Source organism: Anguilla anguilla, chromosome 1 (assembly GCF_013347855.1).
Source record: "Anguilla anguilla isolate fAngAng1 chromosome 1, fAngAng1.pri, whole genome shotgun sequence".
Lineage (NCBI taxonomy): Eukaryota > Metazoa > Chordata > Actinopteri > Anguilliformes > Anguillidae > Anguilla > Anguilla anguilla.
Window position 1 is genome coordinate 62361965 of NC_049201.1, and position 144179 is coordinate 62506143.

At 41.6% G+C, this 144179-nt stretch overlaps 3 protein-coding genes and 2 long non-coding RNA genes across 11 annotated transcripts; 3 read left to right on the plus strand and 2 right to left on the minus strand.

Moving 5' to 3' along the window:
• Positions 1-1864: 1864 nt before the first annotated feature.
• On the plus strand, positions 1865-7406 carry cdca7b (cell division cycle associated 7b). 2 transcript variants are annotated; one of them, XM_035432583.1, is made up of 9 exons: positions 1865-1932; positions 2973-3113; positions 3725-4102; positions 4206-4283; positions 4441-4626; positions 5064-5198; positions 5981-6130; positions 6517-6653; positions 6898-7406. In XM_035432583.1, the coding sequence occupies exons 1-9, from the start codon at positions 1930-1932 to the stop codon at positions 6917-6919; spliced, it is 1230 nt and encodes a 409-aa protein (XP_035288474.1). In that variant the 5' UTR covers positions 1865-1929; the 3' UTR covers positions 6920-7406. The 2 variants fall into 2 exon arrangements, with proteins under 2 accessions (XP_035288474.1, XP_035288466.1); XM_035432575.1 differs by lacking the exon at positions 1865-1932 and adding an exon at positions 1983-2202.
• Positions 7274-82156, minus strand: LOC118235328 (dynein heavy chain 11, axonemal). Of its 3 annotated transcripts, XM_035432546.1 has the most exons (82): positions 81709-82156; positions 81294-81437; positions 80753-80949; positions 80266-80455; positions 79840-79939; positions 79189-79400; positions 78523-78756; positions 77430-77597; positions 74732-74848; positions 73696-73833; positions 73056-73180; positions 72481-72676; positions 72003-72107; positions 71387-71782; positions 70718-71050; positions 70045-70299; positions 69334-69503; positions 68650-68872; positions 67493-67609; positions 67147-67233; positions 66001-66159; positions 65761-65844; positions 65513-65671; positions 64971-65093; positions 64482-64604; positions 62999-63223; positions 62398-62489; positions 62096-62222; positions 61761-61910; positions 60799-61032; positions 59816-59947; positions 59259-59419; positions 58658-58814; positions 58057-58202; positions 57353-57469; positions 57135-57273; positions 56678-56770; positions 56123-56317; positions 54196-54273; positions 53784-53916; positions 53134-53261; positions 52594-52742; positions 51150-51300; positions 50043-50174; positions 48990-49163; positions 47646-47850; positions 46227-46392; positions 45883-45985; positions 44612-44851; positions 44159-44320; positions 43688-43881; positions 43214-43376; positions 41758-41881; positions 41137-41279; positions 39078-39239; positions 35400-35633; positions 33916-34062; positions 33332-33445; positions 31911-32054; positions 31216-31398; positions 30910-31011; positions 29811-29945; positions 26778-26951; positions 26074-26309; positions 25628-25750; positions 23086-23290; positions 22291-22455; positions 21193-21333; positions 20417-20587; positions 19367-19489; positions 18911-19104; positions 18440-18588; positions 17710-17837; positions 16488-16715; positions 15794-15985; positions 11960-12079; positions 10168-10410; positions 9518-9700; positions 9317-9432; positions 8894-9006; positions 8476-8616; positions 7274-8119 (listed from the first exon to the last, which is right to left on the minus strand). In XM_035432546.1, the coding sequence occupies exons 1-82, from the start codon at positions 81931-81933 to the stop codon at positions 7872-7874; spliced, it is 13407 nt and encodes a 4468-aa protein (XP_035288437.1). In that variant the 5' UTR covers positions 81934-82156; the 3' UTR covers positions 7274-7871. The 3 variants fall into 3 exon arrangements, with proteins under 3 accessions (XP_035288437.1, XP_035288446.1, XP_035288455.1); XM_035432555.1 differs by lacking the exons at positions 73696-73833; positions 74732-74848; positions 77430-77597; ... (5 more) ...; positions 81294-81437; positions 81709-82156 and having other exon boundaries at positions 72481-72701; positions 73056-73106; XM_035432564.1 differs by lacking the exons at positions 47646-47850; positions 48990-49163; positions 50043-50174; ... (41 more) ...; positions 81294-81437; positions 81709-82156 and adding an exon at positions 47432-47504.
• Positions 82157-82877: 721 nt separating this feature from the next.
• On the minus strand, positions 82878-92925 carry LOC118207607 (transcription factor Sp4-like). Of its 4 annotated transcripts, none has more exons than XM_035381377.1 (6): positions 92309-92925; positions 91880-91989; positions 89772-91317; positions 88386-88605; positions 86610-86800; positions 82878-85310 (listed from the first exon to the last, which is right to left on the minus strand). In XM_035381377.1, the coding sequence occupies exons 1-6, from the start codon at positions 92313-92315 to the stop codon at positions 85066-85068; spliced, it is 2319 nt and encodes a 772-aa protein (XP_035237268.1). In that variant the 5' UTR covers positions 92316-92925; the 3' UTR covers positions 82878-85065. The 4 variants fall into 4 exon arrangements, with proteins under 4 accessions (XP_035237268.1, XP_035237276.1, XP_035237260.1 ...); XM_035381385.1 differs by having other exon boundaries at positions 86610-86809; positions 91880-91968; positions 92309-92924; XM_035381369.1 differs by having other exon boundaries at positions 86610-86809; positions 92309-92924.
• LOC118207628 lies at positions 91227-104656 on the plus strand. The gene is made up of 3 exons (XR_004761430.1): positions 91227-91361; positions 98555-98840; positions 101654-104656. It is a non-coding gene; the product is annotated as an uncharacterized LOC118207628 (long non-coding RNA).
• Positions 104657-127291: 22635 nt separating this feature from the next.
• LOC118207634 lies at positions 127292-130860 on the plus strand. The gene is made up of 3 exons (XR_004761431.1): positions 127292-127447; positions 127958-128116; positions 130821-130860. It is a non-coding gene; the product is annotated as an uncharacterized LOC118207634 (long non-coding RNA).
• The last annotated feature ends 13319 nt before the right edge of the window (positions 130861-144179 follow it).

Consider the following 144179-nt stretch of genomic DNA (forward strand, 5'->3'; position numbering starts at 1 on the left):
AATTAGTCCTCAAATATATAAATGATATGGTAGCTCCAGCCTTTCTGTCACCCTAGGTGAACTGGGGGGCAGGGAGCAACATAGCAACTGGGCTGTGGAGGGGAGATGTTTCCTTTGTTTAGTGCCCCCCCTGAGGGATGGCACCCGTCTTGCCTATGCCTAGAACTGGCCCCCACTTAAAGAAACCATACTATTCAACCTTTTGCGTTGTCAGAATATAAGATTTACTGAAATTGGCTGCAGGGAAGCCTGCTACATTTCCAAAGAAGACACCAAATGTTTGGTGATGTCAATGGGTCATAGACTTGATGCAGTTATTGCATTTAAGGGCTATACAACTAAATGTCAGACTTTATTGCTTTGATTTACTTTTAAGTTCATCCATTAACTAAATTTTGCACAGCTGAAAAGAGGGGCAGGCGGCTGTTTCTGTAAAATATACACACATTTAAATACCATGAAATAAAAGCTGATTGTCTGTACTTTTGTCTCATATTCATCTTTTGATCTCAAATCCAAAGGCCTTAAGTATATACTGTTGCAAAAATAACAAATTCCACTCTACCGTTACCATACTTTCAGAGGGCACTGTAGATAACTTGCTAACTTATTCATTTGGCTGATGCTTACCCGAAGACTTGTGGGACTATCTACCCTAAGAGTTCATTTTAAATGTAAAATGAAATTAATCAAATGAACATTGTTGGATGTTAAAACAGGCTCTTCGTCATTTCTTGTTATCTTTTGTTTGACATCGTGTCCTTAAATTACTGGTGGTGTGTCATGCATATGCACCTAAGGACCACATCTGTTAAAGCACCCATACATGAATGCCCAAACATATTCCCAGAAATAGCTTATAAATCCAATCTACAGCTCACTCAGCGTGTTTCTGTGCAAGACTTTAAACAGGCTTCCCTTGCAGGGCATGGCAAATTACATGAGTCCATTAGTATTCTGCAGTACGAAAGGTCAATGTCAAATGCACCTCATTTAAAAGTCAATAGCCATGTACATAATCTCCAGGGGATCCCAGATGTGTCTCCAGAAACAGGAATTGTGTATCATTCTGTTAGAAGCCTACAGGTCAACCGTATTGCTTTTTTTAATCTTGACCCTTTAAAATATGCACCACATCCTGGATTATCACAGGTCCCTTTTATACGGAAAACACACATTTCAACAATACAATCTACATACTGAACTAAATTTAAAACCGTAAATAACAAATGAATTCATATGTAGGGGACACAGTGGAGAGATATCAGTTGAGGTCTTAACAACAATTCATTAAAGAGTCAAAGGGTAATGTTATGATAATGTGATTCCCCAAGGTAAAGTCCCCTGTAGAGTATGTTGTGAGGTTCATACATGAGGTTTAAACCCCTGTGGAATTAAAGCAAGCAATGGAGTTTGAGGCATTGAGTAGTTTTTAAAAAAAAAATGTGCAAATCAAATAATGCAAAAAAAAAAAAAGTCAGTTATTTTAAAAACAACTAGTTACCGTGTGAAACATCTGAAAATGTATTAGAATTTCCAAACTATTTTACTAATGAATTTATTAATTTGCTTAAAGTCTTGTTAAATGCTTCTTTGTTGTATGGATTTATTTAATTTCTGAAAGTTTAGTCAATATAAAATTTACTGCATTCGTTTGTTTCATTTTCTCCAAGAACACTTGGAAATTTTGTTTCCGGAAAACAACGCCTCGGACATAATATAAGAATATATTAATAAAGAGCTGTTTCGTAAATAATACCGATAGGCCAAACCGTAAATGATAATTTCTGTAGGATGCATACCAATGAACTATATAAGAAGAACAGGCCAGTGGTGCATACACTACCTGCATGACCGAGGCGAGTTCGTTTTCCCGCGAAACTGCAGGGTGTGAGAACCTGCCTGAACCCGGACTGTTCCAAAACAAAAATGGTGGGTGCCCGGGTACCCAACTGTAATAACATGTGCACGGTTTTTTATATTTTCTGACAATGGGAACATTTTTTTCCTAAATTGCCGCGCGCTGTAACGCAACTGATTTAAACACATGTTGTAACGAAACGTACTGCAATTGCAGCTGCTACATAATCATAATATAAAGACTGGCTCAAAATATTCTCCCCCGTGATCTTTCAAACCATTTGCGTTTGAGGATTGAACTTTTGAGCAAACTGAACGTTAAACATGGAAGTATCAATGACGGTAAGATTTATTTGTCCCTTACGATAGCTGGTAAAAAATCTCTTTAGTCACCACTGTCACAATAATATGATGGAAATTTAAAATGAAATCATTTGTAGCATTGCAATAGTTAACCACAGTCATCTTGTTCATGTTTGAAAGTTCTCTTCTCATCCGGCGTTACAGCGTGGCCAGCACTTCAACTTTGCTAGCTGTTATTAGGCAAAGCGAGTTCGTGCATGACTGTGAATGAATGTTTTGATAAATAAACTTGAATTATAGAGCACCAAATAATTTGCTGGCACAAAATCTCGTGTACCTAGCTAGATAACCTTAGTAGCGTAATATTAGTTCAGTAATTTCTTTCGAGTAACTACTCTCTCTACGCCGGCTCTATTATCTCAGACTAACCGCGGTATACTTGCTGGCTAAAATTCGTCATCTTACGTTAGAACTGTAGTTATACCTTTGACACATTCAGGCTCCCACGGAATTCCGCTGCTTCCTTGAGTCCCTTCTAGCGGAAAATGAAAGCTAACTATTCCCAGATATGCTACGTACTTGATTAGCCAAGCAGTTGGTTAGATAATAGTATGCGGGAAAGGTAACTTCAGCGAACTCGTCACAGCAAGATTGGCTACTAGTTTGCCAACGTTACCCTAACTCCAGTTTTACATGTTATAATAGCTAGCAAGGTCTGCACACAATGCATTTAACGTTAAATAAATGTGCTCATTAACACCAGACGTGCTCCCGTTTAAAAAAAATTTAAAAAAACCCTTGTTTTACAGGATAATGATGTGTGTTTCAAATCCAAGTATATTACGGATGAGCTGGTTCGGATTTTCACTGAAGAAACTGACACGGAGGACGAAGAATTTGAGGGGTTCGACGAAGATAGCTCGTGGATCAGTGATGGAATCAAGTGCATGGTAAAGTCAAATGATCGAAGCCCAGTTTCATTAAGATTGTCGTATAATCCAGTTTGAGTGCAGCGCGAGCACGGACGGAAGTGACTGAAGATTTAGGCAGGTTAAATCATTGTTATTTGATTTACTCCCAAAATGAGTCTTGTAAATACCAGTATTATACTTGTAACTAAATGTGATACCAACTGTGTGACTGGTATGGATAGGCTGAAGAGCTGTTTTCATCCACTGGAGCCCAGCGACGCTCTGTTATCTATTATATTCACCATAATTTCCAGCACGATTTAAAATGGCACAAGACGTTAAATACAGGAACAACACACAACAGGAGCTACAGAACAGTTGAAAATACAGCAAATTGGCACCAAGTCAAAGAACAACTAAGAAAAATCAAAGATCAGACCACAACTGTAAAAAGCATGTACCACTCTGTAAATGCGGGATGAAGATAAAGCATTAATATGTACACAGGATTAACGTAAACCATGAGTGAGCAGTGTGTTTGCTTGGGCATGTCCTAGTTATGCGAATGAATGTGAAATATGATCCCAGAGACACGCATTTCGATTTGTTGGTCTAAACATGAACATTGTGGTTGCTGGTTTCTTCCGCAGTCTGAGGAGTCAGAAGACGACGATGAGGACGACTCAAAAGCCTTTGCGAGGAGGAAGAGCGCCGGTCTCTGCGTGGCCTTTCGGTTTCCAACCAAGAAGGGACAGGCCCAGAGGAAAAGTGAACGGAGGCACAAGCAGGCCTCTGACAGGCAGACTGATCCTCAGCCAGTGACTCCGAGGGCCAGAGGGAGAAGAGGAGGCGCAGGAAGAGGAAAGAGAGGAGCAATGGAAAATGTTCCCCCACCTCCGATGAACAGCAGTCCCCTGCAGACTAGCCCCGCTCTAGTGTCTGAATCTGGAAATGAGGACACGGCTGATGAGGACCAGTCCCAAGCTTTGCAGAAGCGGGCCAATAATATCAAAGAAAACAAAGCGATGGTACATTTTTAGTGTCGTCCTTCCTTTGCTTTAGTACGAGTGTCTCTGCTGCTTGTGGTATTAATCGGAAGTTTTGCATCTTGATTCTTTTTCTCCTTTTCAGCTTGAAAAGCTGCTAGCAGACTTGAGTTCGATGCCTGTGCTTTTCCCGGTGAAAACACAGTCAGTGTCTACGCCTTCGGTGAGAGGGAAAAAAAACATTTCCAATTGATTTAAAAATAAAAAGCAATGTTTTTTATTTTATTTTGAAAACTATACTGTGCATATAGTTTTGCACTGTATTTTCATTTTAAAAGATGCCTTTTTATCGTTAACTAATGGGATTTTCCCTCCTGTAGCCGAAGAAGAGATCGAACCCTAAGAAAGCCCGACCTCAGCGTGAGATCACCGAGCGTCGTAACCCCACGCGCAGCGCACGGCCTCCCGCCAATTTTGGGGCTGAGGATTTCTCCATTTCGCCCTCCAAGTTTATAGCGCAACTTGGGAACATTAAGAAGGCGAAACTTAGGGCAAGACTAACCGAGGTGAGTGGACTGAGCGGAAGCTATCATGGGGAAACTAGAAAACTAAACAAGGACACTGTACGGCTGGATCAAACAAGCACCTTAGTCTGCCCTGTAATGGCACTCAATTTGGTGTTTTAGAATATGCAAGTGAACAATGTTGGCTTTTTCTTTAAAGTTTCTAATTGTTTTTAATCTCCAGATATTATTCAGGCCAAGCACAAAATAGCCAGTTATTTACTGGCAAAGGTGAAATTTAAATGACTAATGCTATGTTTTTTGTGAAGCAGGATTTACTAGGACTGGGCCAAGGACTACATATTGCCTAGGTGGCTCTCAGGATGTTTATGTCCTGGGGGGAAAAAAAGAGAAATTAGTTTTAAACCAATTGTAGTTGACCTTATAAATGTTATTGACGTTTAAAATGATCAAAATGTGTCTTGTGTATGTTCTTACAGGTGAACCACGATGGTGTAAAAAAACAGCGAAGGTCCTCAAAACACACAGCTCCCCGTGCAGTCGATGACATCACAGAGGATGAGCTGGAAAATGTGGCATACACAGCAAAAGACAAGATTTATGACAAAGAACATGTGAGTTTGTCCTTTTAGTAATGTCTTAACATTTGTAGGGTTTGCACATTACCAAGACTCCATTATCATTTCAGTATTGTTTCAGTTGCATGTGAACAGTCCTTGAGATCATGTCCCCTCATTTACTCAGTTGGACACTCCTAAATGCCCTTGAATGTACAGTATGCTCACAGTATGGGGTGAAATCCTGACATTTAGCGTGTGATGAAAATACTGAAATCCAGCCTTGGACGTGATTACATTTTTTTTACAGCACTTCACAGTGTATGGATGCTCATTTTAAAGGTCCCTTTCCCCTGCAGTGTAGTGTTTAATGGGGAATGAGGGACCGTAATAGGAACTCATAATGTCCCTATTAAGAGCTGTTTTCTGGGGGCTGTGCTTTTTGACCACGGCTAAGAACAGCTCAAGCCGTTGAATAGGAACGATACTAGGGGTGTCTTCTCTTAAAACACCGAAAGATTTGCTAGGCTTTTTTATACTTTGAACCACATGTTTTGATTACAATTTCGCTTTTGTTGGTAAGCAACTGTATAAGCGGGATAATGACTGAGGGGCTGGACATTCTCTATTTTAATGTATTTTTTCTTTAATTTGCATATGTTAAATCAGTAAACGGAGCCCACAGCACACAGGCTAGTTGCACATGTAGAACCTTTGTGAGAAAATGGAAAAAGGATTGAGTTGGCACGGTAATTGATTGATCCCAGCCCTAGTTCCTGTGACTCGGTTGCAGCTCAGTCATGTGATTACAGGCAGGTTTGTCACTCTCTACCCTTCAGGGCAGCACTTGCCATCAGTGCAGACAGAAGACCATTGACACCAAGACCGTCTGCAGGAATCCCAACTGCTGGGGGGTGAGGGGCCAGTTCTGTGGGCCCTGCCTGCGCAACCGCTACGGTGAAGATGTCCGTACTGCGCTGCTGGATTCTGTGAGTCGCCCCGGGACCTGCACCCGTGTGTCCGTCTGTGAAGCTTTACCTGAAGGTCTTCACCTGTGTTCATACCTGTGGATCGCTGTGTTCACCTCCTGTGTATTAACCCGTGCATTTCTTCCTTTGCTTACCTTTGCTAAAAAAAAAGCTGTTACGTTAAAATGCAATTTATGCAATTAGGCCAGTTTGCTATGTCAGTATGCATATCCGTCAATGAACTGGTTGTAACTGTGTGTGTGTGTGTGTGTGTGTGTTTGGTTCTGTGCATGTGTTTGTTTGTGTGCGTGCGTGCGTGCGTGCGTGCGTGCGTATGTTTGGTTCTGTGTGTGTGTGTTTGGTTCTGTACTTGTGTTTGTTGTGTGTGTGTGCGTGCGTGCGTGTAGATGTGGGTCTGCCCTCCATGTCGGGGCATCTGTAATTGTAGTTTCTGCAGGAAGTCCGATGGCCGCTGTGCCACAGGGATCCTCATCTACATGGCCAAGTTCTACGGCCACAGCAATGTGAAGGAGTACCTGGACAGGTGAGCAGCCATAATACCCATCTCATTTCAGTGTTCAGTAGCACATTTCCATTTGAGCATAGTGAATAATAGTGACAGTAACATAAACAGTGAATATGGGTATTGCTTTTGTGTTTTGCAAAATATTTTTCAAATACGAACAGTTGGTGGATATTTACCCATTTCAGCCTCACCACTCAGTTTTCTGTATGTCAAAGTAAAATATTTATTTGAACAAAGACTTACATTTTTCACATTTTTTCAGCCTCCAGAAATGCGTGTCTTAGAAGAACACGCCGGACCCCTTATTTACCGAAATCGCCCAAGAGCAGTGGGCCAGCTGAAGACTGCATTTTATAAACCATGGTTAAGGGACTGTATCTTATTTACCTTTCATTTCAAAGTGGTGGACCGTTTAGTTTTGTCTTTCAGTGAATGTATAAATGTCTGTTGGTCCTTTTGGTATTACCTATTTCAAGCCAGCAGTGTATTTGTATTTTGTACTAATAACACACAATTAATAGAAGCCTATTAGCACTTTCCTATCACTGACACTGAAAAATCTTGATCTTGTTTTTGTGGCATTCTTTTACTTGAGCATTTTAAAAGGCAGAATTGTATTATAAAACCAGGAAATCTCATTTTGTTTAAGCAATTCCTTTAATCCTGTTGTCTCTTGGAGTACAGTGTCATTTTTTGCATTTTTAAAAATATACTGTGTTCAGTGTTTTTGTCAATACTGGAAACTGACAATAAAGCAGTGTAGTTACAATACTCCTTGATCAGAACTCAATCATTCTTACCCGAATGACAACATGATACTGATGCGGTTGATATTTTTTGAAACTTAGGGACCAGAAACCACAGGTAATCATTCATTATTTAAAGGTATGTAGGTAATGGAGATGATTATGGATTATCAGATTATACATAATAGTCTTTACATTGAATTCTGTTGAAAGCCAACCAACCTTTCAATAAACTGTAAACATAATAGCAGATTAGAATATCCACCCCTTTAAGTTGCATTATTAGAAAAAAGTATTTGAATTACATTTGTTTTGTTTTATACACATTGTCACCTCACACATAGGATGCATAATATGACCAGAGGTGAGGGGGTGGAGCTCTGATTGGGTGTAGGCCTGGCTCCAGGGTCCCCGCTGGCCCCTCACACAGAGGTGAGGAGGTGGAGCTCTGACTGGGTGTAGGCCTGGCTCCAGGGTCCTCGCTGGCCCCTCACACAGACAGCAGCAGGGCCACTCCCGCCAGGACCCACTTGGCGGGCGGGTCCCTGGTTTTGAGGGGGAAGGTCCAGACGTAGGTGGGCCCGCGCACCTTGGTCTTGTAGACGGGGCACTCGTAGATGCTCTTCAGCTCCTGCCGGTCGCTGGGCATGGCTCGCAGGTACACGACGGGCATGGGAGGCGTCAGCTCCTTCAGGAGGGCGTCTGTGATCATCCCAGTCTGCGTGTCCCAGCGTGCGCCTGGGGGAGCCACAGCGAGGGGGGGGGGGGGGGGGGCGGGGGTGTAATGGGGCAAAGATCAAAATGGGACATGCTGCAGTGACAGGAATCACAGCCAGGGGAATAACTCTCCCCTCTCCTCATGTGCTTTATGAATAATGCATTGTGAGGCATTATAATGTAAGGCCACTTCCACAATGAGTGTACTAATCAAACTAGGTGCTCTCCTATTACACACGTCTGGTTGACCGAGACTAATATGATTAAGTCGGTGGATGCAGCTACACTTGCAATGACATCAGTTAAAATGCATAGCTGTATAGGATATTTGGGGAATCTTGTAGGGGAATCTCTGCTTGCTGAGACCCTGCTCTTACCTTCCATGTGAAGTCCATGGATGTATGCGCCCTCCCGCGGGGCGTGGCCGTAGTCTTCTTTCGTCTTCTTCGTCACGTCCACGGTCAGGCACATCTTGTCCAAAGCCCACTCATTCTTACGGGCGATGCTTTGCATTATAGCTGTAACATGATCATGGTTTAAGAAACCCAAAGAGAAAGGGGGAAAAGAGACTGCACAGATGGAAAGAACTGCAGGACACTCACGAGTGAGACAGACAACCGTCTGTGTCTATGCAGTCTCACCTGTAGACACTGGTCTGTCTCTACGCAGTCTCACCTGAGAGAACAGACACTTGGCTGTCTCTACGCAGTCTCACCTGAGAGAACAGACACCTGGCTGTCTCTATGCAGTCTTACCTGAGAGAACAGACACCTGGCTGTCTCTATGCAGTCTTACCTGTAAGGAAGGACTGGGGGTTGAAGAGGCCAGATAGCCAGACCACAGCTGGAAGAACCAGGTCCTGCGTCCAGGTGTCCAGCTCCCGACACCGAGCTAAGAGGTCACTGAACCTGCCGCACATGCAAGCCTGCGTTTAGACCATGCTCACCTCCAGCTGTGTTCAGCCTGTACCCACACCCCTGGCCTTAGACCATGCTACCTCTGCTTTTGTGTATGTCTCATGGAATACCCCTGCACTGAGTGTTTGTATAACTTATACAAGCGTAGCATACATATATGCTTCCTAGTACACAAAGTACACAAGTACACAAATATACAGACTGTAAATGTAATGTCATTTTTTAAATAAGACCGTCAGCGTGTCCATGTTTTGTATAACATTATTGAAATGTTTTTATTAAAACAGAAAGTTTGAGTTACCACTGTGCAAGTGTATTGGTGGATGGGTAAGCCAGCCTGGTCCACAGCTCTGGGACACCGTCATAGAATAAGGCTGCCTGCAAGGCTTCCATTTTTGAAGAGATGGTCAGCTCTCCCTGAAAAGATAAAATATATAACTGTAAGAAAGTGCCCTTTTCTGAAAGCATCTGCATGGTTTTTGCCTGAAAGTTCTGTGATTGCCTTCAGTCCCAGATCCAGCTCCTTCAGCGACCTCCTCATTTCCTCGAGCAGCACGTTCATCCGCTCGCACTCTTGGAAGCACACCAGGATGTAGGGGCTGCGTTCAGACGTCTTTGCCATTATTTCTGCCAAGTTAAACTCCTCTGGGAGCTTTTCCAAGATGTCATCCAAAACACTTTTAACCTGGACAAGGGGACATATACGCAACATAAGAGACGATTACAGCCAACTGAACCAGTATAGATAACGAATACACTGCTGCAAATATCGCAAACAAAACAACAAAAATCTTGTCAAGGTCCCACAAATAGATTTTGCTGGTAGCTAAACCTAACTTTAGCTGTAACTTACAATTTCACACTTCTTTCCCGCTCTCAAATACTGTACATTAAATTAGTAATCTATGGTGATTTGATATTAAAGAGCACAAATACAAGTTGAGTGCAATTCAGTACACTCAAATTTGGCAATAAAAAGTTTCTTCAACCCAACTGAAGTGACATCAGTATTGTCAGTGAATCTCGACTAACGAGCCCCCCTACCCGATTTTTAAAATAGTTAATTATGCAAAATATAAACTTACCTACTCCGTCTAACTGGTAGTAGTTACCCTGCTATGGAACTTTTCCCACTGTCCATTCAATGCTTACCTTCTCCTCAGTGCTCTGCACTGCCCCCTCCCCAGTAAACGTATCCTGGAGCTGCAGTTCCAGCAGTGTCCTGAAGAGGGCGTCGGACGTGACAGTTAGAAACTCGATCTCAGCGTTGGGGTGCAGGCCGTACAGTGTGGGGTTTTCTGGGGGGAGATGCATGTCCACATAACTGCGGTAGCCACTGTAATCCAGGTTTGGGGGGGCCAGAAATCCTGGACAGAGAAACAGCTCCCCTTCAAACTGGACAAAACAAAAATACAAACATTTAGCTCGCAAATTAGACAACACTGTGACCAAATAACCAGTCAACTGCTAGCTAACTCATATTTAAATGTCACTACTTGACATAATGTTATATTTTTTCTAGCTGACAATTATATTTTTTCCTTTTGAACATGAATGTGTACACCCTGTCAATTTAATACTTTAGTGCTCAACAAATTACTGCCAGAACAACAATATAATATTGACAATATTATATAGGTATTTAATAATAGGTTTTAAATGCAGTAAACCATGCTACGTATTTTGCTAGCTTAGTTGAATATTTTTACAAGATATGGGATCATGCAAACAGTGCAGTCGACTGCAGTTTCTCTTGCTTCACTGTCTATGGCTCGTGAGTATTTCAGCCTATCCTGTTACTCAGCCCTACTGCTGTTATTAACCTGCATGCATATTAACGTGAATGCATTTGCACATTCCGCTAAGCTACTGAATAAGTGACTGCAAAATGATATAGTAATGTAATATTTACTAATCTGCATAACCTCTTTTGTGTATATACATATATACATCCATTCTACACACACCTGTTTATAAATACTGTACATATTTACTTTGGACTGTTTGCTTGACATAAAATTCTGAAAAGTGCAGCCACTAATTTTTTCCCGAAAGGGTTCATTTTTAAACATGCATTGGTCTGTAATCAATAGTGTGGCCAGTGGCAGCTGTTTGAGATGAATGTTACTACACATACAGTTAAACAAGATGATTGATGGCTGCTAGTCTGAGGGCTTAATGAGATTGTAACTGCAGCCACATACAGGAGTGTTTAAAGGCAATATGGAAAGGTGTGATCAGACGGCTAGATGTGTCGGGGAGGGGAATTCCTAACAGGCCTTGTGTGCTAGTTGCTAGATGTATAAAATGTTTCTAATTATGAATATTTCTTTTACAATTACTATAACATCTTAAGTGTGAAACTATTTTTCTCCAGTATGCACTGTTTGACGAGTAACCAAAAATCTCGCAGTGATTAAAGGCACATCCTGATATTTGCTAGAAATACTGCTGCAATGTGTTTACTAGTGTTCCACTAGAGGGCAGACTTAGCCCAAAAACTAGGTTTCTGTGGAATATTTATGATAATTCCCTATTTTTATAATAATTTGCTCATTATACATTCTAGTTAAGACTACATAGAGTAGCATTGATAACATATGCAGTATTAATTCCACAGAAGTATCTAAAAATGATTCTAAACATTCAAGGGTTTATCATAGCCTAAAATATCTGTTTAATTACAATGTTTAGCTGCATCAATTGGCTGGTTATTTAATTACCGCGTAGGAGTATACACACTGACAATTCAGGCATTTATTTATCATGTTAGCATGAACATATGGAATGACCAGGTATTTACTGTAGAGTGGATGACTGGGCCGCCGTTATTCACAATGCTGAGACGCATGGAATGATCTGGTATTTACTGTCTGGATGCAGCTACTTACTTATCAGGAGTTTACCTCGTTGCGGTGCATGTAGTGACTGATCAGGTATTTACCATGCTGGGTTGCATGAATTCGTGTAGGTAGGTGCAGCAGAGTCTTCTGTCCCAGTCATCAGTGATGTGTCCCCCATACATGATCTCTCCAATCAGGTAGCAAAGGTCTTCCCAGGGCACCTAGCACAAATAGACAATACAGGTGTCTATCACACCACAAAGAACAACACAGGTGTCTACTGCTAATTTGAGCTGATTATAATAAGGCAGAACAAAAATGTTTATTAACACTGAATGAGGCTTGCATTGAATGTTTCAATTTACAAATGGCATGATGGGAACTGAAGTTCCCTGGCAAAAGCTGTGGATTTGCTCTTTGACACTAATTACTGAATCAATTAATGGTGAATTAAGTGCACCTGCATCCCCACATAAACCTGGTGGACACATACTGAGGAAGGCTGTATTTCCTCTGTATCTTCCATTTAGTCAATAAAATTAATTTAAGTACATCTGTTTAGAGTGTGGACCCACACTAATTTATTTGAATTATTTTTTTTTGTGGTTAGACACACCAGAGAAAGCAGCTTTGCAAGGGCTTTGATTTTGAAATGATGTGGAGCGTGCATTGCAATACTAGATAAATTTAAGCTTAGCCACTTTGCTACATGATTTTGCTATTTATTGGTATGAAAAGTGAATATGAAGTATTGTAAAGACATCGACGCTGCATTGAAGTACTTATACAAGGCCATAAAATCATATATGTACAGCAAGCGAGTCCAATATTCTGAATGATTTTACCACATACTTTTACTCTTGTGGCAGTCATGCTTTTTCAAGAAGCAACTTTTCCTTTTATAATTAGGTTATAATTATAACAAACTTGATCTGTGATAAGGATCATGGTAGTGTCAACTAGGCTTCATGAGAACATATTTTAACATTTATTTTTAACATTTATTATTACTATTAACAGTTTTTTTTCTAGTACTGACACCATTCTCATTTTATCTTGTTCATGATGTTGTGCTTTTTCATTCAGATTATGATTTAAGCCAACTGATCAAGTCTAGATTTAATAGCATTTTCATGTGTATACATGGACAAATGGCTTCACATGGGGTTTCTGCTTAGTCAGGCGTGTTCAATTGCTTCCTTTGTGAAGGAAAAAGAGTTTACAGTATCTCGCCTTGATTCTAGGCTTTTGATTGCCTTTGGAGTCTGTTATTGGTGTTTGTCAACAGGAGGAGAGTTGTGCCAATGAACGTCAGGGAAGCCACTGTGAGGCTGAGAAATAAGGAACAAACAATCAGAGACATAGGCCAAACCTTAGGCTTATCACAATCAACTGCGCGGAACGTCATTACAAAGAATGAGAGCACTGGTGAGCTCAGTAATTGCAATGGGCCCGGTAGGCCAAGGAAGCACTCTACAATTGATGACCCAAAAAATCCTCACCATAATGAAAGACTCTCTGAACAACTGTCTGACAGATCAGAGACACTCCTTGGGAGGCAGGCATGGACATGTCAGTAACCACTGTCCACATACAGAACTACAGAGGCTATACTGCAAGATGCAATTCACTAGTTAGCCACAAAAACAGGCTGGCCAGGATACAGTAAGAAGTTCCATAAAAGCCTGCAGAGTTCTGGAAATATGCCTTGTGGTCAGGACCAAGATTGACTTGTATCAGAGTGATGGCAAAAGCAAAGGGTGGAGGCTAAAAATACTGCCCAAGATCCGACGCACCCCCCTCATCTGAGAACAGGGTGTTATGGTTTGGGCATGTATGGCTGCCACAGGTACTGGCTCACTGGTCTTCACTGATAATGTAACTGCTGATAGCAGCAGAATTCTGAAGTGTGCATGGGCCATTTTTCTGGAGAAGGGAAGAAGGATGAATAATAACAGAACTAACAATAACCACAGGGTTCCAGTCCCCAGGAGCTTGCACCCTAAATATATAAAGTTGTCTCATTAAGTTCCACCAAACCTATTACAGTGACTGGCCAGAAACACCACAGGTCGGTTTTATATAATCAGTGTTGCCAAACTGGTGCTTTTCCCATGAAATATAATTACTTTTTTCAGGCCATATAAGGATAGAAAAAGCGACAAATACAGCTTTTCAAATCAGGTTCGGCGCTTTGCAACACAAATGAATTGAATGGGAAGGGTAGCCTCCCTTCTGTGCCATTCATTGTGGTTTATGTTGTGTACAATCTCTGTTCCTCTGCGACTGGGGGCTGCCCCTGCTCCAGCTACATTACTGACAGGTGCAACGGATCATGTTATTTGTGCAGTTAAGTCACAGTATTTATGACACGGCATGTGATGTCGATGTAATGATGTCATGATGTCATGATGTATGCATCATGCATACATCATGTTATATGTGTAGTTAAGTCACAGTATTTATGACATGATATGTGATGTCTATGTAATGATGTCATGTATGCATCAGGCATACATCATGTTATACGTGCAGTTAAGAGTCACAGTATTTTTGACAAGTGATGTGTCATGTCTATGTAATGACGTCATGGTGTGTGCATTATGATGTAATTTGCTCCTGCTAAATGAAATTAATGTTCCTGTATCCATAATGTAATGTAATACAGAACTTACAAGCTAGCAGTCTGTCATCAGCACCAAGGTTTCTGCACAGTACAGTGCGCGATGACTGCAACAGTGATTTGTCCTGAGATGATGCAATGAAACAACAGCAAACCTCTGTACCTTAAAAGGAGCATCTGGCTAATGTGAGCAAGCTAATGCTCATTTACTTTTGTTAGCTACAAAAGGGCTCTCATGTTTCATTTTGTCCGGTTTTCTCACATAATAATACAAGATTCTTAGTCATCACCCATTAAATCATCACTCACAAAAAAAAACTGCCATCAAGACTGTACACGCAGTCATGCTAAGATTCTCAAATTCCACTGCAAGATGTTCCCTAACACCTTCTGTTGACCCATTAGAAACTCTTAACTCTTAACCTTCTTGCACTCACAGAAACAGAATCTTTTCCATACACAGTGCGGGAGACTGCAAGCTGTGAGAGGAAATAAAAAAGCTCACAAACCATTCCACCATTCCACCATTCATAACAATGACAAATCCAGGAAGTTCACAATCATTTGTACCTGTATTGTTCTGCAAATTGCTTTCATCATCAGCTCTAATTACAGTGATCACTTATGCAGCGTCGCAAACTGTCACATTTGCTGCATGTAATTACATTTTGCAAGACGCTTCGCTGCCTACCTAATGAATTCTCTGTATAAGCACATACAGGTTACTGTTTTGTTAACATAATGAAGGGCATTTTTTAAGGGGGGGGGGGGGGGGTAACTAGGGAATAAAATTGGTTGTGACCAAGTTATACTGGTACTGAGAGGGAGACAAAGCTAAGCTTTCGCAGAATCAACAGTCTTGAAATGAGTTCTCTGCGGTTTTCAAACATTGGAAATTTATACCATTGGGTGGTGAGTTGAGTGAATAAAAGCAGCACTGTATTCTAATTTGATTTAGCTGGTAGGGATTTCCAATAATTTTCTGACCTTTGGGTTTTGTCTTGATGGGATTCTGTTAAATATATCTATTTGTAACATGGCACATAAATAATGCACCCTTTGTGGTTTTATCTAAAAAAATCATAGAGATCATTGTTACACTAAAGCTAAACAAAAATGAGCAGCACAATGAATTCTAAAGGGAGACAACCCATTTATTTTTTTTCTACAGCTGGGTGAATTTCCTATCTGCCTGTATGAATACTGAGGCTAACCCAGGTGTTGAACTTCCATGCTTTGTTCTTCTGTACTTCCTTGAGTATAGCAGTAATGCAGCCACTTTGTGTGTATAAAAACGCAATGCAGCCTGTACCTTGGTGTTTGCCTCCAGGTAGTTGTACAGCACATTGACGGAGATGGTGAGGTCGCCTGTGTTGAAGGGGTAGCTTCGGTTCCAGCCTTGCGGCCCAAATTTACGTCGTTCAGCGACACAGGCGTGGAAGTAGCAGAGCGAGAAGAGGAGGCCCTTAAACTCCAGCTCTCGAGAACACATCTCCAGAGTGTCCTGCAGACAAACCACAGAGACCACAGGGAGACACAAGCAGAGACACAGGCAGAGAGTGACCACGGTGACCACAGTCATGGAGACAGGCATTGTGGGATTATAACCACAGATACAGGCTAAAGGAGAATGAGTGCCCCATAAGTAATGAGTGGCCCATAAGAGTGCCCCCCAGACCCATAAGTAATTCATTAATGCTATGTTTTCAGGATAGAGTTGATACAAACTACAGCATAAACCTTAAGTCAATTGTTTAAATGAATGCACCAAGCAAGCCCAGCAAGTACTTATTGGACTACTGTCAGCAAAGCTGTTGGTCACCCAACACTTTATCAACAACAGCTGATCCTCACCTTGACCTCTCCGTCAACCTTAGAGAAACGTGGCCAGACTGGCAGCTGTGCTGACGGCAAGCCGCTACCCACTGGCAGCTAGCAGGCACAGTGAGTTTACTGACTGCACACTCTCAGAAAACCCTCCCTTGGCTGCCATGACTGCTGCCCACCTGGTTAAAGTTGCCGAGGGCAGCGTGCAAGTTGGCGTGCATGCCCGTGGGGGGCTCGTTGGTGATTTTGATGGCGCTCTCCAGAATGCCCTGGGGAATGAGATGCTCCTCTGGCGACCGCGCGGGCTCTGCACTGATGAACACCCTGTAGTCCGGGTGACTGTCGCCGGCCGTCCTCTCCAGCAGCTTCTCAAGGGCACCCAGCCACCGTGCTACCAGGTGCACGTTCTGACAGGAGGAGACCGGGGCTGCGTTCAGCTACTCAACCGTGCCGTCTTAAAACACTAGTAGCACAATGATTTTAACGGCTATCCAATAAGGTTCGTAATTAAGGCAATAAAGCAATGAACATGTAATATCTGACTGTAGTAATACAGGTAGGTAGCCAGGCAAGAAAAGGTTAATGTCAGGTGTCTTTAATTGGCCCTTCCCACACTAGAGTAGATAGGAGCTGATATATGATACAAGCTCAAAGTTGCAAGTGAAAGCCTGGAGAAGCCGTGGTACATATGGAGCTCTAAGTAGTTTATACACATGGGTCTCAAAGTTTGTATAATGAAATCTGGGTACAGGTAAAGTTGTAACCAATCATACAGTTTGACACTACTTCACATCATTTACAAAGACATGGCCAATAGTGTAAAACTAACCAAAACTAAGATTAGCAAATGTTTTGCCTCTAATCTGGAGTTCGACAGTAAGTGCTGCATTTCTCCTTTGAGTATTACATCACTACCTGTATGAAGTAATACTATCATAATAAAGCGTATGAATGTATTATATTAAATACGAACACCTGTGTCCTCCGGATCTGTTGGATGAACTTATATTGAAATAACGTAGGTCTTACATGTATATTATACTGCACTAACTCTACCATTTATATTCATACCTTCATCAGTAGTGCTAGTAGAAGTAACACTGCCACATACAGATTCTTTTCATTTTATTGAAATTAAAACCAACTTAACATCCATTTTTCAGGGCTGCTTCAAAGCCGAAAATGTTAAGTAACATTTCTAACAGTCGTGGAGTTCACGTGATCTAGATGCTTGCCTCATGTATCACTGTGACATTTAATGTCTCCCCGGCGCATTACCAAAACCATTTATACAGTACTGACATTATATAGAATGCATTTTTGAAAATACATTTGAAATAGTTTGCCTGCGTGTCAGAATGTTAACAGCACAGGCAGGGTTTGGGAGGAAAGAGGCGCTACCTGAAGAATGACCCAGTGTCCTTCCTGGGACGCCCTCTCCAGCACGCGCTCGGCCACGCCCTCCTGGCCCTGACCCAGAGACAGGTTGTGCAGTTTCCCCAGGTCGATGGTGAAGCCCAGCTTCCGCCCTGACGTCCCACAGACACATGGCTCTGACACATGCATCCCACACCGCTCTGACACATACAGTCTGTTTTGGCTTTTCCCAGTACCCAGTTCTGTGCTGAGAATGATTGCTAATTAAACATGCAATGGCTATAGTGACATGTCCCATAAACTTATTTAATGATAAATTTTATCAAATGCTCTACTAGCTCATGAAATGCAACCCAATAGGAGAAACTGTTAAACAATAAACATCATAAACAGCCTGTTAGTTGAGGAAATTATCTTTTATGTCATTGTCAATGAGAAGAAAACAGATGCTGCCTGTCTAGTCTATGTTTAATATTATTTCAGGTTATTCAATTTACTGGAACTTTTTGATACACTTTCATAGTGTATTAGGAGTACAGACAACTGTACACATAACCCATGAATAGTATTTTGGTCACGGTATAGTGGCCATATACCTATGTAATTGCACGTATAAGAACTACGTATGTATCACATCTGCAAAACACGTGCTATAGTAAGTGTTCCAATATATAGCCAATACAATGCTTCTGTAGTGATTGTGTATGTGTGTCCACAAGCGCTGGCACTGCAGTGCAATGCGTTTAAAGCGTACCAAGGCTCTCCACGTCTTTGAGAGGGTTGACTCCAGGAGACAGGATGAAGAAGATGGGCGTGGCTGGCCCGCTCTCCTCAAAGGACTTCTCCAAGGGAATCCTCGTCCCCTCCACGTACCTGGGCCCCAGGTTCTCCTCCACATAGTTCCTGCCAGAAAAAGCACCGCATCTGATCAGAACACCACAGCAAAGAGCCACAAGCCAGACCGGTGGCTCCCAGGGTCAGAGCTTTTGCCGAATTCTGTGCTGGGGAACAGCTGATTACAGCTGCTGTCTCTCAACAGCTCCATGGCAGGGTAATTAGCATCCAGCCCATTTCCTCTCAATGCTCAGTGCCAAGCACAGAGACAGAAAGCAGCAAAAGGTCTTTGGCCCAACCCAGCTGGGAACTGAGCCCACAGGCTCCTGGAGTCAGCCTGGGCTCAGGGAACACAAGGCCAGTGAGCGGTTAGGAGCACACCCTGCCTCACCTGAGCGCGTACGTCATCCTGTCTGGCCGCAGGGCTCGGAGCATGATGAGTTTCTGCAGGGAGCTCTTGTTCTTCCAGTCCTGAGGGAATCTCTCCTTTTCTGGACACTCTGACTCCACCAGCTTCCTCCAGCGCTTGGCTGACCCCTCCATGTCCCTGTCCAGACCCCGAAACTCCTCTAGCGTGGATATCGTCTGAGGACATCACAACACATCTGTGTGAGTCACCAACCACTCTTATCATTAGCTGGATTAGCTTCAGTGTTCTTATTAGTCATCTATAATGCACAAGTGCACTGAGCCTCACAGTGGCTTCAACACCATTCAAACAAATGAAGATACAACTTCACTATCATGTGCAATAATGTAATTCATTGGTGTGTGCCACCATTTCCGTATGCACAGTCACATTGGTGAACTTTCTTCGAAACAATTGCTGGCATTTATAACAGCTTACCTTGATGGCACCCCAGGCCTGTGGAGACAGGAAACTGACAGGACTCCCCCTGCTGGGCTCCACAGGAAAGCGCAAGAGGAAGTCCAGCTCTTGAGCATCAATTGACCCTCTCATCAAGAGAATCTAATGAGAGGAAGGAAGAAATGGACTGGAAAGTAAAAGCTGAATTCCAGTTCATAAACAGCCTAGTATATTGCACTGCACTTTTGAAAGCACAGTATTGATATTGCACTTATCAAAGCAGAGTACACATTGCATTTTTAATGCACAGTATGTATATTGAACTTTTTAAGGCACAGTATGCATATTGCACTTTTTAAAGCACAAAAGACAAAACATTGCAGATGATGGCCTGGATTTAATTAACTGTTGTCAAACAAACTAAACTAAAATATGTAAATATTTGTGTATTTTCCTTACAAAAACATTTTGACAAGCAATAACAAATATGAAGTCACCAAACTGTTTAAGCAGAAAAAAACATTTTACATGGAAGTTCAAGGTAAGGACAACAGTTCACTGATTCCAGGTCAAAAAACAAATGTAAAATTGTAGCGTCTCTTGCACTGCTAACACCGTTAACCCCGAGAGTGGCATCTGTTACAGCAAATTTGTAGCTCTTGGCATCTGAATGAGTGAACATTCTGCATCACACCATAAACTTTTAATACGATGCTACAAACACTCTTCCTCGTCTTCTTCCTCAGCGTATTCACTCTGACACAAGTGAAGGACAAACCTTGGAGTCCAAACATTACAGACAACAAGGAAGATGGCGCCTGACATGTTTTTGCATTACGGCAGCAGAAAGCACACCTCCCATCAGACAGCATATCCCCAAAAGGAAGGGAGAAGCCCAGGCTGAGAGGTAATCGATAGGAGGGGTGGGCCCTCGTCCTGATTCCAGCTTTTAATTGAACTTAATGTGGGGGGCAGAAAAGTGCCGTGACTGATGGGAACGACAGGGGGTCGCGACCCTGGGACGGGCCGCAGCCACTCCCCCCTCCTCCTCCTCCTCCGCCTCCTCCTCCTCCTCGTCCGTCTCCTCACCTGGAAGGCGGCCTGTGACAGGAAGGTGAGCCTGTCCCTCTCGAAGAGGCCCTGGCTGGTGTGCAGGAATACCGAGTAGGTGACGGCCTCGGTGAGATGGAGGACCCGCTCCGTCACCTCCTCCGCCCTGTCCGCTCGCTCGATGGCTTTGTGGAACATGGTGTTGAAGGCCTGAAAGGGAGAGGGGCAGCTGTGGGCGAGAGATCACTCTTGCAGGAAGGCCCGCGCTGGGCCGGGCGCGGTGCGGTCGCGGCGCGGGCGCGGGGGTTATTCTCTGGGAGTGGCGGTTTGCTTAACGACGCCCGGGCAGAGACTTCACCGGCGCCAAACACCCCTCTGCCCACGAGGCTCCGCTCTGACTGCTCCCATCTGCACACATTAAAAGGGAAAGCCTCTCTTGGCAGAACAGGACGAGCCTGTGGCTCTCAGATGAGATGCATCCCCCTTTAAGAGCCAGATGATTTTTATTGAGTGTAAATAAATGTTCTTAATGTCTACAGAAACCACTGAATCCATCTGACGACCAGTGATGGACATAATTTTACTTTACGTAAGCTATTATACGCCGTTATTGCTATGTACGCCTGCTATAATGCCAGTGTTGCTTGGCAACGCTGCACCTCAAATTTAGTGTTTTCAAAATCAGGGTTTACTTGATTAGTTTCCCCGTGCCCTCAGACCGGGCTCCCTAAGGTCACGTGCGGCCTGCGGCGGCGTAAAGCATCAGCGGCGAGCACAGCCGTGATGTGTGAAAGTGAAGGAGCGGAGGCTCTGACCTTGAGGGAGAACTGGTACATGGGGTTGATGTTGCGGAGGTCGCAGATGATGAAGTAGAGCAGGGACGCTCGCTGGGCGGCGGGGCGGTAGAGCTCCCGCGCCTCGTTGATCTTCGTCTCGTTCTCCTTGGCTTCGTCCACCTGCGTGCGGCAGACACGGCGTCAACGGAATCCATCAGTCGCTCGCACGCTCGCACGTCGCCTGACGTGACACACTTTGAAAAGCGGCTCGGCGCCGTTCACACGCCACGCATCACACCCCGAGAATACCGTCCGATATGAGGCTTTGTAACGGTATCACCGTAAACCTGAACCCAGTAAAATGGCCATAAAGGAGAGGGAAATTAGCTTACAAACGCGCACTTAATTATTAACTAATGAAATGCAAAGCAAGAAAGCTAAAAGGTAATCATTAAAAGAAATGATTCTCACAGATGATGCTAACAGTTACATTCAATGGATCATTGTTAGATAAACTATTTTTTCTTTACAATTTGTGAACAATGAACTGCGTTTGGATTTATGAATAAAAACAGAATTTGTATTTTTTTTTTCTTATCAGACCACAACAGGCAGGGGCAAAACACAGGGTTCGGGAGTTATGTATTGACTCGAAAGAAAAGTTCTGGTTGGTCACAGGTCACTGACTGGAGTCGTAGGCTTACAGGATATTCCTCTTTGAATGCTCAAAACTGCATGTCACTATTTTGACATATGTCAGAAACATATTTTAAACTAGTCACAGCTTTTGCTGTTACCATTCAAACATGACACTTAGGACACCGAGAGGCCATTCAGACACTTAAGAAGCTGGACCGAGTCTCCATGTTCTGACACCTGACACTCTCTTACCCTAACACCTTTCACTCCTTCGCTCTGACACCTGTCAATCACTCACTCTGATATTGGCATCATTTTGACACCTGTCGCTCTTACTGTTACTGTTACTGTTACTCCTTCACTCTCACTCTATTGCACAGACTACTCTCTCAATATAACACCTTTTACTCTCACACTATATAAGGACAGCATTGTGACTCTCTCTCTCTCACTATAACACCTTTTCCTCTCATACTCTGGCTCCAGGCAGCCTCTCACCTTGCTGTGGATGCTGGCGGCCGTGTGTTTGGTGTGCTCCAGTTTCTCCACCAGGGCGGTGTCTCCCAGGAAACTGCCCTCTGCGGCCGACAGCCGCGTCAGCAGCTCGTCCTCCAGGATCTTCAGCTCGATCTTGAAGTGGTTCTGCTGCGTGGTGAGTTCTGACTGCATCCACAATGAACATGAACATGTATGAATACACACACATGCATGTACACATATGTACCATACACATACTGCACACACAGTATGAATACACACACATGCATGCACACATATGCACCATACACATACTGCACACACATACTATATGTACACAAACATACACAAGCACCCACATACAAATATATGCACAAGCAAAAACATACATACTTACACCCACACACTTACATACAAGGATGTTTATCCCCACAATACAAACGTATGTATGTATACATACTGTACAGAAAAAAACACACCAATCCATCGCTAATCCAAACTCATATCTTCAACAGGATTAAGGGAATTAATGAAAAATCTGCAATAGGCATAGATGCAGCAGTGTGCTGAGAACATTGCAAGTTTGAATCCCAGGTGGTGTATTGCTGTTGTACTTTCCAGTTATTCACGTGTATACAGTTTAATTAGCTCTGGATAAAGATGGTTTATAATGGTTTATACAAAAAAAACAAAAAACTGTATTAATAATACAGTTATTCATATATTAATAATAATACATGCCTGCCCACCTAATCCAGAGACAGTTTCCCACAGGTAACTTCTCAGAGAGACAGACAGGCAGGCAGACAGACCTACCTTGAGGGCCTCCAGGTCGGGCCTCTCCCGGGTCACCACCTCCCCCAGCAGCTGCTCCTCCAGGCCCCCCCGGGTGACGCTGAAGTTGATGAGGGTGGTCTGGGCCTGCAGCTCTGGGGGAAAGTGTGGGTTGGCCAGCTTGGTGTGGAGCAGGAGCTGGAAGCCACTGTGGTACTCACACTCCTTATCACCGATCTGGATGTACCTGGGTTTAAACACGGACACACATGCTCAGCTAATTCACCCTGAGATAACGTGCAAGCATGCAGCGATGCTTGCATATGTGCGCAAGCACACACACACACACACACACACATGCACGCATGCAAAATGCACATGCACACACGCACACACACACACACACAGGTACATAATTTCCTTGCTCTTGCACCATAACCTTTTACTGTAAATACACTTCTGCGATGGCTGGGGCGTTAATTCAGAAACGTGCTCATCTGAATAAGCCGGAAAAGTGCTGGTTTAAAATGTAACCATGAGCTAACAGACCGCAGGCAAATCTTAAATAAAACAGTGTGCCAATATTTATCTGGATCTGCGTTTCAATTAAATTAGGGCCAGCCGGAGGAATGCAGAGTTTTTAATTTTTTTCTAATTACCCTGCAGTTGTCAGCCATGGCCCCAATTTTATGGCAAAGGTTCCTGTGGCCTGGGTCTGGTTAAACTCTATATCTTCACAAGACGGAATTAATGTACTATTGATGGAACCATTACTCCACCAAATTAAAGTCCCGGCTGATGGATCGGCCCCTGGGCCTCCATCAGACATGAAGGGAATAATTAGTATTCATTACTTCACACTCTACAACATTCCAATTATTAATGAAGTTCAGCCGCGGAGGCCCGCCGAATCCATCACGGCCAGCGCGGCGGGCGGTATCAATCACCGCACAAAACAAGAGCGCGCCTCATCTGCAAGGAATAAACTTATAATCACATCCACCGCTGGGGACCGTCGGGGGGCTCGGAGGAAACGCTCTCTGAATGGCCAGGCACACGTTTGATATTCGTTCTGTACACGGGCCTGCTAATACCACCCCCCCCCCCCTCCCCTCCTCCCCCAGGAAAGGCGTTTGATATTCACACCCGGTCGCGGCTCGGGTTGTGACTCTCACAGAGTAAATGTGTAACTTCTGACGGCTGCCGAGAGCGCGTGGTGCAGTGGCTCGAGCTGCCGAACTTCGCGACCGAGGGTCGTGGGTTCGCGTCCCAAGGGGAGCACTATTGCAGTACCTGGCTTAAGTAAAACATTTCCTCTGGCTCTTCAGTGAATACCCAGCCATATAAATGGCTTTAGATCATTTCATTACTGCATCCATTAAAATCACAGAACAGCCCAATGCAGAATTATAGCAACACCACTATCCCTCATGTCAGCTCACCCTAGACATTTCATGGGAAACATATCATTCTGGGGATGTCTGGATGTAGCAGAGCCAAGTAACATATTCTCCACTTGAGGGAGTTTTTCTAGCTCATACCTTGAAGGACTGCCATATTGGATTTAGCGGTGACGGCAGACGGAACTAAAGTAACCATCTGTCTAACCAGTGGGCCGGAGGCAGAGCGGTCCCTCTTTAAGGGCACGGTCTGTGCCTCTTTTATTGGGCGCGGTGTGACCGTATATGCTAGCTCTGGGACACTCAGAAACAGCTGCTCAATATTCAACACACCCAAAGAACCCGAGCCTTCCGCAAAGCTACATCTATCACACCCAAGCTAAAGTGCGCAATCGATACATCTTGCCTCTCAGATTCAACGCACGCCGCGCAAATTCATCTATAATTTAAAAACTCTGCAATCACGCCGCCTTCTGCCGAAGGGCCGCACCGCGGTTCCAGCACGCCGGTCTCCTCAGGCAATCCTGGGGAAAGAACCCCTGCTGCACAGCGGCTGTCGGAGAGGAGGATTACACACAGGCTCTCTTACACCGCCGAGTTCAGCACGCACACGCATAATAAAGCTTCACCAGTGTAGAGGATAAGCAGAGAGTACTCTACCCCTGGAAAAGTAAGAAACACACGGAAAACAGACCGCACGCATGGTCTTCAGAAGCCACAGTCAGTAGTGATGGATGAGGCTTTAAGAGCTCCATAATGGGTGGGGATCTACATATCCTGACAATATGACAAAAAGTGATTACCATCTATACAAAAATTCTTTGATCGTTTCAAATTAGAGCTCATGCAGTCTCCAGTCACTGGATTTCATGGAGCCTGACTCCCATCTCCAGTAATATGGTTTATCACCTCTAGCCAAACCTGAAGGGCTACAGTCAAACAGGTTTTCAGTCAAACATCAAACATACAATAGTCTCACATCCACTGACAATGGTCTAACTGGTTTCAGAAAGGGTATAGCAGGTATTACACTGGTAGGTTTTACTCAGATGGGAATAAAGCTTTGTAGGACACAAATTGTTGGACACAGCTACTGAGCATGTTTCTGTATAAAGCATGTTTATGTTTCACAATGAGAGTGCAAGGACGCGTAGCAGCAGAATGACACAGGATGCACATCTCACCTCCCTCTCTTGATGGTGTTTCTTCCCAACAGTGGGTCCAGAACCGGGTCCATCGTCTCTCCCAAGTTCTCGATCAGAACCGTCTCCCCAGTGGCTAAGGCTTGCTCGATGGTGTCCAAGTATCTTGAAATGAATTTAAAGTTAAGAGCTGGAAATATCTTCAGAGCTGTTGGACTATATTTTATGTATTGGACTTCTTCTCATTTCAGCACTTCTGTTCTGCTGATCTAATTAAAAGCTGTGCACAAAATATTGCTTAAATTGAAAGATGTCTGTAAACTGCGACCGCAATTAATTTTGAAATGATCCATATTCCGTAGTTCATAATTAACTAGAAAACAGTCAGCTCTGCACATGCCTCTATTTATTGCCCGATTAATGAAGCCAAATAATTAATGAGTACTACGTTGTTGTTTAATGGGACTTTCTCTAGTCTGCTCTCTCACCCTTTGTGGCCCAGCTGGACCACCTTCAGGTCGGGTCCAAAGCGGTTCCGGATCCATTTGATTCCCTGCTGCTGGGGGTCGATTAGCAGCGGCCAGCGCTCACAGTTGGCCAGGATGGTGGCGTTCTCTGTGGACATCCTGTCGCTTGGCAACCCCTCGTTGTGCCAGGCAGCCAGTGTGGCGTCGTCCGTGAGCATGAGAACGGGGTCCAAGCCTTCTGTCAGGGGGACAGGGACCTGGAGCAGGAAGTATCAACAGGAAGTGGCAAACAGACCAGAGTGCTCCACTGTGTGTGTGTGTGTGTGTGTGTGTGTGCGTGTGTTTGTACAGATGGGTAAAAGGGACTGGATGTGTACGGTGGCATAATAACTAAAGCAGCTTACATCCCAGATAACAGAATTTCCCTGAATTTGTTCTAAGCATACTTACAGATCAAACAAAGGATCTATGGCAGAATACAAATTGCATGTTTTGGTTTGGATGTACAAAGCCCTTATAAATAGGCCTATTATAAAAACACTGTTGACTTTGTGTGTGATTGATACATAATGCATAATATATGAATACATTGCTTTTACCTAAATAGGTCAATTTCATTTCAAGGTCCAAAAAGGTATGTTACAAATCATATTTATTTAAAAACAAGCATTACTGCACACAAACCCCTAGTTCTGCAAACTATCAATTATAAATTCTTATCTTGCCTCCTGGGACTGGAGAAAGGGGATCCACGTGTCCTGGAGCAGCTCCTGGCGGTATCTCTGACTGAAGAAGCCCACGTAGGAGATGAACGCAGCCGTCAGGAGAACGTCTCCACACAGCGTCTGCTGCTGGGCCTCAAACTGCTGAACAGCCTGCGTCCAGCGCTCATTTTCAGCCTGTCAAACACACACACACACACACGGGGATGCACACACACACAAATGCACATTCACACACGCAGACATGTACATATGAACATTCACAAACACAAACACACACACACACACACACACAGAGTCTCAGTGAATGTACTAGCAATAGATCTACTGTACACACCACTGGAATTCATTTAACACAACATGGTATATACATCATATTTACATAACTACATGCTCTTTTTACATACACTAAATGTCAATGTACTGTAGCCATCAAACAGCACATACGTAATTATCCACTTATTATTTCAACCATTTAAATTTCACAGCCACAAACATCTATTCCTATTCAATAACAAAGTTTCATAACAAATCCAATAAAAAAGTTTAAAACTCTTTTTGTTTAATTTCAGTTCCTGTTTTAATGTATTTCCATTTTTATTAGTCTGCTTCAGCTGAAAACCATTTCATTGTGATGAATAATCTTCTATTTATGATTTTTTGAGCTGGTGATGATGGCACTTTTTATGTGCCCACACTAGGTGTGATGTGTAATGTGTTAACTATCTGTGATCAAGAAAGCCTCTACTGAGGACTGACATGCAGGCGAGAAAAAATGGTGACCCCATGCATGAACAATGAATCAACAAATGGTAACAAAAGGAAGTTTGAAGTTATTTATGCACGGTGCATTTTATAATCCACATCAGATGAGAAAAAGAGGCAGAAAACATTTGAGCGAGTCAGAGCATACTTTCCTTAAACTGGCCACTCTGAGCACGGGTGAGAAATAAAGAAATAAAGTGTACCTTTGTCCCCTTTGATCCATTTTTTGTGAGTGTTGGCCACTAAGAAGTTAAACAATCATAAATATCCTAAATGTACACATTCCTGCATACGTATACAGACACAAATCGACACAACTGTTAACAGGAGCCCTGGCTGTTTGCACATTCTGTTCTGGACAGACTGTACAACAGAAATTGCACATTGTAAACTGACAGACAGACCATAGGGGCCTGCTTCACCAGAGTATGCACTACTGTGCAGTGAGTAGAAGAATACCCTGCTGACCAGCACCCTCCTCCCATGTGGAGCACTATGGCCCTGCTCTGTGTGTAATAGGCTTCGTCCCACAGGGTGTCAGGCTGCAACTAGTACTGAGGGAATCATCCAGTTTTGACTAAAGCGTTAGGTAGACGACCTTGATCACAGACTCTTAGGTAGATAACCTTCATCTCAGGCTCTGGGTCCCTTGATTAAAATTAGACCTCTAGTGGTCAAACTTCCTCACTGCACTCATTATGCGCAGAGAGACGGACATACAATAGAGAGTAAACTACAATACCCATGGGGCGAGGGCAATGAAGTGTACAACCACAATCCCTGTAAACCGGCTTTGAAAGTTTCACCAGAATATCACTCAGCATCAATTTAGCATTCATTTAAGACTTCAATAATATTACTGTGACACCCCGACAGCACTAAATCATGCGTGACATTGCCTTACAAGGGCTCCGGAGCCAGAACATGTCGCATTATAAATTCTCAGACAGTTAAAAATCACTATCATTTTATCCTAATGCATTATGGATTGCCTGTAATACCACTCAGTCTGGGGTGAACCGTTTTTAATTTCCAACAGCTGTTGTGGCTTTGAAGTAAGTTAATAATTAAATATAGACTGTCTGATTTATTAGTCTAAACACCACTGCTTCCAGGTCAATGGCAGAGAGACAATATCATTTGTCTTGATATGTTTAAAAGCCATGCTTTCCCATCCTAATCATATTAATTTTGTTGAATAAGAAAGTTGGATGTTTAAAATAGAACCGCTAAAAGAAATATTACACTCATTTTATTTTCAGATTATCAACAGAAAGGTTTTGGGGGATTTCAAACATCTACAAGTAATGTATGGCAGCAGAAAGTGAGAGTAACATTGAAATGGAAAAACACACTTTTGTTTTTCAGAATTAAGATGAGACATTAATCGTTATGCATGTAGCATTTAAAAATAGCTTAAAACACTGTTTCCTCTCATTCATATCTAATGTCTAAAAACATTTCACTGAAACAAGCGTGCTGAAGTAATGCCTTGTATTCAGCATTTAATCAAATACTGTGGGCCCATTCAGAATATTTAATGTCTAAATAAAGAGAAAATTATATTTAGTAGTGTTGAATAATATATTTTTCTAGCCATGCGTAAGTAGATTGATTTACTGAAAATCTGAAGAACATCAGTTTAAATCAAATTCTCTTTGAGAATTTACACTTCAATATTTGAGCGGTATAGTTTGGGTTTGACTTGATAAGAGAGGTGGGCACACCCCAGAATAAAAAGCACTGGATGTTAGGGTTATCCTAGATTAAAAATATTTCTGTCTAAAGATCCAGGTCTGGAAGCCACAAATACAAGTTCAGAAACTGCTTCATTCAAATGCTGTCAAAGCAATGGAAAGCACCCAGTGTGGAAAGCGGTTCTTCTGAAACACTGTCCCCGCCTCCCTCCCCAGCCCTCTTCTCAGAGCCTTGAGCAGTTGGTGTGATTGTGAGCTTGACATGTACATCCTCCAGCTGGGCCTTGTCCACCTGCTTTTCTCGCTCAGTGGGATGGTCGCTACGGTCCACTCCTTCCTTCCCGTCGCTCCTTCTGGCTGGTCAACCAGATCAGCATGCCCCCCTCCCCCCTCCCCCCACTTTCCTACAGATCCTGGCCTTCTCTCATCTTCTCATCTCCGTGACCCCATGTCCTCATCCGGCCCATTGAGCGGATCAGCGATGCGGTTCTCTCACCCCCACCCCCACCCTTCCACATGCTCCCCCCACCGCTTCCTAGGTCACCCCCCAGCTCCCTCCCCACCTCCAGCGTACCTCCAGGCCCTTGACCAGTCGGTTGGCCAGCTGGATGGTGCGGTTCGTGCGTGTCACTTCCTCCTGGCAGCGCACCTTCTCTGCCGCGGCCTTCTCGAACTGTGCCGTGAGACCCCGGAGGTTCACGTCCAGATCCTGCACACAGCCAGACAGAACCCAGTTCAGCCCAGCTCAGACCGCAGGACTCAGCCACTATCGCTTAAACAGAAAGAGTGAGGCCAATATTCCTGAATGCCATCATTCATTTAGGCATAAATTAAATAAATGACCACGTTCAGGAGTTCCCCAGTCTTTTTAGACTGTATTCGACTGGCTTTCAACACCCATTGAAGAGTTGAACACATCTATTTAGCAATCTGTTGATTCAGTATATGGACATCTCAACGAATAGAAACTCTTGATAACAGCACTGTAATGAAAAAAACAGCATTATTTTAAATAAGATAGTGTATGCTCGAGAGTGATGCTTTGCTGTTGCATAATTTAAACAGTGTGTTGGGTTACTACATGCTCACACATGTAAGATTATCCACTCAAGTCTCAAACACTAGCACATAAACCATGCCTGCTGCCCAGATACTGTAGTTTCGGTCAACTGATCACAAGTACAATGCAGGTTATAAGCATAAGCGACAACTCGTCACCACTGATGGGCATAGCACTCAATTATAGAACAGCGGGCGGGAGTGGGTGATTAAGAACTATTCCAAACAAGGAGACTTGATTAACAATATAATAGGCTTTCCTGGCCAGGGAACTGGAACATTCAACCCCGTATTGATGGGCAGACCAGTTGCTTCAGGGAGGCTAGACACTGATGAAATCACATTATTTTGAATATCCAATTTTTCCCGCCTCAGAAAACAATGCATGAAAAAAGGTATTTAAAGACATTCACTCCTGATAATAGGGTTCAGACTAACTCCACTGAACCAGAATACATTTCCTGTATTCCTGACAACCACCTTTCCTGCAAATAAACATCATTTTCACCAAGTTCGAGAGGACTTCCTCTTCCTTCTTCCACACAGGAACACTTTACTGCACTGTGCTACTTCGCCCAGTGATCCGGGAGAACAGAGCAGGGGGCTGTACTCACGTGCACTTTCTTCCGGATGGTGAGGAGCTTCGCTGTGGCTGTTTCCAGATCAGTGTTAGCCTGAGACAGAGCCTGTCTCTTCGGCGCAACATCACAGTAAACCTACCGGTCAGAAAACAGCAGTGTATGTTAAACAAGCCAAATGTGCAAGAAAACAACATTTACATGGCTAAAACCAATGCAGCTTTCATAACAACAGACCAAAGTTATTTTTTTACTTATTAGGCTAGTGTGATATAATAGACAGGGCCATTGCCATTACCTTAGCCTGTCGTTTTAATGTTAACTGCCTCGGCATGGGCTCACCTCATAGTATCGGACGATGTTGATTATCCAGGCGCAGAGCCCGGCTGCAGCGAAGGACTTGGTGCGGACAAAGTCCGGGTGGAACTCCGGCTTGCTCAGGTACTGCTCTCTCAGCACGTTCATGGACGTCTCGGGGATGTGCTCTTTGTTGTAAGTCACCAGGGTTTGCAGGAAGTCATCCACCTGAGGTGGGTGAAGGCAGGAGGTTAAAAAACACAGAGATTTATGTCTGCTAACGATGAACAGTATTATCTTATGCAATACCTTACTGGACTAAGAAAACCTCAGTTACAGGTTAAATAAAATCAATATGTAATGTAATAAGTGAACATGAACAGATGACTGAGTACAGTTTTTTTTGCTATAAGGAAGCTTGAGATTGAACTAAATATTGAACAAAGATTGTTCAAATTAAAACAAAACAGAAAACAATTACATTTTGTCCCCCTTAGAATATCCCCCACATTATTTTCCAGTATTTCTATCTATCTATAACTTTGCTAGACATAACGGCTGTCATGACTCTGTTATAAGATCAAAGAGCAGCGCTCGGAAGAAGACTGCAGCTCTGAGCAGGATTGACGGGGAGGCTAGAGGGCGAGTGGGCGGACCGTGAGTGGTTAGCGGGTCAGGGTCCTTTTGGGAGAGGAGACAGGTGTCAGTCAGGGCGCTGTGATGCTGTGGTGACAGGCTACCTTGCCCATGAAGGCCCGGGCCGCCCTCCAGCCGCGGTCTTTGGGAACCCGCCCGTTTGGGGCCAGCAGCACCATGACAGCAGCCGCCACATTGCTGACCGCCAGCGGGGGATTGGGAAAGGTCTTCAGCTCCGTCAGGTTCACCTTCAGAGGAAGTACGAGTGTTAGCCTGGGCCTCAATGCACATGCGCTCAGATCACTTTAATCAAAGCACTAGATACGATATGGGCCAGATGCTAGGAATGACATCAGCGCTCACTCATTCTGTTCAGTGGCTGTGAGGGAGTACTGATGCAGTACTGCTTATCGGCAAAGCTTTCGTTGTGAGCTCAAATACTGGAAGGGGCAACTCTTGCTCCTTGATAATGGTATTACACCACCATTTCATCAGTAAATATATCTTGTATAAAAATCAGCAGAAATAAATACACAATGTTCGAGTATGGGTAAAGGTGCTTGTACCTAGTGCATTTGTAGACATCATCCGTCATTATCACCATGTTTACATGCTCGTCATGACCAGTGATTCTAGCAACATAATTTTATTGAGCGGCGGTCAGTGGTCAAGAATACGTTCCATTCATCAGTCATCCTGACTGAAGATCAATTTGAGAAAGAAATGTAGACTTTGATCGTACATCTTCTGGCATATGAACAAAAGTTATTGGTGAATTGAAGGCAATACATCTCATAATTGAAATGACAACAGTTACATAAACACACGCACAATAGCATTAATGTTTTCACTAAAATGAAAGTAAACTGATTGCTTAACAATTGTATAAAATTCAGCATCAGGTTGTGGTCACTTTCACACCACAACCTGCTATACAGTATAGCATGCCGTCTTAGGCTGGTAAGCCTACACAAATATTATAACCCACAGTATTTGAGTAATTATTTGCTTGCACTCAGAACAGGGGATATTGTAGCTCTCTGAAACCATAGCAAGTGTTCTATGAAATTACACAGAAAATTCATTTAACGGGCTTCAAAAATTCCATCCAAAAAAGTCACAGAAACTGGGGAAAAGCCACTGCTACATTTTTTATGCTTGAATGCCACTCAGGCAACAATACAGGTACAGACATAACTGCAAACAGTTCAGTAATCGTTGGATACATATATTTATAATGTTACCTAAAAGCTTACACTAGCCTGGATACTTATTCCAGTGGATACATTAAGAATATAATTGATCCGTGAGCTGAATACATACATGCTGAAGAGTACTGAATGCTACAGTACATGATTTTGAGCAAAACATTTGCATTCTGGAACATTAGTTCAGTATGGAATCAAAGAAGTGCATCTGTATGGCAGAGAGCAGACAGTGTTTAGCGGAATTCACACAAAGTGACCAATCAGAAGCAGCCTGCATGGCAGTGACCTGAGCGAGGACAGTAGGAGTGGTGGAGTACCTTGTTGAGCGTGTCCAATGCTGAGGTGGCAGCCTCTAGAGCAGGCTCCGCCTTGGCCAGGTCTGTCTCACAGTCCCTCTGCTTCACTGACACCTCTGCCTGGATGGCTGCAACCTGTCACCATAGCAACCAATCAGGCTGTACAGTTGAGCAACATTTCATATCACGCATCAGCTGGGATTCATAGAGGGTGCACTGCCTTTAAACAGTCCACATGGACTTCAGAACTGGGCCATGTCGAGAAAAAGTCAATTTCATTACAGTAACAGCCCAGGATGGTATTTAGTTTGATACACCATCATTTAAAAATCTACCAGTATCTAGGACTACTGACGCTGATCATTTAAAAACGAATAATAATTTTATTTTTCCATTCGTCATCTTCAGTTGGATGTAAAGAGAACACAACAGGTGAACAGCCTAGATGCAATTAAAGTTATTTAACATAAATATGTAAATGAACTGTATAATGAATATTTTATTTGTATAACCACTGTAGCAACTATTGTACAAGTATCAAAAATGACTGGCAAAACAAGGCAGAATCATGCTATCCTCAGCCTGTAGACGCCTCCAGAGCTGACCTTCTGCTCCTCCGTGTCAGCGATGCGTCTCTTCTGACTGACTTTCTCTGTCTGAAGCCCGATCTTGGTCAGCAGAGCTTCAGTGTCTCGGTTCTTCAGGTTCAGCTCCACTTCCTGTGAGCTCAGCTTCACTTTCAGTTCCTCCACCTGGGGCAGGCAGACACTGTTAAAGATGCACTTTTCTGGGATGTACTGACACACCATCAACCTCACCGTAGAATGACCAATCTCACCTAAACTGGTTCTAGGCCAGTTTAGGTGAGCGCAGATGAGCATGAATGCCCTCTGTGTGGCCAGCTGACTGCTTAATTCCCACTCTGCGCTCTGCCAGCTGAGTTACCATGGATACCACGCCAGAGGATGGCACAGCTGAGGCAGCTGGCACAGGCAGATGAATGGCATCCTATGAAACAGAGGAGTGGCTATTTATCAGACTGAACCCCTCCCTCTGTGAGTGTCACAGAGCACTGCTGTGCTTCAGATTCGGGACAGGCTGTAGGGTGATGCACTGCACAGCGCATAAGTGCCCTATCCGAAGCAGCAACTGATCCGGTGACTATGGGCTTTCTTTTCTTTTTATGTAGTTTAAAGATGCTGCTTGATGTTCCATGCTTTGAGATTCCTTATGAAAAGCATTCTCAGAATTGACAGAATTACCAATTGAGTTACCAACTATAGACTGTTATAATGTACTATTATTATTATTATTATTACATAAGACCTTACTCAATTAGAGTATGCGTTACATTGCAGCGTTTATCAGAAGCTCTTATCCAGCGCAAGTTAAACAGATTGCATTTTTACACACAGTCCATTTATACAGCTGGAAATGTTTTACCAATTCAGTATGAGCACCTTGCTCAAAGGTACAACACCAGCACCCCACCTGGTAATCAAACTGACAAAGTGTGAGTTACGAACCCAGTTCCCTAACCATTATATTACACCGCCACAACACTGCCAGGCTGCGAAACAAAAAGGACTCAAATGTTGAGTGGGTGCTTTTTACACTCATTAATCTGCCTGATCAGTAGTCTAGAATGTGAACGTTGACTCTGATGGAGAGAATGCTGTGATTTTGACACAGACATAATGCATTAACAGGACATCTAAGGGTAGGGACTTTGACTTACTGAGACAGTTCTGTTGTCAATACATGGACCAGTACAACGAACACCTAAACACTAAATCAACTCCACTTACAAATTATGCTGCCTCTCCACACCTTATTTAAATTCTACACATCCACTCTAATTAAACCGGTCTTCGGTGCATTTCCCCACATCGTGAAAATTAAAATTTGTCACTGTCTCAGGCCACTCAAACAGAGGAACTGCAGTCCCCGCCACATCCTGCAAAAATGATCATAATTATCACTGTCCACAGACACAGGCATAAGTAGGGGGATCAGCTCCCGTTCTTACACTGTGCGTAACTGCGCTCCAAGCACAGTTTACTGAGCTCTGTGCGCGGCGCTGCCGTACCTGCGAGGCGGTGGTCTGCAGCTTCTGCAGGCCGCTCAGGACTCTCTCCATCTTGCGGCCCAGCTCCGTCCGCCGCCTCCCCAGGAGGCTCCCGTACAGGGTGATTTGCTGGAGGAAGCTCTTGGGGGTGGTGTAATTGTGCCTCCTCTCATTGCGGCGGTATTTCTCACTCGCCCGGTTGACGCTGGTGTGAACGTGGGCCATGAAGAGACTGATGGATTCCTGGACGCGGGGCTGTAAAAAAGCAGGAGGGCCCGCCGCGCCCGGCGGGATTGAGTGGAGTTTAACGTCCGCGGCTGATGGGGCCTGAAATATTATCTTCATAAATTCTGAATTCATCTACAAGTTTTGCCATTTCGCTCGGCCGGCCTCGACTTACTCAATCTGAAATTTAGGTGCTGCTCCCAGAAATGATTGGGCTTTGAAACCACTGTGAAAATAATGCGTTTTGAGCCCCTGACATGCAGATTGTAAAGCAGGGCCACTGTTTACATTATCCTCCACGTCCTCCAACTTTCTCCCCTCTCCCCGCCGACGCCGCCGCACTCCTAATGGTTATTTATCGTGTGATGCTCAAGTAGCAGGCAGTTTAATTAATCACAGCCTGCCCGAGATCAATTAATACAAACACAAATGAGCTACAAATGCGGCTAGCAAACCCGAACGTAATTTACCAAAAAGAAAAAAAAAAAAGAAAAAAGAAGGAATGCTCTCTGCAGCGTGGGCGAAAATCGTTATTAATTAAGATCTGACATAATAGTTCATGATGGCACGCGTGTCCATTTGCGAGGCCGGTGCTGCTCCTTCATTGATTTGTGCCGAAAACTCTGATTATTAATAAAATGTTTAAGTTTGATAATTAAACCCGCTGACAGGTGCAGAATCCATACACGCTTTTTCATCAGATGAAAGCAGGCTGGCTGAGGCACTGGCAGAGCGTCTCATTAACTCTTCAGAAAGGTCTCCGCTGCCCTTCCAGCACGGGCTGTCTGCTGTCCATTATAGATTTCCCTGGAATGCGTTCTCCTCAAATTTCATATGCCCTTTTCCAATAAGTCATACATCAAAATTGTGTACATTAGAAAAGCAGAAAAATCAACATTTCCATGTCAACACATTCATATGGGTCAGGTGCAATTACTCATGCTCCTTCACACTTCAATGTGACACCCATAACTGTTTCCACTGGACGTCTCTGACACTAACTGCGTCTGGGAGCACATCACTACAGGCTTTCTGGGGAAAATACTCTTGTTTTGAATATTTACATATATTAATATTTGGAACTGGGCATCTATTGCAGAGGTTAGACAAAACTAGGCTTCTAGCTTCTAAGGGTACAGGTTAAATTCCCAGGTGGGCTACTGATGTTGTACCTTTGGGCAAGATGCTTGTTTACATATAATCCATTTGAGCTGCACAAATGGATTATATGTATACAATATGTAAAGAAGCTGTTCTGAATGTAACTTTCTAACACTGTGTAAGAGCATCTGCAAAATGCCTAAAATATAATGTAATCTGTATTACAAAATAGTAATGGTCTACTGAATCAGTACCTCCCTAACACACGGTTTGCCGTCAACCATGTATTACATTCTGCAATAATTACTTATTTCATACGGAATTTATGATAAAATACAATTTACTTAATTCAATTTGATTCACACTGTTTCTGTTAATTTCAATGCTTTAATCTTTTGAAGTTGCATTAACTAGTCCAAAAAGGACATGACATAGCAGTTAGGCTGAATCTCCCATATTATATATCTGTCCAGAGCACGCAGTTTAAAATCACACATCTTCTCTAAACACTGACCTTTCAAACAAGTCCTAAAGTAACCTTTTCCACCTGACCCTCTAACTTGGACTTCCACAAGGGCAGTAACTGGCCAGAGGTCAAAGCTAGGAGTCATCAAACTCTAGCAGACAAGGGGATTCATTCAGACAGGCAGCAGCTGGTCGTGTGTTACAAGGCCCCGGAGATCCCCCCTCCCCTCCCCTGCCGCCCCCAGAGCCACACCCCCAACCTGTCACTTCTCCTCAGAGAAGGTCACCGCCAGCAGACGGCACTTCCTGACTCAAACAGCTGTGTCACCTTAGAGGGTCACCGTACCATTATTAATTCTTCTCGCCTCATTGGCATAAATGATCCTGGTCACTGATCGTTCCACCGCTAAGGGGAAGACAATAACACGCGCACGGTCCTGTCCTGTCACCACAGTCACTGTGCATCTAATTACCCATTAGTCTCTTTGTTAGTGCGCAGCTAATCATGAGGAATCTATTGAAAAGTTAATACATCTGCACTCCAGTAATTAGAAGATGTTAATTAAAAGTGTAACTGGAGGCAAAGACTTCAACAAATCACGTCTCGTTACAGGCAAATCTAAAATTTTAATATTCTTTTAAGCAATATGCATCTGTTACACTTGAGAAAGTGTGGGAAGAACAAAAAATGTACTCTCAATTATTGAACCAAACACAAACAAATCAAATATAGTGCAAATATTGACCAAGAAGCCAACCAATTAGAACCATTTCGCATTTACCAGCAGCATATTAATTCAGCTCTGTATACACTGTGCCTAATGTGAAAGCATTTTTAAAAACATTCTAGGCTTGTTGCGGAGAGGTGGATTGGCGTATTATTCCGTAGCAAACCTCCTGAGCAAGATGCATGGGTGTTCACACTCCCCAGTGCAAATGTTCAGTAGCACCTGCTCCTTAAAACTACAGAAACAATGATGTAGCTGTTAAACACAGTCCTGTAGTTCCACTCTCTCCACACGGATTTATGAAAATAATCTTAAAACATTCTGTATCAGAGAAAATAGGTAACTGCAAGAACCTTTGCTATGGGTTATGTTTTACATTATTCATTTATATAATTACAAAGACATGTACTTGCACACTGTTGCTGGCAGAAATAGCAGCCATGTCACCTTTTAGCCCTCTCATGTCAAACCCCTAATCTCCTGAGAAAACTCAGTCGCTGCTGGAAGAGACCTTTCCGGGCCAGTAGGGGGCCCTCTTCCCCCTGGACCAAATAGAGATAAAGATCCCATTGCACTTACAGAACGAGTAGTCTTAACCCCGGCGTTCCCAAAAAACCGGCTCTCCACACAAGGGTACCAAAACATGGGTGTCCAAAAACAATTAAAAACATGTTTTTTTTAAAAATACACCATCATTTCAAATAGTTTTGAAATGTGTCATTTTATTTGTAACACTGAACCGTTAGCCCTCAGGAGAGACTTACTGTTTAAAAAGAGTGAGGGGATCAAAGATCAAAGACCAGTAGCCCACAAACACCCCTTTTGTCCACCCCTTCCCATACATTAAACCGGTTTATCCCTGGAAAGGACCATCATTCCTATAACACTGGGTTTATATCCGCCCACAAAAAATGTATTTTTCTTACATGAGCAGAGAACAGATGCTGAACCATTGTGAAAGAACACATTCCTCACATTTCTTTTACTGAAAAGTGCTAGATCAGAAGGCAGCATGCAAGCACACCATGTGAAAGCTCCCTTAAAAGGAAGGAAGAGGAAGAGACTGGCAGGAGAAAGGTAAAACACAGGAAGAGGAGAGAAGAGAGAGGCAGGAGAGTGAAAGAAGGGAAAGAGTAATGAGAGGAAGTGTGTGGGGGCGAGTGGCAGAAGCAGGTCTCACCTCAATGCCCTCGATCTCCTGTATGAACCTGCGGCTGACAGACTGCAGGGCCTCGGGGGGCCACTGGTGGAACCAGTCGATGGCCGTGCAGTTAACCAGGGCCGGGAAGTGACGGGCCCTGACACGCAGAGCGCTGCCTACGGGAGACAAGCACAGCACCACCTGGGGAGCAGGACGCACGGAGCAGGGCTTCAGACACGGGCCGCATCTTCAGCGGCCTGAGCAACAATGCTGCCACTTCACACCAACCCATTCCCACACACACACTCACACACACACACACACACACACAAACCCATTCACATACGTACTTACACGCACACATACGCACGCATGCACACACACACTCACACACACACGCGCACACACACACAAACCCATTCACGTACGTACTTACACGCACACATACGCACACATGCACACACACACACACACACACACACACAAACCCATTCCCACACACACACTCACACACACACACACACACACACACAAACCCATTCACATACGTACTTACACGCACACATACGCACGCATGCACACACACACTCACACACACACGCGCACACACACACAAACCCATTCACGTACGTACTTACACGCACACATACGCACACATGCACACACACACACACACACACACACACAAACCCATTCCCACACACACACTCACACACACACACACACACACACACACAAACCCATTCACATACGTACTTACACGCACACATACGCACGCATGCACACACACACTCACACACACACGCGCACACACACACAAACCCATTCACGTACGTACTTACACGCACACATACGCACACATGCACACACACACACACACACACACACACAAACCCATTCCCACACACACACTCACACACACACACATACACACATAAACCCACACATGCATGCGTACACACGCACACACACAAATGCGCACACACACACAGACACACAAACACATGCACACACACACAGAAAGCCTCACTCCCCCTGTGTTCACTTCCTTACTGTGGGGCTCTGACATGTCCAGATGGAGAGAGTGCCACTGGCCGGATTTACACATCAGCTGGGATCTGTTGGACCCCAAGATTATCCCTCTTCCGCCAAACTCCCTCTACCTTGCTCACTGATGCAGACTAACATGCCATCAGCAGTGTAATGTGGGTATTTAATCATCCCTCTGTAATGGCCCTTCCTTATCTCCAGTATCCAAACCAAATGTGTAACAGTCCACCTTAATAAAATTGCAAAGCAAACACATTTGGCAGATTTTGCGCCCCACCTTCCCTTGTACCGGCCCCTTCTCTTCATGCCGCACACTACAGCACTGGACTGACTGACACAGATAACACAACCAGGCTCATCTTCAAAGAAAAGGATGAGTGCCGGTATTTAAGACAGCATTTATGCTTCCTGAAGTGAAGCTCACTTCCTGGACACAATCATCTCACTAAAACACTATCAGTCATGTCGCAACATTCTGATGAAGCTGAGATAATGATGTAAGATTTCTCCACTAATCACTGCAGTGTCCCTCCAGCAAGGGGCACTACATACTCATGAGTCACTCACAAAGCCCCTTTCACTTCCCCTTTCCCCCTCTCCCCTCCCGCTCTTCTTCCCTTTATCTTTTCTCTCTCAGCCAGCTCTCGCACTCAGCAGATATTTAAGGTCCTTGCTGCTTGCAGACTTGAATGATTCTTTTGAGTGATCATGCATTATGATATAGCTTGGCCTTGCACAGGCCGCCTGAGGTATTGGGCTCTATGTTAACTCATAATATTTTATTCTTTATTTTATCTGGAGGATTGCCAACTGGCTCTCAAGGACATTAGATTTTTATTCTTGTTTAAGCAATACCCAACACCTACAACACATAAGGCTCTGTTCCACGCACCCCTCAATCAGCTCAAATTTACAAAAGGACAACAGATGAGTCTACATAAAATATGAATATGAAAATGTTCAACATAAAATGACTTTTACAAATCAGAACTTAAAGGATCAGTTCTGTTTAATGTAGTCTTTTGAACTGTATTTGACTGGGCCAGACCTTGAGCTGCTGACGGACGCGGTCGATGAAGAACCTCCAGCAGTGCTCCCTGCTGTGCAACAGCCCCAGGCCTCGCATCTCAGCCTGGACCACAGCCACAATGCTGTCCACCTCCTCCTCAGCAAACAGGTCCGGGATCTCACCTGAACAAGCAGGTAAACGTAACAAAAATAAAACCGTGTGTACAGTAATTAACAAAAAGTTTGTTTAAGGTCCTTCGAGGCCATTAAAGCATTGATTAACGCTGATGTTAAACCACAAACTGGTGGATGAACACTCACCTTCAATAACGGATTAGATTTTTTAAACCGTGGCCATTCATGTAAAGAGAATGGCCGAAGAGTATAAAACTATCACGGCCGTGACATTAGCTTCTGGTATGAAATTAATTGTTAGTTTATTTGGTGTTAGAGACCTTGTTTAGCAGGATATAGCTAATTTTGCATAACACTATCATGGCAGTGACATTAGCTTCTGGTGTGAGATGAATTGTTAGTTTATTTGGTGTTGGTCCTTGTTTATGTAGTTTTTTGGGGTCGATGATTTGTGAGAACTCTGACAGGACGTCCCAGAAGTTTGAGGGCTAGGAGCTTGATGGGACTTTGCCTACAGAGGTCGTACCTGAGGCCAGTAAGTCATTGATGAGCACCAGGAAGCGCTCGTCCGGGATCTGAGCATCGGTTAGAAGCAGGACGGTAGGCAGGTTCTTCACACCAGTCTTCATGTAAAGTCCAGCAAGGTCCACCTGAGAACAACCAGAAAACTGTCTCACACCCACCTGAACCGTAAGACCATGTTTTTGTTTTAACATCACTGACTGTCTGTACCCTTGTGCATTTGTATTGGTGTGTGCTGCTTTCTTGGTCAGGGTCCCCTTGAAAAAGCGATGACAATGGGGCTGAATAAATAATGGCTAAATAAAAATTCACCATAAGATCTAACACATTCAGCAGAAAGCGATTTTTAATTAATTAGCATATAGCCCTAAAAATACCAGCATAATTCAAATGTACTTTTTAAAAATTACGATTAAAAACCTCTTTAATGTTTTAACAGGGAAAATAACAGTGAACAAACATAATGTCTCCCAACAACACATCTGGACTCATACTTTGTTCTTGCAAAACTGAAGCTTACAGTATTACCCATTCACAAAGGAAAGTCCTCTGTATAATTATTCATTGAACAAAATAATGTTTCATTGAACTTCAGAAGCCAGATCAGTCAACAGAGTAAAGAACAGTACACTGAGCTTCCATTCAGCAGCACTGTGGTTAACCACAATTTGAGCCTTTACAGCATCCGTGTGAAATTACAGGATGTGCCACATTAATCAGGTATTGAAATATATTCCTGAGGTCTTAAATGGGATCTGACAATTATCCCCTCTACAGTCAGTAAAGAGGTGAACAGAACTGAATCAGATCAATATTCCGCCAGGAGCCCGGAGGCTATTGATCCTGGGCACGTTGGCTAAAAGAAACCTTGATCCTTTTTAATTAATCACCGACCCGTGGGATTTATCCTCCCTGCCGCAGAGTATTTAAAGACGCAGCTTACAACGTGGGCAGGCTCAGGAAGATCAAAGCAATCAACATATAGATGGGCAATCATCGCTGCCGTTTGGCTTTGTCCTTAAGAAAAGCGAAGCGTGTATTAAATCCTTTCAATTACTTGGACTTGGACAGCACAAGATGGGACTGGGATGGGGTAGGTAATAGTCACTGTTTTGGGAAAGTTGGTAGGTGGCTGGTTTGGGACAGGTAGCAGATAACTGGTTTGGGACAGGTAGCAGGTAACTGGTTTGGGACAGGTAACAGGTAACTGGTTTGGGACAGGGAGTAGGTAGCTGGTTTGGGACAGGCAGCAGGTAACTGGTTTGGGACAGGTGGTAGGTGGCTGGTTTGGGACAGGGAGCAGGTAACTGGTTTGGGACAGGGAGCAGGTAACTGGTTTGGGACAGGGAGCAGGTAGATGGTTTGGGACAGGGAGCAGGTAGCTGGTTTGGGACAGGGAGCAGATAACTGGTTTGGGACAGGGAGCAGGTAACTGGTTTGGGATCAGTGGTGGTGGTCACCTTCAGGTCCTGGATCCCGTAGCCCTTGCGCAGGGTGATCTGGAAGACGTGGAGGGAGGACAGGTGGGCTGCGAGCCGGGTCAGGCTCTGCTTGCCACTGCCTCCCACCCCCACCAGCAGGCCGTAGCCCCGGGACGCCTCCAAGATCCGGCTGATCCTACAGCTGCCATCAACATCCCAACAGCACAAAATCTACTGTACTGCAGGATTACTTCATCACCAGTTATATACAGTTATAATGTATTATTATCATCATCAATAATGAACTGCTCCCTATGGCCATTGAATTGCGCCTGTCTCATCAAACTAAATGCCATTGATTAATTTTTATAGAAGTTTTCACAACGCCAGCAATTATTACCCAAACAAAAAAAATCACACCCCAATAGCCAGATTTAGTTAAGTCAACTATGTAATTTGAACATTTTCTTTCGGGGTTTAATTTCCCAACAGATATCTTTGAAGGCCACTTACACGTGCTGCATGGCATCCTCGAACAGCACCAGGTTCATGGCTGCATTCAGCTCGTTGTAGCTCTCTAGCGCCTCCTCCAGGATTGTCCGGAGTGCATCCCATTTTGTCACTGGCATGTAGCGGGACTCCTCCCCACCCCGGCTGAAGTGGCAGTATATGAGGGGCTGCTGAAAAAGGATATGGTCCTCCACCCCCTGCAAACACACACACATTCTCTGATCCCTGGCAGATAGGCATGGGAGGGCTTTCACAACAGAGTGTAATTGAGTTGTCTGTACTGTCATATATCCACACTAATTTTGGACCACAGTGATACAGCAATTACTTTCAGATGTCAGGTGGGTGGCTGGGTGAATCCCAGCTGGGTACCAAGTCAACAGGAACAGGGTCAGAACAGGGTCAGAACTGTATCAGAGCAAGGCTGATTCATGCAGACGTCTCCCACAGACACTGCACCTCTGTGCACTGTACCTCAAAGTGCTTGCGTGCAGCATCCATCTGCAGCTTGTGGAAGAGCCTGTGGTCCCTCGGCTCCACCAGCTTGTCTGAGTACACCCTGCTGGTCTCGTGAAGCCAGAGCTGCACCAGGTCAGTGTCCTGTCTCAGACACTCCACAGTGGAGAAGAGGAGGCCCTACACAGACAGCAGAGAATCATCACAGCCTAGAAAATGGACTCCAAATACTGTCAGAAGCAGCAGGCTTGAATATTGGGTAGGGTGCTGCTGCTCTACTTTTTGGCAGTGTTCTGAGCCTGAATGGATTCAGGAAATATACACAATGAATAACATGCATAAGTGTAAATTGTGTAAATGGGATAAGTGCATACGCAAATAAGGCAATATATAGTCAAACAGCACAACATAGTGAGCATCACACTTCTGCAGGCATTTCATCCTCGACTCGATCTGTGTTGCAGACCTCACCTGGAAAATGTTGGAGAGGTCACGGAGGTTGAATATGTAGTGGAACTTCACAGCCGTGGGCAAGAAGTTGTGGACCATCCTGTGGTGGAGCCAGATGGAGGCTGAGACCACAGCGTCGGCCATTCTGAGGACCCCGGGGCTGAAAGGCTGCTGCTGGAGGTGGAACGCAAGGATCTTACTGTAGATGGAGTCCAGGGCCTCTGAAGAAGGGAAGTTCACTGCAAAAACAGAGAAATGTCTCTGTGGAGACAGGGGACAATCTTACTGCGGTGCAAAAACAACACAGCAACCATTACTGAGACGTCAGCTCTGATCAGCATGAACCTCAAAGAGATGCTGCATCTGAATTAAAGCTACATGGATCTGCCACATGGTGCTCCGCTCAGATGAAAAACTAAATTCACACATCTCATTTTGAACGAAACTGTTTTTTAAGAATGACAGTTATTCTACTAGATTGCCAACTGAAACATAAATAAATTTCACTCATGTAATTTTATGACCTGGCAGCAATCACACAGAAACATTAACAAGACTATTCCTTCACGGTTTAATGATGAGCTCAAACCAGCCTTGCCAGGTCACATAAATTTTTGGTCTCCCCTCCCTGTCTCGCTTGTCTTAACATTCAACGAGGCCACAAGGAATTGGGTAGGCTTCCCAGGAGAATGAACAGGTTTCAAACTAAAGCAAGTGTTTATTTAGTTATATTATTCGTTCATTTTTATATTAAATAGAAAAGTAAAAATATGTGGATATTAAATATGTGCAATTATCAAAATCATTCTAAAAAACCAAGTACTTTATTATTGTGTGCACAGCACTTAAAGGGGAACTTCCATAAAATTTGGTGAAAGGATCTGCTCACTGATATCATGGTAAAACGACATGGCAGTTGCAACATAACAATCTTTAACATATCTATCACCCTTCCTGAAAAAGCATGGATGACACATTTCATGTCTCAGGGGTAGTGATACCAACTCTCAATATTGTAGTGAGAGGCAAGTTTTTTATCGTTGTAAACAACAACCACTCTGAATCATTTTTTTTACCTTCCAACAGTGGAGTGATGAATAAAATATAATATCGGTGAATTAGGGTGACTTCCCCTTTACACAGCATTTAAATAGGAATGGTTCTGTCTTATGGGTTTTCATGATGTGGGTAATTCCTACAACGGGCATAGTACCAAACAGCTTGCATTGTACCATAAAGGGTTGGTGCTACGTGTTAGTTAAGAGTGAAAAAGTCTACAATTCCCCCACTACCTGCAGTCTGGGGTTGACGGTGAAGCTCCCAGCAGTTGGGTTCATACAAGCCACGTACTGACAGTTGTGAATTTCTTTGAGTGACAGCTTCTGTCTGTCATACCTTGGAGAAAAAGTAAAATCAGTTCAAAGCTTGTTTTACCTTCAGAGTGCCTATCTTCCACATGAAACACAGGATACTTATTTTCAAAGTAAAGTCACCGGCACTCATGAAAGGACTAACAGTATGCACACAAACCGCTACGTTCCTTTTGTAGCTCCCAGACAGGTCAGAATATTAAACGGGGGTTTGGTTTTGTTATTTCGTTCCTATAGATTCTATGCTGAATTTGGAGACTCCTCACCAGTGCCGGTAGTCTAGGTGCTGTCGGATGAGGGTGTGAGGCTGGACCGTCCCATAGCTGTCCACAGCGGGCATGTTCATGTCATCTATGAAGTAGATGAGCTTTCGGTTTCCCGGGGGGCCATAGTTTCTGCCCGCCTTCTTCTCCAGGGACTTCTCAAGGACCTCTGAGTCAAGGAAGTGTCAACATGTCAACCCGTTTCATCTATAATTCAGCACTGATACACCAACCGTACCATATAAATCTTCCATGTGCTGCATGCATAGAAACCAGTCTGTAATGAGAAAAGGCAAAGCAACTCGACAGTGTAGTATAATGGTTCTGATCACATCTATCAGGATAAGCGTCTGCTAAATGCCTAAATGTAAAGGTAATAATTCAAAAGGCAATGCTGGTGAATCAACTACAAAATAAAAACACTCAGGAAAAATATTTTGGTTGGATGTGCCATGGGTTGAATCTGCTTTGCCAGGAACCTGACACATGGTGTAAACACATTAATTACCGAAATTGAGCTCATAATTCAGCATCAATAAAACTGGTCTTATTTGGCACTATTATACAATTTGGCACTATGATACAGTTCCCATCGAACATTTAACCAGCATCTCATTGACATCACAAAGACTTTGCAACAACTGTGGAAGAGCTTTAGATAAGGGAAATACATCAACATCATATTGACATGCCAAACATCCTCAATGACAGAGGACATGTACCGGCGCATGTAGGGACAAGTCATTCCCACCTGTCATCAGGAGTCATTTAAATCTCAGGAACACCGTCTTGTCAAGCAGGGTATTACACATACTGTGCTCTGGGTTTTAGTGTTATCATTTGCAGATGGTGAATTGGGTGAATTTTGAAAGCAGAACACACTGCTCTGTGGATATGTTGGATGTGATGTAAACACATTCTGTATGGAAGCTGAGCTCACTCTGCAGCACGGTGGACGTGGTGTAAACACATTATTTATGGAAGCTGAGCTCACTCTGCAGCACGGTGGACGTGGTGTAAACACATTCTTTATGGAAGCTGAGCTCACTGCAGCACGGTGGACGTGGTGTAAACACATTCTGTATGGAAGCTGAGCTCACTCTGCAGCACGGTGGACGTGGTGTAAACACATTCTTTATGGAAGCTGAGCTCACTCTGGAGCATGGTGGATGTGGTGTAAACACATTCTGTATGAAAGCTGAGCTCACTCTGCAGCATGGTGGATGTGGTGTAAACACACTCTGTATGGAAGCTGAGCTCACTCTGCAGCATGGTGGATGTGGTGTAAACACATTCTGTATGGAAGTTGAGCTCACTGCAGCACGGTGGACGTGGTGTAAACACATTCTTTATGGAAGCTGAGCTCACTCTGGAGCATGGTGGATGTGGTGTAAACACATTCTGTATGGAAGTTGAGCTCACTCTGCAGCATGGTGGATGTGGTGTAGTAGTTGAAGGGCACTCGGGCCATCATGTAGTTCTCTGGCAGGTCGAGCAGCTTGTCCCCCACCAGGGCAGTCTTCCCCACTCCAGCGTTCCCCACCAGCATGAGGGGCTGGCCCCTGTCCAGCAGCAAGTCCATGAAGTAGCGCAGACGCACCGTCTCCGAGGTGTGAACCAGAACTGCCTGTGACCACAGAAATGATCATCATCACCAACATTACTCGTGAATGTAACAGTTATTACTTATTATCAACCTGCCCTGTCAGCTTTACAGGTAATACTGATTTATACTGTTCTGCAATAGCTGTATAAAAACACAGAACTTTTGAACTAGTGACCTTCTGCTCAGGCCATAGATCTCTGCAGTCAGAGGTGAAGCCTGTACTGCACTCAAACCCCTGCTGACATTCACTCAGGTATGCGGCCCCTCTGAAGAGCATGTTGTGAAACTTTACGCTCTTTCCCTAGTGGCAGGACTTTCATGTTTACACTGACCCTAAAATAATCTCTTTGGTGCGGGGTCATTTTGAGGACAGGGCAAGCCTGCAGCAGGAAGCTAAAATGACCCTAAGGAGGGGACATTCCCAGACAGAAAGCAAGTATTGGAGAATGACTGAGACCTTGTTCACTGTGATTTTTATTGTCCTTTTTCTCACTGAAAAAAGCTCACTTCAAAAAACAGTAGTACACTTCTCATTCTGTAAGTGTAACTGTAAAGAAAGAAAGGATTACCTTCATCTACTAAACATTCAAAACTTTTGATCAGTAACGGATTGTATCGTGACTTACTGATCTGAATTAATCATATCATTCTGCTACAGAGATGAAAAATCAATGATTGAAACTACAATGCAAATTAATGGCTAGCCACAGCAACATTTGCATCAAGCTAATGAGCAAACGGTGCTGTGCAGTTCTGACTAAATTCACAATTAAAAATTGTACATTTCGTCAAACAGAAAAACCATCAACCAGTTTAATTGACTAAGTGAATCCTTCATTACTACCTAAATGAATACATGTGTTCAGGTGAAAAGAGCGTTCCCAGCTGGTTGAGGTTGAGTCACTCTCCCCTCATTGTAAAACATTGTGTGATCTCACAATGGGATGAAAGGCATCCTTTACATAGTAATTGAAGTCCTTTACATTCCATATATAACCTCTTTTAATGTTAAGCAATGCATTTGAATATGTATGCTTTGAAGTAAATGATCACAGTAATATATGGGCCTACACACAGCTAGGGGGACTTTTTTCACTGGCTGTTGCATTAAAAGGCACTATTCCCTGACCTTGTTCTTTGCTCCTTTTTCTCTCATTTACCTGCAGAGACGTGTTGGCCTCCATCTCAAACAGGGGCACTCGATCGCCCCAGGGAAGGAAGCGCCTGGTCAGTGGGTCCAGGCAGTAATCAAACACAGACCCCTGTGCAGGGAACTTGACAGTTTTCATTGCTTTTGTCCACCACTGACTGAACTCAATCCGGTAGTCGTGGAGCTGAAACAGGGGCAGAGAGAGGTGAAGACGGCACCTGGGTTATGGGGGATGGGGGGGTCTGGGGGGGGTGAACAATAATTGAAACCTTACAACTACAGGAGAACCCCAGGATAGAAACACATTGGAAATAGAGGTTCTTCAGAAATGGAATATCCCCAACTATGAAAGTGATGTGAAAATACTATAATTTAAAAGAAACATGAATCTTTTAATTATTGAAATCCTATAGGTTGTTTACATTATATTCCCTTTCTTTTTAATAGGCTGACTCATTTAGTAACTAATTCTCAGTTTAAATAATAACCAATAATCAATCAAGTGTAGTCAGGATCTCTTTGCAATTTTTCCCTATGTCAGCTTTCCTAACAATATATCTCATTATCAGTGACCCGCTGTCTTTGATTTCTGATGATAAATTTATTTTCTACCTTATTGATCAAACACTGCTGATTGCCCCTACTGTATTTATTAGCAACAGTGCTAAGACATGAACCTCTAACTATGAGTACATTGCTTATCAAAAGTTTTTGCTTATCACTAATTCAGAATTTTGTCTGATATTATGGGGCTTGAAAAGGCATAACTGCGCATGTTTCTTCTGGTTTCATATGCTATACAGCTGACCAGTCACTCTGCAACAGCAGGGTTCGTATCTCTGGGGTCCAGTGGCCTCGAGAGATGAAATCTGAAAGGTTTATTCCCTGCATACTGTCAAGAAAGCATTTTACCATAAGCAGCTATCAGCATTTTTCTGATAAGCAGTTATCAGAATTCAATGTAGACAACCATTTTTATTTGAGCTGAATATTACGGACTGAAGCATGTAAGCCAGCTAAGGATTGCTCTCTTATTAACTGATGGAGCCCGGGCAAAGCTCACCTGATCCTGGTGCAGTGCCCCGCCAAAGGCCCAGATGCAGGCGAATGCAAAGTAAGTCTCGTATGCGTCCCGCGGGGAGTCAGGGGGGATGTTCTCTGAGGTCAGGAGACAGTCCAGCAGCGAGCACAGAGTCTGTGAGGACATGAGTTCAACCACACGAGCCAGTGAGAACTACAGGAGAACACCATGGGTGCACTGAGACCAACACAATAAACCATAACAGCCGTGTTATGAACCCTTTCCCCAAGGTTACTGTTTCCCCTGGCTCAGTCTTCACAGCTCCTAATGATACCACAATCCCAATTAAAGCATAGTTAGCCTGAGCACTAGAGCTAGATGCTAAGAGCTTGAGAGGACCCTAATCCAATGGTGTACCATGCAGTGATGCGAGTGTTGAGAGTGCATTCCCTCCCTTTACTGACTTTCCTTCAGAAGTACCGCCATTCCCATGGAAGAGCCAGCCCAGTCATCAGGCTGGCACAGTACTGTAATTTGGCTGTAGTGTATTTTTGCTTGTTAGTTGGTGAAAGAAAAATGAATTCAAATCAGATGCCGGCAAAGTTCACTGGTAGAAGCAAATGAGAAGGAAGCGACCAATTCCGTGAGAGTGTAGCCGGCACTCCTAACAAAAACACAAACAAACAAACAAAAACCAACATAGCCAAATGACAGCACCACTAGGAAGCAACCTCTACCACATGCTGTTTAGTCCTCCTTTTCACAATTACACTGCTTATTTTGCCTTAAGAAAACCCACTTAAGAAAATCTACTGTACTGTGTGCAGCCTATGCCGAAATAAATAATTTTCTTTTTACAAAAAGTGCACAACTGGAGTGTGTACTTGTTGCAAGCCCGATGAGTCCTGACACCTGGGACTGAGTAAAGGGCATATGAGGAGTCAGCAAAACAGCACCGTACCATTTTAGAAGCATAGTGTATTGCACCTTGAAAAATATGGTCTCTGGGACAAGTGTGATATGCACTGCTCTCCAGCCTAGGGGCAATGTAGCCCAGCTGTCTCTGATTTATGGAGGAGGTTTGGAGGAGTGAGGGGTTAAGTGTGTGTGTATCTGTGCACAGTCTTGTTTTGTAGGGGTACACTGTACCTGCACCATGCTGATTTCTGGGATGGGGGTGATGGTCTTGAATGAGCTCCTCAGCTGTTCCAAACAAGGTGGGATGTACTTATCAAACAGGATAGTGAGGTTGGCTCTCTCTGGCTGGTGGGGCTTGGTGTCAATCCAGCTTGCTACATACCTGGCAGGTGTAAAAACGATAGTAGAATTATGAATAAGAATCTTGTATCCAGATTTCCCTTATTCCAAGCAATCTGTTTTTTGACATCACTAACATTCTGTAAAGCGGACTGCACTGCATTGCTTTAGGGTACGTGTAGGGTACTAATATCCAGGACCAAAAATCCCCCAAATCCTGGTGGTCTAAGCAGTGTTTCACAATCAATTGCTTGTACACTGTCAGAACATAGCCCATTTACCACCTATGCAATGACTACAGGTTTAAGTGTTGATCTCTGAAATCTAGAACTATGACCTGTTCTCTTTGATCTGGGTGTGAAGTAAAACGTAAAGCCAGCCCCAAGGACTCGTTCCCAAATCAAAGCATTACCTCAATGACACTTTACTGGGAGTGCCTGAAAACAGATGTAAAATTACCTTTGCAGTCAGATACAAATAAGTCTTTCTTGATTGATCACCCAGAAAACTTCAGCAGGGGAAGAGGTTCAGATTAATGGGACTTCTTTTTGTGATCTCACAGGTGAAACCCCTACAGCTGTCTGACATACAGTTAGAGCATTAGTGGAACTTTGGGCTTGTATCTTGAAAGAGGAACATTCTTTAGACCATGTAACCTGTGCATTTTCCCATAGTAAACATAATGCACTTTTGCCCTTTGAAAGACATTTAAAATTTAGTGAGCACTGCTGACATTTCAGGTCCATTCACAAGCCTTCTTAAAAAACTCCAGAGGTCCACAGTACTGAAATGAATATTAAAGAAATGTTTCTCTTCTACAGTAAAACCCCAAAAAACACACAATTTAATCCAAATTTGGGTCATAATATCACTTTCATTCAATTCATTATACTATTATCATTATATAATTACATTATATTATATCATAGGAAAATGCATTTTATATCCTGAATCCTGACTATATTGTATGTTGCTAATCCTCCAGTGTAGAGTAGTGTAGAGTTAGTTATTTGTTTTTCAAGACATAGGAACATGGAGCATATCATGCAAAAGTATCTTATCACAATACTAAACCAAAAATGTATTTAAATCCATCAGCATAATGCCCTAAAATGAACCTTGAACAAGCCTTGGGAGATTACAAGCCTTTGTACCTAAGCATGTACCTAACACACTCTACAGGTCTTTAGATTAAACTAAACTTGTAGGTTTAGTTCTGTGAGGAGGGGATTCAAGAGATTAATCTCCAAAGCAAAATGCTATGGCTCAAGTCACTGATAATTCAATAAACGGGCTCCACCCATTTTGAAGGTTGGTCTCTGATGAGGCAACTCACGGGTTCCAGCCTAGGTCCTGCGGGTTGACATAGAGGATTCCTGCCCGGGACACGGTGGCAGGCGTGGCTGTTCTCAGGTGGCTGATCTCAAATACCAGCCTCATGGAAGGGGTGAGAGGGATGCGCTCATTGCTAGCAAGCGTCAGAACCTACAAGGCAAAGGGAGGAGGGGTTCTGAAAAGGGCCATCAGAACAATGCACATCACTGCTGAAAAACCTGCACTACACTGGTGCAATTCTGCAAAGCACTGGCCTGATCGTCAGGAAGACCGGCTTTTCTCAAATTTCTCAAAGATTTTCTCCGTGGACCTTTCTGTGAATTTCACTTTGACACTACCCTGATGCAATCTTTCATCATTTGCAAAAATAACAAGGTAGTCATTATTGTAACAACACGCAAGCAATTGACAGACAGTTGTGCTTGTTACTGACGTGGTATTTAAAGTTAACTTCCTGAAAGGGTGGGCAATGAAAAAGAAAAAGTTCTTAAAGAAACACTGCATGTCTCAAGAGGTTCCAGAGGCTGGAAGAGGTGCATACTTTGTTATCATCCATCACAGTGTTGAGTGACTCGATCCACATGGGGTCAATGTCCCCATCCAGGACAATCCATTTAGGTCCAGGGTGTGAGATGTTTGCTTGCTCTCTCATCAGCAAAGACAGAAGACCTGACACAGGAAAAAAATAAAATAAAATAAATAAATAAATACAATGCAGTCAGTAAATCTTTGGACAATGACACATTTTTTCTTGTTTACAAAACAATACTTACAGACTGCACTGTATGTACAATGCTAAATATGGGAATCAGCTGTTTGATAGGTTACTTAGCTGGATATTCATTTGTTTGGAACACAAAATATATTTTGGGGCTCTTGAATAGCTTAGCCACGGAATGTGCAGCCTGATTGCAGACCGACCAAAACAGCATAGATAGACATCAGCAAGGACATTATGTGAGAAAATAGTACACTTCAGAATATTTGAAGTAAATGTACACAACCTTGAATTATACCTAGTGTTTTGAAGTACAAAAAAAGTATGCCTACACAATTACACAATTTTTTCCACATGGGGTATGCTAACTGATGCAAATTGAACATCACATAAATAAATACAATCAGTCATGCAGCTGCAAACTGACTGGAGATTCATATCCATAACCATCAGCGACCCCTGGACCAGCTCACCATCTTTCCATTCACGGGTCACCGAGTGGATGAAGCCGAAGAGCTCGTCCGTGCTCACTGCCTTTGGGTTCAAGTCGCTCCAAACAGGCTTCCTCTTCAGCTTACAGTAGGTTTTATTTAGTGTTCTCAATATCTGTCAGACAATAGGTACACATGAAGCATCATTTCCACTTGCCATTTCACATTCGGTGATGTACAAGGAGCAATGCTGCTGGTAATTGAAGGGGTGTCTGAAGGTGATGTAGTTAAGTATGTGCAATAGGTGGGTACCACAAATGTATGATGAAAAATGAAACAGATGGAAGAATGATACACACCACACATTTTATCTGGGTTTTCTTCTCTCATCTCATCATGTAGTATATGTGAATCATGTAGCAATCAGACAGTGCCAGCAGAACCCAAAACCCACCTGACTTTTGCCAGTCCCTGCACTTCCTACCACAAACACAGAGTGGCGGACAGCAAGTAGCTCCTCCAGCTGAACCACCTGAACAGAGAATGTATGCAGAGGACATGTTAAACAGGACCCATCTATCCACAAGTCATGAGACTTCAATATACAGTACATATATCAGCCAATCTGCACATAAGTTGCCACAGGAAATAACTTTATAACTGATACAGCATTAACTAAATTATTTGCTTACGTATAGGCTGTAAATCATTAACAAAACTCTTAATTATGCGTAAAATACAACAACTGTTTAATTATTTTTTCAACGCAGACACTCAAAGAACCGGAATATCATTCGTCTTAAGTGAATTTATTCTGTAAACTTCTAAATCTAATTTCACACTATTTACTTGGCATATTACTGATTTGTACTGTTTCTGTAGAACAGATTTTTCATATTCAGTACAACAGCTGTTCATATTAGAGCCCAGTATTATTTCTCACAGGCATGAACACTTTTCTCATGCTTCAGGTGTATTTTTGAAATAATATTTTCCACACGATCTTTTTCAAATACTAAAGTCTATCAAAAATGGGTATATTTCTTTTTAATTTCCTGTTGAAAGGGATACATGATTGGTTCACTGATACAAAACATTCTAAGACTATGTTTAAGCTATCAGGGGGTGAAAGCAGCTGACTGAATCCAAGTTCAAGGATGAGCATAATTTTCCCTTTCAACATTAGTTCTGAAAAACTTAATTCTCCATATAGTTCCACGGCTGGCTCAGGATGCAGATCAAATGATAAAAAGCAGAACAGATGAAGCAGAAGAGAGCTTCATTCATTTCAGAGGAGATGGGACTGAGAGCAGATGAAGGTTAGAGGAGACACGTGATTTCTGCTTTTTTCTGTGCTCACAGATCTAATGGGTATAGAAAGAAAGGTTTAATGAGGACACACAGGATAGTAACAGGGAAGCATCCAAGGGATAGCAAAAAAAAAACAAAAAAACAAGAAAAACAGCCAAATCTACAGACAGAACCCCAAAGATCCTGGGGGTGGGACCAGGAGCAGTTACAAAGTAAAGAGTTGGAGCCAGTGTAACCAGTACACTTCATACATATTAATATTCTACAGTGTTACAGTGCCAGATCTTATTTGCATAATAAGCTATACTGTAGATGCTAATAGTATACCAAATAATTGTTCAACACCATTGTGGCAAACACGCCTGCCACAGGCCACCGAAGTGGCTTTCCTTGGGGCCCTCCAGCACAGAGACACAGGGAGATGATGTTCCAACAGTCCAGATTTTATTTTACAAGGGTTTGGCAAGATGGTAACGCCAAATGAGCAGATGTAAAAACCCTGTCATGACAGAGAGCTCCCTGGTGTGGGTGGGGATGGCAGATTTAACCTGTGCGCAGTGATTACCTCACTACGCACAGGTGCAGCCACTCCTGTTCCTGGGTCCAATTAGCCTGGCCAATTATCCAATTGGCCAGGTCTAATTAGCTTGACCCAGGGCAGGTGTGGCTGCTTAAACCAGCCATCCCCACACCACAACCATATCATGCATTCTTTCATCAGAACCCTTTGTTGAAAGAAATCAATACAGACATGAAGCCACACAGAACAAGTTTGCTCTACTCAGAATCTGGTTTAGATCAGTTCTGATCTCAGCGAGAAAAACTGTAGCATATTGATCAGAGAGTGAGGCATACTGAACGCCAAAGTAGGTAAGATCTTTCTGATTTGAAACAATCAACCAAGAGTTGCTATGGACAGCAAAGGCAGCAAAGTTTTGGATTCAATAAGTCTCAATAAGACAAGTAAAGACTAATCTTGGTCTGGATCCCAGTATCTGGGAGTCTGGTCTTGGTCTGGATCTGGTAGAGGGTGACAGGGACAGAAGGCAGGGACATTAGGGCTCTCTCACTTTCAGGACGAAGGTCTCCTCAGGCTGTAGGTGAAGTTCCAGGGTAGTCTGCCTCACTGCCTGCTCAAACTCGGGATCTCGCCTCCGCTGCACCTCCAGCGCTGGGAACAGGTCCCCGATCAGGCCCATGAAGATGGGCACGTCATCTGTCACTATCTTGGGCAGGTTGAAGTCTCTGAGGGCACGCATCAGCACCTGCAGGACGAGGGCACTTCTGTGTCAGATGGATCTTTCACACATAGTTTTTGCATGCAGTCCATGGGTATTCGATCGACCAGCTAGGGTATCTAGATAGCGATGAACGTGGATCCCCGACGGACTGAACCCTCCCATACTCTGGCTGATGCAAATGGCCAACTGTGCGTCACCCTATGGAACTACTGGACACGGGCATAATCCGGATTCAATCCAAAGCTGTGAGGCTCATCCACAAATAACTTTCAAAGACATCTAATCATTTTAAAGTGCAGTAATGGGACCCTGTACTCTAGCTGATTGTACCAGTGGCTTAGTCTAGTGCTCCATTCTGGTACTAAAGAAGGTGTGGTCACTCACCTGGTCCTCTGGCCGAGTCTTGTCTCCTCTCTTCAGTGTACCAGCCACAACCAGGACGGACTTGACCGCTCGCAAACCCCAATCGTAGTGATCCTAATGTGAAGATGAAGGCATAAGGTCACAGAAATTTATACAACCAACAAACAGGTATTTTGACCTTCACAGATTTGACCCACTGGTTTCAAATTAGCACCGCAAGTGAATGCTCATTCTTGAATTAAAATGTAACATGACAGTGAATAAAATCTAGGCTTGAATGTAGGGCTCAAAGGTACTGTACGTCTCCGTGGTAAATGAGGAGGCACTAATGCAGGCAAGCATAAATTCAACTACTTTCCTTTGTATATCTTGAAAGAAAAAAATAAACAGAAATAGACAGTTCGTCGTGACTCATGTTTGCCTGAAACTGACCCCTACTCTAACTGTTCAGTAACTCTCAGGTCCACATGACAAGCACCTGTTTGGATAGGAGCTCTCTGCAGAGTGTGTAGAGGGTGATGAACTTCCTGGCAAGGACCCGGGCCTCCTGAAAGCCCTCGGCCACCAGCATGATCTCACAGATGAGCTGGATGTCCGGCACCACCATGGCGCAGGGTCTGAGCGGAAAGGACAGGAAGGTGATTGGGGCCCTCAGTGCATCTGAACCGTTTGGACTTCAGGCAGAACACAACCCACCTGAAAAGGGCCTTGAGATTCTCCGGCAGCTCGGTCCGGCCCGCGTAGCCGGGGTTCATGGTGATGAAGATTCCCACAGAGGACTTCAGGGTAATATCTTCTTCCAGGAACAGGAACCTGTGAGTCATGATGGGTGAAGGAAGGGTGGGACTGTCAAAAAGGAATCTGACAGTGAGACAGTACGGTGCTGTACTGGATATTCCAAGCCTTGTAAAGAGTTGTAAAGGCCAAAAGCCCAGAGGATCACTTTCAAAATGCATTACCTTTTGATTTTAGATACTTTAAAATTCCAGGTATGTTGCATAAGTTAAAACAATTAATTGTTTTTTACAGCACTGGGTGCCTTTTATAGTATATGGTGACAGCAAAAAATTACTGTTCCTTTGCTCCAAGAACATTTCAGAGGATACCTTTTCTACATGATGCAATATACATCTGGACATTTCCTGAAGCAATTCTGATTAAATTCCCTGCTTTAAATTCTAAGAAATCAGAGCCTGATCCAAGGAACAGGATGTTGATTAGTAGTTTGTTGTACCAACTGAATCTGACACCAGTCTGTGATGAAGAAATCTGGTGACAATCAGCCAGAGCCGATTCAATGATAAATGCTGCATATATTATGCCTTTATGCAAAAGGCATGAATGCCAAGCACCAATTAGTTTTTGCTAGGTGAAAGCCCTCCATGGCAAGCAGCTCTCACCTTTTCTTCTTATTGCGAATGGCATCCTGGATGGTTTTCACTTGCACTGCGACCACAGACAGAACCTCCACGGAGATGCGGTTAAACTCATCAAAGCAGCCCCAGGCCCCAGTCTGCGCCAGGCCCTTATAGATGTTCCCTATGGACTGAGGGTTCAGACACCTTGTCAACAAGAGTGGGCCTCAGGATCGGTGCTGTAGTTCTACACTGCCTCATTACCTCCAGGTGATACAATGAGCACAGCCTTTCTTCATCACTTTTTTATGTGTTTGATTGCCAATCTAATTTATCTAGTGACTTACATACCTACATACACTTACATACTTACATACATTAATTTGCTTGCCACCCTGATTATGCATCTGCTTCCCTCAACATGACACAAAGATTACCATTGGAGATGTATTAATGACCGTACATATTTTTACATGTAGTAGGAGAATCAGGCTTCATGAACTTTACACAAGCAACGATGTACTAGCACATATGAATAGAAATCACCAAAAATACTGTCTATGCATACCATAATACTATACCACTTATAGCTCCACCGCTTTGGCTTTCCCATCACCAGTTAGCCACTCCCTCAGGTGACCCTCACCTTGTAGTCCATCTGCTCAGAGCAGTTGAAGACGTACACCATGACCCCCAGCGCCCTGCCCAGGTCCTTGGTGGTCTCAGTCTTCCCGGTGCCGGCAGGCCCTGCCGGGGCCCCGCTCATCGTCAGGTGCAGAGACTGCGTCAGCGTAATATAGCACCTGTGCACCCACACAGCATCAGACAGGAGCAGGCTTTCACCAACCAAGACTCTTGGTCTAGTGCACGTTGGCAGAGCCGATCTGGCAACAATCTACATACGAGGTCACTTTCATAACCACAATGTCACTCTTCCACCCAAGTGCATCCTAAACACTAATGTGTTGTCTTATGTGGTAAGGTACAGAGCCAATGAGAAGAGTCATTACAGAATGTCAAGATATAAAATTCTGCTTTTACATAATTATATATTTGTGTGTTTTGGTTAGTGGCACCTATTGCTGAAAATGATAAGCGATCGGCAGGAGTGTTTTCAAATTCTGCAGTCATAAAAGCATACAGAAGACATGTTCTGACCCAGGTCACAATACAGTCCAGCCAAGCCACAGAATGAGTACACAAAGGCTGGCTAATGGCTTTGGGACATTAAGTGGCAGGTGAGTCACCTGTCTGTGAGAGGGGTGATGACCAGGCGGGGTGTGTTGCCCAGGTACTCGTAGGAGTACAGGAACTGCGCATCGCAGATGTTGATGAAGCAGTGCCTCCGGGCCTCATCCCAGCGGTGACGAAGCTGAGACAGCCAGGTGAAGGCCTGTGCGTTGTTCACCTGAACAGACAGGAGGGGGAGCACTGTAAGTCCCCCACCTGTGGATGGAGTTTGAAGAGCCAAACCACTGTACCTACAGCTGAAAAGGAGCTGAAAAAATTTGGCTTTTCTGCACACCTCATAAAGGCGTGTTTATTTTCTAAATTATTTTTAGTTCAGCAGTCTGTTTTTGTGGCTTCACTGTGTAGCTAAATTGTGTCTTTAAATTTAAGTCTACGTGCCACCCAGTTCATTTCCAGAAGATGAGTAAAGCTGAAGTTCAGATAGCAGAAAGCGTTTTTAAACAAATGGAGCGGGACACTAGAATTGTTCCTAGGACAGGACGGGCATGTTTTTACACTGATTTACATAGGGGTGTAAAAGCTACTCACCTACTGAGCAGTAAAAGCCACCCACCTTCTGAGCAATGAGCTTTGACACAACATCTCTGGCATGGACATCTATGGTGCACACGGTCATGATCTTCTGCCGGTCGCCTGGCAACAACTCCCCTAGCAACATGTTTATCAGGGAGTTTAGCTGAGCAATCTGGACAGGAAACAAGGAATTTTTGGATTTCAGGGCAGGTTTGCAGTATCTGTACACAAACATACATTCCTATTGAATAATCTAAATAATGTATCAGGATAATTTGATACATCCTTCCAGATTCTGAGTAAAACATCTGTATACAATAGCTAAAATACTGCCTCAAACTACATACAACATATAACATCTGAATGTATACTGTGCTGTTATTGAAGAAGGTCATATATTCTTGTCTAGCCAGTGGCAAAACAGGCATGTACTTCATTTATCAATGTTCGGAAGAGTGAGGGAGCGTGTGTGTGTGTGTGTTTCTGTGTGTGCGTGTGTGTGCGTGTGTGTATGTGTGTATGTGGAGGTGGCTTCAGGCTTGGCTGCTTTAACAATTTATCAGCTGACACAAACACAGGTTACTCTGCCTTTATCAGCATGCATATTTGCAGACACCCAAGGAGAACAGCACATCCAAATAATGACCAGACAGGCCATGCTTTACTAGAACTGACGAAAATCGCCAACAACAAATAGGATGCAGTCAGAGCCTTGCTTGGCGCAACACTAATGATAAGTTAATTGGCTTGTCAGGGACATTGATCAATACACCCACAAATGTCAATGACTCAATAAATTAACTAATTCTAGAGGACAATATTTAGTCACTTAAGGTAATAAAAGGCACGTAAAAACAAATATTTAAAAAAACCTAAGATATGGTACAGTATAATATGAAAAAACTGAAAAAGACTGACAGACAGGCATACAGATAGATAGACAGAAATAGATAGATAGACAGACAGATAGACAGATACATAGACAGATATATAGATAGTCTTTGAGGCAGTTTCTGTAATTACCTGTTTCCTGTGGTAGTCTTTGAGGGCCGACTCAAAGCCTTCCTCCAGCCTCTCGAACACGATCTGCAGGTCAGTCGTCCACCAGATCTGGGAGCCGGTGAGAGCCACCTGGGCGGGGTTCTCCAGCACCCACTGCTCCCTGGGCCGGTCCTCGTACACAGCCACCGCCTCTGCCACGTGGCTACGCACCGTCTCCCGCATGGCGTCCTCCAGACAGCTCAGCCAGGCCTCCACCTGTAAGAGACCGGCGTCCATTTCACACTGAGCGCTTCTCTCTTACTCCAGTGTACTTCTGTATATCAGTGACACTGCACTCACAAAATGTCTTCCACTACCTGACTTAATTACATTGCTTACATTTTATGGATATGTTATATGCAGAAATATTAAAATCAGCTTCAATTACACGTTTAAACACGTTTACACTGAGTAACACTATAACAAAGGTTCTCAAACTGCTCTAGGGAAATTGTTTACAAATCAATATTGTTTAATATTTCAGAATTTACATATCTTAACATTAAAGTAAAATAAACTTTTTTAGATTAGATACAGTAATGTCTGATCATACATCCTTGGAAAAATCATGATTAATTACATCTTTATATTGTACAAAACGAATGTATGATAGAGATCCATAGCATGTCATTATTACATAGCTACTGCCTTACAGCCTGTAGTGGGTATAGGGTGAAGGAGACCTCAGTCAGACAGTGGCCTTGAGATGAAAAAGTTTGAGAACCCCTGCCTTAGAACAGCAGGAAAAAAAACAGACTGCAACACCAGGTGGTGCTGTGTTACTGAAAAACTTTTACAGTACTGTCTTCTTGGTGTGCATTACAATTAATTCTCTTCTCTTTGTGTGTGTGTGTGTGTGTGTGTGTGTGTGTAAGAGAGAGAAAGAGAGCGAGGGAGATTGAGAGAGAAAGAGAAAGCGAGAGAGAGAGTAAAACCAGTCTTACCGGGCCGGTGCAGTTACAGTGGGTCTGGAATGGAACATACTCCCTTTCCTTGCTATACATTCCCACAGCAGCATTACTCTCCATGCCCTCCACTGCCACAAACTCCAGGTCTGTTATGTTGTCAAACAGTTTGGCCAGGTGTCGAGTGACCTTCAAAAGAGAGCAAGTACATCCACACTTACCAAAACAAAGGGCATGCGTCCGGTTTAATGAAAGGAAATAAAATGTTTAAGGGTGTAGGAAAATTTGACACTAAACTAAGGCCAGAATTTCTCCCATCAAGTGAACACAACAGCCATTAATGTGCTCTGTGGTGCCCTGTGGGACAGGCTTACCTCTCTGGGCTGACTGCCTTTGGAAAGGATGTCGAGTAAGTCTGCAGATGAAACAAAATAAAAGCGAGGGAATGCAAGTCTCTTTGTTTCCAGGTATTCAGCAAGTGCTTTTTCACACAGTGCCAGTCTGAGAAAGAGAGAGAAAGGAGGGAGAGAATTATACGGAGAGCAGACAGAGGAGCAGAAATTTAAATGTAATCAAAATAAGCCTTTTTAAGACTGTGGCATGAATCTTCCATAGATTTTAAAATATGATTTTAAAGATGCATAAATAATTTTTCAAACTGCCTATATTTACAAACCTGTTCTGTAAATCCTCAAGTCTTTCAAACAGTTTTGGCTTGTTAGTGGCCTCAATGACGTTTTTTGTTTTAGCACTGCCAAACATCAGGTCCTGCACAAACACATTGAATTTTAAAGTGCACTGCAGAGGAGTCCAAGATTTGTGGTGAATTTTAAAAATGACCTATTAGCCATGCAACTAAAACTTAGGCCACCATATTTTCTTCCATACTCTTCTCATCGGCTGGTTACAAATGAAGGCAGAAATGTGTAAAGTTTCATACACTAAAGGTCTTTTTTTGCAACAGTAGTAGTCAACATTACACAATTACATACTGCAGCTACACAATGTGAGATATAGATTGTAGGACACTTTTCAGGGTTCAAAATATCCCCACAAATGTTCAATCCGATTGGCTTGTGGCATTCTTAACTTTATGACCAAGCATATATATCTGTATCTGAGTATCTGAGTCTTGGTGTCACCACAGTAGTGTACTGTGCCATGCAAACACTAAAATAAAATACTGAATAATGAGCAACAGCATCAGCATCAGTAAATAAGATGAGGTAGAATTCATCAGTGTATGCAATGTTTCAAATTCCCACGTGCTGGTCTACCTTGAAGTCAGCATCGATGCAGAGGAACCTGTGGGTGTGGTCTGGCAGCTGTCTCCGAATGTCCTCTGAGCCAATGAAGATGCTCTCCAGGTGTGCCCAGGTGCGCTGGACCTCCAGCCAGACCAGCAGCACCGTGTCGGCCACCGTGAGCCTCCTCTGCCACTCGGACACCTGGCAGCGGAAGTACTCCACGTGTTTGCTCTGCAGGATGGCCTGCAGCTGCACCTGAGAGAGGACACAGACAAACCTTAGGGCATTTGGAACAGGCAGGTGGGAGGACATACACACCTGAGAGAGGACATAGACAAGTCTCAGGGCATTTGGAACAGGCAGGTGGGAGGACATATACACCTGAGACAGGACAGGGTATACATATGCATCATATATACGGTGAAAAAAGGCTATAATGAAATTAACATTAGCCTATTCTCACAGTACTGTAATATAGTACACTGGATGAAACATATGCAGTTGATAAAATAAAAACACTTTTTTTTTCATTCAAAGGAGAAAAAATGAATTGAACCAACTGTTGCTTGTTCCATTTGTCAGAAAAGTCTTAGAACTGAGATTGAGGAAATCAATCAAACTCTGAGGCTTTCGGATTTATCTAGCATTCCAGCTCCGGAGATTCACAAATCCTTTCCGTCTGTCACTGGAATACTTTATTTATTCAGCTTCGCTTGTCATTTTTTGTTTGTCCGGACACACTGGGAATATAGGGGGTGGGGAACGGCCTTGTAAGGAATAATCAATGTGGACACATTGAGGAGAGGTCTGTTCTAATGTAATAAAGGGATCTCACCCTTGCTTGAACCAGCAGTCAGCGCACGCTAACAAAGACCTTCAGAGGGGAACAAAGGCCTGTCAGCCACGGAGACCCGTAAATCCAGAGACTCAATACAGCTGGGTGACTGAGATTTCCCGCCCGCGGTGAGAGAAAGCCCAAAAAGCATCCCCGCCATTCATCACCTCGTCAGCACCAGTAGCTGCTGCACGACGCTCATGGCTGGGGTCATGTCACCTTGTGTCATCTTCATGACAGACAGACAACCCCCCCCCCCCCCCCCAGCTCTCCCTCTGGGAAATTCTGCATTGAGTCATTCAGACCTACACTAAAAACACTAAAAAAAACACTTGAAAAAAACAAATACACACATATATATATAGAATTTTTTTTATGTTTGTAGAACAAAATGTAAAATCCACTGATAAATATATGAAAGTGTAATTGCAAATTTTTCATTACGGCACATAAAAAACAATTATGTGCCTGCTCTTTTCCATGGCAACGTCTTAGCTTAACATTTCACACAGTCTCTATTTCTATACCTGAAAATTACCGTTCACACGGGTATGATGGTACTGTCTCTCTGGATTCAAGTCTCAAATGGTTTATTATTTCAGGATTTTTATAGCAAAAACCTTTGTTATTATAAAAAGATGACAGATAGCTGAACCTCAGCAAGCTTTTTAAATGCACCTGATTTTCCTCTAGAGTTTCTATCAAATCCTCATCTGATTTCAGAAGTGGAGTGGAGGTCCGGTAATGCTCCTCATATGAGAATTCCATTGTTGTCCAGGTCTGACTGATTTCATTTAAAACCTGTGAGAAAATAATCTAATTTCATTAACATTTATACAGTATTCCATTTTATGAATGACACTGCAGAACTGTTTCAACATTAAATCTGCTTTTTGAAGTTTCATAAAAATAGCTTTAATTAAGATGCAAGCAGAAATTTTAACCTCTTTTTAGTGATCTTGCACATTTGATGGAAAACAATCAATTGGGAGCTAAGATACATTACTTCATTATACTGCCTCACATGAAGTATTATCAACTGTTGCTTAGCAACAGTTATGAAACATAATGCATGAGCACAGAACTGACTAAAATACATGTTGTGAAAAATGGACTGTTTTACTGCAACAGTGCTTAGTTCATTCAGTGAATGAAAAACTGCTGAACCTTCTCTATGGCCATCTCCTTGACTGCCTTGTCCACAATGTTGTGAACCTCTTCCTCAACTCTGTGGAGTTGCAGGGCCAGCAGATTGGCCAGGGTGGTACTGTGTGTCATAGTGAATTCCACCTGCACAGGGAAGATAAACATGCACACACATTCTACACACTTCTAAATAAACTGGCCAACAGAGCATGTCACACAGGTAACTGTCAATTGTGTGTGGTGTGTATGGATTTTCATCATAAATATGTTGCTTTATACTGTCATATAAGTTTAACTAATGAATCACATTACATTAATTTTAAGCCTTCATTAGACTCTCTTATCCACAGCAACTTACACAGATAATTTATTTTTACAAACAATAAATTTATACAGCTGGATATTTTCAATTCACGTTCAGTACCTTGCTTGAGGGTATAAGGCCAGCGCTCTAGCTAGGAATCAAACCCACAACCCGTCACTGAGTTCCAAGCCAAGTTCCCTAACATTAAGCTGACCTGTTAAGCACTTGTGTTGAGGTGGACAGCCCGTGACTGACTCACCCCAGCGGTGCTGATCAGCTGTGCCCAGTGTCGGTCTCGAATGGCCCGGTTCTGCAGCTCGGTCACTGCCCGCAGCGAGGTCACCAGGTTCTTCACTGTGAGGTCCAGGCCACTGTACACATCCCAACCGCGCGCCTCTTTGTCCAGCGTCCGCATGTCCTGTCCAGACAGGAAGCAGGAAACGGCTTATCATTGAGTCATGACTGGCAGCTGATTTTGGTGAGATGTCAAGAGGCGGGAGGCCTTACTTTGGCAAATCTCTTTAATTCTGCATCCATCTGGTCAACATTGATCTCTCTCCACGGAGTCTTTGTCCACTCTTCTATGCTACACTGCAGGGACAGAAGATGCAATGAGAAGCGGTGAAACCATTGTGATAGAGGATGGGTAACCAGATGGCCATGGCATCAGAATGGCAGGGTAAATGATTCTGGCATCGTGTTTATCTGCTTTCTTCCACTGAAAGGGCTCACAGAGAGGACACTCACGTGCACGTACACCACGATGTCCCACACTTGTTTGAGGATGACGATCTCCCTGCGGCAGAATTTGAGCTGTCTGTATTCCGGCACGCTCACTTCGAAGAGGTGGCTGGACTCCTGCAGCTGGGTCATCTCCTCTTCTAATGTCCTAATCTCTCTATGAGCCTGATTCAACAATGCACAGAATCTCTTTTACCAAAGTCAATATCATCCACAGGTACTTCAATTGTATCCTATCCCCTTTCAATTCCTGATTGTTGTAGAAACCGCACTGATTCTCAATACCATTTTTAAGTTCCCACAGTTCCCATCTAAAATGGTTAAAATGATTGAGACAATAAACTGTTCATGTTTTATGCTATATATACATATATATATATATATATATATATATATATATATATATATATATATATATGTTGCTGTCAGGCAAAAACCCATCTCCAAACATTCTCAGGAACAACAAAAAAATGCCTCTGTTTTCCCATTTACCGATGAGTATTATGGTTTATCATTAGGGTTTTGAACCAACATCATTAGTTCTTCAGTTATGAAACGGATGAGCATAGAGCATGATGAGAACCTGCAATGTGTATTTTAAAACAAAACTACAAATAATAGAGCTGAAAGGTTTTTGTACACTAGTATTTTATTGTTCTCATCTCCTTTAATATCATTCAGTCTTAAAAAATGTTTCTGTCACAATTGTTTACACTGTTGCATATTGTTTATAATAGCTGTTTAGTTAATCATGGGTGGCAATTTAATGTAGTGTTTGCCAAACTTGAAGTGACAAGACTGCGGGGTTGAATGCCAGGGGAGACACTGCTATTGTACCTATACAAACGGTAGCTAATTGTTCAACTGCATAAAAGGTTTGTCGCTTGTAATAAATAAATATAAAATTAATAGAATTTGTGTATGTCACCCTGGATATGGGTGGCTGGTTAGCCACTGTGAGTTAAACAGAATCAGTGATAAACCTATTTAAAAACCCATAAAATGACTGAGACACTTTGCATAACAACACAAACTCCAAAACAACTAAAGCAAAGCAACTACAAGGACATTCATATCTTTTCAAAATTCTGTTTAAAACAAAAGCCCCTGCTATAAAGATCATATTTTTAAAAAGAGAAATAGAAGATATACTTTCTGCAGCAGAGAGTATGGTTTCACAGCACTGTAGTTGAAGGGGGCTTCCATTCTGAACCTCTCTCTGAATTTATTCTGTTTGATCTGTCATGAGAAAGCAGAAAAAATACTTTCAGAACTGGACGGTATGAGATCTGTGTGGCCTATAATAATAGTCAGCACACTAATTCTGAAAACCCACAAAAACTAAAGTAAAGCCTTCACTTTTGTATGGAATACATTCCAGAAATTAGTGCAAATCCCCAAAAACGGTAAACAGAGTTTTGCAATTATGAAGACACATTTTTAATGTATGTAGGTTAATACTTGCTTTGAACATTGATCACATGACAATGTGACAAACCTCGAAGGCCACACACTTCCTGCGTATGACAGTCACTTCAGCAGTCTGCAGGGGTGCGACCTCGTGCTTAACTGACACGGCCAGCTTCTTGGTGCCATTCCACTTCTCAGGAAGTTCCTGCATGTACAAGAAAAGCACAGAAAATGTACAGAAAACACGCATGAGAAGTACAGACAGTAAAGGCAGAGGAGACATACAGCACAGCAGAGATATGAACTGAATTATTCACCTTTTTAGTAGCCTTTATTTTTATATCTGTCATTCCTTCATTCATACTATTCAGTTTGCAACTAACTTAATTAAATGCATCTTATTTTCTATTAAGAACACGGTCTCTCTTCATTGCAATTCGCTAAAATCATTGTTTAACACACAACCTACTATGCTTAGGCAATACACCTGTGCGATTACACCCTTGATGATGAACTCTGCACCTGTAAAGGCCAGCATTTAATTGATCTTCACTGGTCAGGCCAGCACCCTTTTTAACTATGTACAGTAAGATATGCTACCTTTCAAAATATCAATTAATTTAAAATTTTTGTTAGAGGGACAGGGACCAATGTATGTGACACATGATAGGCTCGCTATAGCTCTATAAATCATGGACGAAATGGGCAGTTTTAGACCCAGGGGACAGACAGGATTATTTGAGCTTTTTTGGATGATGTAGCATTGTGTCTTTTATTTATCTTTTAAAATTAAGCCCATCTTAAAGTCTGTAACAATCCCTGCTTGGCATCTATATGGTACTAGATGTTCCCATTTGACAGGATTAATTTATTTGTTCGTTTTTTAAAAATTTTATCTACCACATTTCCTGCTAACTCATGCCTCAAACTAAATTTAACCTGTCGTCATTCATTTATACTGGCCCTGATTGTCATATCATGCCCCAATCAAATGCTGTGTTGGGGTGTATCCTTCGTTTGGCACAATTAATTACTACCCTGGTTTGTAGGAATCACCATTTGATAAAACAGAAACCAAGCCAAGCCAGCAGAAAAGCAGTCATGGCAGGGCAGTGTGGAAAATACTACAGGCTGGACTGGAAGTGAAAGCTAGTTTTAAACCCACCAAGAATAATCAGTTCATGTGGAAGACATGAAGTCACAGTCTCACTCTGCTCCTCCCCTTCAGCACTGAGGATGCCTCACCTCCAGCTGTGTGTACACGTGCTCAGGCATCCGCTGGCCGTACCCTTCCAGCAGGGTGATAGTGGCCTTCAGAGGCTCAAACAGCCTGTCTGTGGTCAGCTGACGGTCTCTGACAGCCAGCAGGAGCCCCATCACCTCCACCAGGCCACTGTGGTCCCCCTTCATCACAGGCCGTGTGAGCCCCTCGCCTGTCGCCCTGATAAACTCCTCCAACTCATACAGACTGAGGGGACATGAAACAGACTGAGGAGGCATGAAGCACGTGCCACACCTACAGTACACCACATACAGCAGATGACCCTCTGGATGATACAGAGCTCTGAGGTCACTGGTGCTCAGCAGTATGCTGGAATAAGTCACCAATTACTGTGATTGCCACTTTTCTCCCATAAGAGAGTAAAAGAAACTGGTAAAAAAAAAACTGTTCAATTAAGTATTCTGAGCATCTTTTCATAAAGAAGTATGTTCAACAATTCTATAAGAGCATGTTCAACAATTTAATTATTCAACAAAACTCAACACTATGACTCTGCAGTCAATAAAACACACAGGAAAAACGGACAACCTAAAAGTTACTTAAAATCTAATATAAACTATGGTTGTGAAAATGACATCACTGATTTACAGTAACATGGATGCAGAAGAATCCTCCTAATATCAAAAGATCACAGAAAAGGACCTCACCTGTCTGTGACATATGTTATGAGGTGCTCCTTGAACATCCAGCTCCATTTTTTAATTATGTTTAAAAGACTCATTTTGAAGGACTTGATGTCGACTCTGAACCAATTCTCAAAGACCTTAGAGTCCTCAATCTTGGTGACATGGGTATACATGGCTTCATAAATATCAATCTGAAAAATCAAACCCAGAAAATCCATTGGATGAAAGGTAAAATGCATTTTTCTGAGACCAGTCATGAAGCTAGCAGTTATCAACAGGTTAATTGCCAGTTCCATCATGCATCTGGCCATCCAATTCCAGTAACTGCTTTGTCCTGTAGAGGGGAGTGATGAGCTTAAGCTAAAGACAGGAGGGCCACATCCTGGATGGGATACCATTGTACATGCAAATGGATGTAGGTAGGTTTTTAAACCAACTATCACTATCCACATGGCATATCAAGAGAATCACCAGATCCTCAGCCAAAGGAATTGTTTACAATACAAACACTAGGAGAGTGACCTCATCTTCTGCACTTCTAAACCCCACCAGTTATACTAGAAAAGGGCAATTTAAAGTTTAAGGTTCTCCAAAGAACTTTACCAGCATATGATTGGACTGTGGGAAGATACGCGCAGGAATCAAAATGTAGCTAGACAGCTTGAAATTCAGTTAAAGCTCTTTAAATAAAACCACATCTTAAATGGCTCCTGTCCAAGAGCATAACAGTACCTGCTCTTTGAACTGCTCGATGGTGGGCGGAGTCTCAGGAAATGTTTCCTCCCCAAAGCTGTCGATCTCCTCTGCAGTCAGAGCATGCCCGTACAGGAGGAACTGCCTCATGAATTCCGCCCTGTCGTCCAGCCACAGCTGCGAGTAGCAGTCATAAACGCCACGGTACTGCAGGGCCTTCTTGATGACGTCGTCCACTCGCTCCATCACTTCCTGCCGAAGGTCTGCGAGGTCCAGCATGTCCTCCATGTCATGCTGTCAATCCAAAATTTGCACAAAAGTAGTTAGATCAGGGATAAGTAGCACCAGTTTCAGCAACAATTGTCTTTTTTTCTACCTATATATTGTTACTTCATTTGGAGAGGAAGTCACAGTGTCTGGCATAAAACACAATTATTATTATTATTATTATTTTATCATTAATTATAATATAAACATTTTTACAACATGAATGACCCATGAACAGCACAACAAAATGTTCAGCATTAAAGCAAAATTATGATGCAGCACTTTGATCCATATAGGCTACACTCATTAACACAAAGGTTTTTCTGTCCAAAGGGTTACTTGCACTGCTTCAGATCCACCGATAATTTCTCTAATACAGTAAGAACTAAGTGACATTTTCCTAAAGCACAGAATAAGTGTCAGCCTTGGCCTCTCCCATCCTCACCTGGTAGTTTTCCATGCCCAGATGTGCTGCTACCCTCTTCACCTGTGCAGACATTCTGAACACATCTCCCAGCAGCCCCTCCACCAGGTCATAGAACCCGTCTCCAACGTCCCTGTCCAGGGATGGGCGGAAGTTAATCACATGGGCGGTCAGCACCATCTGGGCCTCGAACAGAGGAGCCTGCCGATATTCTCCCTCCGTGTTCTCCACAAAGAACTCCAGGGAGCGGGCGATGGCACTGAAGAGGCCATCCACCACCATTTCATCCACGTACTCCAAATACGCTCGCCATGCGTCCGCTGCTGGGTCGGCTCGGAAGAGGGACAGGTTCTCCTGGGAAACGTAATGAAGGAGTCAGATAGGGGCAGGAGAATCTCAAACTCAAACCTCTTATTATTAATGAATCCCATTGATCTATAATTAATTGATTAACCAGATCAGGTGAGAGTCAGGTATCATTTAAATTGACTGACCTGGGCATGCAGCAACAATACATGTTATGCAATACATGATGAAATAAAAGATGATTTCTTTGATTTTGAGAACTCAAAATCAAATAAATAGTTATGAACTGCTATAAGACCTTTGATTAGATAAGAGTTGGATGCCCTTAATTCATTAGAAGAGAACCATGAAGCCTGTACAAACAGGAAACTGCAAAGATATCACCTCTATGAGTTTGTGGATGAGCTGTCCATCTCTCTGGATGGCACTGTATCTCTTAGCTAGCCTGTCGACTCTGTCGTCCAGCATTAGTTGGGTGTCTTTTTTGTTGTCCTTCCTGCAGAACAGGGCCTGATCGCTCCACCTCTTCATCAGATTCTGGATTGCCTCCACGTTGTCCTTGGTCTTCTGGACCCGATACTCCAGGTCTTGGACTGTCTCCTTCATGGAGCTGATGTAATCCCAGCAGCGCTGGTCCTGCCACGTAAGTTCCACCTCTGCCATGTGCAGCTGCCCATCAACAGCTGCAAGCTCCGCCTTGATCAGGGGAAACTCCACCTCCAGCACTGATTGTTTAAGCTTGTTGTACAACTGGACCAGCAGCTGCAGACTGCCTACGTACTGAGGAGGACCAATCAGAAACAATCACAGTTTATGCACATACTAATGTGGAGCAATTAATGACCACCATCTACTATCCACAAACTGTTGAAGTCCAATAAAAGATATTAGCCCAGCCTACATATCACATAATACACCTGCTCACTTGAATCCTAAGAGATCATCCCTTTGAAACTCCCATGACTGCAGTGTACCATAACACTGTCAAACCATTTCATACCATAACAAAGATGTCTTTCTTCTCAAACACAGCCAGGGCGGCTCCAGGGATGTTCATCAGATCAAGCATCTGCATGTGCTTCACGTCCCTCAGGACAGCTATCAGCTGCAGTGAAAATAAAGCAGTCCTTAAGACTCCAGGCCTCAAGAAATAACCCATGAAAAGCAAAGCGCGGCGATTACAGTGGACTGTCTACAGGAAGTATTTTGCCACACTGCACTGATAATGCTTGTCATCTGAATGGCTAAATGGTCATCTTCAAACATTATGTTATTTTATTTCAATATGGGTTTAATCCAATTTGTGTGCTTAAAATGTATCACTAAGAACACACCAATGGAATAACATGAAACTGAATCAATCAGTTAGCGTTATCAAAACCAAGTAACAAACATATATAAAACCTAAAAATGTCAGTTTGACTTAAATACTTTTTTGTCCTTCTTTACAGACCAATGGTAAATAATTTGAGCATTACCTCTGGGTTAAAGTTGACAGAAAGAAGGCCAGTAGACCCATGTCTCTTGATAAGGGCCTGGTTCAGGTTGAATTGACAGACCTGGTCCAGACCATTGCACCAGTTAGAGTAGACTTTCTCCTCATACTGATCCAGCAGGGTCAGCATCTCCATGTACTTCTGGTAGACAAACTCCATTTGTGTCCCTTCCAGGGTCCTGGTTGGGAAAAGGACCTGGCTACCTAAGTGCATTTATAAGCATAATCACAACTTCAGCCAGTAAAGGCTGTATTGTAGTAGTCAATATCAGAAGCTAATGTACAATATATTCACAATCACTTGAATTGATAGTGAACTGTCCGCTAATAGTATAGCCATTCATTAGTAATTTTATCTTGTCACTTTATCTTAGATTTTGGTAAGTGTCTTTATGTCTATGACTGACATTGATTGAAGGTGATGTTTGTCCACATTGGTTGTTTCTGCATAGTTACATTACTTTATTTGCCTTATTGAGTCCCTAAAGAGCACAATAACAATTTGCCTGAGGAGTACAAAGCACACAAACACAATTGTGTGCGGCCATGAACACTCACGCATCCTCCACAAAACTGAGGTTTGCCCATGGGGTCTGGATTCTCTCCTTCAGCATTCTGGCCCACTTTAAGGAGCCAGACACCAGAGGCATGTTTTTGCTCAGCACTCCCACACTGCCCTCCACCTACAGAAAAGGAAACATTAGTGGACTGCATTTTACACCATGCGCTAGCACACACCATTCAGCTTCTGAAGCAAATGCTTCAGAATCATTACCAGAGCAAAGACACAACAGACATCATGCTAATGCTGAACAAAATGTGTTATTCAATGCGGTATGGTTGTCGTGGCAGTGATACAGGGGTGATTTAAAATAATTTTTTGGAAGCTCAGGGGATGTTATCTGGGTGAATATAACAAACACTTGTAGGGTCTTCATGAATGGCCCATTGACTCTGAGTTCCCTCAGTGCTTCCAGTCAAATTCTTTGATGTCACAGTGAGGGAAGATACAAAAAACTACTAAACAAGTAATACTTTTGGAAACAGGAAATACTGTTGTTATGTTGCGTAAAGTGAATCTCAACAAACAAGGACAGACAAACGGTCTGAGTGGACAATCTTCTTACTCTCCAAAAACCCATTGACTATGCATCACACTGGACATTTCCCACACCTGCCATTGTATACTTTCTGATACCTGCTGTATATGGGAGTCATACAGGTGCTTGCACCTCCCCAGCTCCTGGTCAAAAAGCTGCAGCAAGATCAGGAAATTGGGACTGAAGATCTCCTTGATGACGGGTCTTTCCAGGAAATGTCCACACACGGCCAGCAGCTTTGTCCAATCAAAAATAATACCATATTATCATAAAACAATATGCAACATACACAACAGAAACTGAATGAAGCATAAATAAAGGGGAAGAGATGAGACACAATAAACGAGCACTGTAAGGCAGTAATAAACAAAAAACGAAAAATAACAGGTAAAACACCGAAAAACATGTGTACAAGACGAAATAAGATGAAATATTACTCAAATTATAAAACACAAGGAAATTGTAACAATGTATGCATAAATTTCAGCCATTTTTTAATCAACAGAGGACAGAGATGCGGACCAGGAAGGGAATGGGGAATATAGAATATAGGGATGTGGATATGAAATGGAAAAATCAGAAAGATCCTGTTTTTCAGGAGTTGCTGTAACCAATCTGTTCTGACAGACTCAATGATAAGGCCACTGACTAGAGGTGACACTAAGGACAAAGGACACTTATTGCATTGTGATGGGATTGTCTTCATTGGCTGAACACAGTGTTTTTATGTTCAGACAGTTTCTGTAGCAGCCAACGATTAGTCCTTCCTATACAAACAATGGTAAGGACATTCAAGTCTGTAGACCACACAGTTGATGAATGATCCAATAAAGTAAGTGTGGTTTGCAAATACCTTAGTGAAGGACTTGCTTTGTAGCAATCACTGTCATAGAGATTACAGCTGGGTTTATACAGGGAAATTCTCATTTCAGGCTTACTAGAGGAAGGTTTTCTGAAGCTAATTGGCCTGTTGCTATTTTCATGTTTCAATTAGAAGGAGCGCTTCTGTATCCAACCAGTAGCTTTTTTCATATAAACTGTGAATGTTCTCCAAAGCCTGGTTTGTAGATTACATTTTTGTCCATAAAATGGCCATTTCATATAACTAAGCTGTAAAGAAAACAAAGCTCCTACCTTGAAAGCTGACTCCAAACTAGCACAGTCCCGAAAGGCCAGGTACAGAATAGTGGCCAAACGCCGGTCAAAGTCCAAGACCTTTTCTTTAAAACACTCATATTCACACTCAAATTCCTTTGGGTGAAAACAAACAGGACCACAGTCAACCACCAACAATCATTTCACTTATATTATACTTATATACTTATATTACATATAATGCAAATACGGACATTCATTAAGTAATAATATGCTAAAGATATCTGTTCTCAAACTGTTTGACTGGACATGTAAAGTGAGGGCCATTTACCTGGTGTACCTACAGAAATGCATCAAATGCCTTCACCAAGTTTCACTTTCAAATGCTTATAATTAAACTCTATCCACACAAATGTAAAAGCTCTTAGCCCATCTCTACAATACCCTGCCTCTGCACAATGCCTAACCCCTCTACACATACATATCCTTAGTGCGTCAATCATGCGTGAATGGGATGACTCCCTGAGGCCTACCCTCGGCAGAAGTAATTAAATTAGGTCCTCCTTCTCAGTCTCTGTCACTGATCCGGTAAAGGGATTAATATCCTCAGCTTTGAAGTCATTGCCAGCAGGAGTAACTCCCAGCCTGACACCAAACACACAATATTCTCAAAGCTCAAGTGGATTTATTTGGACTCATATGCTTCATAATGCTGATAGTCTCTGTCCATAACCCTGTTTACATGTCCCTACATATTATATCTGCTCTGTGACAAATTTGTGCATGTAGGATTTTACCGGAAATAAAGAAGAGGAAGAACCTCACCCAGAAAGGCTTCCGCTGCTTATAATTCACATCGGGGCAGGGGTCAACTTTAATTGAGTTAATCCAGTGAAATGAAGTAATAAATTTAGGAGGAATTTAAGAATAGCCATTGTGTTTTATTGAGAGTTTTTCATTCATGAATTGAATTTCAATTAATTTCCAAATTAACTGAAATGAATTAGAAGCAACCCGATACTGTGCACATACTATCTACTTATGCAACTGGATGTTCGACAAAACAAATCAAAGTACCTTGTTCAGAGGTACCACAGCAGGGCTGCACCCTGAACATGCAACCAAGTTACAAGAGCAGTGCCTAAACCACTACACCATGCTGCGACCCAACAGCACAGAAACACTACCACAGAATCCAATCAGCAGGAAGCGGCAGGCCTCCAGATGACTGAAACATCTGACTGCAGGATACACATTTCGCAATCGTGCGTAGGACCAAGAGTAATTATCGTAAATGGGCCTTGTTGCCAGATGCCTGGTTTTAACTGTTAGCATTAAACAGTGTGTTACCAGCAACAAACCTATTATCTCCCTGTTGGCAAGCAGGCGTCCACCACTGTGTGACCACAATTGCCCCTCTTATCTGTGTATGCAGCACCTGATACGCTATCTTAATGGCGTTATACCAGGGGTTTCTGATTTCTTTAGAATGAATGTACTAAAACTCAAAATGGGGTCAAGATCATTCAATACCATTAAAAAGGGAACCGTGAACACAACAGCAAAAACTGTTCTACTTCTACTGCTACAGTATGTTACACATGTATAAAATCAATTCAGGTTGGGAACATTCTCTGGTTCCAAGATACAGCAGCAGCATCAAGTCCTTAATGATGTCATAGCTGATATTCAAGTGCATGATATAAGGCAGGGGTACTCAAATCTTTGTGGTCAGTAGTACTGCTGGTCTCCTTTTCCACCTGATAGTTAATTTATAGATCAATGGCCAGAGATTTAACTCATCTGGAGTCCCAGATTTAAATCAGTCCTGATTAGAGGCGAAGAAGGAAATCCAGTAGTGCTACTGGCCTCAAGGGCCAGATTCAAGTATCTCTGATATGGCAGGGGTGTCCAATCTTATCCAAAAATGGCTGGTGTGGGTGCACGTTTTTGTTTTAGCCCAACACGGACAGAATCAGAATTAGGTGTCGTAGTAATGGGCTACAACATAAAACCTGCATCCACACCGGCACTTTCCGGATAAGATTAGACACGCCTGATCTATGGTGTCTTAAACTAGCAGCCCATGAGGTGCAGCAGTATAAGTGTCATTTAATTACAGGATACGTTATTCATGTAAACAAGCACAGGGCCGAAGTCTGCCTCGGGCCAGTGTTATCAGAGCAAGACAATAACATCCTTACAACCACCCACGCTATGACTTAAGCCTTTTAAGTCATCAACTACTCTACACCCAAAGAGCCACATAAGAACTTCAGTTCAAAGAAGAATCTCTTTGCATCCCTTCTATTTGAAGAGAAAAAAAAATGTAGACTCAAGGGACACCTGGCAGCATTTCTTCTGTCCACTCATCACATTAAAAGTGATTTCAAAAGATTCACAAAGCTTCCCAACAGCTTCATTACAATGGTACTGCCATTTTATAATCCAGTCATAAACAAATTAAAAATTTTAGCAAAATTTATTTAAAACATTGCTCCTACCCTTGCATCAGTGTCACTGATTTTCTACATATAAAAAATGTAATTTATACAAAGTATAATTTGAGAAAAGATTATTATTTCAGTATGTGGCACAAAGACTAAAGAGCTGCACTTGAGTGTGTGCCAAATGCCCAGCAGGGCAGAGCTGTTTGCTGTTGGGTCTTCAGCCAAACCAGCAACATTTTTTTAGGCAGGAGAGGAACATGCGCTTCAGCATTCTTGCTTCACATTACCTGGCTGTTGTAATCCAAGGGGTTGTATTCACTGCACTTGAACATCTTGCAAAGCTCCATGAATTCCTCATACATAGAAGAGACCTGCTCACTGTACACTTTCCCTTTGATCCCTCCAAATTCAAGTTTCTCCAACCTGTGGAACTCTAGCATGATGGTCAACAGGTCCTGGAAGTCCTCATTCCCAACAAACACACACACACACACACACACACACACACAAATACACAAAGCCATGAATGCACATAGACAGAAATACTCATCCATTTGCACACACACATATGTACATACACAGGCATATCTATGTAGGCAAGGCTAAGTTAGTACACAACAAAGTGGAGTGTGCGTTTAAGTCAGTGTACAATATTCTTTTGGTTTACACTATGAAATAATTGTACAATACTAATCACAGTATCAAGATTGTCTTTAAGGGAATAGCTCACCTTCTGGAGGTTTTTTGATTATTTCAGTTTTAGTGAATGTGTCTAATCGATCCAGACAGTTTTTGTGTGGCATGAAAGATATTATAGATACTTTTATTCAGATACGTTTCTGATGACCGGCCAGTTTTACAATGGTTGGTTCAGAGCCACTAATAGGTTTGGGGTTTAAAGCAGAAATACAGCTAGTATGTCATGCTTACAGAGCCAGTATATATGAACACAGTAGTATTCTATAGTGTTTTTCACAACACAGGTACAATCTGTGGCAACATAGTGCTGCTGTACAAACTGTACTGGAGTTACTTGAAGTGCATTTTCTTGCTTTAAATCCTGTGGTGGTCGCATTGTCAACCCCCCTCCCCCCTGGCCCGTGACTGTAATTAACTCCCCCTAATCCCCCCACAAATGCCCCATACCTGCCACTGTGAAGTCAGCAGGCAGTGAGAAACTTTGGTAAGCATTTAAAATATCCTTCATTGCACATACAAACTGGGTCAATCAAATACATACACAAAAATTAAAATGATAATAAAAACTCCAGAAAGTAAACTATCCCTTTAAGACACAAATAATTTAAATGAAGGAAGCAGATGTTGGTGTGCGGCATATTTCACTTCTGAACTGTGAGGTCTTTGCTGGTGAGCCCTCACCTCCAATTGCAGGAGGCGTGTCAGGAAGTGGTCAAAGCGTGCAAACACCATGGAGGAGGGGAAGTCCCAGGGCAGATACCCCTCTCCAGAGTTCACGTAGCTGGGCAGCTTCTCACGGTACATCCAGAAGGTCTCCTTAACACACCGGAAAAGCACCACTGCTACCTGCACATGCTCGAGGGCTTCTTCCATCTCTGTCTTCAGCAGCTTCTCAGGGCACAGGAACACAGTGGCCTGCATGGGGGAGGGTGGGGGCAAGAAGGAAGTCTACATCTGGACTATGAAAAACTCCATGAAACGTGGTTCATGCTTTGCCTCCAAACTTATTGCATTTGAACAAAAAACAGGGACATAGCTCTGTTTGGGGGAGGGACATAGCTCCGATAAAACCCTAAACAATGTCACTTCACATAAGCAGATGTATGCAGCTGTGTATGGCCAGCCACTTCTTTACAGCCTGAAAATTGGTTACAGCTGTTACAGCTACCATGCCAGAGGACTATGCAGCTAGTGCCTGTAGACCACCAGAACTCAACCGGCTACAGTCATTAGCGAGGTTGAGGTGTGCAAACTACAGTGTAGTTAGATTACATTCCATTTTGATTTTTAAGCACATCTCCACCCTCTCTTAAACTGATGAACGTAGCGCAGTCCCTGGCGAGATACCTGCTGGATGAAGAGGTTGCAGAGTTCCTGCAGGAGAACCACGATGCGTGCGGGCGCGCGGTAGGAGTTGCAGTGTGTCCAGACAAGGCAGATCAGGTGGAAGAGTGGTGCAACAAGAGGTTGCAGACCCGGGAACTCCTCCTCCTGCAGCCGGGACAGCAGCCTGCCGAGGGGGCGCAGGTGAAGCTCCACATCCTGGGCCTCCTGCAAGGCTGAGATGCACAATCACAATCTTAGCCTGACAAATGCCTCAAAAACTAGCTGCAGATTAAAGCACTCAAAAATCAGTTATGATTTTAGCTCTGCAGAGGTACTAAAGGGAACATCAAGTGAAGCTAAACACATCACATCTACATAAATCACCAGGACCTGTATGAGTTTGTATGATGTAATATTAATATAATGGAAAAAAATATAAATTACTCTTTTTAATTGCATTTCAATTGCATTTCCAAGTCTCCACCATTAAAATTGCCTTCGCAATTTCAGCGTCAAACCTCTTTCTTACATGTTTATGACAATACATTAATAATGATGATGTATGAAAACCATACTAACCTAATATCTGAAACTGTCACCCCTATGAAATATAGGACGTCACACTACAGTAAAGTCTGAACATTCTAAGAGAGATTCCTATGCCTCTCTTACCATCAAACACATCTTGAATTGTTGTTTTGAAAGTTGGGTAATAGCTGCTCTCAGTCATTTCCAAGATTTTCCTCATCTTCTGGACAACAGGGCTTTGAAGCTGAAACAAAAACGGTATTTGCTAACCATTCATCTTGTGAATAGGTGGAAACCATTATCTAGCTTGAAACTGACAGCATTGTTATCCTTATCTTTGATCTAATACTTCACTCTTTTGATTACTTACACAGCATTATGAGTTCTTAAACTTCTGAAATTAACAAAAGGACACACACACACACACACACACACAACAGCACTGTTTACATCTTTAAACAGTTTGCGCCAGACATATATATATATATATATATATAACTGTTCATATTATCACACAAACACACACAGCACTGTTTACATTATTAAACTGTTTGTCCCAGATGTATATACCTGCTCATATATGCTTTGCATGTTCTCCTTCCGGGATTTCCAGAAGTCCAGTTCAGCACTAGGCCCGGGGTCCAGGCCCTTCAGGAGAAGCCTGGCTGAATCTTCTTTCAGAACCTCTCTGATCTGATGAGTCCAGCTGATAACCATGGTCTCAATAGCATGAACCATTGTCCGGTCATAGCTGTCTTGCCTGTGTGGTATGACAAGGCACTTGCATTTACTCATAACTTAAGTCTCTGTACAATATACAAGAGTTGCATTTTTTTCTAACACATTATCAAAACTTTTTGGCAACTGCTAAACTGATAAGGTTGTGTAAGAGACGAAAATAAAACATTTGCTTAAACATGCTTCTCTGTGGTAAGGATAAATCACAGTTGAATTAAATAGAGGCAGACCAACTCACATTACTAATGCCAAAACACATGGTTATCAGTCGACTGCAGGCATCATTCTGGCACTACTACAACCGGTAAGTATTTCTTACATATTGACGCTGGTCTGTGGGTTCCCTTCAATCCTGGAAGTTACAGCGGGAATAGGAAGAACAGTTTTCCCAAAAAACCGGCCCCTCACAACCAGCACCTTGTTCTGTAAATTCTCTGTGTGCCAACTGACATCTTGAGATATCAACTGAGGCCAAGTCCTGTGATTCCTTGTGTTTGACAGAACTGGCACAAAGACCTTGACAAAACAAACACATTATTGTCCATCAGTTGCCTATGGAACATGAAAAGCAAACTGTCAAACACAAACATGGGTTTGTGAAAACTCCAGCAGTCTGCTCTCGGCAGCCACATCCTTTTACCGTCATTGCACAAATATCTCAATCTCAAAATATTAATATTCTATATTAACAATTTTATACATTGATTCTATTTCAATATGAAATAACCCAAGAAGGACTTAGAGGATTATTTGTGTTATTGTAGACATAAGTCATGATTTTGACTGAAGTACATTGAAATACTCTGTCGACAGAATAGGCCTACGATGATTGACCTAAATAAGTTTTGAATGAGGCCTACCTGCTCCAAGGTATTTGATAACTGTTCCAAAAGTGCCGGTGTCAATATCCCAAAAAGTAAATATTTCTTGTAATTTTCCGTGGGAATGACGGTCGGTTGCTTCTTGAGTATATACATACCTCTGTTCTTAAAATCAGGTGGAACCTAAAGGAAGAAAGGTACAAACCGCACACACAACTCACGCGTTGCACATCGTCCAAGTAATGTCACCGGAACATTTATTTAACAAGTAGACAACCTTGGTTTACCGTAAAGTTGACTAAACAAAATTCAAACGTAGATACCGAATGAGTACAAAAAGCAAGTGTTCAAAAAGCAATATGCTCTTATTGCAGTTTCGTTAGTGATAGGCAGGATTTAATGCCAAACTGGTTAGAAAAGTTCATTGATAACATTTTTCTGGCACTACACTTACTTCTTCGGAAGCAGTTAAAACTCCTGCTGATGTGACACTAAAGACCAGCATCTTATTGACATCCTTTTCAAAAAAGCCCGTTAGAACTTTCTGGTTGTCCTCCACGGATACATATTTCTCCCATCTTTCAGGTTTAAGTTTTAAAATTAGGCATAGCTTATTTCCAATAAACTGTACTCTTTCGTCTTCTGCAAAACAGAAAGCGTCCTCCTCTTCGTCAGACATGTTTTTGATAATTTGTTCAGTAAATCAAGTTCTTTGGTGCAAAGAGGAAATACCAACTCTTAGCAATTGGTATTTTCACTCCATCCCAAATAAACATTGCATTTGAAAACCTACGATACAAGGCTATTAATCACCGCTTTACTTTGACAATACACATTTTTGCACCAGGATTGTAGCTGCGAACTCCGGTGCTGTGCACGAGCTCTCTTAAAAGCAAAGATCCTGAGTAGGTTTGGGGGCGGAGTAGCGTGTTGTTTCCTTGGTGACGAGTGTAACCATTTGGCTTTATCTCGTCATGCCTAGGGAAGAGGGCGCACCATGCAGCCACCCAAATAAAACATCAACCTCTGAAAACCTGATGGTTCACAGGAAACCCTCTTTACCATTTTCCCTCATGTTTTATTCTTCACGTGGCAATCGCAAACTCTACTGTTATATTGCTAAGTTACTTCGTTAGAAAGGCAAATGCTGCATACAGAGCCGTTTCATGTGAGACAGCATGGGTAATCATGACCCTTACCCCTGCTTTGACAGTCTAAATTCCATCACAAGGCACATCAGATTTGTATGAAATGTCCAATACTGTAGCCCTCACCATTACTGTTTCACACACTAAATTGTATCATACAGTGAGCTAACTAGTTCCATTAGTGATTAGCCATGATTCCCAAATGTATGTGACGAGTGTCACTGCTACTTTGGATCCCAGGTGCTGTATGGCCCCTGTAAATCTGGGACAAACGTGGAACAAGTCACACTCCGTATATAGGTTCAAAAACTGTGTACATGCAAAACTTTATCGGGAGACATGTTGATGTTAGAATTTCAATAATATTGCATTAATAATAAATAATAATATTTTCACTTTATAATTATTACATATAATGGATGCCAGGCACAACAATTAGTACAGATGTAACAAACAATCCAACAAAACAGAAGAATACAAGAGAATTACATATTTATTTACCTTGTCACTTTGTGTTATGCAGACAACCTTTTAATTTTTTTAATTCACAAAACACATTTGTACAAATTTATTGGTTTAAAAATGTCAATAGACTGCAGCCTTTGAGGCATGCCTGGCAAAAATACATTATTAAACATCATGGGGACACAAATAAATGTTTTATAAAAAAGATTTACAAATGAGATGCCACTAGAAAATATTAAACAAAATCATTTGTCACACAAAATGTTACCCAAAAACTTTTTTCAATTGTTTGGTATCAATTATTCTTACTTTAAAACAACATTGGTACTGAAAAACTTTGACAAATTGAGATGCTGTGACACATATAAAAAGACCACAATGTTTAAAATAATACAAATCATTACAATAAGCAGAAAGGAAACATGCTGCACATGACCTCCTGAATTCATAGCCTACTACACACTATAGCCTCTTCAATTTGCAAATGTAAACCTTAAAATAAGTAAATAAATAAATGAGCAAATATACAGGCATTTACCGCTGCCAGAATATAAATGAAACTGAAAAAGATACCCAACACCTAGAACAACACTAGGACAATATTTCATAACATCAAAATTACTAAATGAACCACTCTACAACAAAGCAAGACACATGGCATTAAAATTGGAACAGGAAAAAATGAAAGGAAGGGGAAAAAAAACTTTTAAAAAGTTTACTCCAATGTACAGTACATTATTGCACTCCTGTGCCCTTGGGCATCCAAGGATGTGGTTTAGCTGCAGTTTCTTTAAGAATTGGGCACTATACAACATCTCTTAGAAGACACAGTAGTGGACTTGGAAAGCTACCTCACAAGAATTAGCTATAAGAAGGCCCCTTCTGCAAGTTGGGGAGCCGTGATTGAACCTGTTTTTGCAGAATATATTAAGGCATTGTAGTATACACCAAGTCATTGAGTAGCTCAACAAGGATGTAACTAAAATGTACACATATATGTGTATGCATGTATTCATATTTTCATATGTATCCATAGACATATACATATATTTTACTTAGCTCTTTAAGACAAAAAGAGAGCATGTTTTTATATAACAATAACAAAATGTAATAATGTAAACATGATTCCAAGAAGATTGTCTTTAATAGTATCACTTTCTCTAAATGTATCAAGTAGTAGAAAGCTATTTTTAAAATCATTCAGACATCAGTGATTCTGGAAATGTAAGCGCATTGTTAGTAAATTCAGTTTAATATGTGCTTCTTGTTTTAAATGTGAACATTTCCTCAAATAAATAGGAAAAAAATAATTACTTAACCACCTCAATAAAAAGAGATTCAAATCAAATATATTTTGCATTCTTTTAGAGCTGCATACTCATAATTTCTCTGAAGGACAAAACCATAAATTCAATTAAACCACAATGTGCTTTCTCTATAAAATTTAAATAACAATGTTCTGCATATGTTTTCATTATATTAATTTTCAGAAATTTCATTGACCATTCAGAACATGATTCTGTATTAGTAATGAAAAAGGTAGCAATTGTTCAATGTTACTGCTCAAGGTTAATGACAAAGTGCACTGTGGTTAAACTGAAAATAGGCCTGAGTGTTTAGATACATTTTCATTCTTTTAGAAGAGAGTAAAATCAGATTTCATTCACATAGGACATCAATATTTATCACACTAATTCCCATGGCTTAGACTGAATAGTAAAATCTAGCTTGTCTGTAGTTATGTATAACTTTAATCTGTCCTTCAGGTATGTTAAACTGTTTCACTGCCCTTCTATACCTGAACCATTCAACGTGAACTATGGTCAGATTTACTGCACTATTTGTCCCATAGACATAAAACTGAAATCTTTTTTAACAGAAATCAAAAGTAGAAATACATTCTGTGCATAGAAATAGATTTACTGTTTTTTCCATAATTACTGTTTCTAGTAGCATTACTCTTTATCCTTAAACCTTCTCTTTGTGCTTATTAGACTAAGAATAGACATCTTTTGTGATTTAATAAATAGCTCTTTTTCAAGCACAGTAAATTTCATAACCCTTGACTGTTCATACAAAATAATAATTCTGATGTGCAGGTATGTCTGTTTGTTCAGTCCATTTTATATCAAGAAAGGTATGCAACCATTAAGTGCAAAATGTCAATTAGTACCCTGGGGTGGGCTGGGGGTGGTATCTCAGAACTCCTCCATGTTATTGGAAGTGGCAGGCGTGGCTGGGTTGGAATCTTGGGAGAGGGATGCCACAGTAACAATCCTTGGTGACCCTAGAACCTCGTTTACAGTGGCCTCCATGTCTTCCGTGGTGACTATGGTCAGGGCTGCACCACCTTTTTTGTTCTGGTGTGTTTTAATGTGCTTGGAGAGGTGGTCGCTCCTCATAAACCTCTTAGAGCATTCTGGACATTCAAACCTCTTCTCACCTGTTATTAAGAAGAAAACAGTCACAGTGTTTCCATGACACACATCAAAACACCTCTGTAAAAAGAGTAACATGCTCTTAGGATGTTGTGGGCCTAAATCCCACATGTGGTATGCTCCCCTGTTCAGCTCCAATGATCTGAAACATACACTTTCTCATAAGGATTTCACATGCATTTATCCTCTATCGTTCAGGGGTGTCCAGGTCTCATTCCCAAATGTACGCCCCTGTCATGCGTACCTGTGCGCACCCCTATGACTAGGCTGGGTAACCAAAAATGTTCAAACAACATTAATATAGTGATTACTAACAACATCAGGTTAACCTGCAGTAAGTGTTTGAGGAATTTAATTCACATTAAATTCCTTAACTGGAATTTAATGTGATCTAAAGACTATTTTCGTGACTGCAAATCTGACATTTTCCCAATACTCCATCAATAATTGTAGGACCTAGCACCTGGAAGGCATTAAAAGCACTGCCAAGTATTCCATCATTTACATTTCTTTTTTTGATACATTGGTCCACAAGCCTCTTCTTGTAATTTCGCACACTCATTTTTGTCAGTCGAATCAAAGTCTCAGAATTCTGACTGACAGGCAGGTCAATATTTTTTCTGGACAATATTTTTGCTAATCCTTTCTTATAATTTAAAAGACCCAAATTATTGGTTAGTGGTTTAAACAGCTTCTGAAGATTGCCATTTCAGGCTATAATCATGTAAATGCTGACCCATTATTCCACTTAGTTTAGGCAGCATCAAACAATTCCAAATACTTATGATGTAATTTAATACCAAGAGGGCAATTAGATCGCATGGAATCAGTGGTCAAGAGACGCAGAATGGCTGCCCTGAATCACACAAGTTGGTGCTACACATTGTTGGTGGTCGAGGAGAGTTTTCCACTCATCACTGTAAATCGCTTTGAGCGTGAGAAAAGTGCTATACAAATGTAAGGCATTGTTGTTATTATTACTACTATTATTAACTGGTTTCACTTTGAACTTTTGATTGAAGCAGTAATATTAAAGACCTCTTTTTGTTGGCCAGAAATATTAGCTTGTACTCCCTATGGATCCTGCCTCATACAACAGTGATCAATAAAGGCTAACCACAAGCTAGCTCAAGCTAGTTGCCTGAACAGGAAGTCAAAGTCAAAAAATTAAAAAACTAAAATATAATAACCAAACCGCATTTTCTGTGAGTCTACTGTTTTTTTCACATGCAAACATGTAGCATTCCAAAGCTCTATTTCGCCATCCCTCCTGCCACACTTGCGTTCGTCTGTGTCTTTCTCACCTGTATGTGTCCGGCGATGTCGCTGCAGCTCGTCGCTCCTGGTGAACCGCTTGCCACAGAAGATCCAGTTGCACACAAAGGGTCGTTCGCCCGTATGCCAGCGCAGGTGTGCCCGCAGGTGTGATGTCTTCCCATAAACCTTCCCGCAGCCCTCAATGTGACAGATGTGCTGTTTCTTTTTCCCTGGCTCGCTGTTGTTCCTGGCAGAAAACACCCAATAAGTACAAGTGGAAAACCTCCATGCACACACCAATGCTAAAAGCTCCCAACGGCTGTAAACAACTTCAAAAGTTAACCTCTTCAAACAGGAAAAAAGATTTTTGGCTGACTGTTAAGTGCAATACAGTAAGTGTTTTCATGTTAATATTTTTTTCTAAGGAAAATGTGTGAAACAAAACAACAAACATGTATAGCATTACAACCCCAACCCCCAAGGCTCATTAAAGTGCACCAAGCTCATAAAATCTGGCAACTCCAAAAAAAAAAAAAAACTATTTTCTGATATACAGTTTTCTTCTGCTGTTACAGGGTACAGGGTTGTCCTCCAAAGCTGGCTTGCTGTTTGGTAGCAGGTCATGGGGCATCTACACTTCTGATGTCTGCCAACAACACTAGTGGCACCAGACATCAATTTAGAGCTGATGCTGCTTAGATATTTATACCACCGGGACGTGTAAATTTCATAATATGTACTGTAAACTCATCTGCATGCAAAAGAAATCACTGGTTCTCTGGAATGTCAGACCTGACCTTGAACATACAGTGAAAGTCCTTTGGTGGCTAGGAATTGCCTGCTTCAAGTATCAGACCATGAGCTAAAATCTCACTATGATATTAAGGTTAGCCAGTGCAATATTGACTAGCTTATTATTTCTCACAGGTACCCTTGTTGCCGAGCAACCATTTTAAGTTCTTGAAATGAAAATATAGCTAATCAACACAGGCATCCATGTTTTCATAAGTCTTTTTGTGCACTCATTTAAAGTACTTCATACTGCAGCACTCAGAAGCAACAGAGCCTCTGTATTATTTTATTCTACACTGATTATTTCAACAAAGAATTCTTTCCACATTATTCACTGAACAGAAAATTTATTTTTAGTTTTCAACCACTGGGGCTCTTTTTTCCTTAGTTTATCCCAATTTAGAAAAGCTCAATTTGTGTGTGTGTGTGTACATGCACATTACTGGAACCCAACTGAGAATCCACACAAGCATGCACTCTTCTCTAAAACATGCAATATCAAGCCGTCGCTTAACACCACAGTCCTGTGACAGACGTTGAATCAGAGGACACTTCAGTGGAGCGTGTGCAGGCAGAGTGCAGATGCCAAACTGATTTGAGGGGGCTGCTGGTAAACGATGAGAAAAGGAGACCCATCCAAATGAGATCCATCCCTTCCAGACAGACACAACAGCCAATGACGCATCATCCACTCTGCCCACCACAGCCCTCACTGGCACAGGCCAGGTTCAATACCAGGCCATGGGACCCATCCACATATTATAACAGAGCCTTAACAGGATGACTGGGGTAGGCCTTCCTGTATTTCTTCATAACTACTGGCAAACTCAGTCTCCCTCACACATCACAAATGTCAAAAACAAACAAAACTGGATGGCAGGTAGAGGAAATATTTTGCATGAATGTGTCTCACACAACACAATTGACATTTGGGACAGCTGCGTTTCTTCTTGCTATCGGATAAAAATGTGTTTTTAAAAAAAAACTGTGACATAGATCCGCTTCTCCGTGTCAGAGTTGGGTGTACTCGCCTGCCTTCCCCATCCCGGCAGTTCGGGCACGAGCAGGCGACCCGCCGAAGCCTCTTGCTGGGCTGCCCTTCCTGATCTGAAGTGGTTTGGTTCTGCTGCATCTGGACCTGGGCCATCTGCTCAGGGCTCACGCCACTCAGGGCTGCATTTGCAATGTTGCCCATGGCAACAGTCACTGGCGTGGGCTGCATCTTAACTGCATCCTGGCCCTGCTGCTGGCCTGGGAGAGGTAAACCACTTTGAGAGGTAAACAAACTTGATGATAGATACTAAAAAGTATCTGCCACTTTATGTCTGTGGTACATGAGACTCATTGTGTCAATGATTACTTTGCTTCTGAAATGAACTTAACATAAATATATTTTGTGCAGTGCCACAAATAGTGGCCACATATACATAATCTGCCACCATGTTTTTACACCCACACATTTCCAGCGAGTGAAGGAAATATGAACCATTACTCCGCTTTCAAGACTGCAGTACCTCAACCATAATTATAGAGCTATCAGGAGTTGTCTCTAGCTAAACAGGGCAAAAAGGACAGGTAAAAATTTAAGGAAACTTTTCAGTAGATCTTCCACAAAGAAGGTAAGACATTCTGCTTATCAGCAAGACACTTCCTAATTCAGAAGTGCATACTCCAAGTACCCAAAGGACAGTAGATATTTTCTTTGATAAGATATTTTAAGTGGTTATTTACCTGTTCAGAATAAATCTGTTTTTTCTGATATAATTCTGAAGGCTGTCACACAAATCGAACTTTATGCCCTAAAACCTATCAAATAGGTTCTGGCGTCACAATGAGCAGCTGACATCATGCTTACCACACATAACAATCCTGATAATGTAAATGTTTAAAACATCTCCTAACATTGCAATGCAAAGGTAAATCATAAAATACCTTGGTTACCTGTCCTAAAAGGAAGGCTATAGAAAGGAAAATCCATCAAAAGACTGTGTGTGTGATAAAACATGTATTCTTTACATTTATCCGCAATCTCTACTTTAGAAATGACCTCATCTTCATAATAATTCTGAATCAGATCAATGATTTTCATATATTGGGATTTAATAAACAGAATGAATAGGAAATACTTTGTAGTTTAAGCTTAACTAGAGTGCAAGATAACAAATGCTTTTTTAATATTTTAAGCTGAAACATTTTTCTGTAAGCATTCTTTTCAATCAAACAAGCCACATTCTGCCAGACTTATGGTAACTTCTATATGTAGAGCTGCACTGATAATCTACAACTAAAAACTGACATTTTACTGCTGCAGATGCAAAATCCCTAAAATGGCTATATGATCTCTCTCTCGCAAAGCAGATTATCAAATCATAAATAAAAACGTCACTGAGGTCATAAGAGTTCAAGGAATGACTCACCTTGCACCCCCGTGATAGTAAGAGGGACTCCCTGAAATTGAACTCCCGCAGCACCGAGGTTAGCAATGTTGACAGTCTGAATGTTTGGCACCGAGGTGAACTGCGCTGCGTTGAGCGTGATGGGAGTCCCGCCCAGCGTAATAGGAGCAATTTGGGCGAACGTAGCACCGCTGGCGTTTGAGGTTACAGGAGTCAAAGTGAGCTGCTGCGGCACTCCGGCATTTTGAACCTGCAGGTTCGGAAGGCCTTGAATGTTTTGGACTTGCACTGTCTGCCAGCTGATCTGGCCTGAAGGAGTAAGCGTGGGCGCGCGAATGAAAACTTGAGTCGGGCTTTGGACCGCCTGTAGCTGCACGTTCTGAAGGGACTGTGGTTGTAGCGCCTGTACAGTCTGTCCTGGTTGGAGCTGTATTGCCTGCTGAGGAAGCCCCTGTATCAGCTGCTGCTGGGCCGGGTGAATTTGGATCTGCTGCAGAACAGGCTGCCCCACAATCTGCACGTGCTGGATCTGACCCTGTTGCTCCTGTACAGACTGCACTCCGTTTGTCTGAACTTGACTGGAACTCTGAGATTCGCAATCCGAGGAAAGGACGCTCTGCGACTCTGGCTCCGCTGCGCTATCAGAAGTGGAAGGGGCAGTACTGAACTGCCCGCCTTCTGGCGAGGTCACTACCAGTGAATCGTTAACAGTGGTCACAGCACAGGTGGAAGTGACCGGGGATTCCACCACAGTGCTGCCAGCAGTGGAGATGGGCGTGGACACAAGCTGGTTGCCGTTGGAAACTCCGCCGTCAGTGGGCTGAACCAGCTGAACTGACCCTCCTCCCGCGGCCACGTTGTTGATCACAGGCAAAGCCAGAGTAACTCCGCCTATGTTAACGGGCAACGTGGTCACCACTTGAGTCTGAGCGCCCGAGATTGCCTGTAGTTGCACAGGGAAGGACATTCCCGGTCTAATTTGAAGAGGGATCGCCTGGTTCCCCACATTCTGCGTGACAATGTTTGCCGAACCAGCCCTGTTCGGGGTCGCGAGGATTGCCTGGTTATTCCCGGCAGGAATTAGTTGAATCTGTTCCGATTGTACATTGAGAGCAGAAGGGTTTGCTGGACTGATCTGAATTTGCTGACCGTCCACAGTCTGAATTTGAGGTACCACCTGATACTGAATGCTGCCCGTCGCATTTTGCACGTTCTGCACCTGAATGACTTGAAGCTGTTGTTGTCCGACAGGCGCATTGTTTGAACCGAGGGCTTTAAATTTCCTCGTCGAGGTGTTGTCATTGGTGTTAGTTGTGGTGCCTGTAACTGTAACTCCAGCGGTACTGTCTTTAGATGAGTTCGGCGACGCAGAAACTATCTGCCATCCGTTCCCTGTCAGCTGCGTCGTGACCAGCTCAAGTTGCTGGGGTTGGTTCTGAAGCTGCAGGAACCCCTGGCTCTGGTCGAGAAGGATCTGTTGCTGTCCGCCAGCCGGACTCTCGCCTGGAGTTCCGCCGATTTTGCTACATGTGGCTGCGAGCAGGGCCAGAGGAGATGGCTGCGCATCCTATCCACAGACAAAACGGACAGCCAATGTGGGCGGGTTTTACGGTATGAGTGTGGGTGTGAACAGCATTTCTCGGGGATGATAAACATATTTCACTTCACATATTCTAATGGTTCACTGTTTGGTAATTTGTCGAAACATAGATGTCGTGCTTTGTGGCTGGTGGGCAAGCTATATCAACGTTAACACCCACACAGGCATCTAATTGTAACAGGCATCTAAATGTAAAATATGAAATAACAGTTGCTAGCTTTGGATATAGCTTATTTAATGAGTACAAAAATCGTTAAAACAAAGGAGCGCACCAGTATGCACCATGCACACTGTAACATTTTTATTGTTAGAAAAACGCGGTACAGAATTCAATCGTAAGCTTATTCTCATCAAATACTGTATCTACAGACTACCACATGCATGCTGTAGTCTTAAAACCATGTCATGATAGCTACCTCACTCATTTGTACCGAAGAGGAAAGCAGGAAGTACTCATAATTGTATCTACAATGTAAGAGAACCGATAGCGAGTTCTAACAATGGTAACAATAATAACGGTGTTAGCTACCTGTGATCCAGAAGTTTTGCCTTTATTACCATAATCACCACCACCAGATGATTTTCCTCCCTCTGTCGCCATCGCTTCCTTCTTTTGATCTGCAAAAAATGCAATGTTTTCTGTAAAATAAAGGACGCATTATCTTCGTGTCAATGCAGGATAATAAAATGTTTTAACTTAATATGGATCGCTGGCTACCTAACAATCAATAATTTCGCACTAGCAAGCTGAATAGCCTATATAACAAATAACCCCATGTATATTAAGTAAGCTAACACCCCCAATATGCTACATCTTCCTGACACAACAAAAACAAACAGATAATTTTAATATTCATTAAGAAAAGTATTTCTTAGCGAGCTAAATAAAAATACTTTTTAAATGAGGGGAATGCGGAGAGAGGGAGGGGTGGAGACGGATGGGAGGAGGCTAACGTACCACTCATCTCGCATTAATAAAAACGGAGAGGAGTAGCTAGTTCACGAAAAAAGGCCGGACGATGTGGAATCAGAGGCAGTCTGAAGCTCACAGAAGGACGGCCTATTTTTCCACGAATGGCTGCTGCTGGGCTGTGGCGTAGCTCCTCCGGCCGCTATAATCAGATTCCTCTCTCTGCCTAAGGTCCCTCCTGCCAGGAAGGGCGGTGCCAAATGCAGCTCACGATCCAACCCCAAAATAATATAGGGCAAAACGTATCCGGCCGCGACACCTTCCAGGCTGGAGACACACTTCTTTTACGCTTCCGTTTTTTGTATTTAAACCAATGTATGTTGATATAATATATATCCAACAGTAAGTTTCAGTTACTGTATCCATATGAAGACCCACCTACCACATCTGACTCGCTACACTCGAACGGCAACACCCATTTGAAGCTTTAGGCTATGAGCATATAACTATCTTTTAATGCTGCGATTTTATACCTATGTAGTAGCGAGTGGTGTGTACAATTGTAGTGACAACATACACACAGATGCCATATATATGTTATATTGCCACACAGCCAAAACAAAGCTTTTTGTACAATTTCAGCTAACAGACATCCCTCCCTCCAATTTATTTAGCCTGGTAACATGTGCGAACGTCTATATGGGAATTGTATTTGGTTAGGACTTTCTCTTTCAATGTGCCCAGATATAAAGGACTACTGTTCCCATGATGCAGAGAGAAACGGCGGTACGTCGTAATCATGTTTGGTTGAGAAGGAGAGTTAAGGGCGGAATTTTTATTTTGTGGGGGTTGGGCAAAATGAAAGAAGAGGGCGGGTATCTTTTTCTTGAAAGTGTCACTGAGTGGTGAGCCGTGTTGTTGTCGGTTATCCCATCGGTATCCACGCCGGGTTACCTAGGGAGCAGAGCTAGGGAGCTCGTAGCCTGCTCTGACAGTGCTCATGGATTTTACGGAGGTAATTTTTGCTTACCTACTTTAGGCTACATTCTAAATTCTGCGATACTCATTTATCTCTCCTCAGAAAATAACTATTTTCTGTGCGAAGTACAATGCAACTAAAATATTTTAAAATACAGTCTGTGTAGAATGTCAAAAGCCCTGGCCTACATCCTTCCACTTAAAGCTGCACCCACGATCAATACATTAAAATGTTATTGTAACAGCTAATTTTATCCTACAACTAAATTTCCATGCAGCTCAGATAACGGGGATTTGAACGATCTGACAACCCAGAGCCAATAGGGGAGTCCTGACGACTGGAAAAGGTGGTCAAGAAATATATTGCAAATGGTGGCAATTGGCAGTGAAACAGAAATAAGGCTTGCAATATTGATATATAAATATCCATGTTAAAATGTATCAAAATAGACACACAAATATCACAAAACCATTAGTCCTGAATATAAACAGGATGTGTTAAAGGATGGCCATAATCAATATTTTGGTGGCTTGGTGCATATATTTTAAAAGAAAGAAAACAGATTTGTCTATTTACGAAAGAATCAGCCTTTTATTTCAATTCAGCAAAGGCAAAAGACATAGACTGTCTATTTGTCTCTGACTCAGTACTCTGTATAATACAGTCAGCACAACAGACTGACCAAACCTTCAGTGGAGCCTTCATTGCCACCATCATATATACAATTTATAGTGCATGGTAATTAGAAAAATGGCCTACAGGCACATAATCTCCAATATCCACAAATAATTTAGTTGCACTGTAGTATAGCATTGACAATAACATGCATTTTAAGGGCTACTAGGTGGTGCATCCTGTTACAGCACTGTTCCAGTGCATGGATGGGCTCCACTGTCATGTATCTAATCTGGACAGTGCCAGTGCAGACTGTGGCCAGCAGCCCTCCAGGGTGATGTAGGCTACAATTGGCTTTCTGATAGTTTGAGTTGGCTGTGATGACAGTGCCTGAGCGTTCACCAGCGACCCCAGCTGGTCATTCAGGCACCCGCAAGTTGGTCTGTTGGGCTGCACATGGAGTGTGTTCCTCCAACTCACGTCTGTGTGAGCCAGACCTGCGAACCGCGATGTGATAAGAAGTGGTGGCTGATGCCATGTGCTTCAGGGAATGCTTGTCTGTGCGCTGCGGATTCGACAATGAAGGCTACCATGAGAGTTGCAGCATGAGCATGATTGGGTATTCCGATCTGGGAAGAAAAAGGGGAAAAAGCGTAAATGCTTTAATGGTGCTGACTGATGACCCCTATAGTATTCAAAATAACGTATTCATTGATGGGAATTAAAAAGTGGAGACAACCAGCTGGGTTGACAAAAAGATTAAGAATCTATTTCAACAGTATTCCGTGTTTTAATATGACATTTTGAGAAATTAAATGACTCATTCTTGCATGAATTGTAATAGTGGAACAGATGTACATTCGCTTGGCTTTATAGCCATCTCCATGTGAAGGTCATCATTCATCAAAAATTATAAATCTGATGAAATGTAAATCCAACCACATATGCAAGTCTATTTGCAGCAGGGATCTCAAATTCAAAACCTGGTGGGCCACAGTGTCTGCTGGCTTCTTCTGTGTCTGTGTACTTAAAGACCTAACCTGAAAGAAAAGACAGACTGAAAGGAAACCACATGAAGGAAACCACATAAACCTGCAGACACTGCAAATTATTATATTAGCATCAACAATGCAAATGGTAATGATGCTGATGATGTAGTGATGATGTTTTAATTAAGTGTATAACGTTGTCGACTTGTTCAGAGCTTGTAAATTCAATTCATCCCTTTACTGTCTTCTGGTCTATAGTTGTGGTATTCTGTAGGGAGATGCCACTGGAATGTTAACATACTAGGCCTATATATAGCAATTGTGATTTCTTTTTTTGTTTTTTCAAATTCACTGATTTGAAGCAAACATTTTTTAATGCATTACAACAGAAAGTGTCCTACATTTCACACTGATAAATGTTAAAGAGAAGCTTCCAAAATTAAATTAGTGAACATTGCAAATAAAATGGTTTTAAGTGTTGTGCTAAAATAGGTCAAATTCAATGGCTCAAAAAAAACGTGAAATCTGGACACAATTTGTTTGTTATGCAAATTGAATGGCTTACTGCCTTCTTACTTCCTTCTAGAAGACTGACCAAGGAAAGCTGACAAAGTAATGTCTTGAAGTAAATGTTGTTTTCCAAAAGGCCAAGAGTCATAGTGCCACCATTAGATCAAATTGGGTGTTAAACTCTAATTGCCGTTTATAAAGCTGGCAAATTTAATGAAATCCCAGTAATAATAATAATAATAATAATAATAATAATTAAAACAAAAGAGTACATTTAAGTTGAAGGAAGATAAAAATATTTTCATCTATGTTGAAGTGGTAACCTATAGCCAAGACAAATGCATTTGACAGGTGGGCAGTAGCATGATCAGGAAAAGTTGGACTCCACGTAGCCTAGCCTATGTAATTTCTATGCATTTTTAAGAGTTCACTCTGATTGAACCGTTAATTGTTATGTCGTATGACTGTGATATTGCAACCTCTTATTTGTACAATCCTCGTGTGTAAAGGAATGGACCTTGTGATCAGTATGTGTAAAATATAATTATTTTGGAGTCCCTCCCACCACTTTCATTTGGTCCCTAATCAGAACCTGTTGCTAAGCAACAGTTTCTAGGAGGACTGCCATGGTTAAACCACAGATTATTCCGTCCAAAGATTCTTTAGTCTAAAGAATACTCGTTGGTTACAGTCCGTATTCTGAGAAGTAGTCACGTTATGCACGAGGGCACCAAGCTGAAGTATATGGTCTAGTAGGCCTACAACAATATGAACTGGTGGAAGGTAGACCTACATGGTGACGGAACACTAAGATTCACCTAAGGTAACCATAGGTTTACCATTTGAAAAGTAGATTTTTTGGAATGCCCCCCCTCCCCCCCCCCAAATTCAAATTCAAAGAGCTCCATTGCTTTCAGTGACCAGTAGATTGTTACATCAGAATTAGAACGTTCACAGTTAATCATTTTCCAGTCACATATTTGTAATCTTACACCTTAAAGGGTTAATAAAGATCAAGGTGGGTCATCTTTTTTCCACCAATCGCAAAGGAGTCAACCTTTGTTTCACACCACTTTTGATGTTTCATTTCCAACTCGGCACGTTGAACTTCATGCTGCTGTCCTTTGTTCGAATTCACACCACCTGGGCCTAGCGGAGTAGACTGTCCAGCTAATTTCCCAGACAACGAAGTGTGTTACTGAAAATGCATTATATTTACCTTTATTTTCAGTTCAGCTAGAAATTGATTTAAATTGTGGCCTATCTGGCTACAAGAAAGCAAACAGCCAACAGTTAAAGCCGCTAAATAAATGGCCTACATTTGATTTTATTAACACGTTGGTAACAACAGAAAACAGACTAGATAACTTAGCTGTTTAGTTGAGTTGACGGGAAAGGATTTTTGCTATCACCATAATTGAGTAGCCCACACATCAAAATGTGATTTTGGGGCCCTTCAGTGTGTGGCCGGTTTTCCATTTGTGAGAGTTAGCACTACAAGGCTGCCCTCTAGCGGTTATTAGGAAGACACGCATGAATCTAACTGAAGAAGAGACAGGACTGGAGACAGCCGCTGTCATGTTCATCAGAAATAGGCTACTGCTTTGTTCTGAATTGATAGCTGAGAACTAATCCTAATTTTCTAATGATGAAGGCTTACAGGAATGTAAATTCCAGATGTTCTGTACGTAACAGAACACTCCTGACGAGAGGTTCTGGTCGAGATTCGCCATCATGACCACGACCAGGTCGGTTATTAATAAATAGCCTACATTTACATCAACAAAAGGAAACTATTTCCAAATTAAAGCTGTCATAATTTTATGCATTACGAGCATTAAAAACCTACATCTAAATCATTTTCGCCTTAACCAGAGTGCATTTTTAATTGGACATTTAATTTTGTCACTGAATCTGACAAATGAAATATACAATGTTTTAGTTAATTTCAGTGACAGCGTGGGGAATTTTTCAGCAAAATAATTGCATCTTGGTTATATTCGTTTGAATTTAAGGATCAATTTTAAAATACATTAACATTGCTGTTAGATTGAACGCACCCCTAACTAAAAACGCTTGCCATCTTTACATTTGCGTGCATGAAAATAAGTAGCATCGCTACCACTTACTACCTGAGGAGGGCGATCCGTTGTTTTTTTAAGAGGATTTTTAAAAAGCAGATATTCAACCAGCAACATGCTGATCATACAAATATATAGCCAATCTAATTCCGTATTCTACATGTAGAACCATTTAAAAACATTATACACATGTAAAACTGCCACAGGCTCCAGCTTATTATATATATATATATAACGAATTGGAGAGCTGGAGCCCATGGCAGCTGTAATGAGTATGATGTTTTAAAAAAATATTGTTTTAAAATTTGTTTTCACGTGTGCTAAATGTAAACTGATTTTTAAACGAGTGACTTGAATGTTCGGGTGTCAAATATCAACAATCAACAGTTGTAACTACATAATAAATCATACCAAAATAAATACATTACAATCGCAATGGGATGCAGCCCATTTAACCACAAAATTGAAATGGCACAAAGATGTGAAGAAAATATTTATTAAATGAAATAGTAAATATATTAAATTATTTTCATCATTGTATACACTTAGCTTGCTCACAATGTAAATCATACCCCGAGATGAATAAATAAATAAATAAATAAATATTTGACCTGGATAAAAGTTGTCGAACTCTTCGCCGGGAGAGCTTTTACTTCAGACCCGCTTCAACTGAAACAGCGTTCCCAAACTCCGTGCCCCTTTACCTCTTTACCATGATACGGTGCATCTTTGGGGAAAGTAAATTATAAAAAAAGTTGCCTAAACTACGAGATCAACCAGAACACTAACAACAACAGCAATCTGCTGCGACTAATAATAATATAAATAATAATAATGTATAGCCTACATCCATAAAACCTAAGCGATTTAGAATGAGCCTTTCTCTAATTTTCAAATAAATATAGGACAAAATAACTCAATCTAAAAAAAAAAAAAAAAATTAAAAAGCAACAACAATAACAATTGCACGGACTAGCCTACTAAACAGTCTTAGTTCCGCATCCCAAAAAGATTAAATACACGTCCAGGACAATTTTTGAAATCTCTATGAATTTGAATGCGTATTTTTGGCCACTAGTGCTAACAGTTTATTCGCTATTTCTGCTCTTTTATTTTACAGATGACTGCAACTGGAAGTTCATTTAACATCAAAGATCCTCGCCGAGACGCAGCTTGTTACTTGAGAGGGATGGCGATAATCCCACGGATGTAAACTAACAAAGAAATCATGGGAATTTCGTTACGACAGAACAGCGTGCTACAGCCGGGTACACAGCACTGTTATGAGGCTCCCGCGGTGTTATACAAGCTTCAGAAAGAACAAATTTGTTATCCTACACCCGAGGGCATCTGCTGACGGATGTTTTCTTCTGAGTGGACGTGAGGAAGCGAGTATTCAACAGAAGGTGCTTATCTCGCTATGCACTTGTTCTGAGTGTTCACCGGTTAAAACTTGACGGATTTAAGTATTAAATTACCATTGTCGTTTAATCCGATGCTATTTATTTTTGCTCACATAGACAGGGGAACGCCACTCTGAGAACATATGCCCCTTTTATTGCTTTTTTTGACAGATGGATAAAGCTTTGCTAAGCCGACTGAACATTTTTCAATTTATGAACTTTTTCTTACCTAATATTCCGTAACAATGTCCAGTCCATGTCAACAAACAAACGAGCGAACGAACGAATAAATAAAATAAATAAATAAATAAATAATGCCATATGTGCAACTTTGGCAAAAGAGTTCCGGAATACACAGATTTACTTTAAAATAAAATATTTATACAAAGTTGTAAACTATACGTTTTGTTACTAGCATTTGAGAAGCCACAGTTTAAAAACCTGTTGATAGCGAATGATAACCTATATTTTGAGGTCTGCGTGATTTAATTAGCTAATTTAATGTGCTCATTCAATTAAACTATTTAAGAAAAACGGGTATTAAAAAGGAATGCGTGGGCTTAGAAATCACAGAACAATACATGCAAGGAGAACAGAATTTTAAAAAATACCATCATTGTTGCAAATCCACTTTTTATGATAGGGGCTAAAAGGCATTGGTCTTTCACCAAATTTAAGATCCATTTTGAAATAAAAACATGATAAGAAAATAGTTTATTTTTTATCTCTGTTGTTCAAGTAATCTGTTGTTTAAAGTATGCTAAAGGTGGTCATATTGATCAGAATTGTAATCGCCTAGAAATTTTCAGATCTGTAATGCACACTAAATATTAGCAGCGACATGCCAGCAAGAGAGAGGCCTACATTGTGACAATGTAGTGATTATCTTGGCACAAGGGGGTGTTAGCTTTTCCCTAGTGGTGTATGTGTATGTGTGTGTGTGTGTGTGTGAGTGTGTGTGTGTGTGTGTTGGGGGGATGGGGGGTATTGGGGGGTCGAGGAGGGGTACAGACCAGACCCTGAGGACCCTGCAGGAGATCCTTGGGGGCTGGCTGGCCACTTGTGTCTGAAGGGCAGGTTTATCCCACTTAATAAGCGTCCATAGAGATTGGTACTGCCCTCGTGACGATAATGCCTGCTGGGGCCATGGAGGAGAAAATCGTCTCCTGTGGCAAATGAAGTGTAGCAAAAGGGCACAATACGTCTGTCACTCAGCCTTAGTCTAACGTGGTTGCCTTTATTTCATATCTGGTGTGCAATTATTCACTGCGCAATACCGGCTATTTTTAATGCATTTCAGCACAGCTTTTACATTGCTACGATTCTAGGAAGGATAAAGGACTGAACTTGCTGTGAAGGCTCTCCGGGGTCCCCAAAACATACAGACCCCTTCGCATGTACACTGTATATGACCTGTTGCACGCATTAAATGATCCATAGCTATGTAACCAACACGGTGATCACACCCATACATGGACACAAACAGGAACCAAAATAATGTCACGGACAGGATTGCCTCTAAGCAGCATGACACCAGTGAAGGAGAGCTGCATGTTTATCCGCCTCACTCACTGCCCAGGTTGTTCGATTTTTGTGAAATTGGACAGAAATCGGAAACCCAATGAAAATGCGACGAGGTTTCGCGTCGTTGTGCGCTTCACCGCTGCGTTTGAAACATGTCCGTCTATGTAGTTGGCAGCGCCGCCGACAGTTTGGCCTGCCGCAGCGCACCCCGGGGGCAGCTGTCGTTGCTTCCCATTGCAGGCGATGGCGTACGGCACGTTTCCACGGCTGCCTTCCGCAGGGCCGCGCGCGGTGCTTTGCTGGAGCGTGCGCTCTTTTGAGTCTCGGGTCTGCGCGCTAGCCGCGCAAGCGCTCCCGCTCCTTTTGGGTATTCCGCTCACAGACGGTGATTTATGTGCCTGTGGTCTGGGGCTCAATGCTGGGGAGATCGCAGGTGTCCTGAAGTCCAGTGAAGTTTTAATATGCACACCCCATGGTCGCGGGGAGAGATGTGTGTAAGGATTACTGCGCCCGCCTCAGGGGGATGGGTCAATAAGTATTTTAAATGCATAATGGGCCTAGTCAGGAGTGTTCTGTTACTAACACCATTTTCACTATTCTTCAAGCTCATTCAATTCACAGAGAATTGTTCTTCACTATTTGAGCAATAGCAAATATGTAGGACTACCATATCACTTTAGTACATTGTTGGCCATATTTGTTTACTATGCTTACCACATCACATTTATATGGGACATCACAGTGTTTTGCTGGAATAACTAATATTTGCTCACTGGATATTATCATACTGGGTATAGCTAACCAGCACAGCTGGGGCATAGAACAGCATGGCCTGTTTTAATGCATTTTGGCACTTTTTAACTGAAGTAACCAGGTTTACAAGTTGGAAGATTATGGACAGAATGACAATGACTATGTAAAATATAATATTTATAAAATGATTATTTAACTCTTGTTTGAGTTGTTGCTTGAAGAAAACCACCATGAACATATATTACACATTTTTCTCAGCCAGCAGAGTAGTGAAATTAGTTTTAACCTGCGACATTCTAGTTACAAATCAAAGTTCCTTAAAACTGCGATACACTGGCAACCCATGGTGTCAATATTACTGTGAAACAACGCTATGCAGAAACGCAGATTCACTGTGCTTCTGAAGTGGTAGACCATGAGAAACTCAGTACATACCACACAAAAGAACATGCTTATCATACTGGCGTCACTTCTTATATTTTATTGTGCTGTTACGAGCATCCTTTCAAACTTAAAATTACTCTCCTTTTTCTTTAAAGGTGGTGAAACTCAGACGAATACGTCATAGGCCAAGCATTGCTCAGCAACACACCTATCAGCTTTTGAGCAATAAAAAGTCTGGGCGGATCACGCACGGAGGTGAATCAAGGCTGTTTCGAGAAGCCGCATGCCTGGGCAGGTGTACTGACGAATAGGAAACGACAGCCCAGGACAAATGAATGCCTGAGCGCGCATGAAAGTAATTACAGCATAAATAATATTCATGATTCTTGTGTAAATTATTATCAACATCAAGTCGTCATAAATGATATTCACATTTCCCAGGCATTGTCACGAGATGTACTCTTTATTGTAACTCAAAGTCGCCAACCATTCGGCTTGTGGTTGCCAGCAGACTCTAGGTGACAGTTTGTTTTGCACCCTGGCCTAGATTTCTTTGCCTTTTTATATATGGATATATGTTCTAAGAAAAGGCAAAGCACTGCTTGTATTCAGATGTTGAGGCAATGGATTTTATTTTAAATGTGCATTTGATGCCACGACACGTAGCAGAATAGTCAAAACCAAACTCGAATTGCCCTTCTTACAGTCTATAATAATGCTTAATTTAGGGGGCATTTCAAAACTCCATATTATTAAAATCATGGTGCCGTATCAATTACAGTATAGGTCTAGCAGAGTCTTGGGTTCAAATCTTGTGAGGGACATTGCTGTTATACCCTTGAGACAGGTATTTAACCTGAATTAATTCACTATCCAGCCGTATAAATAATATGCAATAATATCTAAGCTTTGTAAGTCACCAAGGGTAAGGACATATCCTAAGCAAGTAAATAGATTTATGCACGTCTTACTTAATCACATGCAAAGTAGAGTGTGTCTGTGCTTTGGCTTGAGTCTCTGCATTGTGAAATGAAGATGTCATTCCTGTTCAGTCTCTCCTGGCTGTGCAATAAGATTTACTGCTGTATCCATGAATGATTTTTGGCAGCAGATACTACACTCCTTGAAAGGTGTGTTTTTGTCAAAACACCAGCCTTGTACTCATATTGACTCAACTTGTGTCAAGCATGTTGATTCAGATTATATCTACAAGAAAATGTCACGAAAACTGATTGGCTCGAATGATATTCTGTTATTTTGCTGTTTTATAGCGGGGAAAATAAATGTTTAAATGCAGAGGGAAGTGAATTTATGTATGCTGTGGCATGCCGAATTAGCAAATTTTGCATCTGGAAATAATTTATGACCATACTGACTTTATTTCTGAACGGTGGAAATATGCAAGTTCAACAAACAAATCATCTATATACAGTTAAACTCCTGCACATTGTATTTGAAATAAAACAATGAATATGAGATTAAAGTGCAGACTGCCAGCTTTAATTTGAGGCTATTACCTCCATATTGGGTGATTAGAAATTGTAGCCTTTTTTAAACATATTATAAAAGTAACGAGACAAATTAACATTTTGACATACCATATGTTTTTGCTATGTCCCTTATTAGTTTATTATTTTCAGATTTTCCATTTTCAGCTTCATGATGGCCTGCTTTACTGGAATTAACACTTATTTGGTCTTCGTGTTGAGAGACATCAGCAACGGACACAATGTGCTAATTCAACACCTAGAATCAACTCTAGACATTTTGTTAGCTTCCTTGTGCATGAAATAATGATGCAGAGACACACACTAGCAAAGAAACTGCTGAGCAGCCAACAGTCCCATTACTTTTTCTCCCCTTTAATGGGGGACTATGTACAAAAAGGGCTTTATTTCCTACTCAGATGCACCCAATTTGGTTGTAAGCACCCTCAGATTAGAGCTCATAGCCTGCACTTTAAACTCATAGTCTTTGTTTTAATTCATATGCAGTGCGCTGGAGTACAGAGCCAAGACAACAAAAATCCTGTCACTGTCCCAATACGTCTGCATTTAACTGTGTATGTCTAAACCACAACCCGTGCAGCCCATACACAGGGGAGAGATCACACTACAGGGATCAAGAAGAGTCACCTGTTATCCACTCTATAGTTCAACCGTCAATCCTCAGGAGCAAACATTCTTTTGATGGGTACAAGCATCACAATCGAACAAGGTTTACTTAACCACTGCTGTGATCCGTATCCTGTAAATACAGGCACAACCCTCAGGAGAGAGACTGAGACTGCCCTCCCAGTGGCTTACATGGTGTGCTTATGCAGAGCACTAGTTCATGCAATCAATTAAGGGATTTTGTCTGGGGAGAATTTGATTAAGTGAATATGCACGTTCATGTTAAATAATCAGCATAAAAATTTCATTCACAAGGGCATACTGGTGCCCTGTTCCTTGCAGTTGCTGAAATTAATGTGTTGCCTATAAATAATAATAATAAAAACATTTTGTCACTCAATGTAAGGATGAAGTGCCTACATGGTTAGATTGAATGAGTGATATATGTTTTCCACAGTCATATGTGGTGATTTAGTATTTTATCTATCATTTAATATTGCAGGTCTGTTACAGCTGATTGTATATCCGACTAAAATTTTTCACTACACAAATTTAGCAAGACTGGAAAGTGTTGCAACAACTCTGCTATGCTGCCTCCATTCAAAGTCATTTCCGGATGTCACTTATTGACTCTGTATTATGTATGAGGAATTAAAACATTGCTCTTGGGCAATTCTCAAGGACTGAAGAAACTGTGGTAACAATGTGTTAAAGGATGGGACTCCAGGCATCCCTCAGGAATGTGCAGGATGTGAAATATTTGCACATTTCCCCCCACAGAAAGCCACATTTGTATTTTATGCTCATATATTGAGGTTCCATCTTGAGTACGTTTGATACAAATGATAGCCAAACTTACCAGTTGTACTCATCCATTCAATTTAGCTGGCCTTTTTCTCATCTCCACTTCAGAATCAAAATGTGCCTTAAAAAGGGCAAATGTTAAAACATAGTACTTGCAGTATGTGACAGCTGAATGCTGGGAGGTACGGTCTACTTAGAACCAATCAGCAGTGGTGAGACTTTGGCGTTTCATATGGATATAGTTGTCATACGGTACTTTTTCATAAAATTCAATATAACCACCAAAAGTTACGGCATATAGTATGCATGTCAGTTATGAAATTATTTTAGTAGAAAAGAAAAATATTTTTATGATTATAATCTTAACCATAGGTTAAAATTAGATTTGATAATATAATCAATTTCAAAAGTAATGATTCAATCACCATATCATCTGGTATTTCACTGACCATTCTCAAGCAATTTTTTTCAAGCATTTTCCAAATAGTTACATACTGGCTACTATATACTGGCTACTAAGTCATGTGATCTGTTTTTGTGGTTCAGTAGAACATAAAAGCTAAAGCTTTAATATTTTATGACTTGTGAATTACAAAGGTAAACAATTTGCCTCTCACAAATACTGTGTTGTGTTATCATCAACTTGTTTGCACTGGAAAATACTTTTAATAAATGTTTTCTTGTGGCTCTAAGGGCATAGAAACTATAAATATATGTAAAATTGGGTGACACAGGAATTTGTACAAAACTGCTGAGGATGGCTGGAAATGCAGTAAACCCATGTAATTTACCCATCTGATTTCATGTATTTCTGTTATACAGTTTTATTGACCCCAAACATATCCAGTGTTTTTTTTTCACAGAAAAAAATCAAAGTTCAGAAGAATGTCCATATTGCAATAAAATGCTTTTGTAAAAAAGTCGTAGCGCGTAAGCACACACACACACACACACACAGACACACACACATGCACACAGTCGCATGCGGGTGCACACACACATATATAAACATAACCAAAATTCAGTTAAACTTACACCATGTTTTTGTTTTTTGTGGGCCTGACTTCTTTCAAGAAGTCAGTTCTGTGGGGCTTTGGTTGTTTTATGTCTTTCATGTTTTATGTTCATGACAATTTACATTGGAAGAGTTGTGATATTTTGAGTTGGCTGGTGCTCTAATGAAAAATATATTTCACAGGACTGTGGTTTGGTATTATGGGTCAACTATATTAATGAACAAGACTGAGAGTATAAAATGGAGGGTTATCAGTGGTTCAAACTGAAACCAAAATACAGACAAAATGCTAACTTGCTTACTTTCACTTTAAAGCTTCATGTTCTGAAGAGGTCTATGCTTACAATAAACCCTTTAAGAATGTGTTTCTAAAGCATTGTCTTGAAGTCCCCTTGTAAAGGTCATTCAGAATGATGACCTTTCACCTTTGATGGGCCTCTCTCCCATGCCATAATAGAACAGATGGAAGCCTGAAAGATTCTGCAGTTTAATGTAGTCTCTAAAGGTAATATGCACCAAATTTTTAAATAGGATATAACCTGTTAGTTAAAACATTTGTATTTATTTATCTTAAGCCTAAATGCACTTGAATGGCAAATGTGGACTTTGGAAAACTGTGGCGCATCATATCATGGCCATATATATGTGTGTTTGTGTGTGTGTGTGTGTGTGTGTGTGTATGTTCTGAGCACCCTGCTTGTTCAAATGTTTTCTTAAGTTAAATTTTTCCAAAATGGATTATAATGATTACAAAGATGATTGAACCATCTATAGAATATTGTTGGATACATGTTTTTTTCTTCTTCATTGTTTTCACACAAACATAAAGTTAATTGATTTGTGGTCTGTTTAGCATAACTCGCTTGCACTGTCAAATATGGGTCCTAACCTGTATGTTTACTGTACCTCGAAAGAAAGGCAAAAAAAAAAAGAAATTCCTTCCTCATTCCTCATATCCTTCCCATTATCAACAGGCCTGCTTTTGAAGTGCAGCACTAAGTTAGTTGAGAATGCACTGTAGATAGTTGTAGATATCTAGTGAGGCAGTTTACTGGGTAAGTTAGAGCTACAGCTACAGTGGATATACTTTGGAGAAAATGAAAGGAAACTGCCACAGTTAAAAGACATATCAGGCAAGCCTACTGTTTTTCCTTGAAAGGAGGTCTCTCTCTCTCTCTCTCTCTCTCTCTCTCTCTCTCTCTCTCTCTCTCTCTCACTCACTCACTCACTCACTCACTCACTCACTCACTCTCCCTCTCTCTCTCTCTCTCTCTCTCTCTCTCTCTGTTACTGCTCACTCACTTTTAACTGGGTCTTTATAGTACGCAGTAGATTTGGAAAAAACAACAGCAAAGAAAGACATTGGCTGCAGACAGACAGATCTGTTTCATCCCAGATCAGTCTAAGCGATCAGCACTGTGGATTTGACTTCACTTATCCTATGGATAACCCCAGCCCTAACCCTAAGGGGATCACATTTACCCTTTCTTCCTTCCTAAAATCTAATAGCAGAGATCATAGTGTTAATCTCTCTCTCTCTCTCTCTGGTAAAAAACAGAACAAAAAACTATTGCCATATATCATCTTAATTTCTAGCAACATGATGCCCTCCCTACTTATCCCTGTTTTCCTCTCATTTCTTGGTTTTAAATAATTTTTTATGTAAAGTTATCAACTCTGTGACAATTCTCTCAGTCTGAATGGCAGTCTGAATGACTTGAATCATAGAATTGGCTCGAACTTAAACTGGAAACACACTGTATCCCAGTAGACCTCTGTCCCACAGTACATCTCATAGCAGAGACATAGAATAAAATGCACTGGTAAGACATGGCTGAAGGTTAAATTACAGTGTTTTAATTTTTTCTATTATGCGATCCACCACGCCTTCACTGGAGAGTCAAATTAGGCAGACATCACTGTTATTGCAATTATGTGGCACTCTTAATTCAATTTGCCTTATGAAATGAAATTAGTTCTAAACTTCCCCATTAAACTTAATTGCTGTTCATTCATTTCCATATAATGGGGAATCGTCGGGGGAAATCCTGATCATAAATTTGGTTCTTTTAATAATGGGGGCACGGGAGTGCTTGTTATTCCTCCTCGTTAGAATAATTAACTTGTTACAGGAGCACAGAAACAAAACGTGGGCATGTGCGATCATGTCCGAACTGAAACATGTACATCAATGACCAGACAGAGGGATGGTCAGGTGGTGACTATCGGACTGTGTTGGGAACACTTTGATAAACCCTAACCAAAGTTATCCAAGTTACCATCCAAGTTACTGTCCAAGCCCAAGATATTTAATACTAGCATGATGTTTTGCCAGCAACATCTGTGAGGAGTGAATGTTGATGTGATAAAATAATTTTAAAAGTAACATTGCCATAGTGATGGGTTAAATTAGTAAAATTTGCTACTGCTACCCTTGTTTTGCTCTTTTTTATGTGGTAATACAGTATTTCCTCCCCACCTATACAGTGTAGTTTTCATGGCCTCTACATGGTCACCACAGTCACAGTTCTATTTACTGTATTTCGAGAAATGCCCCTTCCCCCACCATGATTTAGGAACAGGAGCATTTAGTCTCTCTCTCTCTGTCTCTCTCTCTCTCTCTCTCACTCTCTCTCTCCCTCTCCCTCTCTCTCTTTCTCTTTCTCCTTCTCCTTTTTCTTCCCAGGTCCATTAGACCCTGCAGACTAATCGAGCAGCACCAATTGCTCCCGTGGTGAGATCATTAAGTAAATTATTTTAAGATCAAACGGTCGTTGGCCACAATGAAGCCCTGTGTAATGGGAAAAGCTTCAAAAGCCCCCAACCCCCCCTCAAATTAAGGCTCGACGGGCAGCTCTCCGCACCTCTCAGGTGGGCGCCACACCATTAGACGCCTTTTAGCTGTAGGCTAAGGTAGGGTCCGCTAATTGGCCTCTGGAACAAAATGAACCCACTGACAGGATCAGACTTGCTATGCAGCTTGAAAGAGTGAAATTATGTCAGGATGAAGACAGTTTAGTGTATCTGCAGAGGTGAAAGACAAAAATGACCTCCTGTTACATGTCCGTCCATAAGGATTGCTTTCAAGCTCTCCTTAGGCTATGAACTGTTGCTCGTGGGAATGGATGTATAGCCCTCAATTCAATTACTTTGTCTTAAGCCTTCAACAACAAATTTCGGCAGTTTTCTTTTTTCTGTTTGGCATAATACTGTAAACCTAACATTTGCAATAGTAAACATAGAAACATTTTTTTTTAAATCCTAATGGTTTCTTCAATTGGAAATTGAAACAGAGCACAATAGATATACTTTTCCCTTGTGTCCAGGCAGAAAATGACAAACATAAAGGCAAAGATGAAGAAGATAAAGATAAACTTGGGAATTATGTGTCTTTGTATGTGCTCTTGATTGGGGAAACAAACAAAGATAAGCAAAATCATGCTGGACATTCCATGTGCAATATTGTGTCTTGTGAGACAGCAGACACAGGCATACATTTCTTATAGACAGGTATTACAGACAATCACACAAAACGTACAGACACAGCCATTGCAATTGCACTCAGCTTATTGACCGAGGCATTATGGACATCAGCACACAGTTTAAAGGATTAATAATAAACCCTGTCCGCTGGAACGGTAACATATTCTACATATGGCCCATGGTCCCACTGCACAGTATGTAATGAGATGTATTTACTCAGCTTTAAAATGATAACATTTGTAGGCAAATGTGCTGTCTGAATTTTGAAAAACAATAGGTCTGGACATGTCATTGCTGATGTATTCTGAGTTTTTACTATTACAAATAAGATGACATAGCACAGGATCTGGGGGCTGTTACCTCAGCTCCACGGTATGAAATATTTATCTGAGCTTGTGTGATCTTCTGTTCCAGTGTTCTCCCACAAACCAATGGCAAGCCATCTAATGTATAGAAATTTCATTAAACCTTCATAAAATGGCTGTGTAGGGTGGCTCTGGACATGGAATTAATTCATTCAGATAATACTAATTGACATCGTCAACTGCTTGCAGGAGTATTGAGGCTGCCATTACTACTACCAATACCACTACTTCTACTGATTTATGTTGTGCATGATTTTGGAGGCCCTTTGGCCTGGAATATGAGTTTAATTTAAATTCCCCCCTTTGGTTTGTTCATCAAACACTCCTTGCATTTAAAATCCAAAAATGTGTTCCACTGACTTTAAATGCACTAACACTGAAGAAGCAGAGAGGTATTTATCAACGCTGCGATATAAAGAACGACTAAGTGGTAGTGATTTAAGTGATAATGCTCAAATTCGACAGTGCATTTTTTCCCGTGTTCTCGACCATAAATTCCATCCCCCCAGTCACTATCAGAGAGCAATTTACGGTGGTCTTGGCTCGCAATAATAACGAGGCGCTTTTTATTTCTCCTGGGCAGCATCTTCAACCTGCTTTGATGTCGGTGAGACAGAGGAGACTGTGAGAAAACATGCCTGTAATTAAGGAGAAAAGCTGCAGGTACAGAGAGTAAGTGAGATGGAGCTGCAGTAGGTTCTGTACCATCAGGTCAGTTCACAAGCCATTAGACTGTGATTACACACAAAATGCTGCCCCGGACGACTGCTTTGAAAGCTTGTCTTCTTTATGGGTCACAGTTCCAGTTAGGGTAACATAATTACAGCATGGGTAGATATTTTATGTCACAATCTAGCACAAGAAACATTGATTAATCCTCTAATCTTTGCTATGCCTGCTTGTTAGAAAAAAAGAGTCGCTTTCTTTTTTGTTTGGATTTTGAAGATGTTTCTGGAAAAAAGACTTCATTTTTTATGTATTTCTACATGTTGTAGAAATACAATTATCTTAAAAAAACATCTTCATTAATTTACACAGAAAAGAATGAAAGTCATTCTGTTCAATAACAGAAAACTGGTATCTGTGTCTCTCCAACACTCGTGAAAGACATAAATATCAATACCTTTTTTAAATACAGTGAAAAAATGAATGTGCTGTACATTCATTTGTTGTATCTGAGAGAGAATAAACTTGCCATTAAACAGAAACTAATCTCAGCTATTTCCTTACAAATGTTTTTGCACTTTGCATTTTCACAGTCATTTGTGCAAAACCAAAGGCAGAAATCTGGAAGCGAATGCAGCAAAGTGAAGAACGTGATTTATTCTTCCTTGGCGCAGAGCGTCAGTGTCATCAATCATATGGTTTTAATTAGTGATGGCTCCCCTTTGTGGGGGAGAAATGTGCATGTGATTCAATTTGAGGCTCTTTGCAGCATGTGGGACCCAGAGTGATTTTTTTTGTCAATACAATGTAAATTCCTGCACAAATCTTACATGGTGGCTAGTACTTGCTCTACACTATCTTCAAAAGACAACATTAGGAGGAGCCAGCACACATTCACTAAAAGCTACCAGTCTCCACAGCTAGAAGAAGGAGAGGGAATTCCCAATTAGCTGTAGTCCACAGAGCTGCAAGCAGGGCGGATTTCCAGTATGTAGAAGCATCCAGATAGCATGCATGCTGAGTGGCAACATATTTCATGGAAAATGAACCATTGTGCAACTTTGTACACCCATTGTGCAACCTTATACAGTCATTGTGAAACTTTGTACATTCATTGTATAATTTCAAAACCATTTGTGGCATTCTGCTAGGCACCAGCATGTCATTGATCATCAATGGCCTCAAAACACAGAAACACGTGGCAGTTCCCCCAGTTTACAGTACAGTATTTCCTTTTTTGGATCTTCAGAATGCAAGCTAAATTTAAAAGTGCCCTGTGAAAGAATGACTGAATGATGTTAATGTAGTAAACTCTAAGGTTTTCCATATGTGGCGAGGTTGCCGTAAAACCTGCAATGCTTCTAGACTTCAGAACAGGCGCGTCCAGGCAATTTATTAACTGCTGCGTCAGATTTTATGGGTAGACACATTGATTTTCTTAAACTGTGTGTCTCTCCCTTGGAATGCAGTGGAGAATGTAGCACCAATGTTCTGCCACAGCTACAGGTGATTCAGGTAAGATGTTAAAGCAGAATTTGTAGACATGATACATGAATGCTTTCCTGACTGAGGTAGCATGAAGACAAGAGAAATCACATAAAGCTGAGGCCCAGGCCCAGCTTGCTAGTACTGGGGGCCTCAGGACATACACTTTGAATCTTGTCTGAGATTTGAGCTGAGATTTGTTTATATTTAGTCAGAACATCTCTTTAAAAATAAATATCAGGTGCTTTGCATCAAATACCCTGTGGAATTGCCTGTTTCTCTCAGCAGTAAACACCTGGACAAATATCATCAATGTACAGATATGCCACTTTAAAAATAGAACAAGTAGACCAAATAGCAACTACGGCATCAGTAATGACCTGGAATTTTCTGAGATTTGAGGCATAAGAAGTGTCTGCAGATGATAAACGTGAATGCTTTTGGCAGAGGATGCACACATACTATCAGCCCTGAGACGTCCTCTCAGTTCACTTGTTTTTTAATAAATACATTAAAATAACAACATAACAATACATAAACAACAAAATGCGGCAGCCTTTGTCTGCGCAGAGTGAGGACCTTTCCCCCTAATTTATATGTTGCACCTCGGGTTTCCTCCACAATGGGAGACTTAGCTGATGTTAAGAGTATAGGGCCTGAGCAGTAATGCAAAACAATAGGAGCTTTCAAAGTTAAGTGCCCATTCAAATGCTAAAAAAGCAATGGCTAATTATATGGCATTCACAAGACACTTAAATGTCTTTTATCTGACTCACTCTAATGCAAAAAAAGCCAAACTGTTGGTGTTATTTATGTCCCATTGGTCATCTGGTTCAGCTCTCCATCAAAAGGAAAGACAAGAGAGAGGCAAATCCTTCAAGGCCCAATTTAACATTTACTGTAGGAAAAAAAGTGGTGCCTTCTATTTCTCATTCAGTAAACAGAGTACGAATAGCTTTGAAAGTACTCTCCAAGTCGACAGGCTTGACATTTCGCTGCTAACCCCATTGTGAAAGCAGTTCCTGCTCTGTACATGTAAGTCTTTTAAGCGCAAAATCAGGAAGTGGAATTTCGGCAGCGCGTAAACTGGAATTTGGTCAAGTTTTCTGCCAGGAAGATGGGTGTCAGGTGTTGAAAGAATCACTCTTCCAGTGCAGAAAAAATGGTGAATGACATTAAGTAACACATTGTTTTCTTTTTTAGCCTTTAAAGAAAGAACTACAATAACCTCCACTAGACGCTATAAATCTTAAGATGTATGCCACATAGCACAAGTTAGAATCTCTGTTTCGACAAGCCCAAATTGTATACATTTAGAATTCATACTCAAGGCCTTCAGGCAAAAGCCTGCTTTCATGTTCTCAGTTTTATCCTATAAATCACCTAGTTGTGCTGAAAAGACTTTATTTTACTTTGGATCCATAGGGAAAATGTGCAATGCAGGTTTCATTAGCTACTTTATTTCAAATGCTCTGATTATTTTATCTTTCACCATATGTAGCCTACTGTTTACATGAGTGTGTTTACCATGTGGATTTTAGGATAATGTGTGCTAGCAGGTATATTCTAAACATTGGTAACCTGTTTCCAACACTGGAGTATCATGCTGTGAAAGGGTAAACATCCTGATAAGAGTCTGTAGTTTGCTAGTTACAACTTCTTACATTTAGCTAGTTAGCTTGTTAATTAGCGCACTTATTGAATACAGTCCTAGCTGAAGTTATGTCTTAAAATCTGATCTTTTTGCAAATTTATTTGCAGATTCGCTACATTTGATCATGGAATCAGTTACATTTATTTGTGAATCACTACATTTATTTGTGGATCAGTTGCAATTATTTATTCATTTTTGAGACAATAATATCCCCATAGGTATATTCTTGAATATAAACAAAGTATTCATATGAAATGAGTAAATTCTCAAAAAATTCTGAAATAAAAACACATTCCCTCATGGAGCAAATAAATCTGCATCTTTGATCCTTAAACAAATACAGCAGCTTTTATCCACATAACAATAATCAGCATGAAAATATGACCTTTGAAAAAATGAGAAAGGAATTGAATACTTAATTCTTCCAATTTCATTACATTTTCCTAAATTTTGAAATATACTCCTGTGTGTATATTTTCATACACCTTTACAGCTATATCCAGTACAATATGTTTTCAGTTTATTAATAACAACTCATTGTGTGTGGACTGTAATTCATATATTGTAAGGTCCATAATATTCAAATAGGTTTAGACATGATACAATGAACATAATAATCAATTAATCACAATAATCACATCTGTATTTGGTCCTAGCACTATTGATCGTTTTCACACTCAGTCATACATTCAGTCTATTGTCATGGAGGCCACATTCAAAGAAATTGATTGTATCACCACTGCACTTTGCAGAATCATTAAATAGTTGTTAGGGAAATAGTCACAGAGAATAAGCAAATGAGTATTTAATCTTTAATAAGAATTCATTAAAGAAATACATATGTTCTTGTTTTTGTCACGTGTTATTTTCTCTTAAGTATTGACGTTAAGATTAATGTTATGTTTTAATTGTATGCCATGATTTAATGGCAACATTTGCAGCCTGATATTTGCCCTAGAGTTGGGGTGAGTATGTGTGCATGCATGCATGCATGCACACAGGCTCAGGGGGGGGGACCATTCTCACCTGTTTTCCTTGCACAAACAATTTCTATATCCGTCCCTGTCTAACAGTAATATTGTTACATTTGTCAAGTACAGATTTTGAGGAAAAACAAGTGAGTAGTGTAATCGTCCCTCTTAGCACTTTCAAGGAAAAAGAAACAGCTGCATAAATCATTTAATGAACCATATACTGTGCTGGAAATAACATTACAGTACTGTGAGATTTAAATTCAAGTTGGACAATGTGTGAATCGCTGCACTCCCAGCTGAGATAAGAAATGCATGTGCATCTGAATAACTGTGATGGTGAACTGCATCATTCTGAAAGTCATTCATCTGAATGTCAAAACAGTTTTGGATGCTCTGACAAAACAAGGTGGCCCTTGCATTCTCTACCCCTGCACAACCCCCCCCCCCCCCAAAAAAAAAATGCAATTGCCCACTCCAGTCCTGACGAACACACATAAAAGTGTCACACCGAGCTGTCATCTTGGCAGAAGCAGGCAAATTGTCACTTCAAATGTTACAGTACAGGAATATCGGCACCCTCCACTTACTGCCAGAAATGACAGGTTAATTTATTCCATACATTTTGGGCCAATTTAGCATGGCAGCTGAATGCCCATTCCCAGCCCCTGTCCCTGCTACTTTAGAGACTGAGATTAGGTGCTGGGGGTGGGGTGGGTTCGGAGGACTGAGGGCTGAGGGTCACCTGGCTCTCAAATCTGAGGTGCTCTTTAATGTTTTTGATTGCGGGGGAACCCCTCTTTGCTTCATGGAACACTGCATCTCCCGCTTCCAAAAAACCCCCCAAAAAACAAAAACATTCGATTTTTGGACTACCGTTTATCCCAGGCTGATGGTTTCTGCAGATTTCACATGGAGCCAGACGTTCCAGCATGCATTCATCTTGTGTGCTACTGAGTATCACTGAGCAATTGAGGTCACATGGATGAGAAAGACTGGAATATTGCTGATATTTGCTCATTTTGACATCTATGTGCCATATCTGTTTTGTGACAGTAGCTGGAGCTGGTTGTTTATATGAAGGATAACTCTAAAGCTGCTGGGTGAAAGTGTCTTTAATGTTAAACAGTGAAGGATTCATCTGGGAGGGTTTAGGTTTGTCAATTAATAGCATTTTTTTTGAAAATCATGAGGTTGTTTTTATTCAGTCAAAGAGCAAGCCTTGCACATTGCATATGTCATGGTGAATTGCACCTTCTCCTCATTCTACAAAGCTAATAAATTTGTAACAGGGATACCAAAGGTTACCTATTATTTCAGCCTCTTCTCTGCCTCGATGTGCATAGAACTTACCACCACAATAAAACATTAAGATTTGCTAGATCGACCATATTTTGTGTGATGGTTGGCTAATTCTGATATTATTACACCCTATTCTATATCATTTCCACCCTCATACCTCCCGCCAAGGCTAATGGCAAGGGATGCCGAAAGCACAACTGCGCTTTAAAAGACAAATAACATCCAACGCTGTGCAAAACAAGCTTGGATTTCTTGTTTCTAAGCAACCCATATCAGGAAGGTCCAGAGATCAAACAGAGTTGCCATGTAATTTAACACTTTGTGGTCAATCATAATCAGTGGTAGCTTTGTCGGGGATTTCTACAATCAGAAACTCTGTTCTTATGCGCATGTCCATCTGTATGCTTCCCAGTTCAAAGCAAAAATCACCAGCAACACAGACAGGTCTATTAATTCAGTTCAGCTCCCTCAGTTCACATCCTTATCCAAGGGGATGTTCAATGCAATGGGAAATAGCATTTTCTTTACTGAAAAACCCATTTAAAATATATAGAACAATTTCTTCCTGGATGAGTGCAAACCTCGCATTGTACTGACTTTGCAGGCCTTCGTTTTGCCATGACCCTTGGCCTTTGTGTTTTACCACCAGGGAAACCAAGTTCCCTTGGCCCTCTATCAGCTCTCTTCCATGAACAAAAAAATATTTTCTTCATATATTAAGACCATGCAACTATATTATACAGTATGTGCTAATATTAAGATGCACTAAAAAGAACAGTGCAAAAGAAAAGGATAAGTGTGTGGTAATGTGTAACATTTCGGTGTTTCAAGTTTATCTACTTGGAATAAAAAAATTTTTTAAGGTTTAAATATGAAGGTGCCCTTGTGGCCCAGCTTAGACAGAAGGTCTGATGAACTTTTATAAAGATTAGTATGATTAGAATGCAAAAAGATAAAAATGGACTCGGTTCACTGCAAACATGCTGAATGAAGTGGACCTCCAAATAAATGACATCAGAGCAATCTCTTAGAATTCCACCAACCATAAGTCATGTCATCACCTTCCCGCCATCTTTACTAGACTCTCTGCTTCCTTAATCAATCTTGCAGTCATTTTTTTAATCCAAAATGTTTAACCTTGCCCATTTACAATGTCACAACTGCCGACTGTGCTTCACGGGCCAGGGTCTCTGTGCTGCTGCTGGGTCTGGCTTAATAAGACCATGCTCATAAAGAGCCAGACGGCCTTAGTTTCCGGAAATGACTACATTATGCAAAGTGTGCCTTTCTAATACTGACAGACCTTCTACCGTCGTTATCTCTGTGCATTTTCTGATGAAACCTAAAGACTGAACAACACCAGTACACATATATACTAGCACATTCCTTATGTAGCATAGCAAACATAACCATTAATATGTACCTTAAATTGGCTGTTACAGTGACAATTTTTATTGGTCCTCTAAACATTTAATTTTCGCATTCATGGAACCAGAGTAATCAAGCACAAACATTTTGAAGTTCCTGGTGTTATTAAATGATCACAGGCACAATGCATTAAAATGTAAACATTTATATAAGCAGATAAAAGGCTATAGTCCACTGACACACTGAAAGAGAGATAGGATGTAATGGCAGATATGCTCTCTGCCTCTCAATTAGCTACGCTGATCACTAATTTTCATGTCTCCTCTGTTTATCTGAGGGGCTGAATACTGCAGAGCTTCTCTATGTTTGCCTTCAAAAAGCGTGAGGATAAACAAATATAATAATTGCATGCAGTCACATATTTGCTGTGCTATAAATGTGGACAAAAATCTGTCTTTTTTTTCTTGAAAGTAGTCATTGGAGCTGCTGATATTGAGAATTCCTATATATACAATTTTAGGTAGTAAAAGAATAGTCATAGAATGCATATAGAATGGAGTTTTATTTTAATAATTTTCCCACCGGACACCAGTCTTGGAATTTTTATGTGAGAGATTTTTGTAAAACATGTTGTGCATGTGCACACGTGCGCACGTGTGTGTGTGTGTGTGTGTGTATGTGCGTGCGTTTGTTTGCCATGAATCATAGTTTGTGGGTAGATTTAACTCTCTCTCTCTCTTTATCTTTCATGTTAGGACTTGCTGAAGATGGGCTCATATTAAAGATTGCCGTTAGTCTTTCTCAGTCAATATTTCCCTTAATGACACAGAATCAGCTATCATTTCCAACCGGAAAGAAAGGGAAATGCTCTCTGTAATCACTGGCTTTTATATTTACTCATATAAATTCAGCTGTGTCATTAGCTGGTGTCCTGAACCAGGCGCTTGGAGGCATCGTGCGCTTGTTTGAAAGGAACCTTGAAGAGATTATACTCTGCGGTCTGTGCTGATTGACTCAAATCAGTAAAGCTGTCCAAGTATTGGGCCATTTTGAAATGGTCATTCGTTGATTTGATTGGTTGTTTGATGAATCGCTAAAAATGCATGAAGAATCTGGTACCAGGGAGATCAGAGGCTGTGTAAGAGAAACTGATTTTCAAATATTCTGACACCTCCAGATGATACATGTTACCAAACAATATTTTCTTAGAAAATAACAGAATTGCACCCTTATTGTCAGGAAATATACATATGCAGTGCAGTCACATAGCACAGCTCAATCTGTATAATTATATTCAGAAGGTCAGAATTAATTCAGTAAATCAGTCACATGCAAGACTCACATCATATAAAACATTTCCAATTCATGCCTTTTTGTTTGGGCAAACACCAGTCTTAAGATATTGTTGAGTGGATGCTTCTCTATGCCAGACATGAATCTAATCGTAATAGAAGAGCTAGTTATAGACAATGACCTGTTTGTAAAAAAATGTGATTATTTTCACAGCAAAGTATATACTGATACCTGAATATGGTTTAAAACTGAGGGGAATGCAGGCTGAGTTAAAATTTGGGGCTTTGAAGATAATACTGTGATTGAGTTGCATGAGAAATAGATCAGCGGACATTCACTGAGGTGTAAGTTTACCTTACATCATAAAGATTGCTGAAAGGAAAATACAATGTGGCTGATTGGAGCACAGGACCTGGCTTGTCACTGCATTGCTTGGCACATTTAAAAGAGGTGTATTCCTGACACTGATTATTCCAGGATATCTGTCTTGGTTTATTACAGGGTAGAAACTCTGAGCGAATGTGTGCTTTACTTATTAGCCAGGCGGGCTTCAAACTGCTTTGTGCTCAAACATGACAGTATTTTATGACGGGAACAACAGAAAATCAAAAAGTCACGCAGTCACCATGATGAAGGCATCTTTTACTGAAACGTTGTAAACACAGCAAGGAGGAACCGGAGTGTGCGACTTTCAGATTTTTCATTATTCAGGGTCCGTTAGTCTGCACCTTTTTGACATTTGGGAGTGTGCCATTGTTGTGTACATGATGGGACCAACGTCCACAAAATGAGTAAAAACTAGATAAAATTTTCTTAAAAGGATTAAAACCAAGGTTAAACAAAATTAGGTATTAGTGCTCTGAAATGCAAATGATCTGAAATTAAATTTGGAATTCTGCAGGAGGGATGTGGCACCATTTTTCCATGAGAAAAGCAATAATAATAATAATAATAATAATAATAATAATAATAATAATAATAATAATAATAATAATAGTTTGGGGGCCATAGCACTGCACAATCTGTCCCCCATGGACAGCCTGGTATTGGGGGCCTCAGACGTCCAGTGCTGGAAGGCCTGAGGGTGCGAGCAGGGGTGCAGGGGAGGAGTAGTTCAGTGCGGTAGGAAGGGGCCAAACTGTTGAGTGCTTTGTAAGTGGTAAGAAGTGTTTTGTAGTGTATGCGTAAGGTAATGGGGAAACCAGGGCAGTTGACAGAGGATGGGAGTGATTGACCTCTTTTCTTGGTGTATGCGAGTACTGGCAGCTGAGTTCTGGACATATTGCAACTTCTGGAGCATTTTCCCATGGATACTGCAGAACAGGGCATTGTAGTATTCAAGATGGGAGGTTATGAATGTGAGGGCCAGGGTTTCAGCATCTTTGAGGGTGAGGGATGGGCCAAATCCTGCAATGTTACAGAGACGGAAAAATGCATTCTTAGTGAGGGATCAAAGGTGATCCCAGAGCCCTTCACCTTTGGAACCAAGGACACTGGCCTGCAGGAATCTGTAGGTGTGCACCACACATGCATCGGCCCATTTATTGAGAATGAAATTAAGGATAATACATCTGAGAATATCACATTTCTCAACTGCCCAGTAGTCAATTTCCTCTCTTCAGTGCAACACTGCATTTGCAAACAGGCATTGCCAGGGGTATAGAGTGGTATGTTCACGGCAACCAGACTTTACCCAGATAGCAACTGAGTGATTGCCCAGTACTGGCACACAGTTACCTTTTCATTTGGCCCACATACTGCCATGGAATGACAGTTATGAATCCATCCAAATCTGGCTTCCAGAACGCAACCACAACTCAACCTTGATGAGACCATGTCTGATCAGGTTTCATTTTCAATGAAACCTTTGTTGGACTTAGGCCTGGATACTACTAACATTGTCCTTGATTTCTGCTCTCAAATAAAATGTCTCTCTCTTTTTTTGGACAGCTTAGCATGTTAATTTTGATGAGCTCTGAGAAACTCTGAACAAGTTGAACACAGAGTTCAAACTGAGAAAGAAAAAAAATGAACATTTGTATTTCATTATGAGTTAGAGTCAAGGACACATGAATCCTGGGCATATGTGTGCATGTGCTGAGTATCTCTTTCACATGACTGTTTTGTGGCTCCGACTTGTACGCATGTACACAGAGTGCGTCACAGGACTGTGAGAACAGACAACGCAGACAGACCCTGCTCCAGACAGGCACTTCCTGCAGGTGACAGGCTCCTTCTCCCCCAGCTTCACCTGAGCTGTAATCTCTGGGCTCTGATCACAGGGGATGGCAGGCGAGTGAATTACCCTTTCCTACTTCAAACGCAGCGGGACAGTAAATCAGGCAGGTATACGACACAGGGCAAGGCACTTATCCCTGATGTCCTCCTCTGCTGCTGCCACTCCCTCGGGCGATGGCTGCGGGAATCCCAGCAATGCTGACCAGCCGCCTAGTGAAGTCATTTCCCGGGAAAGGGTCAGCACTTTTGTGTGAGCGTGTGTCTGTGTGCGTGTGTGTGCGCGCGCGCTCGCGTGTGTGTGTGCGTGTGCGTGTGTGTGCGTATGTGTGTGTGTGTGTGTGTGTGTGTGTAAGAAAGAGAAATATAATTTGTATGTCTTTGTGTTGGTGAATACCTGTGTGTGTTTCCATTCATGGGCCTGTGTATATGTAAATATGTATGTATATGCACTTGAGTGTTCCAGATGCTATTCATATATTTGTGTCCATATTTGTATTTGCGTCTATTTTTGTGTGTGTGTGTGTGTCTTTGCTTTGTTATTTGGATTTTTCAGTGAACATGAAGAAGATGAAGGAAGCAAAGGCTGTAATAGTAATGACAAGAGACTAAATAAGATCTATCTCAGCCCCTCTCTTCATTGATTAAAGGATACTCTCAATGGGGTCCTAAATGGCCAAGTGTTAACCTTTATTAAGCTTCCACATGAGTCCTGTGATGCTGAACATATAAATGCCATATACTATAATCATTTCCCTTAATTCACTCATTTCATATTGAATTTCGTTACATTCAATAAATAACAAATGAATAACAGAAAGCCAAAACTAAGTTATTCATCAATTCCATAACAGAACTTAAATGAATTAATTTGTAAAACGGCACACACAGTGCGTACGTAATCAAGATAATACAGCTGCACCAATCCCACACTCTGTGCCACACAACGTATGGCCTGTCCAAATGGACGGAGTAAATTATAATAATAACCTGTGAGGATGTTTTCATGCAGTGGGTTGGTTTAGCAGCGCTGCAACGGCATTGAGAAGATCCAGTGGCACGTCTCCAGTGGAAGTGTCAGAGGGAAATGAATCAGAGAGGAAACCCAAGGTCAGGCTCCGCTGCTTTACATGGGTGCATGTGGAATGAAGGCCTTCAATCTGACACGATGGTGGAGCGTGCGGCTTGGGCTGCGTTTCCAATCATCGCAAGTCACTCTGGAGAAGAGCTGTCTGCCTGGCCGATAAGCACACACGTTAATGAGTAATGAACAAACTTATGTTTGGACATTAGGACATAAGGACAAAATTGTACAAACACATGTGCAGGAGGCAGAAGTGCCATTACCTGTTAATTCATTGTTATAGTTAACATTTCATTGGGTACTTAACGTAAGAACTGTATTAAAATGAAATGCCCCCCACTTCTTTCCATTAACAGGTGCATTTAAGAATCTACATCATGGTGGTGGAATCATTTACAATCAAGTGACTTCCACATTGTTCTGATGATAAATGCCCCTTCCAGCCTGCTTAGTTATACTGCTAGCGTCACAGTGACAATACAATATTAAGAGCGCTTGATTGGATCATTTTGATATTAAAAAATAGTAATTCCGGAGTTAGTGTTGATGCTCGGCAGTGCTGAGATGAGGTTTAATCAGCTGATGGTTTATTTGCCACTGGGCTGTACCTGACAGTCTCAGCTAAGACCCATTCTGCTTGGTCTGTGGTCTCCAAAGGCAACCGTGACGAACAAAAACAAACCTACTACCATGCAGATACATTGATCACTTGGTCAAGATAATGCTTGCAGTTTAGGTCGTCAATTTTGATTCTCACTGTGATTATACTTTTATATTTTATATATTTTTTTAGACTGGGTAATCCTCAGGTGTGTGCCTTCAGGCCATGCCCCAACCCCCCCCCCCCCCCCCCCCCAAAAAAAAAACATTACATTCAGCTGCCATGTTCAGGTGAGCCGGTAATTCTTTTGTTCCCACTGGGGTTTATTTGGTCTGACCTGCATGTGACCGTTGTTAGGACTTTTGTTTCCCTAAAGCTCTTAATACAGATTTGTAATCAGATCTGAATCGATGACAAGGATTAGCTGTGCTTCTCCTGTACTGTGCGTCTGCAAAACTCACGCAAGATATGAGAGTCCGTTTACACTGATTCACCTTCATTGAACCCAAGTGAAAATGACTGAGCTGCATTCTAAACTTGAAGCTTTTGAAAAAAAGCACATGAATACACAATTATCCCTGCATTTTTCTTTCATACTTTGAGACCAAAATAAAGCACTGTGGTACAAATGATAATTCAAGGCCCTTGCCCTAACTACACACCTACACACACACACACACACACACATATATATATATATATATATATATATATAGGTATATGATTTTTCTTTTAATCTTTTTTTTCTTTCTCAGCATTCATATGTAGCCAGGGACCGCCATAGGAGTGCTTTAACAACCAATACATTACACCCTACTTACCTTTCATGAGGAAAGCTAAAACGTTGCAATTTTTTATTAAAGTGTGCAACACAAATTAAAAGCACAGCAAGTCAGTAAAATAGGCATTCATAAAGCTGAACAAATAGGACTTGGGCTCTGACGGGTCACGGCAGTGAAAAATCTGCTCTGACCTCTTCTCCCCTCGCTCATCTATCTCCCACTACTGTCCACTGATAGATCTCTGCTCTCTGATTTATGGCAGAAAAAATGTCACGGTGGAATGGGCTTTTGATAAAATTGTTCAAGAGATTCGAGGTAATAAATCCTGATCTTTACATCCAGGTCGCCAGCTACTTTTACATTCTTACACCATCCATAAGGCCCGCCAAACATGACAACTAATCCATAACTTTACAATATCCCCGGCAGTTTAGAAAAACAGTAACATTTTTATTTAACGCAGAAAACACCGAGTCCCTTTTTTCATCCTGCGAAATGTGTGATGAAACATAAGGCTTGACTCAAACTTAACATGAAAATAAGTCACCTCCTATTTAAGCCTGAGCCTGTGGCTGAGATATCTTTGTTGGAATCACAGGCACTTGCTCTTCTACTTAGAACACTGACTGCACAACATAATGCACTGGGCCTGTAAAAAAGGCTTGGTTCCATGGCTAGCAAACGCCTGTTTGTTTGTTTCACTTTTTGAATGTAAGTTAGATAGCTATATATTATTATTATTTTAGTCATCTATTAAATCAATCTGAATAAAAATGACAGATGCATTTTGAATGATACAGAGGTAATGAAAAATTGAAATTGAAAACAAGAAAAATTCAAATTAAAACTTTAAAATTCTTCTGTTACATACACCCTTCTGATAATTTTTTATTAACTACGAATGTCCCATGGTCCCCATATACTGATTTAATTACAGATAAGAGTATTAAATTGTAGAAAGTTAATTTATGCAAAAATGGTTCAGTTTCTTAAATTTTTCTGTGTTCTGTATAAACTGTGACTTTGAGTGAGGGAAGTCTTTATAGCTAGCTAACAACTGGCTAGGACTTCATTTGGCTCAACAATCTGAATATTATTCTTTCGGTTTCAAAAAATGTGCATTTGTGTTATTGTGTGGGGCAAATGTATTACATATTTAGTGGTAAATGTTGCTTGCTTAAGTTACATTACAGTAGAACTCAAGAAGGCTTCCCCACCGTTCCCACTGTTAGTACTTGCATTTTCTCCTCAGTATATTATTACCCAGCTGGGTTTCATTTACTGTAATTTTATATGTATGGCTATCTACCCTGGTATTGCAGTGTTCTTTTTGACCATGTAATGGTCTTGCCCTCAACTCACACAAGATATTCAGTTCTGGTACGGGCATGATGATATCATAAACAGATTTTGGAAAGTGAAATTTTAGTTCACTTGGTGTTCACATAATATATGAGTCATTTTCTGTTGAGAATTCTTGAACTAGCTAGGCAGTATATGTGACATAAATTGTTGGAGAGGCAAGACAGCACTTGTATTATGAAAATCAAAGTTTGTTTGTAATTACTCATCTGAGGGAGCATTATATGACAGCTAGTTAGCCGTAACAGCACCTTATATTTAAGTGGACTAACTTTTTAGGTCTGTATTTGCACTCAATATACATGTACTATGATTAATCAGGCAGACAAATGCACAATCTGGATGTATTTTATTCTATCTCAGTCCTGAGGAGAAAGATTGTCAAAGTATGTAGTTAGTGCAGTCAGGTAGGGAGTAGCCAAGTAGGTGATGTTATGTTGGCAGCTCTCCAAAAATTCATTGAAGTAGGCCTAGACCTGTAAAATTTTGACCTAATTTCCTTATCAACTGCATGAAAACCACACAGTGTGCTTCCTCTGCCTCTTGCTTTGTTCATCTTTTCCCCAATACCATTGGGTTAATGTTAAAATTCAGAAAAAATATGAAATTTTGTGTAGAGAAAGAATTGGACTGCTAAAATTATTTGCAGTGTAGAATTAATGATTTGTTGCATTTAGCGATGAATAAAAAAGGTACGGAAATAATTTATTATGGAATATTCATATTTTTATATTTTATTTCTATTATAATTTTATGAATGTAATCCTCTCAAGGGAAGAATTGGAGTATTGAAAGGTCATATGGAATCCATTTGCAAGTCTGTGTATTTCTCAGAGCTATACCTAATCATTGTATGAATTGCAAATGACTTTTTAAATGATATTTTTAAATTTATGTGAATTTTATGTCTGTATACTTCTGATAGCATTTTATATGAAACCAAACAAATTTCTCCCACCTCATTTTGACAGAAGACAAAAGGCAACTAGTTTAATAACAAATGCAAAATGAATTGTACTAGATACAAGTATTCCCACACATTTTTTATTTCTTCATTTGCTTTACATTTCTTTATATTAAACACAATTAAAATAACACCATAGTCAAGAAACTTAATTGCGAAATTGCAATGGATCACCATTTAACCATCATGACTGCACCAGGAAATGGATATCTGCTCTTCTTAAGGTAACTAACAATCTCCTTTTAAATGCAAATAGTGGTGCTTTCGCAGTGCCGGTTTTACTAGATCTCAGTGCTGGTTTTGATATGGTTGACTGCCATTGAGACTAGGTGGGCATTAAGGATATTGCCCTGGAGTGGTTTCGTTCTCACCAACAGACAGTTCTCATTCTTCATTGGAGAGTTTGTATCCTCGCCAGCATCCATTACATGTGGTGTCCCTCAGGGTTCTATTCTGGGGCCAGTTCTGTTTTCTATTTATATGCTCCTCCTTGGCCATATAATTTTTAAATAAAATATATCTTTTAATTTTTATGCTGATGACACAACTTTACCTCTTTGTCAAGCCTGATAAAATGGCTAGGTTTGCTGCTCTTGATGATTGTGTTTTTTACATCATTTGCTGGATGGCCCAAAACTTTCTGCAGCTGAACAGAAATAAGACTGAGGTTTTAATTATGGTTCCAACTCTGATTCTGAACTTACATCCCTTAATCTAAACTCTCTCAGATTGACTATGAAGCCTGCCTCGTGGAACCACTTGGTTATTTTTGATCTCACCTAAATTTTGAGCCTCATATTAAAAAGGAATCAATTCAGAAAAGTAGCTAAGATTTGGCCATATTTATCTTTTTCCAACAGAGAAAGTAATTCATGCTTTTATGTCATCTCAGTTAGGTTACTGCAACTGTCTAAATGCTGGTTTAAACAGTCATGCACGGTCTAGGCTCTGGCTTGATCAAAATTGAGCAGCAAGAGTTTTATTTAAGAACAGTGAAAGGGTGCACATCACCCCAAATTCCACTGGCTTCCTTTTATTTTTAGAATACATTTTAAAATTTTATCAATTACTTTTAAAGCTTTGCATGGCCTAGAACAGTGTTTCTCAACCCTGGTCCTGGGGACCCACTGCCCTGCATGATTTAGATGTTTCCCTCCAACACACCTCATTAAAATGAATGGGTCGTCATCAAGCTCTGCAGAAGCCTGGTAATGACCCATTCATTTGAATCAGGTGTGTTGGAGCAGGGAGACATCTTGAGAAACACTGGCCTAGAACCTACCTACATTTATGAGCTTTTAGTGCCATATAGTTCTGGAAGATTTCTCAGATCTTCTTACTGTCCTACTCTCCAAACTAAAAGCTAAAGGTGATAGATCCTTCTCAGCGAGAGCTCCCAAGCTCTAGACTTCACTCCCTTTTAACATTAGAATGGCAGACACAGTTCTCAGTTTTAAATCACTTTTCAAAATGCATTCTTTTAGATTGGCATTTTAGTGAATTATGTTTTCAATTTATGTTGTTATCATTATTATCATTATCATTTCTATTTTATTTTGTATCTTAGTATTATCTTGTCCTTTTCAATGCTGTGTATGTTTTGTTGGTCTAATGTTACCTTGCTGTGTTACTTTGAATTGTTTTATTCTCTTTTTTGTACTGTATTGGAAAGCACTTTGAGCCGCATTTTCTGATTTTCTGAAAAGCATTACATAACTTGAGTCATTATTATTATTATTATTATTATTATTATTATTATTATTATTATTTATTTTTTATTTTTATTTTTATTTTTATTTTTATTTTTATTATTAGTTTTTATTATGACCTTTAAAGATATATGTTCCTGCTTGTTGTAACTTAAACATGTCACCAATCATATGATATTTTAGGTGACTAGACTACTTAACAACAAATAAATTCAGTACGTCATTTTGTTTTTATTTCAATATGCAAAACATTTGTGCAGACGAACTCCACCCAATTCTTAAAGAACAAAAGACAAAATGAACAAAAACAAAACGAACAACAAACAAACAATACAAAACAGACACGCAACGCAATAGTTCAAACGTCATTGAATGCATTTCAAAACAACGTGGTGAGATATTTATGTTGAATTCAGTTGGTAACATCTCTGTCACTTCCCTGTGGCAAAACTGAATAATTTATGGTGGCAGCAATGATTAGCATCTGGAATCTCTTGTCCAACAAGTCATGTGACCAGAATGTTTGTGGCAGGAACTATGCAGCCAGCACACTGGCGCCAGGGACGATGAGTGATTCAGGAAGATCGCCTCACAGACTCGCCTGGTGCCGTCTCGCCCGTCTCACCGTCTTTACGAGGTACTTCTTGGGAAAAACAAGTGAGCAACTTGCACTGTACAGGTGTTTTCAAAAGGTAAGGCTTGTAAAAACAGGCAGCTTTCAACACAGGTACTTCTAATGTGGTGAAGGCTTCCTTAGAATGTCAAGCACCCTATTCTGGCTCCTAGCCTTGAGAGTACTGTCAGTGATCTAATTCATATGTTCTCACAAAAACAAATGTGATTAATTACTCTCTGAAATAGTGCCAAATTGCTGCACACAAAGTTGTGTTAAACTGCCAAAAAGTCACAAATCAGTGTGGCAATGAAATAAAAATAAGTCAAATCTTCACTTATTTTGTGCATTACTTAAAAAGAGACCAATAATGATTTAAACACATCTGATCAAAGATAGAACTGATAAAAAAAAACCTAGCAATTGAAAAAGGATATAAATTGTAGATTTTTAAAATACTTTTTGCAAGAGGCAAACAGTGTCATACGGTGGAATGTTACCGTGAATGAAGAGGAGACTTCCAAAATGATTGACAAAAAACCCAAAGGGCCCAAAGCACAGAAAGAGACAGGGTGAGTTTGTGTTTCAGATTAAGGCTCTGCCAACTGCTGCTGTGGACAAGTGCTGGACAAAGACAAGGCTGAGGGGAAGAGGAAATTAAATGTGTGCTGTTTTGAGGGACGGGGCGCTGGAGACAACACACTGGGCGGACTTCTGACCACTGAAGGGTCAGCACACACAAGTAGGGGTGTGTAAAATACTTCCTCCAGCAATCATTGCCAGTGAAGCAAGACAGAGAGATTGTCTTCTACCAACTACAACAAGGGAAGCAAAGGAGGTGTAACTTCTGCCCAGTGACCTGTTATTGGTGTACCACACCTCCACACTTACTATAACCCAGTAGTGTGTTTGAGGGTGGGCTTATATTGTTATTTGCCACAATATAAAGTCAAATAACAAGGTTCAATGCTTCAACTTATTTATTTTATTCATTACAAAATCCTTTTAATCAATGGTGACACAGGTTTCTCATTGATGTAACGTCTTATAAATCTGAGTAACATAAGATAAAGCAAGTGCTACTTATTTGTGTATGACTATACATTTAGAAATTTAGCACATATTTAATAAATTTAACAAACAAAATTCCATCTTTGAAAAGTTGCTGATTCAGACGGAGACAGAGTTTTACTGAGACAGTTCCACCTGGTTCGGCAGTGGGAACAAAACTGTTCTGACAAAGAACTAAACAGTAAATAACCCCAATTTCAGTACCCTAACCACTGCCCCACAATCTGTTAGACATCTGTTTTGTTCTGCACAAACCTGAAAATTCCTCACTGACCCATCCCCCTTACTCAGTTTCAATCTGTCTAAGTGTAACATATACATTTTAATACTCATTCCTAAAACAACAGGTGAAGGACAGATTCAGTATGTCAAATAAAAATAGGAATAAATAAATAAATAAATGTGTTCCCAATCCCCCCCCCCCCCAAAAAAAAAACAATTTAATAAATTTAAAAAAAAAAGAAAAAAAAAAAGGTTTTATTATGAACTTGATTGAGTTATACCAATAATGTATAGACATTTTTCTGGTGCAGTTGCTAGTATCACTGATCATAGGTTTGAAAAAAAAAACTGCTGTTATTCAACTTAGCATAATATAGTCATTTGCAGTGCAAGATGCTGAGATAAATGTATACTCACACATTGTAATTTGAGAGCTCTCAGACAATGGAAGCGCAAACCAGTGTAGTGATATGCATATTGTTAAATGGTGTACAGCTCATGTGTACACTGTCATTTCATCAAGAAGTGTATATATTTCTCGGCCCCTGTCTATGGGTTTGTTTTGTGGGTGGAGGGTGTTAGATGTTTACACGGAAAAACAGTCTCTCTCCACTCCTGAGGTCGCGCAGAGAGGAAAGCGCTATGTTAATTTAATCTTCTTTGGCCGAACGCGATACGGTGGCGTAAAAGCGGTTGTTTCTCATCTTTGTAATCACAGCGCGGGAGCAGAGGGCACGCGTCCCTGGAGCCTCGTCTCGCGGCTAATCTTTCATTTCATAGCCCATCTTTCCATATCAAACGCCGCCAACGGCTCAATTTGCATGACGGGATTCGTAACGGGGCGAATCAGGTGTCAGACTCGATTAAACATTACACCGGCGCGCTATCATAATCAGGCGTCTAATGAGCGCGGGCCGGCGAGGGGCAAGGCGAAGGAGAGCTTCCCCCCCGTTGCATTCCGCGGGGTGGGGGGGTGGGTGGAGGAGGGTGGAAAGGAAGTGGCGCTCCCGAGGTCTGACGGGCGGCCTCCTTCGGTGGCGCGGCCCAGGCCTGGCAGCGCCCCAGCCACACAGCGGGCCGCCGACACGCACGGAATGAAAAGAGCCCCCGCATCACCGGCGACGTGGAGAACCGCGAGCTGACATCTGAAGACTAATTCTTCTCAGCCATGGCCCAGCTGTGAATACTAATGGCGGTGCCCATTACCGGGGAATAAAAAGCTCTAATGATGACCCCGGCCTCAGATCAGAACGAGCCCGATCGGCGGCGGCTAGGCGTCCGCGTCGTTAAAGCGCCGGAGAGACTCCGAAGAAGACGTTTTTTATGAAAATGGTTTCCCGCTTCTTATGTTTTGACAAGCCGTTTGAAGGATTATGTGCAATCCACTTTTCAGCGGTCCACAGTTCAATGCCATACACATTCCCATATGCGTATAAATGACAATGGCTTCAGCATTCATTCTAAATGTGATGCCTTGGAGGTCCTTGAAGGTCTTGAAAATTTTCTGTATATCTTTGTGGGTTAATATACTGAGTGACACGCAAAGATGAACAGGTTAAGTTTATTTTGGATACTTATCAATGCATAAACTAGACACATCTGAACATCTGTAGCTTCAAAAGGAATTTAATATCATTAATTCAATACAGAGAAGTTAGTTGACTTCAGTTATATAACATATTTTACATTAATACAATATTTAATTAATGTAAAATATATGATATAATTGTAATTTCTTACACAAGAATCTTTCACATGAAAAAGGAGTTTGCAAAAAAAAATAAACTAAGGCAAAACAAACAAAAAATATCATGCATGTAATATGGACAAAAAGACACAGTTATAATGAATAGGGGACTAGGACTAGATGCACGTAGAAAACGACACACCTGCTAATTAGTGATTCTGCACAGCAAGCCATTACGAGCTTGTTTGGGAGGCAAACCTGTTATCGGCAACCTTAATCCCCTGTTGCAGTACCTAGTGGCCATGTTTCCCCTCCTATTCTCCTCTCTTCACAAGTCGCATGGCCATTTATTCCCCACTGTCCTCTGTCCCCGCCATTCATGTACAGTGCATCCCCCTCCATTGTCCATCCATTATCGGTGGGTGGTGAATATAGACTGATGCTAATTCTGTTTTTTCCCCCTCCATCCCAGGGCCAAGCTTTAGGCTTGGGGGTCCATAGAGTGTCTCCCCCCCCCCCCCCCCCCCACCTGCGTCCCCCGTTTGGGTGACCCTGGTGCTGTTCGGAGGATCCCTCACACCCCATAAGCTGCCAGTGGCCTCTTTCCTTCCCATGAGCGGAACACACAATGGAGAAAGGACTCTGACTGAGAGGTTCAGTAGCCATTAACCCGTACCAGCTGTTCCTGCCGGGGGTATTCTGCTTCTCAATGAGCGCCCCCAAGGGGGCCCTCACGTCCACTAATCTAGCCATTGTTGGCCAGGAATGCTGACAGAAGAAAAGAAATTTTTCTTGTGTCCATGCAAGCGTGTGTATCCATGTGTGAGAGCCGAGAAACGCAGGGCTAATTTCTATAGTTGCCCGTGAAGAGAGAGACCATGGAGAATACCCTGTTTAGCTGCTTGACAAAATTCTTTTGCTCATAAAATGGACAGCGATTGTTGCGCTGACCCCCCCAAACCCCCAGCATCCCTCACCCCCACAGTCCCACTAAACTTTTTATTCTTGCATCATTTTATTTTATTTTTATTCTGCTTGTGCTAATACTGAAAATACTTCTTGTCTCAAATTCAAATAAAGTTGCGAAAATGAGTATTTGATGGTTCAATTTAATACTGGTCTACAACTGTAATATAAAGCACAGACTGTTACACATTGTTTTTCTTCAGAAAGTCTTCAGAATAAATAAATAAATAAATAAATAAATAAATAAAAGTCATCATTTTAGCATTGCTTAGTCTGGACATTTGGTCATTACTTTGCATATTTTGAAACCAATGCAGGATGAATGTGAACAATTCCACAACCTGTTCATTTTCATTAAACTGAAAACTATTGGAAGAGTCAGGAAAAATGATTTCAAGTTCTTATGTTGAGTTCTTACGCGTTGTCTTATTTGTTGATTACTTTGGCAGGGAATCTTGGTATTAATCAAATACCAACTCAAATGATTTATAAATCATTTCATTGTGGTACTTTGCGTTCTGAATATATTAACAATTAGACCATTTCAATTAACATAAAAATTAAAACAGCATTTTCCAGTCAATTTAACCCTGAGGCTCTTATGCAGCCATTAGGCTGAGAGCAGGTCTGGGCTGGCGATGTGTGGAACACAATCTTGGCTACTGCTGAGAAAAAAATGAGATATAAACCCAAAAAAGAACACTTTTTTTATTTTTTAAAATATTTTTTTACAAAAATTATCGTTTTTTTACTGAGTTTTTGAAATAGGAACTATAAATGAATAAAAGACTGCAACATTATAATAAATTGAATAAAAAGCCTGTGGGTGAATTACCTTATCTTTTTGTTTGCCAGTTTTTTTTTATTTTTTTAAAAGCTGTCTTATATTTTAAAAAGCTAGAAGCAGGAATACTGGGCGGTTATTGTGTGTATGCGAAAAGGAGGAAGGGCTACGTGAGCACGGGCCCACAGGATGTGTCCCAGAAGAGGCGGCCCAGGAGAACGGTGTCAGTGGAAACGGGGACATTTCAAACATTTAAATGAAGCACCTTCTGGCCACTTTCATGTGTGGGTAACACAGAGGAACACATTTACAAAATATGCGATACGGCAAAGTTCTATTTTTAGAAAAGCACCATGGGTTTAAAGATTTTTTAGATCATTAGATGCCGCCTTTCCAAAACGGTTTCTGTTGTTGTAAGATAGGCCTAAAAATGCCTGGGTAAAAACAGGAAATAGAATTGAAAAGCGCTCCTTACCATGTATGTAGTCATTTACATTCGCATTGGAACATTTTAAAAAAGGAGGACAGCTTTAAGGTTCACTTTGAAGGAAAATATTTTTCTGTGTGTCCGACAGCGTCTGGCATGTTGTGACAGACGGGGGGGGATCTGCGTTAGTCAATTATTTGTCCCGGCAGACCCTTGTGCTAATGAGCTCTGTGGGGCATGGACCTGACTTCCCCTGTCACGCAGAAAAGATCACTTTCATTGCTTGCAGAACTAATTCGGGACACAAAAGTGGAAGCCTCACCATCGCGGGCTCCTTTAACTGCTCCTTTTGTGGAGGTTTTAGAAGTGCGCTGAAGAGATGGGCTGCCGTTCAGGCTTCTTCATCTCCACTCCATCCCTGTCATTAACATACATATCCATATGAAAAGTTGGAGTAAGCCTTGAACAGCTGTCCGGTAAAGCGGCGTAGAAAAGGCACCGATTCCTTCTCAAAACGCTGACAGAAGCCTTTAGCTTCTTTTTTGGCAATAATAAACCAAACCATTTAAACAGTCTCTCGGGGTGTGAAAAAGCGGAGGGGGGGTGGAGGCGGTGGTGGGGAGGTTATAATGCAACATTCACAGGCGATGGTGGACCTCTTCGCTTTGCTACAGTCCTCAAGTTTTCACAGAAGCGAAGGAGACAGAGGGAGGTGTCCATACAATGAGAATTTCAACCATCTTTTCAAGGGAAAAAATACATGAATAATAATCATAGCCTATTGATTGGCCACCTTTGCGACGCATGATGTTTTATTCACAAAATCCACTCGTAAGAATCTGTTATAAGGACAGAAATAAACGGGTCTTAAACTGTGCATGAAAACATCATATATGTCTTTTTCATATATTTAACAAGTGCTTTTATATCTCCAATATATCCATATTTTCCAAAATATGCTCCCAAATTGCTAATCTCTTCAATGATGGAAATTGCTTCATGACCCTTTTGATTGAGCAGCCATTTGTTTTTTTATGGATTAGATGTGGGGATTGGGGCCCCTCTACACCATGCGACTCAAACAGAGAAATCAAGTCTTTTTTCCCCCCACAACAAAATGATTTAGTCCCGATGAAATAAAAGGATCAATGCGCATCGGGCTATACAGTCCCTCCATTTAAAGGTGGGTGGCAGGCAGGCGGGCAGAGGTTAAGTGACTTGCCCTGGGTCACGTGGGAAGTCATTTACCGGGGGTGGATTTGTACACCAAACCCCCAAACTCTTGGGGCTCCCCTCGCTCTATTCAAACTCCCCCTGTGCCCCTGAGGGGCTGTCTCAAACCCGAACCTATCGTGCTAAACTCCTACCGCCCTACTGACGTCCCAAATCACATCAACCTCACAGTTTCACAACACTCCGCACAAAATGATCAAAACATTTTTTGGAGGTGTGGTCACAGTGTGGAGTCAAGATTGGGGCTTACGGCTTAAGCACTTGAGGGCTGCGTACTTAAAGCCATTGTGCAAATGTTGTAGTACTGGTCAGCACAAGAATCCTAAGAGCAAGCGGCTGCAGCATATCAGACTGTATCACATTATTTATGGTGTACTTGTAGTCGATGATGTCCTAATGGAGTGACATGGCATTTGTTTATCACTGATTCACAATTCTGCTCCCGATAGGTTTGAGCATCAGGAGAATGAAATTACGCTAGGTTCCCCTGCATGTGCTCGGATCATTTAGCTCACGACTAGACTCCGCTAGACCTTGAGCGGAGTTTGACCCAGCTTACGGCAATTCAGCGGTAGCTTGAGTCAGGTCTGATTCTTTCCCCACACTTACCACCTCTGCACGATGAAAACTGAGGAGATACACATTGTCTATCTGGAGTAGCTCCCTCTTAGAGAGCTCTAGGATAACTACCACTATTCATTGCTTGATTATGTTTTCTCATCATCAGATTTTCATACACTTTTATAAAAATGTTAATGCATTCTCAAACATAATCACAATATTAAAATATATATATGATATCCTGCTTTTCAGGTATTTTTAATTAGTTATGAAGCTAGCAGGTAAACACAGTTTTGTTAAACCTTTTTTCACATTTGACAGTGGTGCTTAGAGTCATAACTGTAGCACACGCATGCACAGCAGGAGCACAGCAGCTGAAGTGTATTCAGTGCAGTGATGCGCTGTCCCACAAGTGATGTTTTTCCTCAGTGCAGGCCACATATCTCTACAGGAGGCAGAACCAATCAGAGGAGAGGCTTATCTTTCACTGATGACTAATGGTCGCCTGTGGACAGCTGGAGCGTTGCCGGGAGCTGCTAAGGTTGTGGCAACTGAGGTAAAGTGCAGAAGCCCACTGTACTGTACCTCTGGAGAGAACAGGTGGGAAATGTAAACAATTTCTCTGGAAATTAATGCATTCAACTCAGTTACATAAAACAACCTTTGAAACAATTATTCTTAGGCTGTTCCACATACACAGTGTTCCATTACATTACAGACATTTATCCAGAGCGACTTACACAACATTTTACATTGCATTTAAATTGCATCCATTTAAACAACAGTGGTCCCCTACATATATATATATATATATATATATATATATATATATTAGATATTAGAATTTACCATTCAGATCTTCTTGGCATATATATATATATATATATATATATATATAGTTTGGCTTGGCATAAGTTAGGTCAGAATAGTGTTCACTGTGTGAACTGAACTGTGTTCTTGGCTAGAAATAGCTGTACGAAATGAGTATCGTACCTTATTGAACCTGTGTTTTGTAGTTGTCCATGACCATGAATTGCACTTTTGTACATCGCTTTGGATAAAAGCATCTGCTAAATAAATGTAATGTAATGTATATGGCCCCACCATATATAAATTCATGTGTCCTTAAAAATGAGTGGAGGTACATAGAAGCCCACAACATACTGTGCTATATAACCCATTGAGAACTGAAATATAACCTCCAATATGAGTAAAACTGTATATGTAAATATAGTAGTATCGTCTTTCAACAAGAGAGGGAAACAGTTTCAGAAAATTATTAAACATCATTCAAAATAAGACCACTAAAGCATCAACAGGAAATCTCCCAGTGATTTTTAACAAGCACAGGGTGGCAGAACAAATCAAAGAAATCACCATTTTACCCAGAGAACTTTCTAATGAATATAACTTTCAGTGATTGAAAAAGCCTAAATAACTAACAGTGATTATTTTTTTCCCCCAAAAATCAGAAAAGCATCTTTCGTATTTCTTGAAGATTGTCTTTGAATTTAGTTATCTAGTCTGCTTCTTTCCTCATACCAGATTTGCTGCTTGCTTGTAACATGGTTTTGGAACAAACGTACAGTCTCAATTTCACAAAGAAAAGGCTGTCCATTACAACACATGGGTTGTTTTACCCTGATATTAGAATTTACCATTCAGATCTTCTTGGCACTTTCAACAATTACTAGGCTTTCAAAGGAACACACTCACAAAAAACTGCTTGAAAAAATTAGCCACAAAATGTGACCGGTCGGGGATGCCAGACGCTAGAAAGAAAAACTCCATGACAAGGCTGATTTTCAATCTCTTTATCAGGGTTTTTTCCTCGTAATACTTCTGAAGGTTCCTTCAGAACACTAAGTCAATGTTTTCAAACTGTGCAATTTTTACAATTCTAATTTACTGTGCATTCATACTCCCTGTTATGCTCACTAACGCAGCTGCTGTTGATTTTTGAAAATTACAGACTGCATGTTCAAATCTCATGTATTGCTGAAGATTGTTTTCAGCACGGAGTGGCCATCTCTGCTTGTATGAGACTCCCCCCGCCAACCCCACCCCCATCCCCAGTTGAAGAAGGAAGCAGAGAGGGGTCTGGTCTAATGAATAAGAAAAGCCTTCCCTTTAAAAGAGGGACTGCTCTGTGTCTTCCTGAGCTGCTTTTTATTCGCCTTTAGAAATAAGAGGTCCCGATTGATAAATCCCTCCCCACACTGCCCCCCTTCCCCTCCCTCCCTTGGAGTTTGTGACCTCAGAGTCATCATGTACAATACACTGCACCCTAAGTTTCTAAATCTCCGTTTGAAAAACAGAACGAGCGAATTTGTGTCCATTATGGGAGCTTTGACGCGCTTTTACCAGGGTTATTATAGCGAGCTGAACGCCCAGCAGGCTACCAGTCGCTAACGGTACTGAGGTTTTATTCCCCAATTGATCCTACCCCCCATGCATCAACAGCCGGAGCGGCATCAAAACAGCCCTCTAATCCCACTTGTTGCATCCTCTTTGAACGCGCTTCACACCAACAGCCAGCGGAAGCGTCTCTCCGCACATCACTCACCAACATCTTTAGCCTGCGGCTATTATTGACCCCCCCCCTCCCCCAGACTCCCCCCTCCCGCCCCCAAAATGAAACCTTATTTATTATGCGGCCCTGTTTGTTGTCTTTGCGGAATTCCACAATTCATTAAAAAAGGAAGAAGGGGGATGGAAGGAGCAGGAGAGGATGGAAGCGAGGGATGGTGAGGAGGGGGGGGTCAAGGAGGGGTGGGCGGGCTGACTTCTTAAACACATTTTCTCCCTTTTGCTGCAATTAAACAAAGTAGGGCTGTGATTAGTGCAGAGCGGGGAGGAAAGAAAGAGACACCCTTGAATCGGAATGGCGGGACCTGACCGAGCATTACTGGTCCACAAAGCCGGAGTTTATTGCTGAAACCTGCTTACTCTCCTGCATGGCAAACCATGGAAACTCCAGTCAGGTGGAAACTTCTCTTCTTTCTCTCCCCCTCTCTCCCTCTTTCTCTCCCTCCTGTGACTGCGGAAGCCCTCGAGGAGCATAAGGGTGCCTAAAGCCACTAAAATCCCCCCTCGTAACTGAGACCTTTAAGATAATCTCGCCGGGTTTTTTTTTTTTTTTTTTATTTTTTTTTTTTAGAGAGAGAGCTTGTCTGCCGTTGTTAGAATGTAGTTAATGATGAGCTTCCTCTGTTTTTTCATCCACACCCCCTTCTCCTCCTCTCCTCTTTTCGCTTTCTTATTTTAAGCTGAGCGCCTGTTTAAGTGGAGAGCCACCTCCCTCCAGGCCTTGGGAAATCTCTTGAGGGCCTGTGCTTGGCTCTGTGTGTGCGACACATAATGAAAACAATTTTACGCTGTGGAGGGAAGATTCGGGCAATTACGGATGTGACAGCCACCTGCAGAAGCCCACCCCCCAGCTACAGAAACCCCCCCCCCCCCACCCCCTCTCTCCAACCCCCCCACTGGCAGCTTCATGAATATTTGATGGTATGATGATGTTATGAATGAATGGGGCAGGTGAGGAGGGTGGCGGTGGGGGTGGGGGTGGGAGTTACGGGGGTAATAATTCGCTCAGCTGGAGGTGGTGTTGCGGCCCTGTCACCCTGTGGCAGTCCTTACAACCGTCCCGCCAGGAATGCTGGAGGGGTGCGGAGAGGGGAGAGGGGGGATGATGTGACAAGGGCATGCTGGGCTCTCCCCCAAATCTCTTGTTGGCCAATTTTACACATGACGGCCGGCCCAAAAGCCAGGCCTCCGGGCCTGACAGCGCTCTGATTTAATTTGATAACCCGCGTATTCAATAGGAATTAAACGAGTATTTCACTAACAAATGACTCTTCCCCCACAAACCTCTGAAAAGACGTGTTCTTCTGGTCTTGGTTATGTTTTGTTTTGTTTTTGTTTTGTTTTTTAAGTCCAAAACAGTGCTAAAACTTGAGAAACTACCAGCTCTGGAGTACAGTGAAACACAGTGCTTCATAACAAATAATTAAAAGGAATATATACATTTTTTAAATTGTATGCTCAAACAAAATAAATAAATGAATCAATTCTTAAATCATTATTTCACACCTTTGTAAAGACTTAGGTTTGTGATGTTTCATGCCATAGACTCATTCATTACATTCAAAACATTCATTGCATGTTTTTTTTTTTAACATGGAATTTTATTTTTAAATATGGTTTTCATTTTCATGAAAACTTTTTCTCTCTGAATACTGTTGAAGCACTCTCAAGCAATTTGCCATTTGCTTCAATGTCTGTCTTTGTTTCAATGTGTCAACTCTTCGGCTTTACATGGCTATGTTCAGACCAGGACAAGAAAGCAGTTAAAAATAAATTCATTTGTGATAACTTTTTAATGTGATAAAACTGATTCCATTAGCATGGTTGTCTATTTGATTTCCTCATCAATAGTCCATAATTAAATTTCACATTTATTTCCAAGGTGACCAACCCAGGACATAAAATTAAAATTCCATTGGACAATATATTAAATTTTAACATCATATGAAGACGCAAAAACAGAAAACAAACTTTGAAGTTTCAACAGATTAGAAGCACAATCTTTTTAAAACAGTTTAAAAGATGTACTTGTGTAACAGTCCATATAATTTTTCTGACGCAAAACAACATAACAGTCATACAACACAAAAATAAAGATAAAATAAGTATCCAAAGTGATTTCATTAAAAAAATAAAATGTTTGCAAAAATTTCATTAACCCAGAGTGTGTAACTTTTTAAAACAAATTGACAAGTTAATAAATGAACCAAATCAGTTACTAATAAATCCTGTTTTGTTTTCTAGGTATCTGAATTATTTCCTGTGAAAGGCAGATTTCCTTCTGTTCTGTATTGTTTTCTATGGTTTGGTTATGCTTTGCTAGGAAGCAATCTGAGGCACTTTGAAAGTACTTAAATTACCCTTCCCCTTTCTCAAGTTAGAAATGCTTGTGCTCTTCAAGGGACAACCACATTCTTACGACACATTCTTTAATGGAAATAAAGAAAACACCAAAAACATTTGCTACTGAATTGCTAGCAGTTGTGGAATGTATTAGTAGTATCACACAAAGGCTGAAGGATTTTCCTTGCAGATGACATCATGCAATAGCAAGGACATCATTTCTCCGGTAAATAAGCTAGCGTGTCTGGACTGAATCAAAACAAAACCTTCTCAAAGTTGACATTAGGGCATTTGGGTTGTATATCAAAATTTTATACATTCTTAATTTTCTGTGTTATGGTCAACTTCTTTGAGTCTACAATAACATAAAACCCAGGGAATGCTTGTGGTTTAACACACCAAATTATAACAAATCTGGCTTGTAAGGTCCATTAAGTTGGCTCCGGCTTGCTATGTCAAACAAAAACTTTCCTTAGGCTTTGTCTGCGCATATTTTTTAAACATGAGACTTTTTCACATTCCAATTTGCACTTCACTTGACAAGTTCAATGATAATTCCTTGGCAAATATGTACTACATCTGCAACAAAGGAATAGTTAGAGTTCTTTTTCGAGGGCACCTTTGATTTGAACCAAAGTACATCATCTGATCAATGATCTGTTTTACTGTACTGTTGTCATTTAATGTGTGTTCCTGACCAATGTTATGTAAAATCCTCTGAGAGGTGTTGATTTAATATTTGTTAAATGCTTGTTAGTTGGCATATACTGAGTAAACATGTGAAATGTTAAATGTTTCCAGCCCGTCCGTCCACTTTCCTTGGATTTGAGCAGGGCCATATAAGGTCTTGGGGTGTCCTCAGAAAGGATGAGGGCAGGGTTAGAGGCTACAGTCGGGGGGGTCCTCAGGTGAGCCCTGGCTCGGAGGAGCACCTGAGGCAGCGGGGGAAGCAGACAGACCTCAGATGGGGCAGATAAAGGCAACAGATCCAGCGCTTGTTTAAAGTGAATCCGCCAGAGCCGCTTAATGACCGCCTGGCCCTTGAAGATAAAAATCATCCAGCTTCCCCTCAGCGGCTCTGGGCAATAAGGGGAAAGTCCATTTTCAAGGCAAAGTCCCTGAGAGCTTCCTCCTCCAGGACCCGCTGTCTCCCTAATGGCTCCTGCGAGTGACGGAGACAGCTCTGTGATAAGTGGTTCCTCGGTAACAACCGCTACGCCAACAGACTTGATGGGCTAAGCTGGGGAGGCTAGCAGAAATAAAAATGGCCGAACACACACAGGTGTACATCGACGCACAGCAGAAGATGCACAAAGAAGGCAGGTGCACACGCATGCATTCACGCGGGGAGGCGCATGCACACGCATGATTTGTGCCTTCAAACTCAAACACGCATGTAATAACGTGCACACACACATTCGCACACACATTTATGGACACTTATGTATTCATATACACACTCAAAGCACAGAGAAAACACACAAAGACAGCATATGCACATACACACTATCATGTGTCTGCAAACACACACACAAAAGTATGCTCCCACATGCAAGACATGCTTCGGCACACACCCGCTGAACTCCTGAGGACACACAAACAAAACCATGTGCTCACATACACGAGCACACACACATGTTCTAACAAGCACACACACCTACCCACACGCACACAGACACACACACACACACACACAGCACTCCGGGCAAATAGGCAGCACATCCTGAACACTGATCGAATAGAACACAGGAAGCCAGCCGGTGAAAAATGGCTTCCTTAGAGTTAAGATTATGCTACGGGATTTCCAACCATCAATCCAATGAAGCCGCAGAGACAAAACTCACTCGGTGCCCGGAAGAAGTATAATGTAATAGATGAGCAGATCAAGGTTAAACAGGAACACATAAGTGAGAGCAGCACATCTGTGTGTGAAAAATATCAGAGGAGACGGGCGAGACAGAAAACGGAAGAGGTTGGAGATGAAAAGTAGTAAATTAATCTTCGCGCAATATCGCACGGAGGGTGGAAAAAGCACGCCGGTCTTTATTTCTTGCAACAACTCAAGACAAATGAGTACAGTTGGTATATTAGTTCTGATAAAGGACACGTTAGAAAGACAATGGCTTTCAATTTTTGATTTAATCAACCCCCGGGCATGATGTATTTCTGGAAATAATAAAAGGGATTAATCAGGAATCAAGGCACAGGGGATAGAGGGCAAATGTTTTATTTCTGCCACGGCACAGATGAAATATACATAACGCGACAAAGGGGTCTGCGGCTGACAGCGTGCGCCCGCCACTGCAGGCACCTGCGAGATTGAAGCCGTGGACACAACGTTTCCAAAATACTGGCCAGACTGAATTAATAAGGCCTACGCTTCGCCCGGGCCCCTTGATCCGCCGAGTCTTCATTTATTTTCCTTTCCCAGCTCATCCTTTACAAAGATGACAGTGTCTCCTTATCGATTTTACACTCAGAGATCAATCAGCTTTGCCCTGACTCAGACAAAATTTACGGTGCTCTCTGACTCTGCTCCCAGCTAGCTGCAGAGCGGGCCAGCCAGGAGACACAGAGGGGGGTAATATATCCACCCCTTGGGGCGGGAGCTCGACCGCAGTCAAAATAAGCTAATCTTGGGGGGGGGGATTTCCTCATTTTTGACAAGGTGCTCAGCCCACATCTTCGTCCCCCTGATAACGAACATCCATTCACCGCCTGAGCGTGCGGAGTGGGCAGCGTGTGGTGTGGTGGTTAGATCACCTGACTCAGGACCGGACGTGAGGGTCGTGGATTTGTGTCCTACCTACGCTAGTTTTTGGAGCAAGAATCTGTACCTTAATCACACTAGTTTCTAAATAAGTTGGACAAAACCATTACATTTATTTTGCGGACGTTATCCAAAGTGATGTACAATAAGTGCATACCCAAGGTCATAGGAACAACTACAGAACACAGGTCCGATAAGGTACAATACTCATTATGTAACAGTTATCCATAGCCATGAACACATTAAGTCCAGTTCACACAGTGCGCATAGGCTAGGTCAGAAAGTTATGGTAAGTTAAACTAGGAGGCATGACACAAGCTATAACATCAAGATAACGATATAAGTGCAAGATGAAGATACATAAGTGTAACATGAAAGTGTTTCAGGAAAGAATTCCCATACTGCGAGTTGAACCCGGGCCACCTGGGTGAAAACCAGGAATCCTTATCGCTAGACCATATGGGACCCTCGGTTTGGTACCACACACGATTACCAGATTAGTCAGAAAATGACATTTTACATCCAGGTGATGCAACATGCCATAGTTCCACTAGGCCTGCAACTCAAAAGGCCTCAGGTTCGAATCCTGGTTGTGATTTTTCCATTTTATGTTTCAGACAGTCACTGACACTGAATTTCAACGTAACTGTCAGATATAAACCAGGCAATAACAATTATGATTTATATGACAGTATGTATAAATATAAATAATGATGAAGCTGAAAACAAGACATCATGATGTAACAGTCGCACCAGAATCCTGCTGGAGATCACACCAATGACTTTCACAGTCTACAAATACCTGCTGCTACTAGCATTTCAGGATCCAATTAGACACCATTAAAATGAAGGTTAAATTATAATACATTTTTAAAAATTACCCCAACAGACTAATGTCTGTACTTTCATGGTCAAAAGCAAGCTTAGAAAATTCAACAGGCACTATTTAAGAAGTTATGCTGGACCTGCAATCCACCTGTCTGCAGTGCCCTTTGAGTTTGACTTTGCAAAAACACTTATGCATTTCATATTTACATTTACATTGCAACGATTTAGCAGATGTGGTAATCTTGAGGGACTCAAAATGTAAGTCTTACATTCCTCATTGAATTTTGTGAGCCCTGTACTTGACAGAAGAAAACTATGACATTTGCTCGATTTTGTTGATTCAAGGTAATAAGAAAGCACTTCAGTCACAGTAACCAAATAATACGCATTGACTCAGACACTTATTGCAATCGGCTCATTATTTACAACGGCCCTTTTTGAAAGATATGTACAGAAGGGGATAAAACACATGACATCCTCTAACACACCACTAACGAGATGCACAAGGACAAAGAGGGGTATTCCTGTGAAGCGATGAGGCACTGTGCTAAACCTGCACATTTTGTGACATTGCCCTCGCCTGCCAAGGATACAAGGTGCCAGCTGCATAGAGACGGCCATGCTGTCACTGCACCCCCTCCATGTGCCAGAGTGTAGGAATGGCAATGGGTACACACATTACCCTACCCCATTACCTTGCACCCATAGCCCTTTTTGGGCTAATTATGGGTTAATATTGCTGAGAGAGGGGGGGGAGGAAGAGAGAGAGAGAGAGAGAGAGAGAGAGAAAGAGCGAGAGAGAGAGAGAGAGGCATTGCTGGTACTGATGAGGGTGGCCAGCCACATTTGATTTTGGATTTATTTCTGCACAATTCCTTTAGTTCAATATGCCTATGTGGTGGCACGTGCTTCTATGAAGCTGGAGATCTCTGCTTAAATTCCTATACAAATCAAAAGTATACATATACCAAGAGTAGGTACGCTGTTCTGAGAAACTGATTAGGCTGACCTTAAAATGTGTATAAACAAATGAAAGTGTAGAATATTCTGGATTTTGTTGACTCAGTAGTGTGGCAGTTAGTTTGAATAACACCTTTTTAAAGCTATTTGCATGAGCCTCATTATACAGTTAACTCCTAAATTATTGGCACACTTTATAAAAACACATACAATGTGACATTTTTATACTCAAACATATAGGGGAGGCGTACAGCTGTTTTATTGAGTAATACCATTTTTCCGGCAAAACTTAGGTTTCAAATTATTGACACCCCGACAATTAATATTTGGTGAATCCTCCCCTGGAGAGAGTAACAGCACTGAACCTCTT

Excerpts from the sequence above, each read along its gene's own strand:
- cdca7b (XM_035432575.1), top strand. Across the intron at positions 3,114-3,724 it reads GTGATGGAATCAAGTGCATG|TCTGAGGAGTCAGAAGACGA; the intron begins GTAAAGTCAAAT and ends TTTCTTCCGCAG. Across the intron at positions 4,284-4,440 it reads AGTCAGTGTCTACGCCTTCG|CCGAAGAAGAGATCGAACCC; the intron begins GTGAGAGGGAAA and ends TCCCTCCTGTAG.
- LOC118235328 (XM_035432546.1), bottom strand. The coding sequence starts at position 81,933 with ATGTCTGACGAAGAGGAGGACGCTTTCTGTTTTGCAGAAGACGAAAGA. Across the intron at positions 68,873-69,333 it reads ATAACATATGTCACAGACAG|TCTGTATGAGTTGGAGGAGT; the intron begins GTGAGGTCCTTT and ends ATGTCCCCTCAG. Across the intron at positions 25,751-26,073 it reads GTCCAGCTGGGCCACAAAGG|ATACTTGGACACCATCGAGC; the intron begins GTGAGAGAGCAG and ends ATTCATTTCAAG.
- LOC118207607 (XM_035381369.1), bottom strand. Across the intron at positions 86,810-88,385 it reads TGCCGGGATGGGGAAGGCAG|GAACAACAGCGAGCCAGGGA; the intron begins GCGAGTACACCC and ends GTTTTCTGCCAG. Across the intron at positions 85,311-86,609 it reads ACATCGCCGGACACATACAG|GTGAGAAGAGGTTTGAATGT; the intron begins GTGAGAAAGACA and ends TCTTAATAACAG.